The 126,810-nt window shown below is 39.6% G+C and overlaps 6 protein-coding genes and 4 non-coding genes across 11 annotated transcripts; 3 read left to right on the forward strand and 7 right to left on the reverse strand.

The window, feature by feature from the left end:
- Positions 1–3,484: 3,484 nt before the first annotated feature.
- lasp1 (LIM and SH3 protein 1) lies at positions 3,485–39,481 on the reverse strand. 2 transcript variants are annotated; one of them, XM_053339094.1, is made up of 7 exons: positions 39,107–39,481; positions 27,185–27,279; positions 19,554–19,638; positions 14,098–14,205; positions 8,965–9,040; positions 7,848–7,945; positions 3,485–5,611 (listed from the first exon to the last, which is right to left on the reverse strand). In XM_053339094.1, exons 1-7 carry the CDS (start codon positions 39,173–39,175, stop codon positions 5,438–5,440), a joined length of 705 nt encoding a protein of 234 aa, XP_053195069.1. In that variant the 5' UTR covers positions 39,176–39,481; the 3' UTR covers positions 3,485–5,437. The 2 variants fall into 2 exon arrangements, with proteins under 2 accessions (XP_053195069.1, XP_053195070.1); XM_053339095.1 differs by having other exon boundaries at positions 7,848–7,942; positions 39,107–39,479.
- A 784-nt stretch (positions 39,482–40,265) lies between these two features.
- On the reverse strand, positions 40,266–54,322 carry LOC128379471 (plexin domain-containing protein 1-like). Its single transcript, XM_053339098.1, has 14 exons — positions 54,199–54,322; positions 45,707–45,873; positions 45,287–45,430; positions 42,569–42,638; positions 42,325–42,447; positions 42,112–42,230; positions 41,905–42,004; positions 41,686–41,781; positions 41,477–41,558; positions 41,339–41,399; positions 41,132–41,249; positions 40,956–40,991; positions 40,724–40,881; positions 40,266–40,633 (listed from the first exon to the last, which is right to left on the reverse strand). The coding sequence occupies exons 1-14, from the start codon at positions 54,275–54,277 to the stop codon at positions 40,520–40,522; spliced, it is 1,467 nt and encodes a 488-aa protein (XP_053195073.1). The 5' UTR covers positions 54,278–54,322; the 3' UTR covers positions 40,266–40,519.
- trnac-gca (transfer RNA cysteine (anticodon GCA)) lies at positions 43,135–43,206 on the reverse strand. Its single transcript has one exon. It is a non-coding gene; the product is annotated as a tRNA-Cys (tRNA).
- On the reverse strand, positions 44,348–44,419 carry trnac-gca (transfer RNA cysteine (anticodon GCA)). The gene has a single exon. It is a non-coding gene; the product is annotated as a tRNA-Cys (tRNA).
- A 7,387-nt stretch (positions 54,323–61,709) lies between the features above and the next one.
- Positions 61,710–61,781, forward strand: trnac-gca (transfer RNA cysteine (anticodon GCA)). Its single transcript has one exon. It is a non-coding gene; the product is annotated as a tRNA-Cys (tRNA).
- A 378-nt stretch (positions 61,782–62,159) lies between these two features.
- Positions 62,160–65,781, reverse strand: arl5c (ADP-ribosylation factor-like 5C). Its single transcript, XM_053339097.1, has 6 exons — positions 65,614–65,781; positions 64,862–64,922; positions 64,579–64,726; positions 64,112–64,195; positions 63,532–63,683; positions 62,160–63,365 (listed from the first exon to the last, which is right to left on the reverse strand). The coding sequence occupies exons 1-6, from the start codon at positions 65,657–65,659 to the stop codon at positions 63,317–63,319; spliced, it is 540 nt and encodes a 179-aa protein (XP_053195072.1). The 5' UTR covers positions 65,660–65,781; the 3' UTR covers positions 62,160–63,316.
- A 3,180-nt stretch (positions 65,782–68,961) lies between these two features.
- Positions 68,962–71,647, reverse strand: LOC128379469 (voltage-dependent L-type calcium channel subunit beta-1-like). Its single transcript, XM_053339096.1, has one exon. The coding sequence runs from the start codon at positions 71,205–71,207 to the stop codon at positions 70,641–70,643; it is 567 nt and encodes a 188-aa protein (XP_053195071.1). The 5' UTR covers positions 71,208–71,647; the 3' UTR covers positions 68,962–70,640.
- Positions 71,648–71,829: 182 nt separating this feature from the next.
- Positions 71,830–94,299, reverse strand: cacnb1 (calcium channel, voltage-dependent, beta 1 subunit). The gene is made up of 12 exons (XM_053339092.1): positions 93,562–94,299; positions 82,296–82,415; positions 82,057–82,179; positions 81,255–81,391; positions 80,603–80,670; positions 78,832–78,860; positions 76,215–76,295; positions 76,051–76,109; positions 75,846–75,955; positions 73,420–73,571; positions 72,878–72,973; positions 71,830–72,789 (listed from the first exon to the last, which is right to left on the reverse strand). The coding sequence occupies exons 1-12, from the start codon at positions 93,802–93,804 to the stop codon at positions 72,505–72,507; spliced, it is 1,503 nt and encodes a 500-aa protein (XP_053195067.1). The 5' UTR covers positions 93,805–94,299; the 3' UTR covers positions 71,830–72,504.
- trnac-gca (transfer RNA cysteine (anticodon GCA)) lies at positions 94,236–94,307 on the forward strand. The gene has a single exon. It is a non-coding gene; the product is annotated as a tRNA-Cys (tRNA).
- A 15,471-nt stretch (positions 94,308–109,778) lies between these two features.
- Positions 109,779–115,709, forward strand: rpl19 (ribosomal protein L19). Its single transcript, XM_053337861.1, has 6 exons — positions 109,779–109,824; positions 110,194–110,300; positions 113,187–113,309; positions 114,001–114,121; positions 114,918–115,028; positions 115,515–115,709. The coding sequence occupies exons 1-6, from the start codon at positions 109,820–109,822 to the stop codon at positions 115,636–115,638; spliced, it is 591 nt and encodes a 196-aa protein (XP_053193836.1). The 5' UTR covers positions 109,779–109,819; the 3' UTR covers positions 115,639–115,709.
- Positions 115,710–126,810: the final 11,101 nt, after the last annotated feature.

Here is a 126,810-nt window from a genome sequence, read left to right on the forward strand (position 1 = left end):
ACTTGCAGTTTATTATAGAAACATAAAGCTATTATATTAGCTCCTTTAGGTGCTGTGGTGTGAATATTTCGCTCTGATGCAAAAAAAAACATATGTCAAGGGCTGTCACCTATTACAAGGCTGTAGTCTATCATATAAATAAAGCTACACAGGCCTTCTATAATAATATTTGCTCCCAGTAGATTTCTAGGATCGCCACAGCAATAATATATGCACAAAAAGATCAAATCCATCAAATGCAATTAAGCGCTTCCTTACCACTGTCCGTAATGGAAACCAGGGATGCAAGAGGGGGAAAACACGCATCTTCTCTGCCATCGATCACCGGACGCCTGTCTCTCTGAGCCGGACGCCACATCACAGGATGTAGATGATGTAGGAGAGAAAGACGAGGCCCATGATGGCGAAAAACATCAACATCAGAATGTCCACCATGGTGGAAATGTAATGTCGGAGATGGACGGTGCAGATGCGAGACGTAGCAGGCAGCAGCACATAAAACAGCAGCCGGTGCAAGAGATCGGAAGAGTTCGGAAACGCTCGGAGTGGAAACGAGTCAGCCCGAACCCTCCCCTCCTCCCATCCTGCTGCGAAACAGGAAGCGAAGGTAAAGGCTATATAAAAGGTGTTTTACCCCGAGTTTAGCCTTTCAGGTGGATTTTTTACATTTTAAAATATACTCTCCAATCCCTTTTAAACATAAATAAATTTATCTTATGCTCCTTATTATACTAATAAAATGGGATCTCTGCGAGCAATATACAACTCGTAGTGAGTATGATTATAACCTGACAGACCAAACTCTGAGTGTAAAAACACAGCACCATGCTGCGTGGGCAACAATGGTCCCCCATAATTTAGGCTACAGCATATTTGGACATTTCTAATTAAACCAAATATAGGGTATGCAGACTAACCCACCATAATGATATTACAAGTGTTTTTGTCATTTTAAATACACTGAAATATAGCTGCTGGGGCCAGTTTAATATAATCTTCCACACCAAGCAATTTGCCCCAATTCAAAGAAGGAAAATACAAAAGCATATTCTCATGATATTGTTCTTCAAGTGGTGAAGAAGGAGACAATATCAGGTGCTTTCTATTAAATTATAACCTTTTCTTGAGGTCATGTGTCAAAGGCTTGTTACAAAAGGTGGTCATCTTAGTTTATATTGTGCTCACATGTGTTTTCCTTAGTAAATGTAATAATTCAAGTAACAGCAAACTAATTGAATAAAAAAATACAATCCAATGAAAGGTACTCCATGCGATATAACTGGGAATAACTGAGAGCAGCAGGTTGGGGACAATCAATAGGGGCCCTGACAGCAAATATTTGCCCAGAGGCCCCTACAATCTAAAGAACTTTTACATTTGTACCACCATTATGCTGCAGTAACATAAGAAGTAGCACAAACAACAATTTGAGAAAAATGACATTTTATTGAATCTGCAGAATCATAAGTACAATTTGAAGTGCTGAAACAGGGCAACAGGAGATGATATCAGGTCCTTAATTCTGAGCGTGTATTCTGAGTCTCGAATACAACGTAGTATGTCATTATGCATAATGGTATCTTTATTTTTTTTTTATTTAAAAAATAACAAAATTATATCAAAAACAAAAACGATTTAAGATGGAATGCACAAAAAGATTGGTCTGAATGCTAAAAAACCTGCGATTGTGGATTACATGATTTCACTCTGCGAAGTCTACGGTATATAACCAGTATTCATAGAAGCGGGGGGGGATGATTTATCAGAAGCGCAGCAGCCTATGATGAAGGCTGAAGGAAAGAGGGATGTCAGCGGAGGGGTGGGAACAGGATACTAGATAGAAACGGATGACGACGGTAGGGGTTGGGGTTGGTTGGGGGGTTGGAGGGTTATGATATGACGTTACGGTTCAGTAGATAGATGAGTGATGCCAGAGCAGTAGAGCCACATTTGGCGCAAATAGAGGTTAACTCCTGACTAATATCCAGGTCAGACAAACAACTTGGCCTGCCTCACAGCCAGAGAGATTGAGAGCATCAGATCTCTGCCCTGTCGCCCCCTGCTCCCTCCCACCCCCCACCCCTGCCCCCCCCCCCCCCACCCTCGAGCCCCACAAACGCTTACATCATCACACGCTCAAATCTGACTTTGCCTTAACAAATCCATCCTGAGCCACACTTACATAACACTAGCTGTGTCTTTGGCCACTTTTCTTTCCATTTTTCACCCAGAAACACCAACCAACAAACCTCGAGACGAAAAAAAAAAAAAAAAAAGAAAGTAAGTTTGGATCAGATGTAATCCGCAGAGTAACAGAGGCGATCAGTGTGAATTAAGTTTTGTTATTAAATAAGATTTTTGAGCAAACATCATAAGCCAGGAACAACAGTCACCATTTCACTTCAAGCCAAACAACCGATTCTTCAAGAGAGAAGTGCAACCGTTCTAGCTCTAAAACAGCTTTCCAAATCGAGCACCTGCTTTGCAAATAAAATTGTCCTGTTGTCAAGTAGAGAGTTAATCCAAAAAAATACAGGCGTACATACAGTGTGTGTGTGTAGTCATTTAGTTTGGCAACCTGTTAGAGGTCTTTTTTTTATTAATTCTTCTTTTTTCTTTTTTTTTTTTAACTCTGATTCAGCGATATATTTTCATCAGCACTGTCACAATTCATCACATTAGAGTTGCAAAATGCATGAATGTTCATATCAACACCAACTGACAACTTGCACCAACACTGGGCTTTTTTTTCTCTTCTTCTTCTTCTCTTGTCCCCTTCCCCAATGATTCAACTTTTAAAATCACATGACCCCCCCTCCCCCTCAGCCACATTCACAAAAAATATGATCCGCTTTTATTAATAATATCTGCAGGCAAGCCACATCCCAGAGCACCATGACCTGTAAAAAACATTTTTTCCCTAATTCACCTTTATGATACATATACAATTGTACAATGTCATCTAGCTACATAGTGAGAGCCTTTTCTTTTTTAATAAAGCTGAAAATTTATCGGCCCCACCCCAGCCCAACCCTAACCCCCCCTCGACCCCCCCCCCTCCCTCTCCCCTGCCTAAAAATGCACCACCCTGATCGCTCATATCTGTGACAGTCACAGTGCATCACAGGAGAATGAAAAATGGTGAGAAAAAGGCGAAGAGGTGTGTATGTTCAGGGGCCAATGACTATTTACACCACTGAGAAATGGTCAAATATCATTTTTTTTAATAGTCTGATAAAGGTCCTCGCAGCACTACAGTATCACGAGTGAAAGAAGGATACAGCATTGCTGTGTAATAATCAGCAACTGAAATGCTTCATTTTGTGTTTATGAACCAACCGTCTTTACATCTTAAGAGCCACTGCCAACCAAATCCTAATAAAAGTTGGTTGGCGGTGGCTTTTAATGTTAACTCACTGGTAAAATATCACACAGACTTGACAGTTTTACCAGAGGACCACAAAAAAGTAGCCTGGCTCCTACACACAGGTCTGATGTTTTATTTAATGACCAGAGCGTCCAGTATAACTTTCTTTAATTCAGGGATATTTATACATGTCATCCCTGTAACATTACTCTTTAATAGAAGCTCCTGAATAACAAACAGCAGAATGGAGAAATAATAATTACGATCTGGCTTGACCGAGCAGGCATTCATCTGACTTCTCCAACAGGCGGGCCATCTTTGCTCTTGACCCCCCGAAAAATCTGCAAGCTGATTAAACCCCCATGACTAATCTAATACTGTGACTGCACAAGTCTGGATAAATTCCTCTGCCTTGGTTCATATTTCATCATTGAGTTGCTGGTTTGTTTATTCATTTAATACACTTGATTTTTTTTTCTCTTTCTCTCTCTCTCTCTTTCAAAATAAGCATCTTACAATAATACAAGAAAGGCAAAAAGGAAGAACAGCATTAAGGAAAAAAACAAAACAACAACATTTACCACAGCCGAGGATTTCAACAATTTCACTCACATCTCATGGAAAGAAAAGACTGGAATGTTCACTCACAAAAAAAAAAATAAACAGTGGAAAAAGTTTAAAAAAAAAAAAAAAAAAAAAAAAAAAGATTCACAATATAGAGTTGTGCTTGGCCTCCTCCTTTTTTAAATGGGTTCTTTTTTCTGGCGGTGATTTTGTAGCAAAGGGGGAAGGACTTGACCGATCTCCGTTCTCCGAGCAGTTTAAGCCTCGTTAGCCATAACTTTGTGATTCAATCAGGACTGAAGGCATTCAGGCTGCAAAAAACAGGAATAGCGGTGTATATACTGTATATCCACACCAGCTGAGGTGATGCGATATTCAGTGCGGCCGTAGACGGACTGATAACGTCCCCCTAACTTGTCCCTGATCCCTCCTGTACGCGACACGCCTGAGAGAGAGAGGCCGCGACAGGAGGTGCTCTTCAGTTAGGCTACGATTCCAGTTTCACAACAATACCCACACAAATGCAGTGCTGAACACAGAAGGGTGCGTAGTTTAGCACACAATGGCAAAGAAAACCAAAAAAAAAAAACGGCGTCATCTATCTATAAATATATTAAAAACCTCTCTGTTAAGACTGATAACTGGCTGATTGATGCAACAGCAACAGGGTTAGAGGTTAAAGGAATGTACACAAGTCAAAATATTCAAGCTTAGTTTTGATAGACTGAGATTCTGCACTGTGTTTTCCAGTCTGGCCAAGATCACGCTGCAAAATTAAAGACAGAGAAAAAAAAAAAAAATACAAAAAAAAAAAAAAACCCAAGCAGGCCTATGAAAATGCCACACCCACCCACACTCCAAACTTATTTTGTCCACAGAATAATGTCAGCAGCTGTTTTGCTGCCATGGAAACCACGTGTTGACGGACTCGTGGGGAAAAGGTTTTTTTTTTTTTTTTTTTCAACATTTCTTTTTTTATCTTCTTTACTTTTGCATGATGATTAAGTGCTATAGCTAGGATGGAGCTGTGTGACACAACATGACCCCTGACATACTTCAATGAAATTTGTGAGTTTATCTTTTTTTTTTTTTTTTTTTTTGTTAAAGACTAAATTTCCACTTGTTGTGACAGCACGAGAGTGGAGCCAGGATTGGGAAAACGATAAAGAGGATGACGGGGACATCCAAAACAGAGACGGACATCAGCACAGAGACAGATAGACGAAACAGAGAGGCAGGCAGACAGACGGATAAAGACAGACCAACAGTTAAGAGAAAGTCTGTGGTTAGCGAGCTGAACAGTGAGAGCAGAGCAGGGATGCAGAAAAGGAAGGGGCAGGGGGGGTGTTCAGGGTCTCACAGGACAGATTAAGGAACAAGAGTAAAATCAAGAGAAAGCGGCATTAAGATGAGATGGCACTGGGCTTTTCCTTTCCTTCTTTCCCTCCCTTTCTCTATCTCCTCCTCCTTTTTCACTCTTCCTCTTTTTTTTTCTTTCCCTCTCACTCAGATGGCCTCCACGTAGTTGGCAGGCAGCATGCCCTGCTGGCCGGTGCGCTCGACGCGGCCGTACATCCAGCCCTCGTCGATCTGCTGCACGTCTACGATCACGTCCCCGTCCACGAAGGACACCTCGTCCTCGTCGGCAGCAGAGTAGTCATACACGGCCCTGTACCGCTTCTGTGGGCACAAAACCAATAGCTCGGTTAGTTTTCCAAAAAAGAGACAACAGCTGCTACAGAGCTAAAGAAACATCTGCCACTAAATGAACTACAGCATTAAAATGTGTCTGAATGCCGCCTTGTGGTTGTATTCCTCTTTCAACCAGACTCATAATATTTGTAGTGAAGACTTTGAAGAAGTTTAATAAAAAGATATTAAATCTATGCTTTGCCTATAAAGCAGATTCTGGACGCAATGACAGTAAACAAAGCTTCAGATTTGGATGTTGCTTTAACCCTTACATACTGTTCTGTCAAATTTGACCCAGTTTTTACATTTGAGAGCTGTAAAAACACCATATGTAAAATTCTTCTAGCTGAACTTTTCCTAAAGTGACCCACAGTATACAAAAATGGAAATAAAATTCATATTCTTTTATATTTGGGCAGCTGATACACATTTTTATATATGCAAATGTACAAAGTTGACCTGTGTTTATTAATTATTAACCCTAACCCCCCGTTTTTAATAAAAATATTCTCCTGGACCATAAAACAGTGAATGTGAATGTCTTTTAATCAAACAAAGGGGTTAATCAAAAATCATTTATGAATTCTGATGGGGAATTCATAAATGTGAATTGGTGTAGAGACTAATTATAAGTCACAATATGAACAGTATGTGAGGGTTAGAGAAGCTACAACTTTTAAAATGTGGATACTTCAACCCGGCAGCAAAGAAGATCTATGTAATCATTTCAAGGTGGGCACCCAAGATTAATGTCACCACTTCAGTGTCTGACTAAATGTGAAATATGATGTGAAATATTGTCACTATCTCCCCCTTTAGTTCCTGAGTTATGGTGTTAATCAACAGCCATTATGATATCACAGTGAAGTCGACCTTTTGGAGATGAGTTAGATGAAAAAGTGACAAACAGCGCAGTTCATCTGTATATGACAGTATTATCTATACAAAAGCACTCTCTGCTACCTAGACTGTTTAAAAGTTGCATATTGACTTTTGTGCAAATATTGATTGATCTTGAACGATAGAAAACCAAGTATGGAAGTAAGTTTTCCGATGCCTAATGGGACACGGATTCAAATAGTATGCTATAAATACGTTGGTTTCTGGATAGACGACAAGCTGCTCTTCAAAAAAAACAAACAGATAAAAAAAGTCTTTAAAAGCACAACTTACATTCTTTTATGGACATAATGGACATCATTACCAAGAATTACACAATACAAATTGTTCAGTCAACCTTTTTTTTTTTTCATCCATTATAGACTATGGTGATTTAATTTATTTATGTGCACTCTCCTGCCTCTACTCACAGACCTCTCAATGCAGTCCATCATTCTGCCTTTAAGGTCAGAGAACTGGGAATGTCTTCAGAAGTCATTGCTGTATTCTTTATGAGGAAGCCGGGTGGTAGTCGTTAAGCGGAGAACGGCACTGCATCCTATTTACATACAAAACTCTCCTTTGGCAAACTTCTTGGGTACCTGACGTGGTCTTATTAATTTGAGTTTAATTTCACACTGCGCTAGGTCCTGAGACTATTTGATCCTTGAAGAAAAAACTTGTTAAGCAGTGAGATTGGGAAATTGCCCTTTAAATATTATGCTCTACACACAGTGGAACAACTTGCAGAAGATAATAAAATTAGACGAGCTAATGCCTCTTATAATCAATTTAAATGTCTTTTAGCTGACAAGTTAATGTGATGACGTGTTTTTTAACTGAGTTTGAACTTTTATGAGTCTTAATAGGTTTCACATTATGTGTTTTATTGCTTTTATTGTTTCTTAAACTTTTATGTTGCTTATCTGTTTATATTTGCAGATAAATGTTTCTCATATTTTTTATTTGTGTTGTAATGAGGGCGTCCTGAGAGACTCTTATTGCCCCACGCTGTATGAATCAAGGTTTAAATAAATGAATGAATATAAAATGTCATCACTTCATTATTTTATACTATTCGTGTCATAATTAGCATATGAATTCTTGAGTTATGGCCAAAAATCTATGTTTTATGAATTCGATATAGAGGTTTCTGAATGGCTTTCTGTCTAAATCTTAATATTAGTGTGAAGTGTAAACGTGTTGTTGCAATATTGAGCAGATTACAACTATATTTTCTGATTCTGTTTCAGGTTTTGAATTCATCAAGTTGTATTTTGGTATTGGAGATCCACCTGCAGCCAAAAAGAGGGGGGGGGGGGGGGGGCGACAGTAATAAACTTACCCCGGCACTTGGAGGTGGGGCGGCAGCAGCGGGGCGCACTGGTTCAGCAGCAGGCTCATAGTTGTAGTTCTGAGAGGCTGCAGGAGGCTGGTAAGCTGCTGATAAAAAAAAGAGGACAAATGTTTGAGGTGGAAACATTTTTTTTTCCTGTTAGTTCTCCGTCTCAGACATCAGACTCAACAGGCGCTTATCTGTATTGTAATGTTTTCAAACAGGAGAATTAAGATGTCAGCAAATATATGTTAATGCCAGGTGTATTTTTACGCCTGTCTGCGGGGTTTGCATGAGCTCTTCAAGAGAGTGAGGAATTCAAAATCTTGGCAAGCCATGACGTGCATCCAATAGCTGTTGAACTTACTGTTACACAACCACATGAACAATGCCATTCTGTGTGAACCAGGAATGTAAAATCAAAACAGCAGGTTCAGCGGTTATTCAAATACTTATCCATAGCTTTTTCACTGGAAATGCTCTGATAATAGTCACAATACTGTTTAGATTCATGACTTTATGTTTGCTAGTTTTGAGCAATATAAATGTCACTCTTAAACCTTTTGGCTTGAGTAAATAAAAGAACCTGTTTAACCAATTAATTTCAGATTGTGCATTACAAGAGTTACTGGCATAATTTTTAATATCAAAATTTCTTCAGCAAATGAAACTATTTATAGCTCAGTGGGTTGAATATAAAGGAGGACTGCAGCGGACAAGTTACAACCAGGACCCATGAGTGATACGAGTAGACAACACCCAGCCTGATGAGCTCATACAGCCTGTGGCGTTATGGTAACTGAGCACAGTCAAGGAAAAACAATTGAAAATGCCTGATTATTTATTAAAGGGTTAAATGTTCTTCCAAATAACACACACATTTTTTTCCAGGCAATGATTTGTGCTATTGAACCATACATACATTTAACATTATTTTCTGCTGGTTGTTGCTTCTCCTACTGACTGTTTTTTTGACTACTTTAACAATTACAACTCCTGCTTTAATCTACAATTACTGATAATGTTTACAATGTTAAAAGCTGCTGTTAACTCCATTTGACATTAAGTATCTTGTTTGTACTAACTAATCTAATTTGCCATGGTTGGGGTGTGCTGGAGGGCATACCTGAAGAGGGGTTGCTCGGCGGCTGTGGGGCATCTCCTCCCATCTTCCTCTTCTCAAACTCCTCGTGGTACTTTATCTGCAAGAGAAGAACACATAGATGAAGATTGAAAGTGCATACATCTTTATTTAACGGATACAGATCTACAGATGCAGTCATCTTTCCAGAAAGTCTGTCACAGTGTTGCAGTTCGCTTTATAACCACCAGAGGGCTCCCACTTGCTCTCCAGCACCCCAGCGTTTGTGGTGATAGGTGGGGCGCTCTGCTACGTGCAACTAAGCCTCAGGAAGCAACTTGACGCTGAGAGGAAATGACATCTCGAGGGCCGGATGTAGTGTGAGCTCCGAGTTGCATGGCAACCGTTGCTGACACATCAGGAAGAACAGGTGAAATGAAAAAAAAGGGAACTGACACGAAGCTTCAACGCTTGGGGTGAGAATGAGCCAGCTAGATTCAAGAGGAAATACTGAGAGGAGGAGGAGGAAGAGAAGGAGGAGGAGGAGGAGAATCATATGACTAAGCACACCAAAATGTGGATTAATCATTCATATGACTACAATAACAGGTGTAACTAAACATTTTTAGGGGTTTCTAAGAATTTTCCTTGAATTTCTTTTGTGTAACTAAAAGCAAAAAAAGGAAAAAAGAGGAAGCACTAGATCTACAATTTCAGACACAAACACTCAATTATCAACCTGCCAGTGTAACAAAGACAGCATTCAGTATCACAACATAAAACCAGGCCACACTGATGAAACTGAAACTGAGTGACTGTTCTGTGACTGCACTAAATAGCCAGCGCCCCTCATTACCGGGCTGATAACAGACTGACTCAGAGCGCCTCGGTCAAGATTTACAACCCCCGATTTTGTTCCTGCTTTACGCCCTCTCTCAAAGAGCCCACTGTGCTGGCGGGGCTAGCGAGGAGTGTATTCACAGGCTGGATGAGATGACGGAGTGTTTGTGCAAAGGACAAGTGAAGCGAGTGACTGAGAGAACACAGTGACTGTTCTCAAGTGCAATATGCCAAGTGAGAGTGTGTGAATGAGATTATTTTTGTTTGTTTTGAAGGAGCAGGTCGAACAGATGGTGTGTGTCTATATATGAGTGTCTGTACTTACAGGAAGTAGTGCTTAGGCTGCTGCTGAGCTAAACCTTTCCCTGCAAACTTCTCAATCATTGCTGGATGACCCAAGATTTCCCTTTTTTTGTCATTTCTTACGCACTTGCACACATAAAAAACTAAATTAAGTTTCCCGTAAAAGTACATCCCGGGACAAAAAACAATAAATAACTAAATGAATGGTAATAGCAGAATAAATTGATTTCAGATGACCTGAGACTGATTTCAAAGCAGCAGTCATGATTCAAAAGCAAACATAAAAGGGCACCTGTAAGTGTCCATGGAGGGGGGGGCAGGATGTCGTGTGTGGTGGGAATTCAGGAGTCTGACTGATTGACACGAGTACAGCGAAGGGGAATGGTAGAGATGGAAAAGGAGCAAAAACTTTAAAAAAGCCACGTCAAGAATGACTGACAGGACAACTTAAGCCGGATGAAAGTGAAAGAAGGGGCTTCACACATTGCCTGACATTGTGCAAAGGGTGCTGAATTTAAGGAACAAGAAGAAAAAAAGAGAGACTGATGTAGCACTCATCTGGAGTGGTTCCCTTATGATTGGCTCTGAATGACGCACTGACTGCAAGCAGATGTCTTGTTTTTCAGTGTTGTGGAGCCAAGAAGGACTCGCACACAGAGAACTAAAAAAATAAAATTATTCAGACTCAAGTCCAGATTTGAAATATGTCTTTTTGTTACAGTTACAGGACTGTTCAGACAGTGGAAAAAAGGTGCAAAAGTGCACTGAGTCCATGCTCGACTTTCCTCTGTGCATAATGAGTCATGCAACCATGAGTCCGCCTCCATGTGGGATACTCTTCAGGGATATCTAATCAATGATCTAGGGGCTTGATTGAAAACCCATGAAGCCAAATGCTCGCAGATCAAGTCATTACAAACACATTAGGATAATATAATTCCATAGCGTCAACACATGCTCATACTGATTATACAGTATATATGCACACAAATGTTAGCTTTTGCACTGAGAAACGGTCCCATTGATACTGAAAGAAAAAGATAAGAGTCACAGAAAATAGGTCATATCTAATTCTTTATTTAAGCCACTAGAGTGTAGCATTTTAAGGTAGAAGACATATCTGCTTTCATATTGGAATGTCAAAGCCAAGTCTGACATAGATTGATTGATTGCTGTCTGCAAACAGTCTCGGTGGATGGCGCGCTTTATGTTCACGGATTCTAAATCGAGGCTGTCTTTTGTCTTTACGAGATACTGGATGTCAAATGTGGTGCACGCAAAAAATTAGACAATATTACTTGAGCTGTATGTAATCAGGGGGGGGGGGATCAAAAAGATGGTGACCTTTTTTACAGTTTGAGCACACGGCATCATTTAATCAAGGGAGGAAATGTGTGGCATCTGTGTCCGAACGTCCCTGACGGATAAAGTTTTTTGTATGTGTGCTTGTGTGTACCAGTGTGTCTCGAAAAAGAGAAAAAAATGGGAGTTAAACGGTTCGAGATGTCATCAGCAGATAAAAAGTTGCATTTCTCATGCCTAAAAAACAGTTAAATGCTGAATACACAGGAGGATGATATATTTTTTTTTTTGCTTCTTTGAGCTTACATTCAGTGAATAATTAATTTCTGTTTTTCTCAGAAGCGTGATCAAGGACATCTCGTACACACGCTCTCATCAGAAACTAATGGGAGAGTTTGTGAGCTTCTATTTGGAAATCACCCATCACCCTTTCTACAGATTAATCTAGCCCTAAAAAACAGACTAGAGGGCAGACCCCCTTCTGGAGGGGGATAGTATGGTAGCTTGAGAAGTGTAAAAGACCATTACTGTCTGAGGGTTTGGTGTAAATGTGTCTTCCATTATAGATTCCCAATATGTCCACAAAACTTACTTTATGACACATTTCATATTGAATCAAATGAATCAATACAACTACAGAGATATTGTGGAAAAATAGCCTGGAGTTATTAATATGTGTTATCTTTTCCAAAACACAAAGGATTGAAAGAATGTATTATTATTTCTACACATATTGGTGTTTAAACCAATTTATAAAACAGTTTGTATCGTCAGGGGTGAAGCTTGCACCTCTAGCAGTGTCATGTCTCTGGAGAAAGAAATCTTTACCACAAAGAAAGTAGTTTTTAAAAAGAAAGGGGGAAAAAAACATTTCATACATATCATCCAGGATGTTAGTTTGGGGAATGTTATCCGACTTGACATCAAGAAGAAAAAAAAAAAAACATACAGCACAAAGCTTGGATGAGCGTGGCATATTCTTATAAAGGCTGGCTGCATTTATAATGGCCAGAAGAAGTTTGGATATGACGTAACCAGTGTCTGTTAGATATGAAAGGACCTTTTCAACTAATGATCTAACGTGATAAACCACAATATTACATAAAAGGTTCAGAAAGAGAACCAATACTCGTTATCATCAGGCCACATTTTGCCAACCTTTCCGTATGCTTGTGTGCTTTTAGATAAGCCCCAAACAACTGGGTTGATAGAAAAATCATTAGTCAAGAGCTTGTATTATTCAGAGTGACTCACATGACTGCTGCATCAAACAAAGGGTAGTTTTTTTTTGTTTTTTTTAAAGGAGCAACTCAACCTTTGCGAACCACTTGTTTATCAGACTGAAAACATTTTAAGATGTGCCCGGACCCATCCACATGATGCACGTGCTATCTTGATGTGGCTTGAGCGCATGAGCCCATAAATACATGTTTTATACGTGTATCTTCCTCTGTCTTCCAAAATGTCCTTGATCTCAGACACGCGAGATCTTTCATCAAGTGAAATCAGTAATTACCCATCACCCTTCACCCTAATTATACCATTAGCGAGACTGATGCAGAACTGGTTCTACGCGCGGTGACGTATGTTTTTAGGTTACACATGGAAATGAGGGCCCTTACAGCTGACTTAAGCAGTCTGAGGACACAAGGTAAACACTGCATGCATTCCTACATCGCTGCTCTGTATTTACACAGAAATGGCAAATCAATAACTGTAGCCGAGGGAGAGAGGGAGAGAGAGAGAGAGAGAGAGAGAGAGGAGGAGAATGGTCCATGTGGAAAGCGACTGGAGGAGAATTCCACAACGATAAATGAGGAGCGCTGTGAGCAGAGGAAACCTGACATTTACTGTGACTAAGTAGGAGGATGAAAGTTACTTTAAAAAAAACAAAAACATGAAGATTATTCTCAAAAAGACCTGAGATCTTAATCTGGCGAAGCTCTCTGAGGCTGAAGGAAGAAGAGGCGACGAGTTAAATAAAGGAAATGATAAAATCTACTGGTGCTGGCAGTTGCTCTAATGAATTTTATTAAGTCTATGACAGAGCTGGCGTCTGTATACAGCATCACTAAAAACATTTGGGCACGCTGTCACACTCCCTTGAATGTGTGTGTGTCCAAAAAATTAAGATTGATACTATAAGAATCTGAGTTTTTAAACATTATACAACATGAGCATGACCTGCTGTTATGTCAAAAATGTCCATAAAGTTTCAGACTAAATGTCCTGATAACAAATTCTCAGTTCTCAATATTGACAAAGAGATTATAGTCATATAGAGAAACTAAACTAATGAATTCAGACCGCACTGGATTCATTGCAGACAGTCAGGGAGGAAGTAATGTTAGAAGAGCCCTAAATGATCAGTGTAGGACTACAACTAATGATTATTTCCATTATCAATGAATCTGTTGAGTACTGATTAATCCACTAGTTGTTTGGCCTTTAAAAATCATGTCAAAAAATGTCTTCTTTGGTCCTGAGCAACAGTTTACGCTCATAAATTATTTAAAGGACCTGGAAATATTCACATGTGAGAGGTTGGAGTTAGAGAATGTTGGTATTTTTGTCTTTAAATGAAAAAGAAGAGAAGAGTTTCAAAATGATTAGTCAATAATGAATCATTTTCTGTGTAATGACTTATCAATGGCTCGTCTTTGGTCCACATACTGAACATTCAGAGTTCTTCCGTTATGATTCAGACAGATGAGTTAAACGGGTGACACTTACATTACTGATTTGGTCCTGCGATTTCTTAATTCTCTGCAACTCTGGTGTGTCTGTGACCACGTGGAATCCTTTCCCTTTATTCTTCTCAAAGTCCTCCCTGTAGAGAACCTGCAACACACACACAAAAAGAAGATTTCAAACATTCAACAGTGAAAACGTAGCGGATGGATTTTGGCTGGAATTAATACCACTGTCTGATCAACAACATGTGAGTCAACAAGGAAAATCAAACAAATGCTGTACAAATGATTATTTATAGATGTCCTGGCCTAGATTCTTTAAACATATACAGATTTTTTTTTTTTTTTTTTTTTTTAAATCAGAAAGGAAAACTGGTGTCTTCAACGTAATGCTTTTCACCTATAACATCTGTAGGATCTGTGTTCACCTTATAAAATGCTTATACTTGGCTTGACAAATGGATCAGTCCTGAGCTTTAATGACCTACATTTAGGCCTAATAAAATACTTTTATAGCAGGAGGAAAATGGCAACGCTTGCTTTTATTAAAGCTTGACATCATTAAATGAACGAACATGATATTGCTCAATGTTACCTCTAATGAAATAAACTTTTCTACTCATTTTTTTTTTTTTTTTTTTAGTATTTTTGTTAACTGTGGATCACTTTAGTACTATTTTGTTGCATTAGGCTGCTCATATTTCTCACTATTAAGCAGGAAATGGATGAGAAAACAACAAACTTATAACATTAGTTAAGCAGTGACTGTAACAGCAGAATGTCTCTACACAGCAAAGGGAGTATAGAGTATTTCCTGCATATTATAACTACTCAGCAAAGCAGATGTTTGTGGAAGTCATGTGCAGGAATAATCAGTTTTCTTATGAATAAACGTTGACGGAAGTAACCGGTGTCAGCGTTTTATGATGTGTGCAGGCAAAGTGAGGTCGGCCCTACATACATTGTGTAGTCTTTTGTAGCGAAGTTCACTTCCTGTTTGCTGGGGAGTGAAGGCCTTGCATGCCAACCATATATGGTCAAAATGAGAGGTAGTGAATGACAAGTCTGTGTGTGTGAGGGAGTGTTGAGTGTGTGTGTTTTTCCAGACTTCCCACCCTATCCTGACCCTGAGGGCAGAGGAGGAAATGTCCAGCCCATGCAAGCATTAAGATGAGTATCAGAAATTACAATGCATGGGGGCTCTACCTCACTGCTGCTCTGTGGGCGCTCTCGAGTATTCAAACCCACAAGTGCTGCTTTACAAAACTTTGAAGCAGGAAGTCAGATCTACATTTATGGTTTTAAAACCAACAGCTTCACTTTCTTTCTTGGCTTTTCCCTTATTTGATCTCCTCAGTGTGCACCGCTGACATCTCAACAATGACAAATCGCTTAATTCCACCTCCCTACACCAAAGCCTGACTCCTTCCTCTATGGTGACTGCACCAATTTCCTGCACTCTCCCACCCCCCAATAATGGAGCTAGCTTGCACAGTCCATTACCAGGAAACAAAGCTTCATCCCTCCATACTCTCTGCTCTCTACTCTCCCCCGACGTCCACGTAATGTCTGACACTGCTGTACAGAGTTGCTGACCAATCCTCCCTCTCATCTCCTCTCCCGACGCCCTGCGGTGACATGACGTGGTCGTGATTCACAGCTAATGTTTAAGTGTGTGTGATTGTGTGATGCAGCGTGATGCGTTCATATCCGCTGTCAGCCCATGGCGTGACGTCCGCTGACAAATGAAGTGAAAGCTATGCCCGATCCTCATTCTACGGGAAATTATACGCAGCTCTCGGAGCCTTGCGCACAAAGATAAGTCATGAAGATGATTAATGTGGCCTCGACCCATCTTTGTCCTTCGTGCTCGCTCCGTTCTCATCAGTCAATGATGATCCCTCCCCCCTATTTTTATTTCTTAAGTCTTATCTCCTTTGTCTTTTTGGGTCTATGCTTCTTCTCCTCCAATCATGTCACTGCTTTCGTTCCCCACCCACAGTCCCCTCTCTCTTTCTCTGTGCTCCTTTTTCATTCATTCATATTTTACTGCCTCAACAGCAACAGACAGAATCATCCCACCGAGCCGGAGCTCTTCCTCATTATAATCTTTCTCCCTGCTTCTATTTGCATTCCTCTAGCTTTCCTTCCTCTGGGGATTTTACTTTTATCTCTTCCTCTTTCACCCTGCACTCCTCCCTCTCTCTCTATGTTGGAGCCTTCCTGTCTCTTCCTTCTTTCTTTTTTTTCTCCTCTCTCCCTTTTCTCATGTGCGCCTCATTGCTCTCCCATCTCCTCCTCCCCAATTCGCTCTCTCCGTTTTCTTTATTTCTCTTTCTCTCCTACTTGTTTCTTTCTGTTTCCCCCTGCAAAGTCTTGTAATGAGGTGTGACAAACCTCTACCCTGCTACCATAGCAATAGGGTTCCCGTAGCAACGCAGCAGCGGCCACGGCGAAGGGGTTAGATGGCCACAGTCCTCCACAAACAACTTCCTAGCACTGACACGGACAAAATACTGTGATGGCACCCAATCATCAATCATAACAGTGCAAGAGGCTTATTTCATATAATTGAAACGTATCTACATCAATATGTGCATGTCTGAGGAAGGTGAGTTATATTCAGTTTTTATTTTTTTAAATGATTTCTTATGGAGTAAAATTATTCATTTAAGAAATAAGATAGATTAGAAAAACAAGTAAAATGACCTGTGTTCATCAAAAAAACTTAGTCAGTGTCCAAAGGCTGACTTTATGAGGATTAATCAAACATTTATAAATGACCGATGGGGAATTTATGAATCTGAACTGATGTATAAACTAATTATGAGTGAGAATATGAACAGTACGTAAGGGTTTCTGTAGGGTTAGGGTTAGACAAGAACCTGACTACTACTTCAACTCTACCCTCATTTTAAGGGGAACTTTTTATTTTTATATTTTTATCGTAAATCATTTTCTACTTCCTGTAAAAGCTTTGGGAATTTTGTTTGTGAGGTCATAGTTTCCTGTCCACTGCGAGGTCACACAAACGACTTCACCGAAGACAAAGAAAATGTCACAAAGGCCCACACTAGGTCTTTATTTAGGATCGCATGAATCCTTCATTGTCACACGCAAACATCTTTTGTGTATTCATAATCTGATATTTAGTTTAGTGTCAACAATAAACCATGAGTATAATGATGTCAGTGTCTCTTGGTGTGTGGTTGAGTGTTTGTGAGGAGGGGGCTGTTAGGATGCACAATCCATGTAGAAAAACACCATCTGTCTCTTGATCCATCAGTTATCCCCCACTCCCCTATATGACCACTACCCCCAACCCCAATACCCCACAAAGCCCCTTCTCACAGACACACACATCACTCTCATCTACAGCATTTGACACTGACACCCAGATAAGACGAGGGGATGCGCCTTCTTAGCCGAGCTCTTCTTCACTAAGCTCCGCCTCCTCTCTACACAACACTCTCCTCTACTGAATGTTGATTAAACAAACTATTTTCCCCTATGGATTCCTTCCTTCTCCATATCCAGAATATTATATAAGTTCCTCCAGGTTTTTAAGGTAATTGATGAGCCTCAAATTTGACTGATTTTGACTGATGGGTTTTCTATTAAACTGTGCTAAAAAAAAAAAAATTGTATTATGCTGTTTCCAAAGAGTTTTTAGTGCCCACTTTAGTGATCTCACTGATAAACAAGTTCCTAGAATACTAAGTAACATGTCTCCTACATCATGACATGAATAAGAGAAGTGAAACCTTACATTTACAGTATTTCATGTTGACAGTTCCCTCTGTCTATAATATATTATGTTTCTTTTAACAACAGGCTGCCAAAGTGGGGAAAAAACATTGTTGCTTCAAGTCTGCTAGTGAGTTCTAATCTCTCTCCCTCCCTCTCTATCAGAGCAATCTTCATTAAAGCGATAATAACACATGACCCAGTTCAGATGGATATTTCGGTCTGAGGATTTTTTTTTTTGTCTTAGAATATATTTGGGTCTTTGTTATTTTAGTGTCTGCAGGAACGGGTGTAGTAGTGTTTTCTGTGGTTACAAATGAGTCCTAAACTGGGTGTTATTAGGAGAAAAAGAGGAGATAATGTGCATGGATTCATAGCCAATACACTTGGGTGGCCCTGCAAAAAAATATACATATAGGAGCAACGATGCAGAGAAAATAAGTGCATCCATTCTAGGTCACAGCAGTGAGGAACCATCATTGTGTGGCATAAAAAAAGCAGTAAACCACACAATGTATTAGGCTATAATCCAGTTTGCAAACCTCATGAAAAACCAATGGCATGACCAAACCATGCACATGAACACCAGAGAAACCAGCAGTGTGAGAAGAGACGGTTGTTACACAAGGTTAAGCTGGAATTGTTACACCATATTCAGCTCATTTATGGTTGAGTCCTAGAAATCTAGAGCATGGGGTGTGTCTACTAACTAAGCCCCACCTTAAACTTCACCAGCCAATCAGACTTTTTCACTACAACTCATTCAGTGAGACACATGTTCAGACTTCTGATGAAAGTGCTTTCGTCTACACAGATTTTTTTCGAGAGGGGGGGGGGGGCAGTGTGTACATCTGTGGGTAATTTTAGAAAATTTGTTTCTACTCTCAGGTTCAGCTGAGGTCAAATTCAGCTACCACAGAAAACACACAATTTTTTCTGACTACCCTGGTTCTCATCAGGCAAATCAGACATTTAGACAAACAATAGACTCAACTAAGTTCTGTCAATGAAGAAGTTTGAACCTTTCATTAAAATTAAAAAGGTTAATTGAGCTTGTAACTAGTCTTAAGATATTCATGCAGCAATGCTTTCTCCAGCTAGTGGAGAAAAAAGGAAATGAGAAGATGTTTGTCATCATTTGAGGGCTATTTGTATTGTAATGTATTTCTGTTGAACTCACCAATGATAAGACATAACTGATATTAAGCTAGATATAAGATGAAAGATAAAAAAAGGAGGTCTAAAATTACTGTATCAGAATTGCTCATCTCTGAGGCGGGGTACCACTGACCTGTTCCTGACCAGCCAAGTTCCCTTTTTTTGTCTTGGCAATGGCTTTCATCTTTTTGTCACCATAACATTTTATTTATCGTACGATTACATGGCCACAGACCCCCTCAGCTCTCTCTCTCTCTCCAAGTCTCTCACTTGTTCTTTGTGAATCAATTTCATGCTTGACTTCTCAGGTCTGTCTTAAAGCTGTGAGCATGCACTTATCTTGAATATTTATTAAACTGGGTCTGAATTAGACTGATTATTTTATCTAAAAGTTGGCTTTAAGAAAGTGCTTACTCAAGTGAAGATCAATTCTGAGAGTTAACTCAAGTCAGACTTTTCAAATTAAGCATTTCACTTTACTGCCTCCTTTGTGGAACAGTGCCAAGGTGTGAACAAACTCTGTATGTGTCTCTCTGCTTGAGGTTGATTTAGACATGAATCCTACAGGTAGGTACTGGCATGAGGAGTTACCTGGCTCTGCATCTTGCTCTGCTGTTTGAGGCGGAGGTTCTCTGGAGTGTCAGCCACACAGGTGAAGTTTGTCTTGGGGTAGTGTCTGTATAATAAACAAACAAAGCAGTGAAGAATGTCAGTACACCATAAACACACATAGGCAGATGCCAGGCTTTTACACAGACTCCCAACTGTGACGTTCAAGCCTAGACTCTAAGAGAAAAAACAGCATAACTCAAGCAGTGTGCAGTCTGTGGCCCCACTGCAGGGGCATTTGTTATTCAAGGTGGTCCTGAGGTTGAGTTAGGAGCCCCTGTAGACAAAAGGCATGTCAGTATAACACACAATGCTCTGTCAGTGGGAGCCAAGGTAGCCTGAAAAAAAGGAAGTGAGGCAGAGGGCCGTGTGGGGGGAATGAGAGCCTCAAGGTTGCAGAATTTTGGAGGCGAGCCATAGCAGGTGTGGAAAAAGCTTTCCAGGCTTACAAAAAATACCCAACAGGCACACACAGCCACATACACACACACAAACACACACTCACTCATGGGCACGGCCCTATGGGGGATAACAGGAAGAGGAATAGTGCACAACACACCCGGCAACAGGGTCAAAGAGACAGTGGGTGAGTGTGAATGATGTCATGGACAGCCCCCTTCAGCGGAGCATGAAGGCAAGGCTCTTTTCTGAATGGATTCTGGGAATTTTCTTGACAGCAGCAGACCCATAACCACCCCGACCTCCTACTGCTCAGGAGAAAATGCTCTGCCTGAAACAAATACAGCAAACATAAATATATATAAACACACTTAAGCATAAACACTGCTTCCACACAGACATGCATGCATGCAGCACACCAAGCATCATTCCAAAAGCCATTCATCGCACGTTTGCTTATCGATTACTTAAACCACAATCAATGGTTTGCGTGTGCGAAGCTTAAGTCTGTTTTATGTACCGGACGCCTCTGGGCACAAGTAGCCTTTCAGCTCCACAAATAATTGTGCCTGCCAGTTCATTGTGGTCACTAAAGGGGGCAAATTATACTTTTCCTTATTTTCAGTCATATACAGTACATTCATGAGCTGACATCGGCTTGAGACAGATTGCTTTTTATACATATTGCTATTATTGATATATATTTTATATATATGTATATATTTTATATATATATATATATATATATATATATATATATATATATATATATATATATATATATGTATTGGTGTTGTGCTGACCAGTTTTTAGCATTGTTAACAAAGCGGCTAATCTACTGCTAAATTCATTGAGCCTTTCATTTCCTGTAAATTCTTCATGATTAAAGTTTGCTGTTATTTAGTCATTTAAAAGCTTTTTATTTGAAGAAGTAAAACCAAAAAATTTGGTTTGCATCAGTGGTTATTTAACACCACCCTGATACAGCTCAGGTGGGCTTCTGAAAAGCTGGCCGATCAGAACAGAGTGGGCTCATCAACAGGGGACCAGGAATTAAAACTGCCTGTTTAGAGAGAGGCTGAATTGAATGGGCTGCATTACGGGCCAGTATAAGATAAATAAGAAGTTCATTGAACTGTGAATCATAGTTACTCTAGAGGAGTCCAAAAATTTTAAAAAATATAGAGCTGGAAATGAGCATAATAGGCCTCCTTTAAGGCAGCAAAAACACATGGCTCAAATCCAGCAGAAGAGGAAGAGCCTGCACAGCTTATTAACAACTCAGATGGACTGCAGTTCTCAGCCTGCCTCAGGGTGCTGAGTGACCTCAAAAATCTTCAACCACTATCCAAGCCTCTGGGTAACCCATTTTAGACAATATGGTTACTGTTTCCTTGACAACATGGTAAACACACTGCATTAGCATTTGTCCTGATGTAATTATGGGATGTAAAAGAATTAACAAAGGATTGTGGTTGATGTATTTTACATAAAGAACTGTTTAAAAAAAAAAAAAAGATATGTGAGCCACTTTAAAGAAACCCCAAGGACAATTTCAAGGAGTGGGAGGTGGAAAATAAATGTAATTGGATCCGAACAAGAGCAGACATTGATTGATGTTGGCGTTCCAAGCTCAGTGATATACAAACACTTGATCCCTGCTTGCATCAATCCGAAATGCTGAGAACTCAAGCAGGTCTGTGCATGTTCACATTGTTCACACTTTCGCAACTTCTAATACTCATTTTCCTGAAACGGCTGCTATCAGAAACATTCAGATGTAGTGGTTTGCTAGTTTGCTGTTTAGAAACTGAGGCTGTTCATGATGACCATGCACTTCAATCAAACGATGCAAATGAAACTACTCTATGATAAGACCATTTCAGGAACAAAGGTCACACAAAGAGACACCACTCTTTCATCATTTCCAGGTGCCTTCTGCACTATTTCTAACATCTCAAAGGAATAATGAACAAGGCCACATGGCTGAAAATCGATAGAAACATATTTTAGGACCCACTCCTCATAGCATAGCATAGTTAGGCTAACTCATGCTCAATACAGCTGTCTACACAGCCGGCGTAACAGCAGCTCAGAGCTTAATTTTAGGCTTCAAGTCTATTTACCTCTGTTTTACACTACAGTTATTGTGGGTGACCTACACTCACCACTGTACCTGACCGCCTCCAGCGTAGACACAGATGGAGCTTTCTCTGCTAAATGTGCACCTCACGCTACGCTTTCTGTATGTACGTGGTGTAAAAACATGACAACAAAGCTGAACTCTTGAATATGTTGTGATAGATGCATCTGACAAATGCAAATCTATACTGTTTATCCCAAAGTTAAGAAACAAATAATAGCCATTCATTCTTTTTCTGGAGTTGGGCGTGTCTAGTTTGTGGTGGAACACACACTTCCTTTCATGGAGTATCATTGAACCTGAAAGCCCCTTGCGTGTCTGGTGTAAACGGCATGCAAGTTTCAGTCCCACACCCTCAACCTCACAACCTTCATCTGCGTTAACAGCTTTCCTGTCATCATCAATGTGTCTTTTAGAAACTGTCCTTGTATTTTAGGGTCAGCAAATTGCTATTCAAACATACAACAGGGTTGCAGACATAAGCTTAGTGAGTCAGTGAGGATCTTTCAATGTGTGTCTGTGTGTCTGTGTGCAACCATGCTTGTGTTTTTTTGCGCCTATTTGATGGTTTGAGTGAGTCATAAGAACACTCATCTATCTGTCAGCTTGTATAACAAGGTAATAAGTCGCAGGCCGGAACGGGTGACACATGCACAAACTCGGTTAGCCCTGTGAACGCTTTAAGAGGGAGTGATCAAAATGGAGGGGAGGTACGGCCGGTGTGTAGGAGTGGAGGCCACGCATGTGTAAATCACACGCAAACGCACACACACACAAACCGTCTACGGTGCAGGAGGGGAGACCTGTTTGCATACTGGGACCAGGAGATGCTGTGGCCGGCTTGACCCTGTGAGACCTGGGAAAGGTTGTAATGCATTATTCAAGAGGAACATTTCATTTGCATGTATATATTTATCAAACTCAACAAAGTTCAATGATGGATAAAGAGGCAGATAATTGTGAAATGAATCATTATATAAGTGTCATCACAGAACACACATTGCAGTAGAGACGCTGTAGTTGGAAGCACTGGTGAAAGACAGCCACCAAATAAGATGATATCAGCTGTACCTGAGTGGCAGAATCCATTACACACACTGAAGCCCATATATCAGTGATTTCAAATAGTCCTGTTTCGACCAAACTTTACAGGTATTTTGGACCTAATGTCAGAAACTGAACTGCAGTGCAAGTGCAATCCTGTTTGCACTATATCTGATTAACCAGATAGATCATGCAAATTAAAACCGGAAGAAATCAAAAAAAAAAAAAATCACAGCAGTGTTGATGAATTAAATATAGCGTTAACACATGACAAAAAAAACATCACAGATTTGTCATGTTGTCCTATATATATATATTTACTGCTGCATGAGCTGGATGCAATGAATGAAAAAAGGAGAAATAGTGATGACGGTAAAGAAACTGAAACTGAGAGCATCTGTCTTCACAGTGAATCATCTGTTGGCTGTTTGAAGGTATCTGTCATGAACATAACCCAATCAGAAAGTAACCTTTTATTTCTCTCATTGGCTGGCTTTGTTCTCGCTACCACTGCTCCCTGTCTTCATTCATTTGCTAGCTGGTTCGTCCACCGCTGCGGTTCCTTCTCTTTGTCTAGCCTAGCTTTACTTTTAAGAGATGTCCTCCTCTGGTCCTTTACTGGACCTGAATCAGTCCTAGAATACGTCCTTGTCTTATGAAGTTGTACACAAGTTGAAGCAGCCGTGCTGTGTGTACAGTTTCATTAATCAGCAATACTCAACCCTAGAAACCTTGCCCCAGATGTTCCTGTACTTTTGGAGAGTTCATTCAACTCAGCAAAACACTTTTGGGGGCAAAACAATCTCCCTAGAACTTAATTTAGACTCTGGTTTCTCTGATGGTAATGCAGGTAGAGGAATCAAGTTCCTCAAAAGCTTCTTAGTCGAAACGTGGCTTTTAATGTTTTACTGACGAGGCCTTTCTTCTTCAGTTTTCAATGAGACGGCACTCTTTCCTAGATGAATACAGAAAGTAACACAAACCTGCACTGTCATACCACACTGTGAAAGAGGTTATAATTGGTTTTCTAAGAACAGCATATCAACAAATGACCTCAATCCACCTACACCTGTAAAATGTTGAGTGGAATTGGCACATCATGTGACTGTCACGTGACCTGGGCCTTTTGTGGATTTAACCCTTAAATAGGCAGGAGTGGAAACTGACATGAGATTTATTTTTTTAATTTACTTTGATGTTACTAATTATCTCATTTGTACCTTAGGAAACATTTCCACAAATAATTTAGAAAATATTTTATATATTTTGGATTTTATGAGTTATATCCCAACCAGGATACTTGCCCCTATTGTACCTCCTGGTGCAGGTTGCCTATTAAGGGGTTAAATTGGCAACTATCTGGTTGATGTTTAGTCTGAAGAAGAGCACTGAGCTTGAAATGTCGCTGGTGGTGTCCTATTAAAATCTACCTGCGTTAGGAGCTGTAATGTGTGACTAAATCAAGACATTTGTCACAAGTTTTAACAATACCGCATTGATGTAATGAAAAATGTCAGTCTTTAAGGCAGCATCCCAAAGATGCACTCCTGCAGTCTCAGGAGAGGGGGGGGGGCTGAAGAATTTTTCTGTCTGCTTATCTGCCCTCCTAAATCTCCCACAATCCCCTCTGTGACTCTAGCATCTAATCAGGGATGGGATTCTCAGGGAAGAGGTGGGTAAGAATACAGTAAAAACAAACAACGCCTATATCCATTACTATGGACAAATATAGAGTAATGATAAAGTAGTTATCCCACAGAATAATAACAGAGAGTGTAGCGTGCATTCCTTTCCTGAAGTGGGAGGCTCTTCTACTGATGATGTTTACTCTAACAAGGCTCGTTTTAAACAAACGGAAAGAGGCATAATAAACAGGCTCTCCAATGCTCGCTCCCGCTGGCGTGGAGGAACGGAGGAAACATCGAAAGCAGGAAAGGTGAAAAGAAATGCCGCTTTAAGTCAAACTACTGTGACGGTAGGACGACACCTGCTGTAGATGGTTAACACATTGATCTAGATGTGAAAGATTAGAAATAGACACAGTGTCTTCACAGTTAGACATTAAATCAGGGGAACATATTTCATCTTTCAAGAGACTAATTATAATATCTATAGTTCAAATATAAGATTATAATTAGGCTTGTAGACAGGTGTTTTCAGTTATTGTGGCATTTCATGTGGTCACCTAACCCCATGTTCTGAAATGTAGAGCTACAACAGTTACAGTTAGCCGCTCGACAGGAAACTCATCTGCAACTATTTTGATTGTAAAATAATTGCTCAAGTCAATTTTTGAAGGAAAAAATACTTGAATTTGCTGGTTAAAGCTTCTTGAACATGAAGATTTAAAGCTTTTCTGTGTCATACATGATAGCTACATTTTATAGACAAAACAATTAATTAAGAAAATAATGTGCAGATTAGTGATGAAATTCAGATGTGTGTTAGAAGCTGCCAAAATAAATTAAAAACACCCGAGGTCATGGCCAATAGTACTTTTTCTAAGCCAATTTGATGTCTGTAAAATGATGAAAGAACAATAATGAAGCACTAACAGGCCTTTTTAAATGGAAAACATTTTGATATGTTGCATTTGGAAAAAGCACAGATGTAAACGGTCAAGTTAATAATGACTGAAGTCCTTGAGTTGTTTCAGTTTCTGGATAGTTGTTCTTCCCATGTTGGCTCTCTTTCACACTGTTATGGCTTCCTGGGACACTTAAATAGAGGCATTGCTAACGTTATTAGTAACATCTGTGCTTCCCCCTGCTGTGACAAGTTAAAATGTCTGCTACAAAAAAAAGCCCCTATTACATCCTTCTTTTTGTGTGTGAGGACAGATACACACACACACACACAAACACACACTCAGCCATGAGCCCGATGCACTCCAGAAACAAATCGACACACATCTAAGCTAACTTGGAAATGATTTGCATGTGTGAGGAGTTTTGCCTATCTAACATCTAGCAGGTAAAAACTGTTATTTAACACGTGACCTTTCATGTGGTTGACAAGTGTTTCATCTTGAGAGAAAATGTGCAATTATATCCTGAGCCGTGTGACTTCATTTCACGAAGATATATCACAAGTTAGGAGCAAAAAAAAAAAAAAAGGAAAAGTGACAGGACACTACTGGGAGTCATTCCTTACACCTGTGTTGTCTGATGGGGAAAGTGTTTATTGGTCTCCGTGGCAACGAAAATGATCACGTACTCAAATTTGGATCATCACAGTGCCAAAAAATTTGCTTCGGGTTAATCTAATGCACTTTTAAGCCCTACAGCAAGGTTCACACGTATGAAAAAGCACACTGTAAAAAATGGAAAGTTCATTGCAAGTGTTCCTTTTCTTTCTTGTACACTTGAATTTAGTCCAGTCTTGGCATGGATAACTTGTCCCTGGTGTTAATTTCTTGATTTATTTAGCTGGCAATAAAATGGCAATTCAGGAGAAATGTGCAAAAAACCTGTTGAAACATGAAGCAACTCTTTCTCTCCACTTTCCCTTTCTCTCTCACACATATACAAGAAGGGAGAGATTATTAGAAATAAGCAGAGAGAGGGGAGTCCACGGATTCCTGATGAGTATTTAGTGTTTGAGTATATGTTGAAACGTGAGTGGACATGCTAGCTTTCAGTGTGTCCGCCGGCCTGTGTCACTGTAGAGGAACTTTAGGAATTTCCTTTGTTGATACCCCCGTTCTCTTCCCTCCTCCCTTTCCCCACTGAGAGGAGGGAGAAGGGAGGGAGGGAGGCACTTTCCCACACCACGTATAGGCCTTTTCTCTGAGGGGGGAGCTGGAATAGTCACAGATAAAAAAGCAGAGGAGGGATAGAGGGGGGCCTTACTTGGGTTACAACACATGAGCACACACACATTTAGAAAGTCTTATTTCAGTCTGTGGACAGATTAAAGACTTCTGTCAGTGTCTTTGGGTTTGCAGGCTGAACCATTTAAGTAAAAAAAAAAAAAAAAAAAAGACATGTACTGACATACACAGAATGATGATCTGGGGACAACTTACGCATTGCAGTATGGTCTCTTCTCGAAGCCTTTGTAATTCTTCATGTTTAGAGTCATTTTGCAGACCTCGCAGCTGAAGCATCCTTTATGCCAGTACTGTCAGAAAGACACAAAGAGAGAGAGAGAGAAATTAGACACATTTATTCACTTAAAAAGAAAACAGCATACCACATATACACACACATAACACCATTACACAAACTACCACAGAAAAGCTAATTGAATTAGTAAGGTCAGAACTACTTTCTATGCCTTCAAGGTTTCACGTGGGACGGAAGCTGGATGCAGAAGGAAAGAGTAGTTACTGTTAAGTGTGTGTCAAATAAGTCTAAATCCTCAAATATGGTTAGACCACATATAAGGCTCTCATCTGATATGACAACTATAGGAAGTGACAAACAGAAAGTGTGGCAGGCTTTGACTGAAACCAATTTGACACAGGCCAAAAGCACCAAATTTGGACTTGCTAGTTTGGACTCGACTCAGTGGGGGGGTACGAACTTATGGAGGGCAGGAAGACACAGCATGATCAATCTACACACACACACTTCAGCCCAACTACCTGACTGTACTGTGACAAAATAATCTCAACTCAAAGCTCCACTTACACTTCTTCTCTCTCACACAGAAAAGACAGTGAGAGATGTATTAAACCATATAATTCAGTCCGTTATGTAGCTTAATAAAATATAATGGCATTTAATAGAGACTGGTCTGTTCATTTTAATGCATTTACATTGATTGAAATGTGGTGATTATTGTCTATATTAGAGCCCCAGAGGCAGCAGCACTATTATTCTGTCCAGTAAAAACATGAAGCTTCACTTTACATTCAAACTAATGTGGCAGATACAAGTGTTAAGATTTTTATCTAGAGAGACCCAACATTTATCTACTCAAAAGGAATTACATCATATAGAAAAATGCTGAGGAGACATTAGAGCCAGCTGTAAGTCACCAAGAAACTGCACAGATCAGATCGTTTTCTCTCTGAATGATGACGGACGTTGACCGGCTGATCATCTCAGGAGTCGGGCTGCTAGCAGCTGAGACGTCCAGCTGGTCTCGCCTAGCCTCACACTTCAGTAAATGTCAGAGCAAATTTCTAAATAGATATTATTTGGATAAACTGACCACATATTAGGAATTTGAATAGTCAAAAACGTTCAGCTCTAACCTAGCTCCATTATGCTACCGGTTGATGCAAAATTGATTGAGATACTTGGCTTGCCTAAACTTCGGCATCTTTCTGTATAATAGGTGTAGCGTCATCATCATCAACATCATCATCATCATCAGGGATAGATATTCACACTTATAGGGCTGACCCTGCTGTTGTGGTCCAGCCAAAAAAAAACACACAAATGCAGCAATGTGGAAACACAGCGGTTTGTGTATGCTGCCGCTGAGCAGTTAACAAAGCAACTTCCGCTTCTGCTAGCAAACTGTATGGTTACTATTTATAAATAGGCAGGGCTAAGCTGCGGTGAAGAAGAGCCATAGCAGTTAGTAATTGATACGTTTCGGCTCGTCTCACAAGCTGACATCATTATGACACCTTTATAATTAGACTGTGTGAGTTCAAAGATGCATGTGTAAAATTGTTTTCTTAATTTTTATTAAAGTTGGTAGGTTTAAAGGCCGTATTTTTAACACTTTTGGAAAGTTTCAAGTTGTTCTATTTATTGTTTTTACATCCTTTTTTAAAAATCGGCTTTGCATGCTTTCATTGCCTTTTGTGAAGCACTTTGGAACATTGTGCAATAAAAATAAAGTTAATTATTATTATGATTATTTCATGTTTTCATTTTGACTCCCTTTCCGTCCGTCCATTCATCTCTGTTCTGGCCTGCATGTTTCTGTGGCTCCTCTATCCATCTTCTAAGAGGTCATGCCTTTATCTTCCTACCCACCCACCACCCTCTCGCTCTCCTTTACTTTCCTTTTCTCTCCTGGCACTGGCCTGATCTGCAGCCTGAGGGTTCAAAGAGGGATCGAGGGAGGGAGGCAGGGAGGGAAGGAGGATTGGAGAAAACTGGAAGGAGGGAGGAAACATGAAAGAAGGAGCTGGAAAGCAAAAGCAGGGGAGGGGTGGGCAAGAAAGAGAGAGAGAGAGAGAAAACGCCACAGAGTAAAGCAATGATCTGGCTGCTCCTGCTATCGTCAAAGGAAGGGAGGGAGGAGTGCAAAGATACGCAGAGAGAGAGAAAGAGAAAGAGAGGGAAATAAAGAGGGAGTCCTTATTAACATGGCCTCAAGGTGCTCTGTCACCCTCTCTCATTCTTTTTTCCACTCTTTATCAATTCATACACCAGTTGCCCCCCCCCCACCCACACACACACACAAAACACTAATCCAAACAACCAGCACAATGAAGATGATTTTAACACAACTAAAAAAGTACATCACTTTCACAAACATGTGCAAGTTTGACTCCCCGCTGTCTTCTCAGGGACTCTGTGTGTGTGTGTGTTGATACAGTTAGATAATACAGCATGTGTTTCAGCACTGACACACAGCTGGCAAAAAAAATCATCAGGATGTTGAGGTTTTTGTAAATACTAATCACGGCGGTGCTATGTATGGAAACATGACGAATAAGATGGCACAATGAGTGATTCACTACAGGCATCCTTTCCTTTCTATTATCCAATGATCTAAAATATGGCTTCAGGCTGGTTTTAAAGAACAGTCTTGTCTGTACTGTCTGGATGTAATGGACCACCCAGCATGCGTATGTGCTGACAACAGGCAAACATATGTGTCTGTGTTTGACATGGATGTTTGTAGCTGCGGGCCTGTAATATTCTACAGAGGAAGCTCAAAATGGAAACTGGGCCTGAGCTCTGAATAGAGAAGCCCGGCCCTTAAATTCAAACTCCTTATCCAAACTACAAGCCAATCAAGACCTGGGAGAGATCTCAGATGGACACTCAGCAGTACTCATTTCATTGTTCTGACTTGTGCTGCAATGGCAATCCCTTTACAAACAACAGCACAGTGCAGGCAGATCTCATTTCCTCTAGCTTCAGCTGATTTGCAGCTGTGTGGTGGCTGCCACAGAGTTTGTAGCAGCCTATGCTATTGTTGTCCCCTTCTCACTTCCCATGAGTGACTCCCAGCTCTCTGATAATGGTAAACCAGGGATAATCTATCACAGTGTAATGCAAATTCAAACGCTTATGAGTAAAGGAGAGCATATCAGCTGACCGTGGACTTTGACACTTCTGTCGTTTTCCTGAACAACTATTGACCTTGGGTATAGTCCAGAAAACAACCCTGTTCAGCTCTGACTGTTTAGCAAACTATTCCTGAGCCTCGCCCAACCTGTTAAATCACATTCCAGCAGGACAACCCGCATCTGCCTCCCAACGGGACTCCCTAAAAAACTTGGCATTTCACTCGGACAGGCGTGGTATTACTGGATGTAGTAGTCCACACTAAAGTGAGCTCTGTGAACGCTTTGACTTTAATATACGCAGGATACTACATTGATATCAGAGTACACCTCCTCTGATCTCAGTAGATTTAAGTAGTCAGACATAATGTAGTCCATCTAAATGTCAATATAATATTATTTAGCTGTGTTTAGTTGTACATATTTTCTAGTGTAATGTCATGATGGTCAATTTGAGAATTTAGGTTTAATCTTGGGGCTTCTGCTTCATAATTGAACTCATCAAAAGCCAACAGATGGCAATACAGCTGCTAAAATACACTGGAGGTAGTCATGGCTGCATGTGTCCAAACATGCAGTATAATGTGATGTTTAAAGCTTTAAATGCCATTCACATTACAAGACTACCTACTGAAATTCAACTTTTATGACGTTTATTATGTACTTGGCTGTGTATCTGTCCGCAGCTAATCTCACATACTACTAAACCCATCAGCCAGTGCACATTTATGTATGGTCAAAGATCACTTGTGGTTGCAGTGATTCACAAGTGCTGAAATACCTATTTTATGACAATGTGATGGGCCACACGTAATGATGAACAACTGCAGCAAGAAAAAAAAAGAAAAAAAAGGCATTTCCGTCAATCGTCTAGGCTAAAAACAAATCTTCTGCAGGCCACATTTTGGTCTTTGTTGAGGCCCAAAAACTTCATTCATAGAACAGTTGGGTTTCATTTTAAACCAGAGAATCAACAGATTACTTCCATCCCAGATATGTTAAGCGCATAGTTTCAACATCATCTTGGCCAGGAGGGACAATTAAATGAGATTCAACTCTTCTTTGTTTTGGAGGGAAAAGGGAAGGCTTTATTTTATGTGGTGTTACAACAAAATATTCTATATAAATAATGTTTAAATTGAGAAGTTTGGACCCATTCTTTTACCTGTTTAAGTTTATACAGTTAGGTGAACCCAGGAGGACGCTCAGATATACCACCATTAAACTACTCTGTGCATTTTAAAGAAAACCGAAACTATAAATGCCTTCAGCCACACCTGACTGAGCTCTGGACCCTGCTGATTGCACTCCTGTAGTTTAGCATGTATTTCACAGCAATGGGTTTCTCCAATTGTGGTCGAAACTGCAACCACTGCTGAGGACTGTTGCCCACAGATAAAATCAAATGTGTGCAGGGAGGTGAAATATAATCACAAGTGGTCACTTGGGACACATTTGAAATGCGCTCTAATGTCAGACATTAACCGCCACCCATCTCATCTGAACTGGCACAAGCTGACGGAGGAAGAGACAAATACAGACAAGAGGGGGGAGGTAACATAAATATCCCAAATGTGTTGTTAGGGAGGTATTCCAGCATTTAGCCTGGTCTAGCTCCAGGAAAACCTGGCTGTTGGGTACCAAGGCATGATCTGGCAGTCAGCTGGAAAATGAGGACACTGCAGAGAAGGAGCCCTAGAAATAAAACACCCATAAAAAAAAGAAGAAGAAAAAAAAAAGACAGCACTATCTCTCAGCATCAAGGCTCAAGGGCATAGTGTCTATATGTGTGTGGACATTACATGTGTGTTTATACATGTGTGTAGTGCTGTATGTAGGTTATATGTCTCAGTGCATGACTGTATGTGTGTCAGCAAGAGATCCGAGGCTCCAGTCACAAGTAAAAATGCTCAGTCAGCCTGACAGCTTCCTCTCGGTGAGAACCAAGTGCAAATTGGCCCGGACAAAAAAAAAAACCCAGCTAGATGGGAGGCCTAAATCCAGACACCATGTATGCACCATTGACTGTAATGTGAACACACATCAGACACACAGGGACGGTTAAGTGAGAGTCTGACCGTGAGCGTGCTCTGACTGATTGAAGACAATTAAGATCCCAGCTAAAAGGCATTAAAATGCTGGAGGCCTGTTGTGCCAACCACTTCCTTCTTAAGTATTAGGCTGCGTTTAGGCAGAAAACAGCCCTGCATTAACAGAGCACAGGGGGATATGCTGATGAGGATGTGTGTTGTTTAAGATAGCAGTGGGAGAAAGAAATAAGATCCAGGAAGTCCAGTTGAAGTAGCATGTTAATGCATTTAAAGGCTTTACCAGCCACCTCAACACTGCTTAACTATTATTAACTGTAATACTCTTAGACTGGATTTCTCAACTCTGGAAAGTTTCCACAGTGGCAACTATTTTATCTTTTGTCACACCGATAGAAGGACTGGGTACTATTGTAAAAATTAGATACCAGTACCAATCAAAGTACCCTTAAAGCAATACTGATACCAATTCCATATCATGTGAATGGAAGCCACCACTCCTCCACATCTAAATGATTTGATTTTTACACAAATGCACTTTGACAGTGTTTAAATTATTATCAAAACTTTTAGACGATCACATGTCACATTAAATCAGAGAACGCTTGCGTTGATTGGCTGTGAGTAAGTCCATACAAATAGTCATATTTTCTAGATCTGGGTGCAAGTATCATTTGACAGGTGACGCTTGGATACTACTTGGGTAGGGCTGGGTATCAGTAGTCAATACCTTTAAGGTATCAACCAAAATAAAAATGGATACCAAGTAGTACTTTGATTGGTACTGGTATCATGATTTTTTAGGTGATACCATGTCCTAGTGTGGAGTACCAATCCACAGCCCAAGCCAATAGTGACGTGTCGAAATCCACCAGGAACGTCGCTTGCATCATGTATGTGATTGGCCATTGCAACGTCTTGCAGGATTATGTCACATTGTGTTGCAGCAAAGTCGGGACAGATTCTAGTTTTTGGCCGAATGTGCCGGATGTGCGTTGTTTTTTCGGAGTACCGATACGTCAACATACTGGCCACATTCAGATGAGTAAGAGAGAGTTTTGTTTTCTCATATCCTTAATGTGTCATCTAAAAAAGGTAGCACACTACTGAAATCTTACCACTAAACACAGGTGCACATTAACCAAACCATCAGATGATTTAAATAGAAACACTGGTCGGAAACATTGGTGGGTCACCTACCAACCACCGTGTATAGCAGAGACATTTCCCAGCAGAGTATACCAGGGCTTGTTTTCTTTTCTATACTGGTACCATGAGAACTTCTGACCATATCATTTTTACTTTAGAGGGGCGAAAAAAAAAAATCGCGTTAAACGGATTTGCATGGTCCAGTCATCTGGTAATCATCTAATTCAGCATCAGAGGGATTTAGAGTCTTATAACACTGAAGGACATCCCTCTGGACCCTGATGAAATGTTTCATAACACTTGGTCAAATCAGTGGCAATTAACTGAACTTTAAATCTACTTTAGACACTTTGTTTTATACTTTGTTTTTAAAATGGACTATGAAAGATGTTGCAGATGTTGTTGAATCGTGTTTATTTTAATCCAATAGTGGCTCAGTAAAACAAAACACACACACAAACACACACAGTGGGCCATTACAGCAGCTTAGTCTGAGGCTGTGTGAGTGTGAAGATTATTCTTGCGTAAGATAGCACATGCCTAAAGACAAAGTACCCACATCTGGCTGGTACTAAAAGAGGAAACCAACTCATTAAAACACACTGGTTAATTATTTGCCTACCTGATGCCATTAATTTCTACCCGAGCCAGGGGCTTTGTAGCCGGCAAGCAGGCAGACAGTGATTTGAGCCGACATACTATGATGGAGTATGCACTTAACACAGTTCCCAAAACCACTTCAGACTGTGATGTGCACTTAGTAACAACATACACATCCTGCCACCCTAGCAACAAGTCATTAAGAAAAAAAAAGAAGAAAAAATAACAAGAGATGAGCAATGTTTAGATGAAATGCTCGTCTCAATAAAAATAAGTGTTGTATGGCTCTCAGTGGTTAAAACTGTTTGTCTATCTAATATTTTTAGTTTCTGTATGGTTGAACAAGAGGGGGAAATACAGCTGTAATAGATTGGGAAAGCAAACAGAGAATATGTGTACTAGTTCCCTTTTCTGACTAAATTTACAAAAGGAGAAGTACCTGAACTCTTAACTCAGGTGATTCTGACTTGTAATATCTGTGTGTGTGTGTGTGTGTGTGTGTGTGTGTGTGTGTGTGTGTGTGTGTGAGACTGTGTGAGACTGTGAGTCAGCAAAAGGGAGGGAGGTGGACCGGCGGTGGCCTGGACATTATTCCTCACCTCTTTTGGCATTTTAGACCACATGAATCAGCCCTCAGAATAATCCCGTCTAAATATAGGCAAGACGGTAGACAAATTCCTATATAACTGGGAGTTGAGAGGAAAAAGCGTTCACACTAGATCATCAGACAGGAAACGCAGGCGAATCCCGCCCATTTAAATAGCCGATACAAGCGCTAGTTAGCAGTGGCTGAAGTCAAATATTTACCTAAGACTGAAACATTTAGTGAGTACATGTAGGATACAGGTTAAAGCATGAGCAGCTCTGATTAAACAATTTTATAAAGCACAGAAAAAAAGGCTTTACTGTTTTTCTATAAACCAATTTGTTTGATTTCTTTTCACATGACTGTATGAGGGTGGCATGAATCAGGCTAAGCTCTTTCATACAGTAACGACTGCACTGTACAGTAGTGTTAAACAACTTGAGCACTGTATTCTTCTGACCTTTAACCCCCTTCTTCCTCCCTGGCAATTTCCTGGGATTGAGAAGAAGTAGTACAAACAAGGTTCACATCTGAACAACGAAAATCCTGCACTTACAGAAACCAATTTGTTGTGAATGATTAATTTTTTTATTTTTTTTTAAATGGACACAACTCAGCTGCAACTGTGTAAGCTAGCAAGTACAGAAAAAAAATATATGTGTCAGAAACATCAGTGTGTGAGGCAAATTGTCTATGAAATCAGATTACTACACACACACTTTGGTTAATTCCATCTGTGTCTGAACATTTGAGATCATGTGAACCAAGAAGTGCAGCTGCTTTTTGTGCTTTATATCCCGAAAATCTAGAGAAGAGGTTTTGAAGACATCTATAAAGAGATTTTTCTTAAACAGGTCTGCAAAAAAGGTTATTTTGTCCTTTCTTTATGCATGCATGTATTTGCATTTCATCCTAAATCCAATGCATTAGTGATGTAAATATACCGTTGCTGCATGTAGTGTTAGTGCAACATTATTGATTTCATGCAGTTTAAAAAAAAAAAAAAAGGAGAGTAGTTTACAATCCCAGTACACAATACAATCGCTTTTAGGGCTATTATTTTCATTATCAATTAATCATATTATCTATAAAATGTCAGAAAACTGAGACAAATGCTGTTATATTATTGCTTGAGTTCAAACATAATGAGTTTACTATCATGTATGTCACAAAAAAGCTTCATATCCTCACATTAATAGGTTGAAACCAGCTAACATTTGTCATTTTTCCTTAAAAATGAATAGTTGATTCTTCTTCTGGTGATCAATTAATCGATTAATCGTCTCATCATTGCACCTTTAATGCCTTTTCTACCTTCCTGACTAGATCTCCACAACCAATCCTTCAACATGTGTACAAACTTTGTGAATATGTGGTCAAATGCCTCCCTGCAATTGATTATATATTCTGTGAGTATATAACTTCAAGGCTTTCAAAGTAAAGACATGAACATCACTTCAAATGCAGTGCTATTTCCTATCTGTCTGCACGGTGAAAGTTTTCCCTTGCTGATATAAAAGAAAATAACCTCCAAACTGGCTTTTATCCAACGCTTTTTCTTTTTTTCCTCCTTCTTCTTCTTCACCAACAGTTTTGTTTTGAGTCGGGCTGTGACTTAACTATGAAACTTGGCGCCATGTTGGGAGATCCTTTGTTGCATAAAAACTATGTCTGACACAAGCAAACGGTTTCTGTTTCCTGAAAAAAGACGCGTATATATATATATATATATATATGGATATATATAACACTAATCAAAATGTTTTGACACTGCTAAAGCATCCACGAGCCAAAACACATATTGAAGAGCCAGCTGAAATGTTTGTGCTTCAACTTTACTCACTAACAGATGAGCTATCAGCCTCTCACCTTATTTATAGACATTTGAAATACTATGTTCACTGAAATAGTCACTGATTTACTACCCAGTGAGCTGGTTATACCGCCTAATCTTGAGTTTAATGGCACATATGTCACAGTTAAAAATTAATAAGTCTCATAAAGTGATGTAGGAGGATTGTACCCCCTTCTCCTGCAGGTAGAAACAAGCTGCAGACAGCACGTAGAGATAGTAAAGTACAGAGAGGTGAGCACATATCACTAAATTTAACTTGAAATGCACACTGACTTCCCCATGCTGAACATGGGCATTAATCTAAAACTGACACGCAAAACTAAACAAATCATTTCACTCTAACAAACATCTGTTTGTTATGTGAGTGCTGACCTGTTTTACTGGTAAGACCCATTAAGTAGGAGTGCATTCAAATGCTGTATCACATCCTTGTTACAAGTTTTTATTGGCTCCAGTTCAGCAGCTGTCTTTAACGTAAGCCGCATACTAAGCTAATAAATAAATATGCAGCTCTTGACAAAGCACAATGCTATCAGAGAGCATTCTAGGTGCTGAAAAGAAGTAGGCAAAACGTCACCCCAAAAAAAAGAAAAAAAAGCCTCACCAACCAAAACTGACTTCCTGTCTTTACATGTGCTCGGCTGCCCGCTCCCTCTGCTGGGCCCAGCCCTGCTATACTGGAATGCAGCTGACAGACAAACAAGCCTCTGTGGCTCAGCCTCTCCACAGAAAGGCTATTATAGACGCAGAAGACTGTCAGGTAGAAGGTATTCATCGGTGGTTGAGAGGACCAACGCAGTGGTGGCTGAGCCCTAGACTCCTTTGCCTCCACCTGGGCTAGCCGAGCAGCACAGAGAATTAGAAAAACCCACCCAACCCCCCTCCCCAAGCAAAATGTGGCCTCTGCTGCTTTAACCAAATGAGGAGGACTTTGTGTGTGTGTGTGTGCCACTGAGAAGGAAAAGGGGAGGTTGTTTTGGCATGTCTGAAGGGGCGAGCGCTGATGCGGAATGGCAGCAAAGACAGACGGCAGGCTCCTCTCTCCTGTGCTCGGTTCAGAGCAGGCAGACAGCGCAGCAGGCCTCTGACAGAGCACGTTTTTATGGGAGTGTCTGTTTGCTGGAATGCACTCTGCTTCGGGCCAGATTCCACAGCACATTCGGGCTGTACTTGTGGCAATTTTGGTTCCCATCAATATCAATCGCCTAACATGCTAACATGAGTTTTATTTATTCATTCATTTTTTTTATTGTAGGGACTGCAGCTTGAAGATGAGGATCTTGACTGAAATCAATTCCTGTCTGGAGTACTTCGGGGAAAACATTAGTCACGGTGCATTCAAGAACACCATCCATGCAGCAGGGCAATAATGCATCCAATCAAGTACTGATGCTACTTCAGATAATTTGCTTTGTGGACTCTTCTCCACCTTTCTCGTCTGTCAACCCCCTACAGATAAGCATGTCTCGACAGGGATTGATTTTCAATAGCCATTCAGATGTGCATTAGACAAATTATCTACTTGCCCCAAGCTCCTGCTTTGGTAACAATATACAAACATATTCTCATGCTAACTAAGCAGACCCCACCCACCTCTGAAGTTGAGTGTGTTAACTTAGGCTGTATCATGTAAGGTCACATATTGGGAAGTTACAGTCTAGCTGACTGACTGAGCGTTCAATAAAAGCAGAAATCAACACATGACCACCTCCCATCATCTAAAAAGTTAAGATGTGTTATATATCACTTTTAATTCATACTTGCTACTCCCATGTGAGTCTGTGATCTCGGCACAGTCACAATGGGTACAATTGATGAGATTAACACTTTGGCTGAGATTAGGCAACTGCTTCTGATTGAAAATCAACCATCCCTGACTTGGATTAGCCTTTGAATTGGGCACAGACATGCCCAAAAAGACAGTCAGTCCACGCTGCCTTGGATAGTGAACACGAAAAGCTGCACTATTACTGCTTTTTTTAAATAAATGAGCAACCATGACTTATTGTATCATTTATATGTAATTGTAAAGATGAACCCATTTATCTCAGAATAAGAGTTCAACGTTATTAATCATTTTTCTTCAAAGCAGTGGTGTCAGCCAGGCCCAAACCAGGCTTGGCTGTCGGAAGCACCAACAAGCGCTCATTTAGGGTTGATCAATATCATAGCCTAAAACCATTATACAGATGTATTTTTAAATAATAAAAACCCTGCTTTCTAGTGAGATAATCCATGCATCTACACGACTCAGGTTAATGTAGTTTCCAGCGCGTTTAGCTGTGCCATCGCCTTTGCAGACATTACGCTAGCTGCTAGCTTCGCCTTAGCTATAGCCAAATACCTGTCCTGTTGGTCTGTGCTCAATTCATTCACAAAAAACGGTGTAAGGTGTGATTTTAAGAAAGCAAAAAGAAGTGCAGTCGGGGTGCAACAAAACGAGGAATGCTTTTAAAAAGATAATTAGGAGGAGTATAATAAGCGAGAGTATTTTCTCACGGTCTTACCTTGTCCAGACAATTCACTTTTTCCGTGGGGTAAACGACTAGATTACATCTGCTACACAACGGATTCATGTTGGAGGAATGCTCTTCAAGGCTAGTCAGCACAGAAACCCGCCGATGATACTGGTTATTATAGCTGTGTGTGTGTGTGTGTGTGTGTGTGTGTGCCTGGTCGAGGAGGAGTCAACTTTAAAAAATAAAAACTGGCTATAATAGTGTGCGGTTATGCTCGGTAGCAGACCGATCCTAATCTAGTTGTTCAGTAGCGACAAAACAAAAAAATCCAGGAGGTTGTTGTTGTCGTTGTAGCCGCACAGCTGGCTGTCAGTCCACTAACCAGACACGGAAAGCGCGCCCCCGCCCCCTCTCTCTATCTCTATCTCTCTCTCTTCCTCTCTCTCTCTCTCTTCCTCCCTCCGAGTGCGCGCTCCCGAGCTGAAAGGGAAGAGGCAGTAGCAGGAGGTTCCGTCCTTTTCTTCAGACTATTATTTTCAAGAAGAGGAACTAGAACATTTGTGCATTGTGTATATTATTTTATCCCATGCTGCAGTATTTGTGTGCATAAAAGTTCAAGCATCAAGCGACACAATCTCAGTTTATGAATCCTGCACGTCCAATAAGTCTGTCCTTGCGCCACCTGTGATTGCATGTCAACCTCATGCGATCATGTCTAATTTTGTGGGGTTTTTTGAGGGGCTTTGCCAAACGAGTGATCTCAAATCACATTTTTACACATCTGCCACGTTCACTGCATGTCCTACTTGCATGACCGTGTGATACATTTGGTTAGGGCGACACCTGCTGACGAAAGAGTTGTAGTGCTTGCATATATACATAGAGTTCCTCTGATGTGGCTGCAACATCTTGTGAGTTTATGCACTACTGTCATGTAAAGTATGTCTCTCCTGACATAAAACATCAAAAACATAAGGCTTTCAAGCAGGAGTGCAGATCGGAAACAGCATACTATGCTGCAGTGTTGCAAAACCAAGGATGTAACTTAAAACAAACAATTTCACAATCAAAGACAGCAGGAATTGAAACTGAAGCATACCCTTTATTTGTTTGATGTAAAACAGCATAGTTGATGTCTTTTTCTTAAGTTGTCCAGCTACTGGCATGCAATTCACAGTTTATTGCAGTCAGATGTGATAGTTAAAAAATACAAATAAAAAGTAGAATGCAATCATGGTTATTTTAACAGAGATAGTAATTTCAAATGAAATCATTTAACATTATATAACATTCAGCTATAATATACCAAAACTACTGCAACACTGTCCCATTATGGAATGATGAACTGCTTGAAAAACAAAACTGAATGTTGAAGTTAAACTGCTTTGGGAAATGTAAATGAATGTTTAGAGAATTCAGTCCAATGCAAATATCTTGCTTATCCACGTTTCCGTTCCTGTTTCAACATGGCCCAGCTTCAACAATGCTGTCCTTCTCGTGGCCTTCTCCCTCTACTTCTGTGTAACCAGACTGTTGCTTCTGAAACTTAAAAGAGGGCCAGTAGTGCTTGCGTCGCTGAAATACAATCAAGCAAAATGTAAAAATATGTTTGATGTAGACAAACATCAACAGTTGGGGTCGACGTAGGACATATTCTGTGCTCACCTGGATGAGGTAAAGTGGCGATGCAGCAGTGGGATGGTAGTTGATGTAAAGGGCTACTACTATCAGAGCTAAGAGTAACACCAGAGCAGCTGCTACACCGGCTATCACACCCGTGTTAGCTAACCCTTCAGTCTTGGTTGTAGAATCTGTCTTCACATCTGTATGGAAAACACATGGTTAAAAATGTCTTCATAAAGCTTTACCATAATGACTCATACAAGTATTAACTCACCACTGCCAGTGTTGAATATATGATGTTTGGTGTAATCTGAAGGTTGAGAAAAAGCACAGCATTCATGCTTTAGAAAAAAACAGCAACATCTATATTATGATGATACACTGCAGAGTTTCTAGCGTGTCTTTTATTGACTGTACATTGCTCCGACACAGAAAATGGCAAAGCCTTACCATCAGTTTCACAGCCATTTTGTGTAGTCAAAGAGGTCACATCCTCTATCTCTGGTGTGATAGAGGGGTCGATGGCGCTGTCACCCATGGAGTAATCATCACAGGTTGCATCTTTGCTCTGTCCATTTAATAAATGGATACACTCAAGATTATTCCACATCTTTAATAACAAAGCAACAGGTATTTATTCTTGACATCCAGCAGTACCTCTTCTGAACAGGCATAGTCCAGCCATTCCTGTCTGTGTCTGTCCATGCCATCTGAACACCTAAAGCACACAAGTGTATAAATATGGGTTTAATCTCCACTATATTAACATTGAGGCCCGCAAGGCATTGAACTAACCTTTGGAGTACATTGCACCAACTACAGCCAGAAGTTTGGTTTGATGAGAGGCAGAGCTCACAGCTGTCATGTTGCAGGCAGGCTGAGGAGAGTGAGAGAGAGTCAAGCATTAAAATACTTAAGTATTTTGGAGTTTGAGTGTCAGTTTATGCGAAAACACATCTTTTAAATATATTTCCACTTATTTAACATGGAAATAGATCACTTACTAGGCAGTGGAGTGAACTCAACAGCAGAGTAGTTGGTTATCTTTGTGGTGTTTATCTCTGCCCTGTGGTATTCGTAAATCGTCCGCTGTTGGGCATCTGGATTAAGAGATATCACAGGGTTAAATACCTGAAGGTTTTTATGAGACTTACTGGAGACAGATTATGTCTTCGGATGGCCGTACTCCATATAAGAGAACAGGCATTAACATTGTTGCTAACCTTGTGATTGAGAAGAGGGTGAGGTGACCATGAAGGCGTCAGACAAACCCACCTTCACCGGATGCTGAGCTGAACTGATCACGTCTAATGACAACGGTATCTGGTAAACAGACAAAAAGATTGTGTTCTGGATAATGCATGACAATGAAAACTATGTGAACAGAGTTGAGAGTGCTTCAAAGAGCAGAGACAAGAGGTGTGTCTTACATCTCGGTAGCTGAACGTGATGACCCCTGTTTTGTAAAGCGCTGTCTGAAAGGTAAAGGCTCCTTCTGACTCTTTACCTAAGAGTCTGACTTGCTCCCACTGGACCACAAACACCTCACCTGAAGACAGTTGATGCCATACAGGAATCAAATAAAACACCAGACAATGTAAAAATCAGTAACATGTAAAAAAAAATATCAGGTGGTACTTTACCATTATCAAGGTATTGCACCGTGGATTCTTTGGAGTAGCTTGGGTCAAAATTAGCCATTAGAGGGGCGATGTACTGTGTTGCGGTCAGCATACGGTGAGTAACGTCTCCCGTGAAGATAAACCCTGAAAATGGCCAGATGGACAAATATGCAAGACTTGTTACATTGCAGAAACACTTCTCCGCTCCAAACATATGCAGGAAAGGTCACTTGAACATCTGTTAGAAAATCAAAATGAAATGTACCTCCTGTTGCTATGGTAATCTGCCTCAAGTAATGTCCATAAAAGGGAAAGTCAAATGATAGGGCAACCCTCTGCAAAGAGAGAAAATAGAAGAAAGAGATGTTTTAATACACAACATTTTTTAAATATACTTCAAAGGGTTTGTCAAGAAATGTCCAAGGTTTTTTTGCCTGATATTTCTATGAATAATTTCCCTTACATATGTCTTTTTATAGTTTGTGCTCTTAAAGTTAAAGACTTTAACAAAAAATAAAATACAATTTCACTGATGCTGTATGGAAGTATAAAAGCCAAAATACACCAGATTGCAGCCTCCTGTTTTAAGGTTGCATTTTCAGTTGCTGTACTGCAGTGCTAAGCATCCTAATCAGCTACTAAAGGAGGAGGAGGAGGCATTGCTGTGAGTACTTGCACACTTACTAACTAACTTTATCTTTATCACCCATATTTACAGACTTTAAGCTGTCAGTCACTCATTGTTGTCAGGCTGAGCGCTAGACCTATAAATCCACTAACGTAACACAATCTATTCCACTAAATGGATGTTAAACTTTGTATACACAAAGTAGGGGGCACTCGGATTTGAACCGAGGACCTCTTGATCTGCAGTCAAATGCTCTACCACTGAGCTATACCCCCTGGACAACTATTGTGATTGGCCGATCAGTATTGTTTGTACAGAGATATGCATTTGTGGTCACTAGCAGATTCTGCTTCTACTTTAACAGGCACCCCGTGTTTGATAAACATTTTTTCCCCCACACACAGTCTGATGTAACTCTTTTGCAATGATCAAGTTAAAGCATAGACACAACTTGGCTGTGATGAGTGGGTTTGAACTTTCCAAAACAGATAATCTGCTAAATAACTGAAATCCACAACACCACAGCGAGTCATTTAATATAAATATGTTATCACTATCAAGATCAGTAATGCAAATGACCGTGCTGTAACCATTGATAAAGATGATTACCCATGAGTCCAGCTTGAGTATCATAATATACTACGGACACCTATCTCATGCACATTTTTCTTCTTAGCTTCATCCACTTATAACCTGATGTAAGCACTGAAAAATTCAACAAAGCTCTGCTGTTTCTCCAACAGTGTAACCTGGATTGGATGTTGTTGTAATGCTGAGGCACTCCAAATTTCCACTTGGAAGATCTTGAGTTTTACCTATCAGTGTTGTGCCTCAGTAGCTTTTTCATTGTACAGGACTTTTTCTTCCCTGTGTCTAAACCACCAATTCTGTATGGATTAAAGTGAGCCAAATGTATTATACAGGTGCCAGGTGTTGGAAAATAGAGGTCCAGACTGGCCAGGTGCTGACAGCCTCTGGCAGGCCTGTGACTCTTGGCATGTACCAATATTTCCCCGTCCCTTAGCTGCCCTGGCAGTGTGACTGCATGTTTCAGATTGAATTCCACTCAGGCTTAATCTCACATAAAATGTGAAGGATACAATTTCAGGCTTCTTCCCTTTGACGCATAAATCATCTATATCTGTCTGTGTACTTATAAATCCTGCAGTGCAGTGTGGCACTTAAGCACTGTATCTCATCAAGGACATGCATGAAATACATCTACAATAGTAGGGTATTGGTGCTATAGGGTAAGGTATTGGTGGTATATGCTTGCTCAAAAGGGACACCCAGATTCTAACTGGACACATCTTGATCTGATGTCATATAAATGAATGATACATTTTCCAAAACAGCATGTTGGCATACTGGTGTATCTGGAGAAATTCACATTATGGTGGAACACTATAACACTATAGGGGGCACCCAGAGTTGAACTGGGGACCTCTTGATCTGCAGTCAAATGCTCTACCACTGAGCTATACCCCCTATTCTCAGCTAATAATTGATTCTTATTAATAGGCTGCATAAAATGTTTATCACAAACGTAACATAAAAATATACATTTAAAATGTGGGCATTCCTACTCTGAGAGGTAAAGGGTCAGACACAGGTTGTGTACTTGTATTACAATTTAGCATTTTGGTGTTTGACCAAGGACGAAAGGAAAGATGGGCTTAAACCAACTCAAACTTGCAAATTGTGTTTTTTTGTACTTTCTTAATCTACTTCCCACAAGAAGCCTTTAAATGTAGCACTGTTAGTACACTGCAAACTACGCATGTTTAGAAGCAGGAGGTTGAGCAGAGTTGAACAGGGGACCTCATGATCTGAAGTCAAAAGCTCTACCACTGCGCTATCAACATACTAGTTGCACAATTGCAACTCTAGGTCCTTTTAATCACTGCTAATATCTTCACACAGACAAGAAAGCTGAGTTTTGCAAAATGCATTTGTGCAACTGGTATGTTGATTTGCACTGAGAGGAAGTGAACAAGAATACTACAAAGCAAATAACTCCATAGACTTTCCTGTTTCAGATTACTTTATTCCCTAGAGTCTTCTCTGTCATGTGAGGCTACTATTTATTGAGAGGTTGTTTACAATTCATTATATTCTGAAATGTAGCATATGTAACATGAAAAAGTTTTTCTAGGGGACAACCAGAGTTGAACTAGAGCTCTCTTGAACTGCAGTCAAATATTCTACCATTGAGCTATAGTCTCTGATCATCACTATTCAAACTACTTATTCATGTCCTGGTAGAAAAAAACACTATACATTTTATTTTTTATGGATAACTTGTAATGATAGCGAGAAGGTGAATGCATTTGCTTGTGTGTGTATGAGACTCACCACAGCCTGTTTGTATGAATTTGACAGAATGCCATGGACTCTGACTTGGCCATGTCGGATGTCACTCATGTCTACCCATAGTTCCTGTGTGCGGTGGTCTTCAGGGCCAAAGCTACGCCATGTGTAATACTTGCGGGAATCCTCCTTCCAGACAGAAAAACACAGAAGATCAGTGCATGTAATGATGTGACTGTATTCACAGAGCGTGTCATATACAGGCATCAAGAATTCACTGTGAACACAGTTAAATCATATGTTATCATATGCTTCTCCAAGAGAGTGGAAAAGAGTACATTTCACTTCCCAAAAGAGGGCAGTGTTTAACTCCAACTAAAACAAATCAAACATGTTAAAAGCCCAAAACATAATAACTGCCACAAACCATTACAGTCATATGAAACACTGCGGTGCAGCACTCACCACTACGCGTGTCTTGTTATCTGGCAGGGTGTCAATGGTTAGCTCTCCACCCAGGACTGCTCGGCTTATCCTGGCATGGCCTGAAGATGACCTCCGGGTTCTGTGAGCATGACTGTCATCTATAGTTGACCTTTCATGCTGCTGTGAGATCACACTGTACCAATTGTCTGTTCAAAATAATGCATATGGGTTTAGTACGTTGTGCTGGTCATCATTTAAAAATACAAAGCAGCCATTATGGGGTTTGATGCATAACTACTTAGATTCATGCATTACTAATTCTAAATCCATTTATTCCTACTTTCCCATTTCAATAAAAAAAAAATCCTGCAGTGCCACACAATGTAGGCAAACATTTCAGATGCCAGTTTTATTCATACTCTTGAGAATGATGTTTACAGTTGTGGCTCAAGGCTTAGTCACTCAGCCAAATGAGGAATTAGAATTTGCTTTTGAAATTGTCCATCTGAGCCATGTCAGTTTAAACCATTGTTGAATGAAGACAACAACAAAACAAATACATATTTACTAGTATCCAAAGGGACTGTCACATCCTAACAATGTAAACCATGTATTTGTAAGCAAACTGGGGTAGGTAGGTTTTGTATTTGGGTGTTTTAATTGATGACTTGTCTTTTATTCAAGCCACATATTCAAAGCATAACAGATTCTCGGATTCAAAGCCACACTGAGGGTTTCTAGTCGATGCAGGGAGTTTATTTTAGCACCCCACTATGATTTTCTATGGAGTGTGGATAATGGATGACTGCTGGTACATTTATACTAAGACTTGGATGTGAACCTGCAGGAATCTTGGTGCTTGCACAACCTCAGTCATGGACACAGCTGTAGATTTAAAGCCGCACAGAGCTTGTTCCCAAAAGTAATTGCTGCTGCTGATGCACAAAACACTGACAATGTTTGCCTAGAAACCTTGTGAGGACTTTTTTGTGGGATGGTCTCAAAAAAGTTTCATCCATGGAACCACTCTAAGTCAGTTTAAATAAAATTGATTCCTGAATAATTAATATTATTAAATGTTTTCCTTGTTGTTTTAGGCAAACATGCCATGAATATATACATAAATATGTAAAGCAAAATTCGATGCAAGTTATGTTTTTACATTCCTTGGTCTTTTCTTCACAAACTCAGTGTGTATTGTAAAATATAATGATTAAAGACTATGTAATTGACAAATTACAGCAATTTTGGTAAATTTCTGAAATATTTTGGCTCCCACGAAATAAATCTACCCTTCTGTGTTTCAGAAAAACAAATTTGCTTTTAGAGCACAGCTTTAAAATGTTTTCTTAAAGTTTGTTTGTTAAAAGTAAAGATTCAGTGTTTTCCAATCATACATCCTATATTTTCACAATTGGGTGACAAAAATGTATACAAAATGTATGATTTCTATGTCGCTAAAACTATGTTTTTTTGTGTGTGACTTTGACAACAATCTATTACAAATATACACTCACTGACCTCTTTATTAGGTACACCTGTGCAATCTAATTCAACTCAATAAAACAGCTCTGCTATAAATTCCACTTTTATAAAGCTTATACAATTTCAGTTTTTGTTGAAATTGTCAGTAAGATGATAATTCTACTTTGTGTTTATTATTATTGAGGTCATAGTGGGTGATGGTGATGTACTATAATGCATTATATTGAATGGTGTTCCTAATATTTTGTCCACTCCATTAACATACATAAGTGGGGCAAAATATTAGGAAGACCAGTCAATATAATTCATCCCAGTACGCCACCACCACTCAGTACGAACTCAGTAATAAGACAGTAAACTTCAACTGTATTTTTATTTTTTAAGCACTTTATTTGTAATATTTTTCAGGTTACAGAACAATGAACAACCAACAACAAGACAAGTCACCCCGCCCACCCACCCTGAACAAGGCCAATAACAAAATAAGAAGAAAGAAAGAAAAACAAGAAAAAATAAAATTATATACATAGTCACCCACATAAGAAAAAAAATATATAAGCATATAGGTGACTGTATTTTTAAGATATATGTGTAGGATTTTGTCGGTTGTCTATTTAGGACATTACGGTGATCGTTGCGGCTTCTTTTCGGAAGATTACGGTATGGGGCAGATGACGTCACGCACCATATATAAACCCTCGCAAACGGTCATTTCTTCAGCGGGGTGTTTGATCTAACCCTAGGTCAGGTTGTCCTCCTGTACTTAAAGTTTGCTGTTTTCTCTCTCTCTGGCTTTCAGTGAACTACAGGAGGTTGAAGCGTCGTTGGGGAAACGTTTCCGAGCTACTGGAGAAAAAAAAGTCCAGGGAATCACTCCGTCAGGTTCAGTGTCCCGTCAGAAACACCGTGAACACCTTGGACAGCTCGGCTGCCATCAAGAGAGCATCTCTGCTGCTCCGGTGTCTTCATGTCGGGGCTATTCTCAACTGAGCAGATTAAACTGAGCATAGGTGACTCTATCGGATCTGTCAGTGGTCCAGTTAGGAAGCCTAAGCTCAAACACATTTTTACCCATTTTGATTTAAAGTTTTAAGGTTGTTAATCTTCTGTCTTTATGTGTAAGTGTGTTTGATTGCTCTTTAACTCATGCTAACGTAGCTAGAAAAGCGGCCCGCCCCCTTAGCTGAAAGAAAATGACACTAGCCTAATTAAATATCAGTGTTCTAAGTTAGCAAGGCAAGTGGAAACACGTTTTTACCTCTAATTTTTAAGTTTAGCATAACTACAAAGTCGGTTCAGTCATGCAGGCAAAGGTTAGACTTTTTTTCTAATTCCTAGGATGGCGACGGTATGACCCGCCCTACTCTGTCTCTGGTTGGCTAAGTGCGTTGTTGCCTTCTTTGATTTGATTGGTTAAAGGTAGTATAACATTCGATAAGCCAATCAGAGGTAAGGTATGGTGAGTCGTGACTTCGCCATCCTAGGAATTAAACATCGCACATGGCATGGCATTTTTTTTGTGTGTGTGTGAAGTGAAGCCCTCAAAAATAATCTCCGTGAGGACAGAGTTGAAGCTTTTGTCATCTGATTTATTTAAGCATATATTATTGGTAATCCCAGCTCATCATGATTTGATAGGGACACTTTTCCCCCCATTAACTTATATTATTGATAAAATTCAAAGTCAGAGTCTGTATCAAAAAATAATGATTTTAAACTCATATTTTACGTTTATCATTTCCATGTAGTCACATGTGGGGCTGAACAATCCTGAGCATTAGGTTTCATGTTCAAAGTTTGGAGTTATTCAAATTTCCCTGAAACATTTAGCCTCCATAAATACTTTTGCCATGTTTAAAAGGCATCCTAATCATATTCTGGGATGTTAAATAATTAATGTATGATCAGAATATCAATAAAATCAGACAAAAAAGAATTAATAAATAAAATGAACACATTCTGCCAGTTGAAATGGTCAATGTGCCTCTCGGCAGGACACAGTGCAGGTAACAGAGAGACTGATCAGCTGCCATATTCATTAGAAGAAAGAACACCTAGATGCAATTGAGACTTGAGATGTACCCATTTGTGTTTGCTGCGAATCTCTTCTTGCACACCTGAGTCAAATAAAGTATAATGACATCCTAACTCCCATGCAGCACATTGATGGTCATTTTTAATTTTGAAACAATTTGCTTGTGAAATGGTTGAGATTCAGCCCTGACAGAGTTTTATACCAGGGTGTGTATGTTTGACATCATGAAACATTTAGTAAAATTGTTTTAATAAAGCCAGATCCTGAGGTTTGCAGAACTTTATAAGTTTGAAATAATTACAGCTACAATAGGGGAAGGGTGTATATAGTCTAGTAGCTCCTGGTAAAATGTTAACTCCTACTCCCTCCTACTCCCACCAAACCCACATTATAGCACAAGGTAAACATATTGGTCTAAAAATGGGCATAAAAAGCACCATGCCTATTTCCCAGGTGCTCCATCTGACAGACCTGAATGAGACAATGAAAATAAATGCTTTGAATTAAACCATTTCAAGTTTAAAAGGAAGCACCTCCCACTCCTACTGCCAGTTTTACTTGCTCATGTTAATGAGAACATTAACCAGAAACTAGAAATGAATCCTTTATTAGAGTTTTGCAAATGTTAATTGTTAAACAGAAATATTATGTATACAGCCCTTTTCTTAATAATTTTACAAAAGGCTTCACAAAAAGATAAATTACAATAGAACAACAATAATCTATATTTTTAAAGATCATGTAAAACCTTGAAGGTCAACAGTATCATTTTGGGATCAATATGAAAATGAATGGGAAGCTGATGAAATTGGATTTATATAATCTAATTTTCTTTAACCATTTTGAACCAATTGAAGGCAATAGAGGAGCGCCTGAGTAATACCTGTGTGGACAGCATTACAGAAATCTGAAAGTGAAAAAATATAAAGCCAAGGACAACCTTGTGTAAGTCCTCAAAGGATGAGAAGGATCAAAATTTTTAAATTAACTTAAATTGAAAGAAACATGATCAAAACAACCTTTTTTTAACTTGTTCATCCAAACAAAGGCCTGAATCAAATAAAACACCCAAATGTCTTGCAGATGGCCTGTAATCTTAGGGCTCCAAGCTTGCAGGCTATCTAACTGAAAGAATTGGGTGTGGCAAACAAGGTAATTTCCTTTTTGTCATCGTTAAGTTTGGGGAAATTTTGTCCAGCAATTGATATCTGAAAGTCAGGCTGTGAGTTGGGTTAGGCTGCCATGATTAGTGGATTGTAAGGGGACATATAACTGGGTGTCATCAGCATAACAATAGTACTAAGCATTATACTTATTAATGACCTGACCCAAGGGCAACATATAAATGGAGAAATGTAACAGCCCCAAGATTGACCCTTGAGAAATGCCATGACTCAACTGGGAAACAGAATATGGGGAATTCCCAGTACCAGAAAAGGTCATATTGGACTGATTGGAACAAGGAGCCTCAAGTCAGCTCAGAGCATTTGCCTTAACAAAAAACTGGAAAATCAACAAGGAAACACATTTCATAATATTAATTCTGACATATCGAATTTTTGCAACATTTCAAAACGCTTTAAGCATATTTTTGTGGATGCCAGAATCCAGCGCAGCCTCTTTTATGCCAGTGAAATGTTAGTTGACATTAATGCCTGCATTTCTATCCCGAGTGTGGGAGGGAAACATCGGCCGGTTTGTCCCTCATGTCCTGTGCCAAACCCCCAAGAGTTCAGACTGTGTGGGACATCGGCTGGTGAGGCCTGCTCTAAATATCACTCTGCATCTACTCAGTCATAATAATGATGTTTTCAACAGAAGACTACAATGCGTCATTTAAATAGTCTCTGAAGTGACAATCCAAATGCCTTTGACCTCATTGGGAGTTTATTGAGCTTGTTCATAAGTGTTTATCTCCACCCTTTGATTCAATTAAATGGTGCGTCAATGTGTTCGTGGCAGCTCACATATTAAACCTAGATGTGTGATTGCCTCGCTCTGGATCCGCCCTGTTATGGCATCTATGAGGTAAGAAAAGAAATGGTGTGTGCGCAGTTTTTGAGGTCTGCAGTGCAGCAGATTTTGGTTTATAAAAGCTGGGAGGGGTGCAAATGCTTAGTATGAAGTGGTGGCAGATAACCAAAACAATAAGTTAGGGCTACATTGTCTATCTGCTAAACTAACAAAAAAACTCCCAGCTCCCCAAAAATTCAAAATCTCTAACACACCATTCTCATAGGAATTATTGACTGGACAGCACGAGTGATTGCAGGTCTTACTGCGGGGTATCTTACAACATTTCTTGGAATTTATATTAAATAGTACAATAAAAGTTGTGAAAGAATTGATCATCTTTTCTTAAAACCTGACATTTGAAATATTTTGGATGCCCTTGAAATACAGTATGGTTTTTATAAAAGTCAGTAATAACACTATAAATCACCATGTCACATAAATGATTAAATAATTGATCAAATGTATCTTCATATATGACATAATATACTGCATGCATTTTTATATCAACAATAATATATCTTTAAAATCTTGAAAACTTTCGGTGTGATGTCATGTAAGGTAACAGTTGCACAATGTTGTATATGGCCTATGTAAATCACATTGACAATAACAAGAATCCTATTTTTTTTCATTTATTCCTATGCAGATGATTTAATACCCCCCACCAAAACAAAAAACAAAGAAAAAAATCCAGTGGGAAAGGATTGCAAAACAGTTTCTAAGTGAATGAGTCAACTTGCTCTTCATCTTCATCATTTTTCATCTTCATATCGACACAAGTGTTTCAAAAAGGTTTCTGTCAGTATGATTTGTTTTTTACATCTGCATCTCTTTTAGAAAAACAACAGGGTGGTGCCTCGGTTTCGAAGATAATACCTAAGAATCTCACTGTGCTAACCTATGAGCGGTGTTGGTGAGTCAAAGTGAGAAAAACATCACTGGGTAAAACCACCCTCTGTCAAGAAAACAAATGAGGTTTGGGCTAAATTCACCATATGACGAGTTTGTTTCAGGGTGTAAAAGTTTTAACGGAGCATGGAGACTAAGGATTAACACCTTGTAAGATAAAACAGGAAGCATTCTTTCAAATTCAGTCAATGAAAATGCAGATGTTTTGGTCAGAAAACTAACCTCTGCCAACTCTTTTAGGAATGACCAAACCACGACATTTAGCTGCCTTCTGCTGTGAGCGGTCAGTGGACTGAGAGGACACACCCTTCCTGAGCAGAGGCTGAAGGAGTTGGCATGGATTCCTCAACATCACCCACATAAATATCTATCATTGACTTAATGGAGTGTGGTTGAATTACAGATGTGTGATTCCTGTTTTTTAGTAGCTTTCATTGCAGATAATAAGGCCAAACTATAGAAAACCACTTATATCTTGAAGAAGAGATGTGGCGTGTTTCAGTGAACTCTCATCCCTATTAAATTATTGAATATTGTGAAAGCTGATGAGGTGTTGCTTCTCCTCATATATTTTGGCCATTAAATGAGCTGCTGACTGCAGTTATCATGGTAATCATGTTCTAAAACACCCCTGGGAATCTTAAAATGACAAATACAAATGATAAGAATTTAGAGGGTGTAACAAAGTTATATTTCATAAAACCATTACAGCATGTGACATTCCAATTTTGGCCAGGTCTTGTTAATAAAACATGGGTGCACTGATTGCCTCAGGTTTCTTCTGTTACATTGAAACTTAATCTCTGCATGGAAGAGGCTGCTTTTCATTCTCTGATAAGAGAAATTAATGAAGGAGATAGTTCAGGCCAAAACCAATTCCCACAAAACGCTGTTCCAAATTATAACATACAACATAAAAGGATATGCTTCTCAGCTGTTGGCAGAGAAGTGTTTTCATTCCTGCCACATTAACTTTCCTAAAACATGTGCTTTGCTATCACAAGTCAAATTGCACATGACTTTTATATAAAATAAGAGTCAATCTGGGATCCATAGACAATAACATCCTATCTATGTTTCAATCTTACAAAACAATCCATTTCACTTTCTCTCTCATTCTTCCAGCATGTGCTTTGCTCCAAAATGTCTGGATCAGCTTCATGTTATTTGTTAAGCAAACTTCTCAGTAAGACAAGAGACAAGAGGCCAAACACTGAGGTCATTGTCGGGTACACAATTCATTTTCAGCTCAGCAGTCTGTTTTTACAGTCTGGTTCAGATGGTGTACATGGCTCTCTTAGGGACAGAGTCATATTTTAAAAAGGGCAAAATTAGGAAAAGGAAAGAAGAAAAAACGATGTCAATACTGCCTGACCCCATTATGTTGCAAGCACATATACAACAGATTTCTCCTGAACTCAGTGGGAGTACTAGATGGTTTACATTTCTGGATTCTGGTGAATCAGCGGATGTGAACTATTGGGAAAGATTTATGACGAACTTCAACTTGCATTTACATCAAGAGACATATAACAACTGCTAAATCCGTGTCTTCACCTCTACAGCCTCCAAAAAGTTTGTGCCAGACTCTAGCAGGGAGGCAAGAAGAAAAACAAAGTCCAAATCTAATTTTAAAACTGAGACAGCCTGTTTGCGGGTTGTTGTTTGGACTCAGTCGCATGCTTGTGGAATCGGGTATTTTTATTGTACACTTTATTGTAAAGTAGGTCATTCACTTTTGTGCATAAAAAGAAAAGGGCATGGCATGCCCATCTGCTGCTCTATAAAGATTCCTACTAAACCACTGTGGTTTACAGCAAGTTAAAATAGAAACAGATTGACATGTAAATAAATTAGTAAAACCATTAACCAAGTTTGGGAAAATTGAGTACACGACTGTGACAGCAAAACAACATTTGCATGCAAAGTTTAATTGCACAGGCTTCAGAAGATTTGTTAAAAGTACGAATACAACAAAGTGAATACGCTGCAAGTCAGAATTGCTTCATTTGTAGGTTTTTGCACCTGTGTGACCAGACAGGAGGCACTGAGCAAAGATGATGGAGTGAAAGTGCACACAACTCACCTCTTTGCTGTTGAGTCCAAACTCTTGCCATCTCTGTTTGAGAGAGACAGAGGAGCAGCATCACCAAGCTGAAACACATATTCAGCAGCAAAAGACAAAAAAGCAACAACAAAAAAACACTGCTTTGTGTCTGGTCCTCTCCTCTCCTCTTCTTCTCCTTCTCCTTCTTCTTCTTCTGCTTCTCCTCCTTCTTCTCTTTGCAAAAACAGTTCTCTCTGAATCCCACTTCCACCCGTCAGACTCTTCCTACCTCAGAATCTTGCTCTCTCCACACACCACCCTGTTTCTAACTACACCCCTTCTCTCCTCCTCAGTGCTGGTTGTGCGTTGCCATGGTGATCACAGAGACACAATGTTTTTCTAGATAACACAGATTCACAGTTTCTAGATATATAATGAGCTCCTCTGTTTGGCACTCCCATGTGGTAATCCTCTTTGCATAACAGCTTTCCCATCAGTGTGAATGATAAATATATAAATAGGACCATCCACTGGAGTTTGACTGGACAACAGCTGTATGGCGCCTCCCTCCGTCAAAACCAGCTGCGAGGGCAGTGAAATATTTGACATCTGAGATTATACACGGAGATCATGACACTAACAATGCCAGCCCTGAAATCAGTGCTAGTTATGGCATTGCACATTCCATGTCAACTCTGTTTATAGCGCCCCAAAACATTGTGTCTGTATTCTAACAACATCCTTTTGTAGCTCACATGGAGCAGAGGAGTATTTTTGTTGCAGTTTTTTATTTCCAGCTGTTATGCAAAAGCCTTGTTTTTTATGGCATATAAAACTGACAAAAAGTGAGCTTTACAAGCACTGTGGCTGACTCTCCCACCTCACTTAGCCACCGCTTTCATCATTTCTATCTGCCCTGAGAGCAAACACAGAATCCTTGGCAGAGAAAATGGTAGCCAAAGTGTTTATTAGATTCACAGCTGGAAAGACCATCAGCACCCTATCCTGTAATCCAGACCATAAACACAGCAGACGGTGTCAAATCAGCAAGCGTGAATTTTTAGACAGAGAGGTTACGCTGATTTTAAACAAATAAATAAACAAAAGTTGGAATAACTTATTATCACATCTTTCATACCTACTTATTTTCTAAGGTGCATGACTCCTTGGTGATAAGTATATAACTCATCACCAAGGAGGATTGTCCTTGTTTTTCAATCTAATACTCTGAATGTTTCTGTTAGAATAAGCAGGCCTAACGTAATTTCAGTCTGTTAATAACTCAGTATAAAAAAAACTCAGTTTACATATTATTGAATAATTCAATAGCCTATAACCTGATGCAGAGAAAATCAAATTTAAAACATTCCTCGGATTGCTTTAGAAAGTGTCACTCAGCAGTCTGTTTCACAAATTTAACAAAAAATATGAATAGGTTGTGTGTGTTATTCCAGTTAACTAGAACTTCACAATGAAATGCTTACAATAAGTGACTTTTTAAATACATAATGTAACCAGTAATGTCCTCTCCAGTCCTGGAGTTGTTCAATATACATGAATATACACTTTTGATAAGTTTACATAATTGTTAGCCATGGAATGTTTTCTACAGAGTCACAGTGGCATTTCCCCTGCCTCACTAATGCTGTTTTCACTGTAAATTCTCAGAGCACAAACTTGAATAACATCCAATCCAGCACAGTCTTGGCTGCCGAGCCATACATCACACAACCATCTATTCTTGCCTGGATTAACACAATATATATATATTTCAATGATGCAATATCAGCTCCCCATTCTAGCCCATCAAAACACCTCATGACATGAATGGCTTTCATACTTTTCTCTGTTCTCTCCATATAAGTCTGGAGTCAAAATGTACTCCCAAAAAACATTCTACTCTCTTCACACTGTAAAAATAACAAATAACAAAAAATCTGTTTAAAAGAACATAAAAAGTCTGGCAGCAAAGTTTCCAGATGGATACTGTCAAATTACAGTAGTTGGCTATAACACAAAATTACATGTAATAAACTGTACAAATACAGAGTAAGTTTTACAGTCAAAATGAATTAAATGACAGTATATTATTAAACTGCTAGAAAACCAACATCTGTCAAAATACATGAAAAACAATTATCTATCTACAGTAATCTTCTATTAAAATATTGTTTTTTCATGTGCAATAACTAAAAATGGTTGCATAAAAAAACAACAGTATACAAAATCAAAGTCAAATATTTTCTACATTTATAGAAACCTATTAATCAGCCATTTTAGAGAGCTATTATATTTTTAAAAGATCATTGGACAGTGAAATAACTAGCAGTTTATCAGAAATAGCTACAATTAAGGTAAATCACTGTAAATTTAGACTATTTAGTAGTTAATTTATGAAAGTTTCCTGTCTACATTCAGTGATTTCCTGTAAGATTATGGTTTCCCCAAGTTACAAAATATCACACAGTGCATAAATACAGAATATGTACATTCAACAAAACTTAATTTTCTGCGCATTTAAAGTATTAGTTAGTCGTTTTAGATTATTGTAATGTTAAAAAACGTTTCATTGTACAATTGAAAGTAAACATTATACATCAAAATGCATTTTGTTGCTGTAAATTGTGTGTATTATGCATTTCAGTTATGAAGTTTCCCATAAAATCTACAGTGACTCCATATCAAAATACAACTTTTACTATGTTCAAAACAATGTTTAGTCATGTAATAAATATGTTCAACGAAACATACAGGTCTTCCAATTTAGTTAAGTGAATTTTAGTGAATTATTAATAAATATTTATGTTCATAAATGTTCATTTGACAGTGGAAAAACAGGCACAGTAAGTTAGAACACCTGAAAAATAGTTACATAGTAGTGCTATGCAAGGTATTCAGCAGATGTGTTATAAACTTGTGTCCTACTGCCAAAATGTTGTTTTTTATGTGAAAAAAGGAAATAATGTGGAAAGACTTAAAGTATTAAGCGTAACGTCTTCCACAAAGCCCCATCATCTGCAAACAGAGCTCATCCCATGCCTAAAGGTGTACTTTCAAGTATATCGTTTATCATAACTGAGAATAACAAAGAACGTCTAACACTCCCAGGGTGCGTATCATTTTCTACAACATGTTTTTCTGAGTGCACTGACCCTATTCTGACCTGGATAGTCCTTCCACTTAGAAAATCTATAATCCAATTGAAGATGTTTCCTCCAATTCCCATTCGATGAAGCTTAATTAACAATCCGTCTCTCCGTAACATATCATATGCCTTTTCCACATCTAGAAAACACTACAGACAGTCTTATTAACTTGGGCTTTTCTGACCTCATCTTCAAACCTCAATGTAGGTCCACTGTGCTCCTGCCTCTACTAAATCTACTTTGGTATGCAGCCACCAAATTCCACCAAGTGCACAAGCCTCTTACAGTTTACGGATACGAGACTTTAGAACAATGGGTCTGTAGTTTATTGACGTACTAGGATGTTTCCCAGGCTCTCTAAGGGAATTATAATTGCTATCTTCCAGCTTTAATCATAGTATAACATATTCTGTTTTTTCCTGTTGCCCTCTTTAACTCTCAACTTAATTTCCACTACTCAGAACAGGGTAGTTTAATTTGCTCTTATCGCCTCCCATTTTCTTTATCATTCCCCAGACTTCCCCTATCTGAGAGCTGTCCTAGAACCTCCACCAATGTGTCCTCTTTTGCTTTGTCTTATTGTTCTCCCAAAAATTGCTTAACCTTGTTTTGTACTGAACCAAATGCTGAAAATTATGGGATCTTTTGACCAGATTGGATGCTTTGTTTCTATTCTCTTATCACATCAGCATGGTACTAACTTCTACTTCTTCTTTGTCCTGCCTGTGGCTTGAGGAATAAAACTTAATGCATTTGACATTTTACCCTGCATTATTTTACGGTTAAAAATGTCTGTATTCATATTGTTACTAATCTGATGTGTATCACATTCACCTGTGAAATTTCCCCAGTAAGCTTGTCCAAAAATCCAATTTCCACCTGTGGTCTCTGTGGTCTGCATCTATTTAACTGTATATTAGATAATGGTGACTGCCAATGGTCCCTTCCTGATATACATGCCAGTTGCTCAATGGTGCTACGGTATCGGTTACTGATGTCAGATCTAGCACTGATTACTTGCCAGTATTCACGTCAATCCTTGTGTTTCTGCCATTATCACTGAATAAAGTTTCTCATCCAACAACTCCTCCATTACCTGGCCATTGTAATCAGTTTTATCACTCCCCCATATTGTATTATGCACCCCGAAGTCACCACACCACATAATGTTCCCTCTATTTATTTCTTCTCTTTCCTTAAGTCTACTGAGCTCTAATTCTCTGCATTACAGACATTTCTAATGGCTGAGTTCTCCGTCTCTGGCCCCATTTTAATAACCACACACTCCAGCTCAGTTCCAACATCAATAGTTCTGGGCATGCCCTTCTTCACAAAAGGTGACACAACCCCCCAAAATTGCAACCATATTTGGGAATTTTGTGCACAAGAGTGTAAGATTTTAAACAATTCTACTCGCAATCGATGCCACAATATATGAGATGATATTTCTACAATTCTGTTGTCTATATTAAACTTTGTACACAAGTTTTCCATGAGAATAAGCATGACATATTGAAGCATGGCACCAATAGCGCCACCCTCTGGCACTAAATATTTCTGAAATGTAATATTCCATGGCAACTAAATTCAACAAAGTAGAAGGGGAATACCACTGCTACACGACTAGACACTTGATACAATTTCACCTGTAGGTGGTGCTACAAGATTTACAGAATTGCAGCTGGAGAAGCAGCTGGCAGCAGCTGCAGCTGTAGCAGCAGCTGGCAAAAACTCTACAAACTGTAGGCAGTTGGCACATGTCTGCCTGGACATTGGAGTATGATTTTTCACCCATCATCATCCCGTAAATCAATAGATGAGATCCTTTTTGCTTTGGTTGGTAGCACTGGCTAAATACATCACATTTCCAGTCAATCTAAATTATTTTGTGTGCCTTTACTTCTGTCAGGATAAAGATTTGGAACCTTGCCATCTGATCACAACATTGAACAAAATAAACTAGTTTACTATATTTTCCATTAACATACTCATGGTTCTCACCAAAGCACAGCTGTCAGAGTCACACTCTGTATGATGCCAAGGTAGGGATCCTCATCATGTGTGAAGACACACCATTTTCCATTTTCATGAAGTTCTGCACTGGACTGATCTATGGTGGTAGGTGTGCTTGAGGATGCAGTTTTCCAAGGAGTCTCAGTGTCACCTGGTCCTTCCATGTCTACTGTTTGGAGAACAAAACATTCGAAGAGGTGGAGCTCTGAGCAAAAGCACCTTAGGATTCACTTTGAAAGGTCTCCTGGTCGTACAGAGACAATCTAGAGCAGCATAATGTATAACAATTACACACTTTAGAGATGAAACCTGATTGCGCTTTAGATTGTCTGCAAGTCATCAGAGAGGAAACTGTCTATTTCCTCAATCTCCTTCTAAGAGACATACATCAGCTTCACAGTAGATGTTTTTGAGAGTTGCTCATGATGCGCCTTTGCATTTGGAAAATCAGTGCTGTTTGATACTAGTGAGCCTGCTGTTTGTCTGCTGTGCCTAATCCTTCAGTCAGGCCTTTTCCATTTCCTGCCTCCAGAAAGTTGTGTGTGATCTCTGACATCCCATCTGAAAGGGGGTCCTGCTCAAGAAAAACAAATTTTTCTTGGACCTCTTTTGTGTGGTTGGCCCATCAACGACTACATGCTGTGCGGTTACTGTTGGGTTAAGTTCTTTGAGGTAGGGGAGCATTGTGTTGGGATAAGCACAGATAGCTGATGGGTCATGGTGCAATGTTGAGCTAACACAACAAATAGACACCACCCCAGTTTTGGTGTGAGCCACACCTGTAAGCCAATGTAGAGTGGTCTGTTGGTGGGAATCACCAAAATAGACTGCTTGGATCTCATTTCCATACTTACACAGACAGCTTTCTGCTTTCAATTTGTAAGATGATATTATCCTCTTCTATATTTTCCTTTAGGGTTCTGAGAGCAGAATACTGATGTCTGATGTTGTCGATGTGTTTTACCATCTTTTTGAAGTTGGTTGGAAAAAAAATTATGCAGCAGTATTTGTAGACTCCCATGGCATTTTTTCCTTTGCTCTTAAGTGAACTTTAAATTCTTGTTCCATCTTTTTCTTTCCCCTCTCCTCCTTCTCCTCAAACTTGCTCCAAACCACTAAGTTTGCTTTCCTGCATCAAAGCCATAGGTCTGCACTTCTTTACTCCCAGAGTCAGGGAAGTCCTTGGACATGCACTCTTTTGTTGCATTTTTGCATGCCACAGACTAAGTGAGGACGGTCAATGAGTTTGTTAGTCTGTCCACCATAAAAAGGAGATTTGCATGTATATGGCGTGTGTCGCTCTCCCTAATTGTTGGTTTAACAATCCAGAAAGGTTCCTTTTTGCATAACTGTAACTTCAGGATCCTTGAACTAAACTTCTGGTGTAGGAATTCAACTAGGAATAACTTTCTCTTTTTTAGCAAAGCTCACCAGATAGTATTTCTTCAAAAGCTTAACAGACACAACTTTGGCGATCACTTAGTGTGCATATTTTGATATTTTTTATATTTATTTTCCATTTTAGAGTTAGCAAGTCTAACACAAAATACAAAATGTAAAATGTTATTTTTCTTATTATTTGTATATTTAAAGGAAATATTAGCTGTGTGGAAATGATAGCCAATAAACACATTCTTGACCTAACAAAAATGTTTTGATTGATTCTTATTTCAGTTTCAACTCTTTTCTCTCATGTGGTCTCCTACACACATGATCACACATCATCCTACCACATGACAAAATACTGTGGTCACCAAATATACAAACCCTAAAAAAAAATAAATCCCTGAATCTACATTTTGTACAGTGCGTGACCCCAAGAGACAGGTTTTTGTTTCTTAAAGACAAAAAATATGAATAGGCTCAATCTCAAAACACATGATTAATTAATAAAGCTTAATATAAGATCAATATTAAATTCAAAATTATGTGGGGCTGATTGTACAAAATCTGGCCCAGGGACAGAGGAAATGTCACAAAAAACACACATTCAAGGCCACATTTTTTTTAATAAAAATAATTACTTATCTCTCTCTCGTTTGTTTCTATGGTATCAAGTAAATGCATAAAATAAGAAGAAATGTGTTTTTGTCCTGATTATTCCTGCCAGGGACACTGATAATTGGAAGAGTCACTTTCTGCGGTTTAGTCATAGACTGTATATAAGAAAGGGTTTAGTCCATGCAGCCATATGAGCTCAACTCCCCCCCTAGCGGTCAACATAATGAATTGTATGTACGTTTTAATTTATAAATACGGCGACTGTCGACAAAAAAAATCAAACATTATTTGGTCAGAGAAAAATACGTACTATAATGTCTTCACACATAAGCAATGAAAATACAGCTTATCTTATTTAAATATAGATCTTCTCAAAATGGAGAAGCGTACGGGGGTATAGCTCAGTGGTAGAGCATTTGACTGCAGATCAAGAGGTCTCCGGTTCAAATCCGGATGCCCCCTGTTTTCCTCGTCTATGTTTTTAATTAAATCTGCGTTGTGGTAAAAGTAGACGTTTTACACCCTTGAAACATCGAAGCATTTACTATTATGAAGTGATTTTACTACTTACTTACATATGCATTCAGGCACAACTAATAAAACGACACATTTATTGAGAAATTACAGCCTGTGTATAAAATGAATATCTGCTAAATCTCTTCTGCAGTGCCTCCGAAACCAGGCACTGTCATTTAAAGTCTATTTTTGTTAATGCTGTTACTGCAGTATTAAACCACTTTTTAATAGTATGCTGTTACCCTTCTTCAAACAAGACCATTACATAACTGATATTCATAACTTATGATACATCCATGATAGAGAACAACCACATCGCATTTTGCAATAATAATATTTATTCATTAAAAAAAAGTTACCTCATTCAATACACACTTTTTAAATACAACATACAGTCTTTAGCAGCTGGCTCAGTTTCCCTTTCAGGAAATTGCTGTAATATACAGATTAAGACAAAAAAAACAACAAAAAAACATTATTAAACATCTTTAGGTCTAACAAAATGTTGTTGTTGTTCACTGGCAGAAAATATAATTTTATACATGAGGTGCGGGTGTATCCCACCACAGCAGAGTTTCTGAGTAAAGGAGGCCACAGGAACTACAGTATGGGCTTACATTTCCTTTTTACTATAAAAGTCTTTGTGGCTTAACACTAGGCAGCTACTAAACTCACTTTGTCATTGAAAAGCTTTGTAAACTAGTGAGGTTCATAGTTTGGTTGCACCGCATGCACATTTAGTTCAGGCATACTGAGAAATAAAGTAATCAGTGACAGGAGTGACCAGTCAAAGGTCAAAATGATATCATGATTGAATGTTCACTGTGTTGGATAAGGGAAATAATGACTGTGATGTGAGGACAAATAAAACTTTACCCTTCATGTGCTTATGCTTTACCTCACACATATTTGCTTAAATACCTTATTGTTACAGTAATTCAAGAACATTTTGTAATATCTTTAGCACCCCTTGTTCAGTTCTGGCAATTAATCAATGTCATCAATCAATTTCATTCAAGTTAAGGCATTGTCCCCACTCAGTAATGTAAATGAGGGAATCCTAATGAAAGGAATGTGACATAACTAGTTAGATAGGATCTTTCACATAGTGTACCTCCACACGTGTGCAACGTAAGGAATCTTACAGTAAATGCAAATGATAGACTTCCTTACTGTGCACGTCTTCACAAGTTAACCAGATTATTACAATATAATCAAACCAATGAACCATTTTTGAAGAGTACAAAAGTCAACGCCCGGAGTCCCATTTTACTGGTATTTAGGTGGGTTATGTTCCCAACCTTAAAGTCACCCTGAGGCTCGGGCCAGATGTGGGACAGCTCCGTGCAGACTCTCACACACAGAGTAAGACATACTGTAGGTGTGGCGAGGCGGCCTCTGTTACAGATGCCATTATGGCCTCTGTGGGGGCCGAAGAGGTTGGGAACAGTTTAAGGAAGTATAATCCACTGGAAGGCTTTTCAGTTTGCGACAACCTGTGACTTCATCCAATCCAGACTGGCAGGAAGACTGCAGAGGAGAGAGGGAGAGAAAGAGAGAAACATTATGAGAAGATGTACACTTAAAAATCCTGTAGAAGTCTGTAAAGGCATGTCAGTCATTTTTAGGATTGACTCACACACCATGATTACAGCAGACAGAAAGAGAGAGTTTGCGGTGTGTCACTGAGACTCACCCTTCTCCTGTCAGGGCGCAGCAGGCTTGGACATGCCAGGGGTGTGTGGTGATGGTGTCAAGTGTGAGGCACTGGGAGATCTCTGCCGCTGTCATGGAGCCCTTAATGTCTTGTTTGTTAGCCAGAATGAGAATGGAAGCGTTTTGCAAGTCCTACATCCAAGAAAAAAAGGAGAAAAAAAAGTCTTGTTACAAAACCCTGTTGCTTTAAGTACCAATTTATAGAACTGAACATTTCCAGTGGAAATCCCAAAAATGTCCCTACGTAAACTTTTGAGAACAGCAATCTCAGCGGAATATCTAAGCACATGTGACTCAAACAGACCGATGTTGAAACTTCCTCGTTACATGTTGTGTCATGGGTTAAAGTGAGAGAGTATGACACATCTCAAACATCAAAACATAAATAGCAGACACACGGCCGAGCAGTTTCACCGAATAACAAAAAAGTTTGACATCAAGATTCTATTCTTCAACTAATCCTGCTGTAATGAGATCTGATATGAAGGTCGACTGGTGGTAAAAAGAAAAAAAAACATAACTTTTAAACTAACACACACATCTGTAAAGTTAAATTGTACCTCATGTGCCAGCATTTGGTGCAGTTCTTCTTTAGTTACAGTGAGACGTTCCCGGTCAGTGCTGTCCACAACCAAAATGACGATCTGAAAATGCCACATAAACACATAAATATCACATAAACACATCTCTCATTATGTCAGCCCTTTTTTTTTCTTGTGCTGTAGTGATAGCAGGGAGCACGAAATGTCTGCAGACATGTAGTACAGTATGTTATAAATGGTTATGTAACAGTGCTAAGTGACAGATGTTATCTACAGACGGAGCCAAAATAAGTGCAATAGCTCAATCAGCACTGGCCTTGAAACTTTTATGCTTTCTGTTTCTGTCTTTATTCTTGATTATCAACTTCTCAGCTACAAGCAAGTCATCATCTCTCTTGTTTAGATGCAGTTTCCTTTAGTTTCAGGAAGAAAAACACAAGACCAAACAGAAAGACACAAGAAGACAGACAGAAGGTGATCCGTACCTCTGTGTTACTGTAGTATGAGTACCAGCTGGCTCGAAGACTCTCCTGGCCCCCGATATCCCAAACCAGGAAGTGTGTTTTTCGTACTGTAATTTCCTCAACGTTGCTGCCAATCGTGGGTGATGTGTGGACGGCTTCTTTCGTCAGGCTGGACGTGTTTGTGTGGGAGGAAGGGGGAAACAAAACAAAAAAATCAAGATACCAAGAAGCATTTATTATCGTTATATGACACAATGGTGGCTCTCTGAAAGCTTGCTTAATCAAATATGTGGTTACAACTTACAATTGGTAGAGGACTGTTGTCTTCCCAGCGTTGTCCAAACCCACAATGACGACTTTGTGCTCTGTAAGAAAGTTAAACATGTTACATTTTTACCTGCAAACTGGATATCTTGCACTGACTACTCTCACTTGAGTCAAACTGGAGTTGCACAATTTCTTAAAATCTAGGGAACATGTCAAATGGACACAGATAAGATAAAGGCAGGTACAGGACTGTGATGTACTGTGGAGTAATTACATCATCACGTAGCAGTAACACGAGTACAACATTGAGTTTGAGCCAAGTTTCATATTCATCAAGTTTTTGGCAGAGAGCGAAGTTTAAGTTATTACAACATAGGCCTGTGATTAATCATTTAGTGAGAAATGTTCCTTTAAAAAATGTGAAAATAGCATTCACAAACTCTCAGAGGCCACAGTTATGTTTAGTTTACTTGTTTTGTCTGACTTACAGCCCCAAAATCAAAAGATATTAAATTCAGTCTCATATATGATGAATACAATCATGAAATCCTCACATTTAAAAGGCTTGAGGCTTGAGAGTATTTGAGTGTCAATATGTAAGACAGAATTTGTAGAAAGAAAAAGAAAAAAGGCAACACAAAAGAAATACATATTTTCTATTACGTCTCTTTTATAATTACACACTTAATTATACACTTAGAAAAACGCTCAGAAAACAGCTGACTAATGAAAACACAATGATAAAAATGTAATAGTGTGAATTAAAGTTGTTGTTTTTTTTTTTCTTACCTCTGTCACCGAAAACAGCCAACATCTTGCTCAGGAAGAAGCCCATGTTCAACAAGTGTGAGTCTGTGTGGAAGCGAGAGACGAATAAAATATAAAATATATAAATCCAGTAAGGTCCTCTGATGGAGACAGCACTCGGTTTCTGTCAACAGCTCACTGACTGCCCGAAAAATTCCTTTCCTACAACTAATATGAGCTTTTACTTGAGCATAGCTCTAGTGGGTGGCGCTTCTTAAAGGTATTTTTTGAGCACAGTGAGTCACGGACAAATAGTGTGTAGTGGTGATGCGTTCAAGTGCTGTGGGTAATATCTCGTTAAGGCACGTGAGGGAGCCATTAGAGTAGTAAATATGCAACAGGTTACAACAGTAGGGATGATCAAGTAAGAGCATAACATTAGATAGCTAGATAGATAGATAGATAGATAGATAGATAGATAGATAGATAGATAGATAGATAGATAGATAGATAGATAGATAGATAAAAATAATATAAACAACAAAAATATACAAGAAAATTATATTAAGAGGAGGAAAGACTCTTCACAATGATTGCAGTGCCCTGTCACTATCTTATGATGTTATCATTGTAAACTGCAAGCTATTTAGACAATTCATTAATTGTTTTAGTCATTTTTAAAGCAAAAATGCCTCAGATTAGTTGGTTTCAGTGTCTTAAATGTGAAGATGTAATGACTTTATTTGTCATACATTATATCTAACCGAATATCTTTTGTTTATGGACTATTATTTAGACAAAACAAGACATCTGAATAGGCAACATCACTTGAAGAACTGCGGAGAACTATGACAGACATAACATATTTTTCATTATTTCCTGATATATTACAGACAATATGATTAACCATTTGATTAAGAAAATAAAGGGTAGAGAACAATTGTTAGTTGCAGCTCTAAACAGGACAGTTTTTAGCACCTCAATGGATATGTCAGTAGTTAAAAGGGATGAATTTTATTTGTATATGCTGTTGTTTGTCTGTGGCAGATTACCCTTAGAATATACATCATTACAGTCTTCATCAGTATTTAGGGTGGCCGTCTCTCTCGATGTGAAAATGTAATATAATCGTTAATTTATAAAAGGTTACCATTTTTATCTATCCTCATTTATCACCTGCAGGTGGAGCTTATCAAACGCACTCTGCTGACCAGCTTCAGTACATAAACACTGAGCTGGGAAAGTCAACTCCATTCTCATTAAATAATTTATGACGTATTCTAAAGCTCAAGCTGTCCCTGAGTAATTTCAGATAACTCACTGAAGCTCTGTATCTGATGTTTTAGTTGTTGTATTACCACTTACATACTTGTAAAAGTGACCTGCTGTATTGTAGAGCTCTATGTATTCTTCCTGAGTGTAAATAAAGGATTATATAACTCATAAGACTCATCTTTTTTAAAGTACAATCTGTGTTTTCTTTGTTTTTATTTATTTGAACCCAACATCTTGCCCAAATGTATTATCTATGTTATTATCTATAACTTTTTAATGCTGTCAGTCAGTAAAAATGTATAAATACACCAGAGTAAAACATTTGGGGAATACAGACATGCCTTTTAATTAATGAGTTCATGTCAAACCTTTGATTGATACCTGTAATTGATACGCTCAAAGCAATGATCGTCTTTAACTTGTAGCTTTTTTTTCTAACATTATCTGTAAGTGTCCACTTTCCCTTGTTTTTTTTCTGCAATTATGTGCATGTCTGTGCTACCTGTGCTCTGAAATTAACCATAAAGGTAAAGGTCAACAAAAGCTTAACTGAGTAATCAACAGAAACGCCTGAACTCACCTATAAATCCTTACATCATATATCGCAGCTCAGAAGTCCGAGTTTAGCCAGGAGCACTTGAAATCAACATACAACGCAGTTTCCTTTGTCACACCGACGACAGGAGGGGGGCCGATGACGCAGAGAATGACGCTAACGTCCAGTCCATATATGGAAAGTGAAGTGAAACAGTTTTCCTTCCTCTTCTCGTATCACAGGAACATGTTTATGAAGCAGCTGGTGAAAGCAAAACCGCCTCACACAAGAATCCCCTGAAATTTCCGCTGAACTGTCGGTGCTCCTGGGTGTTTCCAAGCACGCACCCAGTCCATAAAAACACAATAAACACAAGTAGCTAATAAAGGAAAATGAAAGACTGTGACCTTGTGGAGATTCAACATGATTATTGGCCTAAATGAACCTCTCTACTCATTTAAAACCACTGATTAAAATGAAGTTTTAGACTCATCCTATTATGTTCTCCAGGATGACGAAAGATAGGCTATTAACACAGTGTTCTTAAAATGTATTAATCCTCTCTACAAATCCTATAATTAGTTTGCTGACTCAGCTGTGCCGGTATGACTATTTTGACTTGACCTCTGACCTCTCAGTCTGCCCTTGCTGCTCTGTTGGGGTCGTTTTTTCCAAGTTAGGTTAATGAGAATAATCCCACCTCACCCACAGAGAGTTAAAGCTATAGGTAACTGTGTCAAGCATCTCTTATACAAATTTCTCACTTCTGGCTTCTATTTTTAAAGGTATTTGCATGGTGTGCAGTTTCACCAAAAGCAATCCAATACCGCAATTCCTTTTGTGTGTCATTCCTGTCTTTACATATATTCAAATCTTGGTGCAGTTTTACTACCATGCCTTTGTTTTTGCCCTTTTTGACTCAAATTAAAGTGAAAAACATGCACAACAACATATTTTGACATGAATATGAGGTGTAATTGTTCAACTTCTTTACCTCAAGCTTTGTGTTATTTCCTTTGATGTGCCACCCATGGTTGCTCTTTCCACCACAATAACAGACCTTGTTACATATAACTGCGATGCAAGTTAGATTAGTTTGAGTTTCAGGTGGAAACCGCTTCCTCATCTGTGACATTTTTCTCCTCTGCAGAGCACGAGCAAGATGCAGATAAAAAGATCACAGTGCTGAGTCTGAGAAATAAAAACCCACATCCTGGACTCAGACGTACCTTTAAACTTCAGTCTTTTGCTTTTGTGTCTTCCATGACTCAAATACTTGGTGGGTAGCTGCAATTTGAGAAGAGTCTTCTGGAGGTATGTGTAGAAACAATCATGTGATGAAGTTACTGTAACTTCTGTGAAGTGTTCAAAAGAAGCAAACAATCCAGTCCTCACAGCTCAAAATAAGATATCTTAGAGAGATATAATTTGTGCTCAAGAGGAAGAAAAGCCATTGTATTCTATGATTTCTTCAGGACTGACATCTCTTTGTATGTGTCCTGAGAGAAATACAGATAAAACACATCAAAAGGTTAAAAAAACTTGCATCTTTGGATCAATGAAAAGACACAATTGCATTTTCTGCTTAAATTTTTAATTAAAATACGAATTTATCCACAGATTAAAAATGAAAGGCAGAAAAAGCAAAATGTAGCTACAATCAGGCACCAATGATACATGTTATTTCATATTTTTAACAATTGCGATAACGCAACAATAACATTATTTACTGATCATTATTTAATATTTATTTATTCAACTGAAAACAGGGGCAGGCCGAAGCAGCCCGCCAAAGACATTCATGGATTCTCCATTATAGATAACTGAGTAAAGACCAAAGTTGATCCAACCCCCTGTCCCACCCCCCACCCCACTTGATACGCCTCTCACTACCTCACAAGAACTGAAGATTTAAAAAAAAAAAAAAATGAAGAAAAGAAAAATAAAGAAAAGAAAAGAAAATTGCAAATGTCCACAGGAAGAAAAGAAAAAATCAACACTAATTCAGTCAGAAATCAAAGAGTAAGAAGAGAGTGGTATTTAATATCAGACTAGCTAGCTGTTTGGGAGTGAAGGAGTGAAGTTGGGAGTGAATAACCACACACGAGTACTTTTTATATAACCATTAGCCCTGAAAAACAGACGACGAAGCTGGTGCAAAGAAAAACAAGATGTACTGGAGCGACAGCAACGGGCTACGGTGCAGAGTAGCCACAAGACACGAAAAGACACAGACATGGCATGAAAACGAGTGTAACAAGAGTTAAGACATCCCACCGTAGCAGTGGTGGACATGGCTTGGCGAGACATTCCGGCACTTGTGATTGGAGTTTTCTTGAAATGAGGGTGTTTTAATTTTTTTTTTTTTAAGGGTGGGAGTGACTAAGGCAGGACATTTCATTCACACAACTACAACTGCAGTGCTGCTTTAAAAGCTGCACTAACATTACCAGAGAACAAGTGAATACAGCGGGCGGCCTCAGCACCCACGAGGAAGAGAAAAACAGAAATGGGAGGACTGGGTCAAACGTGTACAGTCGGGTACAGTGGCTGAACCACGTCAGGGAAGAAGTAAACGTCTTTGGAGTGTATTCTTTGTTGTTATCAAGCTGACATGAGTGTAGCAACAGCGATAAATTCTCATGTTTAAATATGGCAACTTCTCCACCAGCTTTTTTTTTTTTTTTTAAGGTCTGGGTGATAGAGTGGGGGTGAGAAACTCATAACTTGTGGATCTTAGAATAGGCGGAAACCCTGAAATCCAAAAGCACTGAGTGAGATTAAGGTAAAGAGAAACCCTGACACTGTACATGGGGACGGTGACATTAGACCCTGTTTAAGACTGCAGAGGACAGACACGACAGACTACAGCTCTACCAGCCTTCACACTCTACAATTGAAGGAGAGATTGAGTCATACAGATCACAATCATAGATTCACAATCGTAACAATTACTGTCCTCGTGCTGTCAGTATAGAAATCTATGATATTCATGCAGTATTAACATAGGAAACAAAAAACAGACCAATATATTTTTTTCTAAACATAAATAAATTGAATTGCAAGAAGAAGTTGACGAGAATGGCATCTGGCAGTTGATGTATTTCTTTACATTATACTGGGATGTAAACAGATTAATTTGTTTAGCCTGACTGGCATGGCCCCAAACCCACACTTCAGTTTCCTCTGAACCCCCTTCATCTCTCCCTGCTCTCAGTCTGTCCAGAAGCTTCCTTTGCCTCAGTGGTATGATGTGTGCTCAGCGGATGTAGACGTCCCTTCCCCAGTCGTCCTGGTTCTTGTTGCGGCTCATGTTGGCCCCCGTGTCCACGGGTTCCTGGCAGTAGCGCTCCCTCAGCTTGGCACGTCCATGCGGCTGCGTCTGGCTTGGCATCGGAGGGTGGTTCAGGTTTTCCTGGTCTGGCTCAGCACCTTCGTCTTCCCAGGAGGCCTGCCGGCCGTGATGCTGCGCCAGATGGAGGCGACTGCCCCCACCTCCTCGGTAGGGCTCGGGCTCTTCATAGGGGTCAGTCTCAATGTCCATGCAGGAATCGCCAGCCTCGGTGTAGGCAGAGTCCCTGCTGCCCTGCGTCTCAGAGTCGAAGGTGTCCTGCCGTGACAGGCCTCGGCCGCTCCCTCCACGTAGTTGGCCACGGGAAGAGCGCAGGTACGTCTGCTGCTGCTGAGGCTTTCCTCCCAGGTCTGTCTGATAGTCATGCAGAGTGCCACTCCCACCGCACTCTGTCAGAGGCCCTTCCCGCTTCTGCTCACCGTGTACCAGGTACGGCCCCTGCAGCGAGTCACAGCCATGCCACACAGCAACCATGCAGAGACACAAACAGCAGAGCAAAACCAAACTGTCAGTAGTTAGTCAGCGGAGTTAGCATGAGGCAGGGCAAACAATGCAGGACATCTAAAACAAACAAACAGAAAAGTAACACACACAATGAACTACCTTGCACTAAAAGCATTGGTGCTCATGAATGACATCAGCCTATAAACGTTTGCACGCACACTCACACTTACTCAAAAATTCAGATCACATCCCATCCCATACACGCATATAACAATACTCAATCAGCCAAAGCACACAAGTTTTAAATCATGATATCTGCCAGCAAACAAAAAACACACCCAAGCAGTTAATCAACAAGCAGACTGAAGGGCAACCACTACAACAGTGCCACCTTCTGGCTGATTGACTTGATGGTACCAAAAAAGGCAGAAATGGCACCACAGTAACCAGATGATTATGTAATTAAATTCAGCTCTTCATCATCATCATCATATCGTGTTTTTAGTGACACACAGAGCTGAAGAGGTTCAATTATTATATGTAAATTAAGAAATACAAGTGAGTTTAAAGTGCATTTGACTCTACTATTATGTAGGTCAATTTTGTTGTCTAAAATGAAAGCCTAAATGAATTTGTAGAAGGAGGCAACATGTTTCAAGCTATTTGGTGCTCATTGTTAAGTGTGGAGCACATCGTAATTTATGAGTAACCAGTAGTAACTTGGGAATAAAGACATAGTCAGTTTAGTATTTTTTCTGTTAAAATCATTACGAAATGATAACAAATGAAATCGGACAGAGTGTTAGTAACAGCCTCTGCCAAACTAAGCACTTCTGTTTGAAGAGGCGGACATGACTTGCTGTTTTCAGGGGCGGTGCCATGGCAACACGGAGGAGGACAGCAAACTAGATTCAGCCTCCCAGAGAAGAAAAAGTGCTGGAGAAAGGAGGCCAGGGAGCTAAAGAGGACAGGGTGGGGGCAGGAGATATCACTTTACTCTTGATTACAGCAAGATGGAGGGGGCCCCCGGGGCAGAGGTGCCTTATGGGTTATTCCTTAAGTCCAGTGTGGACTGAGTTGAGCAGCTCTCACAGTTATATAAGTGCAGGGAAGGCAATGCTCACCTGCTAGGATATATAATTTTACTTGTGGATGTTCTCAAAACTTTGCGTGAATGTGTGTCGTGACTTCTCATTTGTGTCGTGTTTCTATATACAGCATAAACAGGGTTTTAATGCATTCTTCCTTCAGGGTAAAGAGATCAGGCTGCTGGGTTTTGGTTGAGGTTGAGTTGCCAGAGTCCTCCCTTTCCTCTCTCTGCTGGACTTCAGAGAGTGTGTTCTTCCACTTTTTCATCATTGGCTACAGGCCCGTCCATGTCAGGCCACAGATCCATATTTCTGCGCAGGGAGGTGAGAACCTGTACCTGCAGGTTGGAGACGGGTTCAGGAGAGGCAGCCAGGGCTGCCGTGGCCATGGTGCGGTTGAGCAGAGGATTGGGCGGGTTGCTGCTCGGAGGGTGTGTCGCCTTCCAGTAGGCCTCCAGGTAGTCAGCCAGGTGCTCGCAAGCATCCTCCAGCTGGTTCTCGTCCAGGATGATGTCAAACAGTTCCTGCGTGTAAATAAAACACATATTTTGGGGTTACAGGTTTTACAGAATCAATAGAGATCCTTTTATTCTCTCACAACACAAAACTCACAGGTGGGCACTGAGCCAACTTGTCTGCTGCCACCATCTGCACATTTAGGTGTTTAGCCTGGGACTTCCCCCTGGATTTGATGAGCCTCTGGAGAACCTGGAGGAAGATAATAGCACAGTGTTTACTGAAGCAATTATTTATATATATTATTAATGTACTCGCCCACCTCTGCACAGATGCACACTGTTATAATTTTATGACTGTAAAAGCAGAGAATTGAGAAAAAAATCCTGTAGAGGTTTTGACCACTAAGTAGCACAATGAAGCAATGTTTTTACAAGTGGGTCACCAATTTGTTTGTATTATGCAATTGCACACACAGCCAGATTCATATCCTGCTGCTGCTTTCATGCTGCTCTGCTGCAGTCGGCTGTCGTAACGCATCAACAAGTGTTAACAAAAGCAGTGAAACGGGCAAGCGAGCCAACACGTTCATAAACAATCATGATTAAAGTGTTTAAAAAACTGTCTTTGCTTGTTTTTTATGAAGAAGTAAATGCACGAAACTGACAGCAAAACTTAAACGTCATTTACTGCCATACCTTAGGTGAGGCTATTTTGATATAGACAATGATGGGAGCCAGGGAGGTCTTAGCCAGCTGAGAGGGGTGGTTGATGGTGTCCGCATCCAGAGCGACCAGCTGAAGGGTGCGAGCCAGCTCAAAGATACGCTCAATCTCACTCTGCACCTCCGCTGAAGGCCCAGGAAACAGATAAGACACGTAAGAAAAAAAATAATGTAAACTCCTCTCCTTGAAGAGACACAGTTTATCAGCCACACTTCCTTTTGACTTAGTGACACAAGTACATAACCGGCATGTTAGTACTCAATCATGCATGTCGAAAATTTTTAGAGAAAGCAGATCCAAGCAAAATGAATTAGATTGGACCACAGTCTAAGTTCCATTTATGCACAGCTAAATGGAGCAGTGCTGCATTCTCATTCTGCTGCCACCTCCCAACACATTTCCTTATGCACTTCTCATCTTTTTCATGTCACAGCTGCAAAGGAAGGAGGCACTTAAGAATGAGATGCCACTGCGTCTGGAATAACTAACAATAAGGGCACAATTTCTCACCATGTAAATAAAGCGGAAAACAAAAGAAAAACACCCTCATCAAACAAATGGAGTGGAACATTAGTTTTGGTTAGCGCTAATAGCCACAGCAGTAATTATTCTATCAGGTGAACCACTCAAGTCTGCGGACTGCTTGGGCGTTTTGTTTTCATTGTTCCTCAACAACAGCCTAGAAGGGCTTGTTATTTAAGCATTTCGTGCACAGTTCCCGTTTTCTTTTTTCTTTTTTTTTTATCAGCCTGTTGACGTGTAAGGAGAAAGATTAAAACGGAAACCAGAATGTTCCTCGCCTGTCTAGTCGAACCTCATCGCCTCCGAGGTGTGTGTGCTGCCAACCCAGCGGCAGTGAAAGATAACAGGGGCAAAGCAATCTGTAAAGACACGGGGCCTGCACACATTTTAGCAGCCTCCAGAGGGCTGAATGATAGAGAATTAAAGCTGGAGGCAAAACAGGACGTCCATGATAAGAAACATGAACTTTAACTCATATAAAGACATAGCAGGAAAGGTTTCTATTAACCTCGACAAAAACTTTTGCAAATTTGGATTTGACTTCGGTTAGGTCTTGCTTCTGTGCCTCGACCGGAAAAAAAGGTTTCTATTGAGGCTATCTTTGGGTACGGCTGCACACAAACAGTAAAGGGACAGCATCAGGTCGCAACATAAGGGTGAGAGCAGTGCGTTTCCCTCTCTGCTCAGAGTTGAAGAACAGCTACCAGTCGCCCTTCTGCCCTCCCACGGATCTGTTCCCGCTTTTGGTTTCATAACGCTTTCCTTTTTGTTGGAGACTACAGGCTGTCACAGAAGTATGAGGAACAGAGAAACTGACAGGCAAGCAGACAGGCAGACAAATGTATGAGCGGATGATGAATATAGTGAGAAAAAAAGGGGAGGGAAGAGGGAGAGAGGCTTCATTGTCTTGTTGGAAGGAGAGCATACGTACCCAGTACGTCTGAATCAAAAGGGAGTGGAGGAAGAAGATGGGTGGTGGGAGAGAGAAAGGGGAGGCGGGTGAAGGGCAGAAAAGACAGGATGAAGAGAGAGAGGAGGCCAGATCAGACTCAGGCATTCAGAGTACGCATAAAAAGAGGGAAAAACTGACACTTTCAGGTCTTTGGATGATGAACAATGGTATTTAGATGATTTGTTCACCTTTACAGTCCCTAAAATGAAACTCTAGTATGTAAACTAGTACATTTTGCAGAAATTGTATTTTATAATGCAGAATTACAAAATCCAAGTGGCTTACAGATTCATCATATTCAAAATGTAAATTTGAATCTTAGATTATCAGGAGTTATCAAAGACTTAAGCTGAGAAATACCAAATATTTATGTGCTTTTCTTTTTTGAGATTTCTACTCCTGCAGCAACATGGAAACAATTTTACTGCTTGATAAGTTTTTCTTAATGTGCTGAATATGCTTTTATTTTTAAACTTTTATTTTCTTATTATTGATAAAAGTATTGTCCATTTATCCAAAACCTTACCTTCTAACAAATGTATTTTAATCTGCCATTGAAAATAGTCACAGATAAATTCACTATTACTGAAAGTATGTATCATCTATCTATGTATCATCTATCTATCTATCTATGTATCTATGTATGTATCTATCTATCTATCTATCTATCTATCTATCTATCTCTCTATCTATCTATAGAAACAGACTTAAAGAGCGATATAGACATGAAACACAGATAGTGAGAGATAGTTAAATGGATGTGACATGATGAAAAGAAAGGTTTTCCAAATGCCTAATCTCCATTACAGTATTTTTTTCTTTACATTATGAACCATCAAATAACAAAAAAAAAAGATCCTTATTACTGTCCATTGTCTCAGTTGCATTTCCTATGTTTGTGGAGAGCTGAATTGTGCAGTCTTACCCAAGCTGGAGCGGGTACTGGAGCGCTCGATGATGGTGTGTTTGCTGGGGTTGTTGAGGACTGAACGTTTGGCCAGGGAGATGTCTGCTGTCACCCGTGTGATGGATATCCTGAAACAGAGATCCGGTGCACCTGTTGTTACTAGATTGGTAAACAGAAACCTTTTTAAGCTAAAGCCTACATCGTATAGCGAGTTGATTCTTACCTGCCCTCAAACTTGTGTTTCAAAAAGTCAAAGAGCGCTTTCTGCATCATGTCTGTCACCTTAAAAAAAGGAGGGGGACACACACACACACACCAGGCATAAGACAACATACTACGGAGGTGAAGTATGTAAAACAAGCACATGCTGCTCATTTGTCTCCTCACCTCGTAGCCTTTGAGCGACGGCCCGACTAGGATGATGGGTCTCATGGAGGGAACCACGTCATAGGGGGGGACATGCTCCATCTGTGCAAAGTAATTACAGCAGCAGCATTGGGGTGAATCACATTATCTTACCAACGTCTGACTGTCTGCACATTTACACACTTGCACAAAAAGCTCACAGAGATCTACAGCCACAGAGTTACACTCACGAGCATACATAAATAAAAAATTAACTCAACACAAATGCCCTCCACTCCCCGCTGTGAGCAGTCAGATTGATAAATGGCGAGTTTTAGACGCCGGAGTCCATTCGTTTTTTGACAGCTTATGAATGTTAGGAGGCAGGGATCAATTTCTCCAGAGAAAGCCCTCGCCTCTATTTCTTAGTCTGCAGTCTCACATAATTAAAGTGTCCATAATTAAACCAGACGCCAGTGTCAGGAGAGCTCTTGTGACTGTGCTGCTGCTGCTCTAACACAAGCGTCATCCTTCACACACTCTTTCTTTGTGTTATGCAGTAACACTTGAGGGGAATTGTCAAGTTATTGCTTCCAGATACTAAACTGCATACAGTTCCACTATTATAAATTGACTTTGTACATATGTGCTTCATTATTTTGTTCTTTAAAAAAAATCCACAAACCCTATTTTTTGCTACATGGGCTGAAAATCTAAAATAAATAGTACCTGCCAAGTATTTCCACCCTATATTGTAAAATCTAAAGTCTAAAATATAACTTTTACCTGTATTTTTGCATCAGGTATTGTCTTTTAAATGAATTTCTGGGTTAAACAATTACTGGATTACTGGAGTGTGTAGCTTTCCTTAAGCCATTCACACTTAAAATGGAGAGACCTTATAGAGAACACCCACACACAAGCGCTCAATATTGTAGCGCATGAACTTTAGGCTTATTCATACATTATGAATCATGAAAAGAATGATTCATCTATAAGGACTCCATAAGCATCTGTCTTCTTTAGAAGCCGTCTGTTTTCTAGTGACAAGGGGTTGAAAACAGTGACATGTCCTATATACTCCAACAACAGGAAAATTGGTTGTCTTTTCTTTTTACATCCGTATTCCAAGCACACCTCCTCCTCCGTGTGTGTGTGTGTGTGTGTGTGTGTGTGGTGCAGCTCTTGAAGCGGGAGGAGATAATGCTGGAGTGCCCTTGCTCTACTACATTACATTACATAAAGCAGCAGAGCAACGGAAGCTCATTTCACCTCATTTGTATTCACAGAAGCTAAAAATACATATTTTAAAAGTTTCCAAATGGCTCTTGTCTCTAAAGGGGGCAGAGCTGGGGCACCGAACATAACAATAGTGCTCGCTCGTTAGCACAGGGCACAATGTAGTGAGGTGAGTTAGAGGGATGATGATGTATTGTGTGTAACAGAGCATTCAGTATTACGGTTATTCTTCCTAATAGTAATGTTTAGTTATTGTGGTTGACAGTTGCTATTTTTGCAGTGAATGAATACCAAGTTAAAGAAAGGCTTTCAAATACATAAGCATAGGATTTAGTTTCAAGTAAATACTTAAAATTGCTTGACTCAAGGGAATACTTTAGTATATGTTTAACTTTATATTAACCTCTTAATCTTCATCCCTGTTTTGGTGCAACAATTGAAAACGGCATTCCCAAATCCAAATGGCTGTAGCTCCTGAACCACAGTGACTATCTGAGTAAATAAAGTCTTGCAGGAAAAGAAACCTCTTAAAGTTTCTTGTGAAAGTGTCAGAGATACTTGAAATCAGCACAAAAATGTAAACATCTGCCTCCTTTTTTTCAGTGTAAATAACAGCCCATGGTTTTGTCTGTAAAGGGCGAGGACAGTATGAGGCTGTAAACTAAACACCAGTGAATACCTGCCTCACATTTTAAGCAGATAGCACACAGTATGACCATCCTACAGGGTTTTTTTATCATGAAAAGGTCAAGGGAGACTTCCAAAAAGGATATTTGGAGACTATAATTTCGTACACATGAGTTCTTCCTCATTACGGTGAAATCAAAAGATAGAGAGGGGAGGGACAACTAGCAGAGTTTAAAACATTATTATTACTTTAAGATTATGCTGTGATAACTATTGGAATAAAACCTGGATCTGTATCTCCTACTGCTTCTACACACTTTTTCTCTCTGCAGTGTAATGCCTGTTTATATGTCTCGAATTGTGCTGAAAAGCATGAAAACAGCTGACTGTGGGCTCTAATCAGCCATCATAAATGGAAATGAAAGCATGTCAAGATGTATTACTGTTGCACTCTGACTAACAGGCTCTGGGATGGATCTGCACCTGCATCTGCATAATGACAGCTGTGATACAAGCTCTGGGGAAATGACCGGAAACAACAGAGGCGACATCATGATTTACAAATGATCCTATGAGTATTTGTGCTTGGAAGCATGAAGACATACTGTAATATATCCTTCACAGAAAAACCAAACTGAATTCTTACCCGTTTAACCTTTTACTGAAATAACATGACCACAAGTTACCACAAGAAGGAAAATGTAAGACAGTGAAGGCAACAGAGGATGAGGAGACAGAGAAAAAACATTGAAATGTTAAAGGTTAGTCTCGTTAGGAAACGAACCGCACTCACCGACTTCTGTTTCTGTTTAGCTGGGCCACCTACAGTATCATTCCACACAAAAGCCAGAAGAGACAAAAAAAGCACAAAACACAAGAGCACATTTAGTTATTGACAGGTTAGGATTAGGGGGATGGGGGGGGGGGGGTTGGGAGAGGAGCTGTTTATTGATTAAAACAGAGTTAATACTGACTGCCTTCCACTGTGGCTTCGTTTAAAAAAAGATTCACACTGAATTGCAGCAGCAGCCATTTCAGAGTGTAACCGAGTTAGTTCAACACCTCTCTCAGCTGATAAGCACAGAAACAAACATCCAAACATATCTCATCGTGACCGGAGCCTGAGGGGCCTGAACAGTGTTAGATTTGGGAGCTTGAGTAGCAGCAGAAACGTTGTGAGGCTGTTAGTGAGAGATGGAGAAAGGAAGGAGAGCAAGTAGACTTGACCAAATCCTGGAGGAGAAGGGGACAAATGCAGGGAGGGATGCTGGCAGGTTTAGCAATGTCCAGGGCCCCCTAATGTTACCTTCTTAAAGAAGGGCAGCCGGTGGGCGTTGGCCTGAGGGGATGTTACGCTGCCTGACATGCCCTTGGGGGAGCGAGGGTCACCCTGGGACTCAGGGGGCTCCTCAATATCCAGGTCGAGGGGGTCAACATCAAAGGAGACTGTGGACATGTCCACGTGAGCTGATGAGGGGGTTGGAGAGCAGACGGTGCAGAGAGAGGGACAAGAGGAGAGAAAGAAACACAGAGAAGGAAGACAAAGAGTTGAAGAGAAAGAGAACGAAAGCAGAGAAAAAAATAATAGAGAAGTAAAGGAACAGGGGGAAAGGGTAAAATAGAAGAAAGAATGTAAGATGCATCCAGACAGAGGTATGGAGGAGTTTTGCAAGAGATGGCACACAGATTGAAAAAGGTGGCACAGTATGACTTAAACTGGAAATAACATTGAGAAGAGATTTTTTTTTAAAAACAAAAACAAAACTAGAACACATCAGATTATCATGAAGCAAGGCACAGATGTGGAGTATAATAACATAAACAGCAGAAGAGGGGAGTGACGTCGGCGTGACGAGAAAGCAACACAACTTGAAGTGTAGGGGTGAAAGAACTGGGTGAAGGACCGGCTTCGGAGGAAACTGGAACAAAGTAGTAGATGGGAAGAAAGAAGCGTGCAACGAGGGGAGCTGGGGCTTGGAATAAAGTGTGTGGCGGGTTTGTTGTTGGAGAAGCGAGTGTGGAAGGTACGGGGAAGGTGGACGCAGTAGGTGGGTGTCTTTTTCTTCATATTCTATTATGCAGATATTAAACTCAGTTCAGTGGATCTATTGGACTAACAAAAAACTCTTAATGTCAATCAGAGTTGTTTATTTTTTCACGTTTGCTCTCTCCTGCTGTCTCTGGATATCAAGCAGCAGGTCTGTGTCGTCTCGACGATGCACACACAAGCCAGACATACTTATCAAGTTTAATGAGCGGTCCACTCTCGGCTCTATTTCAGTCCCGCCCTGTGTGCTAATGACAGACTTCCTAAGTTCTCTCTCACTTCACACAGCAACCCACCGAGATGCGCCGTGATTCATCATCATGCCTGACTAACTAGCCAATTAAAATTTTCATCTAAATATCAGGCGCCTGTCTCTTCTCACTCTATCAGGATTGCACACGTGCCCACACAAACATGCACACGCAGTTACTATTTTGCCAGTTGATAAGGAGACCCTCCCCTCAAACACACACACACACACACACACACATACACACACACCACCCCCCAACCTCACCTGTGCCAGGAGGGGTGGGCCTGCGGGTGCCAGTGGCAACATCCAGACTGGAGCTTCCTCCAGATTTACTGTAATAAGATATATGGCGTCTAATTATTGCTTGGTGAAAAGAAAGCAATAAATAAGCTTTACAGTTCCAAGTGCACAATATAAACACATGCAAAATGTTTCCACCCGTCCCCCCCAAAAAAAACAGTTTTTGTTTTTTGAATTAATCTCCAAGCAGCCCATAATTCTTAGGTTTCCGTCTACAAAATGACACAAATTACATAAAACAACATGTTAGATCAGATCAGATAATAGACTAATAATGAAAATAAATGAAAGAAAGCCTAAGTAAGCTGCTGATTATGTGCACAAGGTTAAAAAACACAAGAGTGATTGCATTGCAAATTGTATATTAAAATCCAATCAGCTAAATTTTTGATGATAATAAAAAAAGATTCCTGGATTTAAAAAAAAACCCAGAGACTAAAGAGACCCACATATACTGTAGTCTGCATGATGAAATATAGTGACTCACTGCTTTTGTACTCTTGTGTCTATTTTAGTTGGTTTTACATTGCAATGTGGGCGAAGTGTGACTCAGATTTGACCCGCTTCAAAAGAGGGGGTTACGTTTGTGCCGATGAAGAGGGCCTTTCATCGTTACCTGGAGCTGAGTCGGTTCTGTCTCATCCTCTGCTCCTGAAGCAGACGGGTGTTCTCCAGTTTGACAGGGCTGGGTATGAAGCCAACCTCACAGCCCTCCTTCACCAGACGACCGATCCACCAGTCGTTGTTGTACTTCTGCATGCAGAACACACAGCCGGGCATCAGACATCAATGCAACACCAGCATTTTATGGCTCACATCATCATTTACTGTACAGTATGTGTTGAAATGCGCAATTGAGATACTTGATGATATTTTGGGTCATTATGGTTTCTGACAATAGTTCCAAAAATACTGACATACTATATTTACACTTTCAGGATATAGAACATAAAATCTTATTGCTCAGAAAACGTCCCACCGTGTACCAAAGAACTTTATGACACGCTTTCTTGCAAGTTGATGTTTGTATAACATTTGTACCTAAAAAAATATGAGTATGTACCTGATGTGACCAAGATCATAAGTGAAAATCACTGCCTGGGTAGAGTTTAGACAGATCCGTTACCATCTTCCCAGTCACCAACACTTCCAATTGTTTGAAGGAGTTAAGCCTAAAGCCCTGATGCTAAGTTTCCCTGCATCATCTAGGTAAAGTAAATTTACTTTCAGTTCAGGCTGTAATTGTGAATAGTTTTATGCTAAGAAACTACAAAAACTACACTGTACAGATCAAAGGTATGTGCCCTTTTGTGCGAGAAATGTACTGTTCACTCCTCCTCAAAGTACTCCTCCTCTGCATCTACTTTTGAGTGAATATTAAAAAAAAACAAGAAACAGTTTAACTGGGAAAATCAAACCTCTTTAATGTGTAAGAAGTCTTTGGATTCAAAGGATATGGCCATGCCCTGCACAGGTACATCATCACTGGGGCCGGGGTTGTAACCAACATTTGTCCGCACAGCAAACGCCACAGGTTTGGTCTGAAGTAGTGATTAGAGAAAAATGTGTTAGTATACAGACATGAGCTGCAGGAATAATGAGCATCAAAGTAACACTGTACATAAGAAGAATGAGGGAACAATAGTTGATCTTTGACCTTTGCTTTCTCGAGCGTGGCAAGGGCCTGTCTGTCTGCCTCCTTCCTCAGAGCTTCTGGGTCCTCCTCCAGGGACACGTCTGAGTCTGACGGGCGGCTGGTGTAGGAGTCTGCAGAGCCCTGAAATACACATTAAAAAAAGAACAGGAATGCGTCAATACTACTGAAGTTAACAAAAATAGGGGCAGACCAAGTGAAATCACATGCTGGACTCCAACATGTCTGCGTAGATGTAGGCTACGAGTGTGCTGTTCAATACTGATGACCTGTTTGTTCATCTTTAAGTTGTACTCCTGCACCTTTAAATTCACACATCTATCCTTCTCGTCTGAGTATGATTGCCTATTCCCTCGTCACAATGTCAAGACTCCAGCAGCATAATCTATATGAACACAAAAGGGGCCTTGGCCTTCATACTGGCTAAAAGCTGACTCTGTGTAATTCGAGGTGGAGAGGATGCATAACAACCGGCCGACATTTCCACTGCAGATTGAGTAAGGCTGAGGTGTTAAATCTTTTCGCACAGGTACAACGGATTCAGCGTGTGGGTGTGTCAAGTACAAGCAAAAAGAGGTAGAGAGAAAAAAAAAATGGCCGGAGGACTGTTTATAATATTAGCGTGGTTATAAATTTCTCATGAAGTGGCTATGGTTTCCAACACATTCACCACTCATGCATGGTAACTTGACTCTCCCAGGCTGACCCTAATCCAGACACCCATACCACAATAAAAACTCGAGCCTTCAGTGAGCCTGCGGCGCTGGCCCACTGTACTGCAGTGAGGGGAGGCAGCCTGAACTTCTGAAGTGTTTGAGTGTTCAATTTATATAACAATCCCACTTGTTCTCTTCTTGGTTTTTTATTTTTTTTTTCATTCTTTTTTTTTATTTTTTTTATTCGAGCTGTCAGGCAGCCCGGCGCTTTGTAGGAGGTGCTGACAAGAATGCGGACAGCTGAATGTGCCAGGCAGAAGAAGTGAGTCATTAGGTGTGGGTTTTTAAAATAGAGGTGAGAATGCGCAAAGATGACATAGACCATATGTAATGTTGATGAAAAATTCCCTGCTAGAAAGTGAGCACATGTGTAGTCAGACAACACAAAGAGCGTATTCAGTGAATACATCAAATATCTCCAGATTAGAGCTGGGTATCCTTTGAACATTCTCCATATCGGTGCCAATACTATACCTGAGTTTTGGTGCTGGTACCAAAACAATACATCTTTAGATATCTTAATTAGGCGAGATAAACGTATTTTAGCCCCCTTTTTTTCTTAATTTCATATAATATGCCAAACTGCTCGGCTCACCAGTGGTTAATGAGGAGCTTTGCATTTATAAAATACAAAAATAGATTCTTGGGTTTAGAGCTGCAATGATTAGTTGATCAGCAGAAAATTCATCACCAACTACTGTGGTGACTATTATCATTTTGAGTATTTCTTTAAGAAAGAAATTCTCTAACTCTAGCTTTTCAAATGAGAATATGTTCTGGTTTATTTAGTCTTCTGGGAAAGTAACCTGAATATCTTTGGGTTATGGACAATTTGCAGGGACAAAAGACATTAGAGGATGTCACCTTTGGGCCTTTTCACTACTTTTTGACAGTCTTATCGATTAATTGAGATAATAAATTACAGATGAATTGCTCATATAAATAAACACTGTTTGCAGCCATACTTAATTTAGATCAAGAAATGTCTAATTAAAGACTGCTGAAGGATCTGACCAAGCATTTGATGCCAACTTTTGATACTGGACGCTACTGTACGTATTTTGGCTGCTGCTTTTTAAGTACTGAGATCTGATACCAAGTCCTACTCAGTTTGCTGTCATTTGAATTGTATTTCTTATTTTAAAGATGAAAAGAAATGTTGTGTCTCAGTGGTCCTGTATAAGATACATACTATACCACTGAAAAGGTTCAATTTAGGCCACGGACTGTTGCACTCACCCTCTCCCTCTATTTCAGTTGTCACATTCAAATAAAGGCAAAATACCCAAATGATATTCTTTAAAACATATATGAGAAGAGATTAAAAGATTAAAAGTTCTTGGTGCCATTCCCCAGACACAAACCGGTATTAAGAAACTGGGGTGAGAAACATTTCAAAGAGGACAAACACCAGAGTCTAAATAAACCCAGACAGAAAAAACAAGTCATGTGTGTAGCATCTGTGTGCTGTGTCAGCGTGTTTGCATGTGCATTTATGTGTGATTAATGCTACTCTATGCCTTTTATTACCATCCATGCATCTCTGTATGATTTGAAATGAAACGACAAACACAAATGTTGATTCTAGCTCGGCCACCTGTCGCATCGAGGCGCTCTGTGACTCGGCAACAGCAGACCAAATGTAGACACTCCCTGTTGCCAAGGCAACGGCTAGCTACTCCTCACATCCTCGGGCATCCACAAACCATCCCCACTTCCTGTTTCATTTACTCAAACTCAGAACACTCACAGCAGCGCGACCGTATCTCCCTCAAGTAGGAGGAATGATCCTGTGAGCGGCACACAGCATCTAATGAGAATAATAACAGCCGCCCCCACTAACCGGCTCTGAGTCATCTTATAAAACCATACAGGTGCATCCTAACATAGAGCACTGAGTAAGTGAAGGTTAACAAACCTTAATGGGGAACCCTCAGGAATCTTTTCACATAGAGAGAAAACAGGCTGAAATGACTTCTAAAATAACCTGGGACCTACACACGCTCGCTACAATACGTCAGTGATGCAGCAAAATGTAGAGCTACAGTAGAGTGGGAGAGACAGGTGATTATTCTGAGTATATCTGAGCACTTGTGTGTAACTCTGTGATAATGACTTTGTGTCGGACAAATGCTTGTTTCTGAGTCACTTGTCCTGTTGATTCATCACGTCACACATAACCAGAGAGAAAAAGAATAAGAAAAGAAGAGAATGAGAGGATAGACGGATATATGAGGACAGACGCAAAAGTCAATACTCTTACTAAAAAAGGCGCAGGTGGACAAGGGGGAGAGTCAAAATAGCAACTGATCGATAACCTCTCTGCACCTCTTTTCTACCCTGAAACCAATCAGAACTTGTTGATAGACTGAAAGAGCAACTGAGCAGATTTCCTCCACCTTTTCATTTTCAACACCCTCCTGCAATCCTTCCTCTTCTTCTCTTTCTTCTCCTCCTCCTTCTTCTTCCTCTTCTTCGCATGTCAATGGGTTGTGTCTCTAATTTAGCTGCTTGCTTCACTTCACATACAGCTCCTGTTCAAAATAGCTACAGGCCACCTGACGGCAAAGCTGCTTTCCCATTGGCAGTGCCAGACGAGAGACCCCAGCAGTGTCATAGTAACCATCTCTGCAGCTTATTACAGGCAAGCCAGTGAGAGCTGCATCAGGAAGGATATAGAAAGAAGATGTAGGAATCAATGGTAAATAAAATACCCTGAAGGGAAATCAGCGGCGGGGAAATTGCATAAAAGCTTTTCAACAGGTGATCAATGAAGTATTTTCTCACACTGAGTGAGTTACAGCCTGGTCAATAGCTCAGAGAGCAGCACAGCAATAACTACATCAAACAAGACATTATAACCTTTGGAGAGATTTTATAGAAGGGAAATATAAATGTTTTCAATAACAAGAAACTGATCCCTGTGTAATAGTTGGTAAAATCCAAACAGCTAAGATCATAGTAGGAGAAGAAAGGGGGTGAGACACACAAAAATTAACTGACACCATGATGAATTTACACCTCCTTAGCATTGATATTGAATAAATGGAAAGGGGAGGGGGGGGGGGGCAATAGAGTGTAGGGGAGGGGGATAATGGAATAAGCAGTGTGAGCGGGGTGGCAAAAAGACAAGTGCTTTGAATAATGAGGGCTGAAGACAGTCACCCTGCAGCAAGGAAATTAGTTAACATTGTTTCTTCGAATGCAACAGCGTCTGTAAATGCTTCGGAGAAAAAGGGAAATTGGAAAAGACGGGAGCAGTTGGATGCAGTTGAATAGATTTGCTTTTGGAATCGGCACAAAGCATTAAAAAAAAAAAAAAAGGAAAAAAAAGAAGAACATACTGAATTGGGATTTATGTTGGATTACGCCTATTCCTCATTTGGGCCAGATAAACAGAGCAGAGGTCAAAGATTTTAATCTGCTACTGTCATGAACGACAGGAAATTCACAGCAGGTGTTGTCAGAGTTCACAATGTATGACTAAGAAGTGATTATCATCTCACACACACTGTGAACTGCTGCCCTGATAATTAAACAGATAAAAATATCTTCATACTCATCACCTCAGATGATGTGAAAAATGAAGGCGAGAGCGGGAGCATTAAATATCCTTTTCCTATTTGCTTTAGCTCCGACTCAGAGTCTCCTCAGGGCCTGATTCATCAAGCCTTTTTAGAGAAGAAGAAGAACACAACATCTCATCTTAGGCAAAATGAGAGCCAACCAGAATGCATTAGCAGCCGAGCCTTAGGTCCGCTGCGTATTCACATCACATCCAGAGGGAGATAAGGTCACTGAATGATCAAAAGACAGGTATGGGATAGGAGAAGATATGCAGAATGGACAGATGTACAAAAGGAGTCCCTGTCTGAAGCTCATGGCCAGCGGCTGTAAATGGCCATATTACTTTTCTTTGTCACAGCAGCGTCATGGCAACCAGTTGAACGGTGTGGAGACAACTAGAAAGATGAGTCATGGACTGAACTCACAAGAAATCCCCATTTCTAAGAAACAAGCAAAAGAGAGACTCGAACGGGCAAGTTGATCCTTAATTATTCAGGTAAAAATCCAACCAGCTCATGTTTGAAATCAATATCACAATATTCAACAAACATATTAGTGTAAGGTGCAAGTCACGATCCAACTGCCAATACTATACATTTAGGCTTATTGATACTTTTTAACCTCATACCAATACATTAAAATACCTTATTGGGGGGAATATAAGCCCTTTTTCTTTTTGCTAAATCCCTTTTTAAATTAGCACTTACTTGATGTATGCAGTAATTAAATGTATTAAAAATGACTTTGCCTAAATAGAAACTGAAGTTATAGAGGAAAAGATATGATTTATATCAAATCTGATACATCAATAAATATCTGGACAGGTTTTCAATGTCAGTGTTAGATATTTTTGGACATGTTTGGGTCGTTACTCATAAAGTATTGAGGTTGTTTACATCATACACCAAATGTATGCAAAATCAAAACTGATGCATAAGTTGGCCAAGAAAAAGGCTACCAGATTGAATGATTAACATTTCTCATTTCTAAGCAAAATGCCAAAACTCTGGTTTCAGCTTCTTAACTTTTGCTTCTTTAGTCTTTTAAAGTCTTACAGAGACTGCATTTCTTTTTGGATTGTTGGTTCAACCAATTTCACAAAATCTTAGGCTGAGAAAATGTGATAAATATTTTACAGACTAAATAATCAATAGATTACAATGATGATGAAAATATTTGTTATTTTCAGGTCTAATATAAAATGATAAAATTCATGTTCAGTGCCCCAAACTGTTCTGTATTACATCAGACACAACTAAACTTTCAACTAATCATTTTATTTAATTTGAATAACAGAATCATGTAAACTAATGACTTAATACATGGTTATGTTATTATTTGTGCTGAAATTTTAAATCAGTAGTGGATTGAGAGAAAGTTAATTGAACACAAGCTTTGATCTGACAAAACAAGCAATTTCAGATGTCACGCTGGGCTCTGGGAAATTGTAATTATTACTTTTTGTTATTTTTTCATATTTTAATGTGTAATTTATAAAGGATTCATCATAAAAACAACCAACAGATTACTCGACAATGAAAACAACGGTTAATCGCACTCCTGATCATCACAATATAATTCCAAGTAAAAAGGAAAAAGGTTACACTGAATTACTGCCCCTACATTAATTGCAAAAAATATGGAAATCCAATCAACAAAAAAGAGGTCACTTTATGTCACTCTGTACTGGAGTCCTGAGGTCACAAAAAATGCTAAATCAATATCCAGTCTAGGCCTGTCTGGATCAGAGGGGGGACTTGTGGTGAAAGCAGCCCCCTGAAATGGCCACAGTGCTGGGTCGGCTGGTCAGGCAGTGCACACAGCAGCAGAGGCAACCGGTGGGACTGGAAGTCTAATTAAAAACACAGCGCCTTTCCAGCAGCTGCAGCCCGGCCCAAAATGGAATCTCAAAGAAAGCCGCTGACCAGGAGGTACAGCTCTATCAGGACACGGGGCGGCAAGTTATATATTCCAGTTATACATCAGAGCCAAAGAGTGTACTTGAACTTTCAAAACTCTATCTGGATACACACACTCACTCACACAAACACACAATACTTCCAGTTCGAGCAGACGGAGCCAAAAGTGAACAGCTTGTAGATTTATTTAGATTCTTCTTACCATGACGGGCCTTTGAATCCTCTCAGTCCTCTCCATACCTCGTTTGCCACGCTCGCCACACCAAGGCAAACCAAGGGGGCAACGCCGGAGTCCTCAGACAGAGTTACGTATATGTGTGTGTATGTGTGTATGTGTGTGTGTGTGTGTGTGTGTGAGAGAGAGAGAGAGAGAGATAGTGGCAACTAGTGTGTGTATCCGCCTGTTAGTCTGACAAGTGCATAAGTGTACATGTGTGTGTTTGTATGTGTGTTGTGTGTATGATAGGAGAAGAGAGGAAGCCAGAAAAGAGTGCCCTATGTGTGAAAATGGGAGAGCGCTCTCTTAACCTCCAACCCCTTCACTCACACACACACACACACACACTCACATACACACTCACACACACACACACGCCCACCCACCCCCCTCCTACCTCCACAACCCCGAGGAACGTGAACCTTGTGTAGAGGAAGGGAGCTGGGGCTGGCTGGGGGGTCGGGTTGCAGGACTTGTGCTACATTTGCAAACTGGGGAAATATATTTAGCCTTGGCCGGGCAGAAACAGGGACGTGAACACACTGAGACCCAGAAGGAGGCTTGGTATGCAGCCGTCAGCCATTCAATGCCCCGACTGACGTGGGACAGAGCTGGGGCAGTGCCTAGGGAAACCCCCCCTTCCTCTCTCTCTTTGCTTCATTCCTCTCGGCCTCTGTCCTGATCTCGTTCTTCCCAACCCGTCTCTCTTTCTCTTTCTCTCTCTCTCTCTCTCTCTCTCTCTCTCTCTCTCTCTCTCTCTCTCTCTCTCTCTCTGTTGTCTATCTGTATATCTGCCGGAAACAAGGGTATCAGACGAGGGATTAATATGGATATGAGGGGAGATAGAGAAAAGAGGGGCAGTGGTTCAGTAGTGGATTGAGGACATGAAACTCACTGTATCACTTTGAAGCAACTGACGCTTTCCTACTTGAGCCTTTGAAGTATCTGCTGAATAGTTACCGCTCCAAATCCACGAATCTATAGATGTCTAATATTTAATTACATTGATTTTTTTTATACTAACCACAAAAAAACAGTGTATTTGTTTGTAGTGTAGAATTGGGACACACATTTTAACTTAACCAACACTGCTAAAATGGGTAAAGTGTAGAGGTCTGTGGGCAGATAGGTGTGGTTAAAGAGGTGGTCCAATTTGTCCACAAGGGGGCGACCTCTGACACACTGCAAGGCCACAGACTCAACCACCTCTTCCTCTCTTGTGTGATAGGAGGCTGATGACAATACAGTCAGCTGGGGAAGGTGAAAAAAAAAATGGAGAGCTGCAAACAGACCCACCAGTCGGATCTGTCCTCGAGCAGCCAGACACAGCAGCAACTGGGGCTCTGCTGGGATCCATATGTCAGGACTGACAGGAGGTCTGCTGGTCTCTCTACAGCCTTCTAGACCTTTCACATATGGCAACCAAGTCAAGATAAGATTTTGACTACAGAGCAATGGAGAAAAAAAGTGTAGGAAAAGACAATTAAACCTGCATGCACTTTGATTGATTATTATTTCATTCTTATCTTAAATTAAAATGAGATGAGAGGTAGTTTTCCAATTTGGAGGCTTGATCCTCCTCATTTATAGACCGTTCATGACAGAATGGGCTAATGAGGCTGACCCTGTTGAAAGAGAGTCTTGAATTTTGAGTCTTTTATTACTGGCACTCAGATGATCCTCACATGAGAAAACAGATCATTTTCACAATGATTCTCTCAGATAGCAACATTTATCTGCTTTCTGTCTCTGAAGTACGGACAAAAATGGGAAAGAAAGCATTCATGTTTCCTGCTCCAGCCACTTAGTGTCTGCAAGAGGAATTTAAATGGATAAATCTGATATCTCTGGTAGAAGACTTCCATAAACTACATGGTAAATAACTCTTTTCTTCTATTTTCATAGCCTTATTTTAGTGTTATTATAGCTTTTAGATGATTTTTTATCTGTTGTCTGATTTTGTATGTTTTTCTCTGTGATTCTTTTAATACAGATCAAGGGGTTTCAATTCTGAATTGGACTCACTTGGCTAAATAAAGGTTTGTTTTGTTATCAAAAGTACCCAAAAATGGTTGACAGTGACTGGTTTTATATTACATGAACTGGACTAAATGAAAAATCTGCTGCTAAGTCCAAAAAATGGCAGCCAAGCATAAACATGAACAATTTGCACAATATATTGTATTAAGTTATCTTAATACTGTAATATTTAATATTAGATTTGCTACTCCCCACTCATTCAATATCCTGTGTGTTGGGGATGTGTTGAAGAGAAATGTCTTGTAATACAAACTTGAATAGGCACTTTTTTTTTTTACTGGTATTCACACTTTGATGAGGGCTTGAACACACCATTAGCTTTGTTCTATACAAGTGTAGACCACCTCATGTGGAGAGGAGTAGGGTCAACATGGCCTTCAGGTCCTCTGAAGGACCCTCCTTTGTGGACCACTGAACTGGCACGCAGCTGTTATGTGCTCATCATGACAGTCCTTCTGATTTGATGTTTAACTTTAAGGCTACAGTGTTGTGTTTCCTGTTTTTTAAAGATATAAGACACAACAGAATACCTTTTTAAATGCTGCTATTTCAAATTCTGACAACGCTATTGTGAGTTTTGAAGTAACAATAGCAGAGATGTTAGCTTCTTTCTTTTTTTTACACAGCAGCAGCAGACAGTCTCTGCCCGTCTTCGCACACCTGAAAACACACAAACCAACAACACTGCACAAACATGTGAGCTGCACCTACCCCCACTCCCCCCTCCACACACACACACACACACACACAAACACACACAGACACACACACACACACAGACACACACACACATCAACATCCTCTCCTTCGTGTCTCCATCCCACTGTGCCCGCACACAGAGGGAGATTCAGTGGCCCGGTTGCCATGGAAACCAGGCCGAGTGTACCAGCCAGCTCCACCGTTGGCTGGTTGTGGCTCTCGTGCATTTGTGTGTGTGTGTGTGTGTGTTGAGTATGTGTGCACTTGCGTAGGTGTGTGTGAGACTATAAAGCCTATACAGGGCTTTGCTTTGAGTTGTTCGAGGGGGAGTCAAAAATAGGCCATAAGTACAAAAACCTATAGGGCGCCTGTGAGCCTCTCTTTCTGTAATTAAATCCATTTTTTTCAGTCTTAACATGGATTCAGGAATTGTGTGCATGAGAAGAACCACTCATAGCTGCTCTATATATTAAATGGCGGAGTTGCTAAATCAATTTTTGGATTATATGAGCGATTCAGTCTGTTTATAATCCCTGCTACCTCTATTGTACGCCTTGATGAGTGAAATGCTGCGCAATAGCATGAGACAGAGGAGGAGATTTAAGTCAAGAAGCGTTAAATCATCCTTACTACTGGGTAATGAGTTCCTCATACAATGTGAGCGTTTATGAATCCTGTTTAACCTGTAGGCCCAGTGCACATGGTCCTCCACCACGCCAGAGTTAATGAAGGCCGAGGCAGTGGGTAGGGTGAAGATGTGTGCAGGCGAGGATGCAGCTAACCTTTAAAAACCACAGGAGGGTTCAGCTCCCTGTATTCACCAACAGCGATGGGATTTTTTTTCCTCTTTTTTTCTCGTCTAAAGCATCACCAGTACCGAACAGGCAAATGTCATTCAGCACAGGGCAAATCATTTCCTCTCACCAATGAAGAGGTCAGACGGAAAAGGGGGGACTCAGTTAGCCGTGACACGGGTTGGCTTTGAGAAATGTCATGTCCTGACAAGGACTCTGCTGTGCCGCTCGCAAGCATGTGATGCCTTAACCCTGCCTCCTAAACCTCGGAGGAGAGGAAATATTGAGGAGAGGCTTCTTGGATCATTCTATGGAGGGAATGAATCTCTGCAGCTGGACGACTGACAGGTTTGACTCACTCCATTCGACAGAGCCAATCAATGCAATCAACATCCACAGACCAGGGTTGGGTAAGGGTCAGGTGGGCAGCAAGAGGTGGAGGTGAGTCTAACACCTGGGGACTGATAATCAGCATCAGAGCCCTGGAGGAATCCCCACTGAAGGGAGATGTCTCCCACTGCCAGCTCTGTGACAACACAGCTGTGTATAGCTTTAGTCACAGGGGTTTTACTGATGTTATCAAAGCCATTTCAATGTGCGAGATACAGTACTGTATGCAGGCTGCCGTGACACACTCAGGTGAACAGATAAAGACACAATTTGTTTAAAGACGAGTAAATAACAGGTTTTGTTTTTCACAGTTACTGGAAAGCGGAAAAATATAATACAGCAGATAGGTAAAATAGCAAATAATGGAGACCCTTTAAAGTCTGCAGTAAGATCAGTTTTCACAGGTGCCAGAAATTTTTTAAAAATTGACACTGATTATTTGTGTTGTCTCAGCCTCTTTGAAGTTACCCTTCTTTTGATAATTATATTAGTATTCACCCTTGGAAGTGAGTGGACGTGGTCACATTGGTTTATCCTTGTCTGCATTTCTCATGATACAAATAATGCTGAAAAATATTCATTTGGGATAAACCTCCAAGAATAAAAAATGTTTGAAATCTTTTTGGATTTTTTTTTCTGTAACGCTATATCATTATCTCTTTCATTTTTAACTCATAAAAGCTAGACTGGTTGTTTAGATTATCAGCACAAAAGATGTTCTAAAATGTTCCCTATTATATGTGACGATCCAACAAAGAAATTAAAAATGACACAGTGCTGCAACAACAATTCCAGCAGAATTCCTGTCATTAAAAGTCCTCACTTCATCTTCACGTTTCTTCATTAAATATAATGAGGGCAAAGTTGAGACCAAGTCTAGCACCTGGATTAGCTGTCTGGAGGAAGGATTAAAGTGTGAATTGTTACCTGTCGGACGAAGCTGTTCGAGGTGGTGTCAGAGGAGGTGCTTCCATCTGAGCGCTTAAATCGGCTCTTCCTCTTGGCATACTTTCCCTGGAAACAGAGAAGTTGGACGGAAAGAAAAACAGAGAGAAAGAGAGAGAGAGAAAAAAAAAAGTTTAATGGAGTGGCTCCAAAATATCTTATCTTGACATATTTCTTGGAAAACCTTGTTTCTAAGGGAGCATGACAGTCATTAACATTTGGCATAGCATTCGTAAAAGCTTCTAAATATGATCATCCAGTTAGATAGAGCCAGAGATAAAACAGCACGAGTTCCAGACTGGAGAGGAAGTCAACCAGAGAAAATGTGCCCCGTGTGTCCATGAACAGCCTTCATTACTTGTCATTTTTCATGTTCTGTTGCAAACTGGGACCCTGTAATCTGATTGGCAGACCCCTGGCAAATGGCCTATCCGGGTTGGGCCTCACATTACATTATGAGCACACCCTGCCCATATTGCCATGGTTACACAATGCCGACTAATCACATTTGTTGGCAATCAGGAGACTGCCTGTATTGTTCTTGCAGCGTGTAAAAAGGGAACTGTTGGTTGACATAACGCTTAGATAGAAACATGGCTGTCCTTCTACAGGCCGGCACACCTGTCTGTTCCTACTCTCTGCTTAGGTAAACCAGAGGGGGTATAGCTCAGTGGTAGAGCATTTGACTGCAGATCAAGAGGTCTCCGGTTCAAATCCGGATGCCCCCTTCTTTTCTGTCACAATCCATGTTTCATTAGTACTAACTGTGAAAGTGCAATGGTGGTTGGGACTTTTTCTTTTTCATCTTGTTTACAAGAGATAAACAATTCTTAATGTGACTCTTGACCAAAAAATAATATGTATTTTCAGACATTTTAAATGCACCATATCTTCCTCCCAGGCAGCCACTTTTATCTGCTCTTCTCAGAACAGTTTGTAGATCAACTGACATGAAACTTGCTTGAGATAGCTACTCTAAAACATCAAAAATGATGTAATCTCCAAAATGTAATGGAGTTAAATGCCCACATTGATTTGATAAGTACTGCTGTGTTAATATGCGGTTTGGCTGGTGAGGCTCAAATATCAGAGATTTTAGGGTCAGCTATCACACAGCAAAACATTACAATATTCACTATATCCCAACCCTTATTTTCTGTTTGACTAATAGCTTTCACTTCTGTTCAACAGCATGTACTGAAATATTAGACATGAGAACCGCCCATTAACACATGAACACAAGACTTTCTATTTGCGTCTATGTGTAAATCAACTGGCCAACCACACATCAATTATGTATTATAAACTTGGCTAGAACCATACATGTTGATGGATTACTTACTGAAATATTTACTTTTTAAACATTACTTTAAGCCTGGAAATTGATTTTCATATTATATTGAGAAGAGCTGAGTACAGACAGAGCCTCACTGCTGTTTTGAGTATCAGAAACTATAACATATTCATAGTATATTTAAAGTATAACTGTCTAAGTCTATACTTTGGTGTTAATACTTTCCCATCATTACTTCTTGCTTGCTAACTATTTTTATTTGGGCAAAGTTCTTGTACTGCAGATTATGTTAAAACAACAATAAACACTGATGCATTGACAAGATTTGGCTTATGAAATGTGTTGAGAAATGTATCTGTACTCCTCAAACTAAGTTACTGAAAAAGTATAACTGGCCTCAGGTGTTGTATTGCCACTAATATGAACAACATTTCAGATGATATCCAGCCCAGCAGACAGAAAAATAAAAAAATAAAAACCTCTGCTTTTGAGCTTTGATGTTTCACTATGAATCTCTCTTCTCTTCACAATTACATAACAAGTACATCTCTGAACTTCTACAAATAGGTTTTCACACGCATATACTTATATATAAACATTAAACCTAACTAATCAGCTGCTTCATATGTGTCTAAACATATATCTGCATATGTAGCGATTGCTCAGCAGGAGAGGTTAGCTACCAGTCAGCAGTGATCCTTCCTCTACTCAGTATTTTGTTATCACTGTCACATCATGTACGACAGGGCGGGCCGAGGCTCTCAGATGTATGACGCAGTCCTGCCTGCCTTTAAACAAACATGACCTGTTTCACCAGCGACAACTGGTGCGAACACAAAAACACACTGAGGAGGACGAGAGGTTTCCAGTCTTCACAGATATAAAAATAAAAGCAAGAGTTCAGGAATTTACTTAAATTAATTTAAACCTCCTTCCTTCTAGCCTTTTGTACTGTGCTTCATTTACTGACAAATTGGGTTAGAGAGGTCGGGATTCTGTCACCTATGTTGTTTAGTTTGTATATGGATGAGATCTCTAAAAGGCTTAAAGGGGGTAGGACAGGCTGTATGGTGGAGAAAAGCTGTACGCTGATGATTTGGTCATCATGTCTCCATATTCTGTCTGGCTTCTTTGCTCAGACAGAATATGTTATTTTTAGTCTATTTTTCTGTACTTTATTTTTATTATTAGTGTGGGGGGTGGGGAGTGGGGGGTTAATTGTATGTTTTAATGTTTCTCAAATTGCATGTTTTTCTGTTTTTGTAAAGCACATTGAGTTGCCATTGTGTATGAAATGCGCTATATAAATAAAACTGCCTTGACTTGCCTAGTTATGATTATAAAGACTAAGGTAGACATGAAGAGAACATCCCCCTCTTTCCTCTTGCCGGAGAATCCACTGACTGTTGTGGACAAGGTGAAATATCTTGGTCACATCAGCAGGGATGACCTGAGTGATAATGATGATGATGATGATGACGATATACAGCGACAGTACTGTTAATTGCATGCATAAGCAAATATGTTGGCACGCAAATTTTATATGTGTTCCGATAATGTTAAAATTGCTTTGTTTAAAGCCTCTTGTACTCCACTGTATACTGCCCACTTGTGGTGCAGTTACAGTAAGGCTACATTTAATGCACTGTGAATCCTGTTGAAGCTCCCTAGATGGACGAGTGCCAGTCAGTTGTTTGTACACAGCAATGTTCCCACCTTGAACGCTCTTCTTAGGAATTTTATGTTTACTTTTATGGTGCAGCTGAAGCACTCTACAAATGAAATTATTATGGCTTTAGTCATGCCTAAAAAGAGCAGTACCTGTTATTTCTCTAGGTTTTGGAGGCAGTGGAGAGGGTGTTTGTATGTCTTTTAGATATGCTTTTTGTTTCTTGTAGTATGCATGTTTTTATGGACCGATCTGGTCTGGAATAAAGATTGAATTGATAGTGATAGGAGAGAATAAATACAAAGCAGGGTAACTGTGATACACCCATCAAGTTAACAGTTAAGTCATTAAATTACTGTGTTACAAGTGTTTGTGAGAATATTTACAAGCTTTGAATGTTACACTTTAACTTTAGGTGATGAAGAAAAGATAAGGATGGAAAACTGTACTTGGAGCTTAGATGCAACAGATTACATCACTGTTGGCAAATCTGTTCACCGACACTGAGAAAATGCTGTGTGAAATGGTGAAAACACAAAGTGCTAGAAGACTTTGTACTTCTGTGTTTTCTTTGAACAAGCTTTAAATATTCTAATAAGAGAAAAATGATACTTTCTGAGAACAGCTCTTGTAACATTTTTAGACTGTGTTCCAGCCTGGTATTCGCATGCAATCTGTATCTAAACTCTTAGATAATGAGATTTGATTTTTAAAGCTGCAACACTTAATCTGTTAGTCGATCAACAGAAGATTCATAATATCAGTCATTTTTCAAGCAAAACCGCCGAACGTTGGATGGTTAAATGTGAGAATATGCTGCTTATCTTGGTTTTATATGTAAATACATTTGAGTTTTGGACTGTTACCTTGGGATCTGGGAAAACTGGGATGGATAATTATCACATTTTTCAGCTGTTCTTTAGACCAAATGACTCATCAGTTAATGTAGAATGTAACTGGAGGATTAATCGATAATGAAAATAATCATATGTTGGTTTACTGACAATGTTTTCATGGAAAAAGCTAAATCAGGCCTTTTCAAAGATAGAACAATTCAAGGCATGGACGTATTTACTTGATTCTGATCTAGTCCACCAAACTTTACATGAACTCTTAAATCGACCGCTGGCATTAATAAGTGTTCTCGGTACTGTAATTCTGCCTGCTTTGAGATTGTATTTCAGTTTGCCTATTAAGTGGGAACGGCTGGCGTGCCAACATATCTCTGATCAAAAGAAGTGATGTCGGGTCAGCTTGAGATAGCAGGAAGAGGAGCAGGGTGGATCTCCTTTTTGAGAGTGAAGACACTGTAGATGTTATTTAGACCTGGCTGAGGTCCAATCATAGCCCAACACCTCCAGATGTGCTCCGACTGATTCAATTACAAGCCATCCTGCTGCATTTACAACTTCATTACTGTAACACGCACTTTTATTAATCAGGATGTGAACTAAATTTGGGGTAAATTCGTGAGTAAGCTTCCTTGTTTTCTTTTTGACATATCTGTATACTGACTACAAAAAATGTTAAGCGCATATTTGAGTGGGTCTGAGAAAGTTAGTTTTTTGTTATAAGTTAAGGTAATTTATGATATACGATACAATATGATATGATATTGCACCATGCATCGATAGTGATGGCAAGAATAGCATTCATACCAGTACTTTACTAAAGTGAATGAGTGATGAATCACCCTGCATGCATGAATCAAACATCAATAATAGCCCAATATTACGCATGAAGATACAGAAAAATAGAAATGCATGGCAAAAATAGCATATTGACAATATGCTATGAGACCCCACCCCACCCCACTGGCTCCCCCGCAAAAAAAAGTCATAAATCATCTTTTCAGGGGAGCTCATGTCTTATTAAGACATAATCCAGATAAGATATGCAGATACAGAAATGGGGGTCTTACTAACAAGCTTAATTCCTAAGATTTTGGAGGAGAAACACATCCACAGTTCAGCTATATAATCTAAAAATGATACGACAGTTAAATCGAAGATGAACACAACCCAGTTACAAAGCTACCGTCCACAGCAGCGTAAAATGAAGGATGCTGAGTCAAAGTTGAACAAGGACAGATCTGCAAAACTTGAACGTTAACACTGGTCAAATTGAGTGGTCATTTTAACGTTCACCTTGCAAATAAGTCATTTAGATAACACGGTCACACAGCAGATTTGTTTACAACCTGTTAGATAATCCGCCTGGTCACCCTGCGGGGGACGTCGGTGATATCTGAGTAATTAAGCTTAAAAAACATTTTTATTACAGATAGAGATGATGGTAAAATTGCTAATAGAAGACCCGTGTTTCCTCCAGAGGATGTGTGTGTCTGTGTTAGTGTGTTTGGAGGGGTCCTTATGATCGAAGTCATGATGGGGTGAGTTCCCGTCAGCAAAGGGCAGGGAAATGCCAAAGGAAGTAGGGAGGGGAAGGCTTCCTGTTGGTAAACATCTTCCCAGATTAACGGTATAATTAAAGAGGGTGCTGTGTGTGTGTGTGGTGTGAGCGGTGGTGGTGGGTTGGGGGGGGTTTAAACAGAAAAGCAGGGTAGGTGGTGGGTTGCAGCGTGCACAATATCACAGCTGTGAAATATAAACCACATTACACATTACTCCAGCCAGAACACTCCATACATTATTCCGCTCACAATCTGATAGCGCCCTACGGACACTATCTTTAATCTATAAGCGACCCCCAGGCGCCGACTTTGGATCAGTTCTCACCCCACAGTTAATTTCTGCTCTGGAGTGGTGCTGTCTGGGGTGTCAAACTCAGACTGTCTCCTTCAGGATATTAGAAATGTGGTCCTCCACAGCAGAGTTATAAATACATATACCAGTGTGACCCGCTGTGTGAACTTTACATCTAATTGATCAGAAGGTACACATACATACATCACTCACTACTGCCTGGCATAAGAAAAGGGGGGCATTGAGAGAGAGAGAGAGGGGGGGGGGGGGGTCCATCCATCTGTCTCACGCAGCAGATAAAGATTGCTAAAAACAGACAGGGAGAGGTGAGATGGCGAGAGAAGGATGGATATAGTGGGACATTCAAAAGCGTGGAAAGTGGCATGGAGGAAGAATATGGAGAGCTGAGGGGGAAGAGAGAGATGAGAAGGAGCTGGGAGGAGTGGGAGTAAAAGAGGAGAGAGCAGGACTTGGCATGGTTTAAAGCGCTGGTTGTCTGTGGTGAGTTTTTTTTTTTTTTTTTTCCCTCTCCAGAGAGACAATGACTGAGCTCAGCGTGGGTGTGTTTGTTCTAGATATTCTGATCATTTTTAAAACATTTTTTTTCATCAACATCATCATCATCTTCTTCTTCCACTTCCACTAAAATGACTAAAAAACATTGCCCACAACATCATGTCACTTCCTAAAAAGCCACAGGCTCGAAAAGAAAAGAAAAAAGAGTGACACTATTGAAAGTTGAAAGGATAAAATCGTAAATGAAAAGAGAGAGAGAGAGAGAAAATAAATCACCAAGTTGTGTCTTTTTTGAGGGTGGAGGAGAAACAGATCTGATGTCAGACTTGAAAACATCAATATCTAACTAGACAAATTGATTACTTTTATTACCATTCCTGTCAGCTTTGAAAACTTATGAATTCACTTCATATTTTTTTTTAGATTTTTCTTTCAAATTTTTCCAAATAAAAACTCAAACTCTCCTCCAGCCTATATTTTGGTTAATTACTCATTAGTGGAACAAAGGCGTGGTTTTCTAAAGAATCCAATGGGCAACAGCATATTAAAAAAAACAAGCGTTACATCATATCCTCACTCACATAGTATCAGGCTACTTATTAAAACCAACCCAATTACCACAGACAGACATAGACATAGACACAGGCCACGGATAACATAATAAATCAAACTCAGAAGGAAGAAAATTTAAAAAAAACAACAACTATGACCCTGCATGTTTTCTAAAATCTTTAAAATAATCATTAATTGGATGAATTTACAAAATAAAATCAGCGCAGCTTTCAATACAGAAACAGCAGAAGGCGAAATTAAGCCACTTAATTGCCGAACAACCTGTTAATCCTCCGAAGTCAAACAGCTTCACTATTATCAAACCCGCCTTTAATAAAACATAGAACATATGCTTGACTGCGAGGAGGCTATTTCTCGTTTTTTTTCCCCCCTGTCAGTGATATCTTGCTTTCTGCTCCATGGTCTTCTTACCTGTGTGTGAGGATGATGGTCGAACATGTCCATTTGGATCTCCTGGGTTGAGGTCGAAGGCGTCCTGGACATACTACTTTTCTGTACCATTGATTTAACTTTTCAAAAAAAATTATATATTCAGTTTTTTTTTTATGATGGTGTCCAAGGACTCATCTTTTATTTCCTTCTTTCTTTTATTAAAGGGAGGTTGGAGCCGCTGATGTATCTGGAGCTGGCTGGTAAAATAATGGCAACAGCTGCCTCCCTCTCAGCCTATAGCATTACACACTGGCGCACCAGGCTTTTACACTGCTGTCAAATCTGCATAATGATACAACAGCACATCCGGTCTCTGCTTACAAAATAAAACTCATTACAATAAAGATGATGATTAAGAAACTGCTAGGAGTATTACAGTATATGCTCGCTAATTTAATATCATTATAGATATCACGATATTCTATTTTCTGGAAATTCTATATAAAAATGTATCTAAGAATAAAGTGTTTGTTGCTGTTGTTTGTTAATTCAGATAATTAATTATTTTATCGCATTGGTCCACATTAAGCAAAAATATATATATAAAAGATTAATATGGAAAATCCTATTAACTGATTTGCAACATTAATATACGTAGGAGTATAATTGGTCACTGTGAAAATGATGAATTATCCCTAATTAGAAATATGGATATAAATAAAATTAATGGAGCTATAGTTCTAGTTTTTTTTGCCGTCTGTACAATAATAAAACATTATTTACATTGGTGGAGCTTTACAGAATCAATTGTCTATCTTATTCATAGTAGTTATATTAATTTAGTCTCTGTGATTACCAAATTTTATGTGAAAGGAAACATATGAACCTTGAGATAACCACTCTGCTTTAAATGTATATATTCATATTTATATTTGGGCCCTAACATATAGAAGCAATTAGGAGGTTCACACATTTAGGCTAGAATGGATTGTGTAGTTTATTCATAGTAATCATATTAATTTAGTCTCCAGATTACCAAACTTTATATGAAAGGAAAGAAAATAACCATTCCAGTATTGAATTACATGTACCAATATTTGGTTTTAGATAGCACAAGCTAGTACATTTTGATTTATATACTCCAATTTATATATCCCTGTATGGCTTTATAATCTGTACAACATACACCATCTTATATTTTCAGACAGATACATTTGGATAAGAAATAAGTTCTCCCTAAAAATGACATCCGAATTAATAATAGTAATAGTGCAGAAACTGTTAATTTGAAGTCAGGTTTGTCCCACTACCGGTACTGATGTGTCTGCTGCTGTCTCTCTTGACGCCGTTTCTCTCTCCCGTGTGCGCTCGACAGGCTCCAGCTGGGAGCCGAGGTCCACGCCCCACTGAACAGACCCCACCTTCACTTATCGATTGATGGGAGAACAACAGACTCGGTGGAGGCTGCGAGTGTGGACAGACGAGCCAGACCGAACCAGTGCCCCCCGCCCCCCCCCCGGCTGGGATCTATGGGGACTTGACATCCTGGAGGGCCATAATGGGGCTGAGAATAGTTCAATTTCACAACTGATTTGTTGCAGCAGCAGGGAGGCTCACTATCTGGAGTCTCTACGGTTTGAAGAAGAGGATGCTCAATTTGATGTGGCCTTGAGCAAAACCCTACAAAGCCCAAGGGACCCTGTTCTTGTTCTGTAACTGATCCAATACTGATCCAGGAGGATGTGGAGTGGAGAGTGGGGGGGTCAGGGGTCCCAGAGGTTGAAGGGGCTGCAGAGCATATCAGGAATTACGAGCATTTATAGTTTGAAGATCTATCTATCTATCTATCTATCTATCTATCTAGCCAAATTTATAACAGCTAAATTAAAGTTGTTCAAACCTGCATTAAATAACCTCTTGGACCACTTGTGGGCAGTGGAACAAGCTCTAAAGATAACATATTATTACTTTTTTTAAAGCAAACAGTTGCAGATTTACACATTCAGCAGACACAGAGCAACATAAGTAATCATTTGGACTTATACTTTCAATAAAGTCCAGTATTCAGCCATTCATTTAAGTCTGTTTTGCTCTCCGTCAATTCTAGATGTTCCACTTTCTTCAGCGTGCTATAGCTGCTAACTTTGTCCATCTGTTGTTTATTGCTGGGCAGATAAGGTACAGTGGGTTTATCTGAGTTATCTTTCATACTGAAAACAGCTGTCACCTCCTGCGACTGAAGGCTCACAGTAAGATTAAACCCAAAACCGTAAAGTTAAAGAAAAATCCAAAAGGGGTTAAACTGAGGAAAATTGCAGAGCTGGGTGATCATTTACAAATTAAACACAGTAATTTGATAAATTTTTAATATAAAAATGTTGATTAGAGCAGCTTTAGTGCAATAAAAAAAGTGTGTAATGTCATATAAAACATCTTTCTACAAGTTATGATAAGGTAAAAGACACAAAATGTTTTCTTTAATCTACTACTAATGGTTTTAAACTGTGAATATACAGTATATCAAATTTAATATGATAAAAAAATGTAGACTTTGACTTTAAATAAATGTATATAGACACTTTATTTCTCTGCTAACATATTGTTTGAGGGTGTATGATTTTCCGCTAAGCATCAAAATGTGTCCATGAAATAAATAAAAAACACTGAGCTCTTACAGTACAGATTGATTGATTAGTAAACCTGAAAAAAACAGAGGATTTATCCACCTCCACCTCCCACAGGAGTCACCCAGAGAGGAAAAAATGATCTCCTCGCTTGTTAGCAGTCTGTGACGAACTTCTTCTGGAGGGAACTCTGTGTCTGTGACGTTGTGATCGAACGCCCACAAGATGATCCTCTGTGGCTGCAGCTCATACTTCCGGTGAGGTGGCTATACTAGTAGGTGGAAGCCTTGATGGTTATACTCTCAAAAAAAAAAAAAAAAAAAAAAAAAACAAACAAAACAATAGAAGCAGGGAAACAGAAACACAGTGTAGCTCATAAATGATGACGGTTGAATCGTGATGTATCAACCTCTTCATTCCGAATATTAGTCTATATATATATATATATATTAGTCTATGAAGTGACTCTGTGACTCTCCTGCATCAGCTAGTCGACATCTTCCATCAAGAAAGACTGAATGTGCAACAAGACAGCAGCTGGATCTTGTTTTTCATCTGTGTGCTGTTGCTCAAGGTAACTGAGTGGATGGACAGTGAGTCAGCTGTGGCATCTTCAGTTTACATCTTTGCCATTTACCTGGTGCTCTTCTTTGCAGCTTCTCACAGTGGATGAAACTAATACTTGAGTTTCAGAAAATATTAATAAGAGAAATACATATAAAGTCTAACATTATCTATAAAAAATATGCCTCAATATCTCACGCATTCACTCATCTACTGTGTGTTATGGCTATTGATTTCTAACATTAACCCTCCTATTGTCCTCGAGTCAAGGAAGGAAGGGAGGAAGAAGGAAGGAAATGAGGGAAACGAGGGAGGAAGAAGGAAGGAAGGATGGAAGGGAGGAAGGAAGGAAGGATGGAAGGGAGGGAGGGAGGAAGAAGGAAGGAAGGATGGAAGGGAGGAAGAAGGAAGGAAGGGAGAAGGAAGGATGGAAGGATGGAAGGGAGGGAGGGAGGAAGAAGGAAGGAAGGATGGAAGAAGGGAGGAAAGGAGGGATGGAGGGAATGAAGGGAGGAAGGAAGGGGGAGGAAAGAAAGAGAGAAGGAGGGAGGGAGAGAGGAAAGGAAGGAAAGAAAGGAATACAGAAGGAAGGGGGAGGAAGGATGGAGGGAAGGAAAGAAGGAATGAAGGAAAGAAGGAAGTAGGGAAGGAAAGAAGGACAGAAGGAAGGAATGAAGGAAAGAAGGAAGGAGGGAAGGAAGGAAAGAAGGACAGAAGGACAGAAGGATGGGAGGAAGGAAAGGAAAGAAGGACAGAAGAAAGGAAGGAAAGAACAGTCAAAACAAAGGTCAATTAAACAAGACTCAGTTAGTCTGAGCTTTCTGTAATGGCATGAGCTCAACTCTTTAATGATAATCAGAGAAGAAACCAAAACTACATTTATTACATGTATTTACAAGCCTTATTCAAGCAGAACATACCACTACATGAAAATGTGCTAAATGTACAGAAATCATGAAATGATTACAGTATTAGAAATGGCTGATTTGAAGAGCTTTAAGATCAAAGTATAACACACTTCATGCAATGTTAGATTTTATGTGACTTGAACGTTTTAGAGCTCATAAGCCTGTTAGCTGGTTAGCTCACCACTTTGATCCCCATTGAAATATCTTGACCACTTTTCGATGGATTATTATGAACTTTTCCACAGATATTCAAGTTTCCAGGAGGAGAGATTGTAATGACTTTGTTGATCTTCTGACTTTTCCTTCAGTGTCCGATCAAACATTTAATTTATTCTGTGAAATATCTCAACATCTGCAGTATCAGTCCAACATTTGGACACAACTTCCCATTTCCTTGACTTTCCAAACTTTTGGCCGGTACTCTATGTATGTGATGGATGAGATGAGCACTAAATTTTGTGCAAATATTCATCGTTCCCAGACGATCTATTCTACAGACCCTGCTGGTTGACAGTTTTGGTTTTCTTACTATTGGAAGGATTTCTATTAAATTTGGTACATAGAAGATACATTGTAAAAACATTTATCTGTATAGTACGGTGGCCGAGACCCGCCATAGCTGCAAATAAAAGTAACGCTGCAAACAAAAACAAACGCTGCTGCATATAAAAGAAACGCTGCAAATAAAAAGACACACCGCAGCAAACAAAAAAAACCGCTGCAAATAAAAGAAACACCGCAGCAAAAAAAAACAAAAAACACCGCAGCATATAATAAAAAAAACGAAGCAAATAAATAAAAAGCCACAACGGAAGTGGATTACCGGGGACTGTTTTTGCCGAAACACCGGAAGAAGAAACAACAACAACAGGACTACGAATTGGAAAACGAACTAGAAAGTAAGTGAAAATGGTAGTGTTTAATGTCGCTACATGTACTTTTTAATGTGTTATTTGGTCAGGCGATGTAGCCCCAGGTTTGAAGTTGAACTGGAGAATGCCGGTGTATTGTTAGCTTCGGCTGCAGACACTTAAAACACGCTGTTCCGCCTACGGGACGGGTCGGAGGTTGGGAGGTAGCCACAAGTCCTTCTGAATGTTTTAACACCAACCCTTAAACATATTTATTCATGCCGTACATTGTTAGAAAGCATAGGTTGCCCTGATTCATTCAAGACCACTCACAAATTATATTGGTTGCTCACAGCCGTAATAGTATTAGCGATTGGCTCGGCTAGCCACTCAGCTAAAGTAAAAACAGCTATAATCTCTACATACCTTCAAAGTCTTCCCTTTATCCACAACGATCATCTTATGACTCAGGACTTTCTGTACAGCTCGCAGTATCCATTCTTGTGAAATATGAAATCCGTTTCCATAACATCGAAATACTTTCCTCAATATGTCCATGTATTTAGTCCAACACATAACGTAATAACACAAATAACAAACCATATACGGTCCCTTTTACGTCTTTTCCTGACCTGCACGTACAAGCAACAACAACAACGACAGTAATAAGCTGCCGGAACTATGTAGCCGTCAGTTGTTTCCACTCTCGTTAGTGGTCTCCCCGTTCGTTCTCCAATTCGTAGTCCTGTTGTTGTTGTTGTTTCTTCTTCCGGTGTTTCGGCAAAAACAGTCCCCGGTAATCCACTTCCGTTGTGGCTTTTTTTATTTGCATCGTTTTTTTTTATTATATGCTGCGGTGTTTCTTTTATTTGCAGCGGCGTTTGTTTTTATTTGCAGCGTTTTTTTTTTGTTTGCTGCGGTGTGTCTTTTTATTTGCAGCGTTTCTTTTATATGCAGCAGCGTTTCTTTTTATTTGCAGCAGCGTTTGTTTTTGTTTGCAGCGTTACTTTTATTTGCAGCTATGGCGGGTCTCGGCCACCGTAGGTATATATACTATAGCCTTTATAACACCTTCATCAGGTCACAACTTTGGCTTATGATGAAATATCCTCAGATGTAATAATATTCCCATCTGCCTCAGTTGTATCGGACCACAAAAGGCATATTTGTCCATACATTTTAAGGAGCCTTTAAAGCCCCTGACATCATCCTAAATGGACACAGAGTAGAGAGCTGCAGCCTCATGATCAATTACTTTGGGTGATTTCATGGTATTCTGTGTTACCTGAGGTGAAGATGTCACACAAGCGCTCCTTGTGCACCCACATTGTCAGCGTGCAGTGTTACCATGGTGACAGGCTGCTGCTGCTGCTGGAGAGTAGAGGATACAACAGTGGCAACCCCAATAAGTACCCAGTCAAATACAAGTTGTCTATTTTTATGAACTGCTTCCTCTATTCATGTTTAGTTTTGTATAGATACTGCAGTACACTTTTACTGGCACCTTTTCTATCTATCTATCTATCTATCTATCTATCTATCTATCTATCTATCTATCTATCTACACCAGGCACTTGAAATCCTCAAATACCATTTTTCTGATAACTGAATTTTTTTTCATGGACAAAAAGGTTTTGACTTTCCCACAGCTGAACATTTAACACATCAGCTCTGTTGGATTTATTAATCTTTATACTGTTAATTATTTATTAGGCTGTCTTTCACATTGTATTCACTCTGTAGTCATTCTGTAATCCATTATTTAGTCTCAATATTGTCCTTCCTTTACTGCCTTTCACTCTGCATCACTCACAATTCAAACTGTATGAATAATAATAATAATAATAATGATGATGCATTTTATCAAGGACACCTTACAAGGCACATATAACACAACAACAGTACATCAAATATAAATCAGGTAACATTTAGTGCAAAGATAAAACTATAAAATATATAAATATACCTTGGTTTTGTACAATATTGTGAACCCAAACACTTTTATCTTGCCTTTTGCTTTGTTGTTATAATAAAAGCTACTCTGTGTCTCTTTATGAGGTTTGAAAGTTATCAGTATAGCACAGGAAAAAAAACACAAACATGCACTACACACACTTCCACTCTAGAAATAAACTTTTGTCAGTTTTGCACAGGCAATTAGCATTTATAGATTTGATATGAGATAATATATATAGACCACACAATTCATATTTTTCAAGTATATTTAAAAGAAATGGTAACTATATTTAACCAGACTGCTTATTAAGTGACAAAACAGACAACAAATAACACTAAAATAATAATAATAATCTGTTATGCGAGCTATGTTGTTAGTAAGTTTTACATTGACCATATTGTACATACACCTGTTCATTTTAAGAGGTCTGTTTATTATAATGGGAAGCCTTTTTGTAGCCTTTTTGGTTAATTTAATATTTTTTGTCAAGGCTTACAGGTAGAATCATGCATAGAGACTTCTTTGATTATCATTTGAAACTGCCAACAATGTACAATATGCACATGTAATATGCAAGATAATTTAACTAATCCTATAAGCCTACATGTAAACATAGACATCATCATCCCCTTATAAAAAAAGCATATTTTTGCATGTGTGCAGAGAAAATCAATGGACTTACAGACATTTACAGCTCCCTGTTCAAAAAGAGATTAGGTAAGCATCTGCAAGTCTCTCTTCCAAACGCTCCCCTCTCAGAGGAAACTCAAACCCCCCCAGAAACATGAACAGAGATTTTATTTTAAATGTGAAATAGAAATATACTCTGTTATAAGGTTTATTGTTTACTGTTTATATTTATTGCTTTTTATTGCTTTCTTATAACAATACTAAATTTTTTTCTGATTGCTTAGGCATTATCTTTGAAACTATAGGCTATTTTGCTAAACTCTATACACTAACCATAAAACTTTATGCAAAACCAGCAAAACATTATTCATATCTTGCAAATCCCTTCAAAGGCTTTTAAAAATGTGTTTTTGTTTCAGTACAGTACACAGTACACACAATCCATCATTTGAATAATCACACAAAGTGCCAACTACTGTAAACTGTAATACATTATTTTAGTCTCAACACTGCCCTCATGTGGTATAAAAATAGACTGCATCCAACTTGTGTCAACTTCCTACAATGCAGATTCCTGTTATGTCCTTTATGCGGCTTTAGAGTAATTTATTAGACCCTCAATGCCTGATTATCACCCACCTCCTTCAAATTTGACATCCACTTCTAAACAGAAGTCAAAATTTTCAATTTCAAGCCCAACCTGGGATCAAACTGGACCTTTTCAGACTTCAGACAGTTCCTGCAGAACAACTATTTTCCCAGAAGGAGTAGTGTTAATCCAAGTGACCATTAGACTGATGGTCTAGTGTAAAATGTACAATGTTCTGCTTTAGTGTAAAACACAACCATCAAAGCATTTGCAGGTGATGAATGAATAGATTAATCTATTTGGATATGGTGTGTGTTTTAAAAACATTTTCATTTAGTCTGTGAAATACATCAGATACAAGAAAAATAAGACAATTCCACAGTCTGAAAAAATTCTGAGATAAAATGAAGTAATATCTTAATTGATTTTCTAAAAGTGTTTTCACATGTGTCAATGTGGAAAGGCAATTGGCAAAATAGTGCAGCAATGTAGACACCAATGTTTACAGTGTTATAATATTACAAACTGAGAGTAAAGCAGAGAATGTGCATGTTTGGTTCATGGTTTCAAAGCTAGAGCTTGAAGAATCACTATTATTAATATTTAAGCATCCAGAAAACCCTGTAATACATCGTTTCAGTCTCAATACTGTCCTCATGTGGCAAAACAGTAGACTGCACCCAAATACTACGTCACCCATAATGCATTGCAACAAAACCGGTCAGTACCATTACATATACGAGGGGGGTTTCAGCGAATTTAACTTTTACAATAAACTCAAGATTGCTTTTGTCAACGTCAACTTTTCACCACTTTATCCCTCAATTAGGCACTATTATACACACAGCGATATATTTAAGGCTTTAATATTGTCGTATGTGTCTTAAACTACCCCCGAGCTTTTTCCTGAGTAGAGATGGACTCTCCTCCACAATGGTAGCTTCCAGTCCGTCCCTCCATCCTTCCTTTTTCTATTGAGGTAGCAGCCATGAGGTAGGACCGCTGTCGATGGGAGCCTAAAAGTCTTGATTTAACAGTTAAAAATGCACACTTGTTAACCTCACACCACTGTATTAAGGCATCTGAGTATATTGGACATCTATACATCAAGTTAACAAGTCCTTCCAAAGTAAAAAACCCACATTTTTACGCATCTCTCAGTGTAACACGATGTAGCAGCAGGAGAGGCCATGTTGTCTACCCGGCCAGCCTTAGCTAGCAGCATGGCTACTTGCTGATGTGGTGTTACACTCAATTATTAAAAAAAACATATGTGACACAGTTTCATACACGTTTAATGGTTACATGTTCACTACTTCTATATATTTGACCGGGTTTTGTATGCGTGTGTGTGTCCTGCAGCATGCTCAGGCTCCAGAAGAGGCTGGCCTCCAGCGTCCTGCGCTGCGGCAAGAAGAAGGTCTGGCTGGACCCCAACGAGACCAATGAGATCGCTAACGCCAATTCTCGTAAGTATAGACACACGTTCACATGTAGTTTTGTTTTTAAGGAGTAAAGTTAAAGCTACTGCTGAGATTGACGATGGGCAAAATCTATAGTTTAAAAGTGCTTTGGCGTCACCAAGTGTCCAAACGTGCGCTGGCGTGTTAAAACTGAAGTTGTCCATCTAATATAAGGTTGTCCAGGAAGGAATCATGATTAATTACAGCTTCAAATATTCCTCTACTGTAGTCGCCCATTATTTTGGTTAAAAGATTCATCATTTAGTCATGTACGAAGAAGAAAAGTCCAACATTTTGACTCCAGCGATTCTGGGTTCTTTAGTCTTGTGTGATAGTAAACTAGAGCCAGACCGATATATCAATCAGTAGATATTATTGATCTATCAGAGATATATCGGTATTGACATATATTGTGTCCAATATCCCCAGATATTTGCGTTTGAAGTTACATAGGCAGCTTTTTATGTATATTTTCTTATTGCTTAATTCAGCTTTAATGCGTACATGCTTTTTGTGTAGTATGTATTCTGTTTATAGTCATTTGTAATTGTTAAATTTCATATAATATGATAATACAATAGTTAAACTATAAAATATCATGCCTCCATTACATATCGTGTTTGATTACACATTGCAAAAAATACGATTTATGTACATATTTGATAGAAGATAATGATTAATAGGGTTGCAGCTATCGATTATTTTGTAATCAATTATTCTTTTTCATCAATTAATCGAATAATTGAAAAAAATATTTTGATGATTAATGAACAATCAATTGGGTTTTATTCCTGGACATTTATTTTAAAATCAAAACTAACCCATTCAGTGCATTTAACGTCAGTGCCAGACTGATTTTATTTTTTGCATCATTAGGCTTCCGTACAATTAAGTGTACTGGATTCCCCTGTTCCTCCTACTTCAGGCTTTCAGTGTAGAGACCTGATGTCGACCTACTCTTCTCCTCATGTCGTACTGCTGACTGAGGTCTTCTCAGCAGGCAGAAATTATGAGTTTACTAACTAGATCATTAAGGTTAAGGATCCACACTGTGACGTTATAAAAAGAAGACATGATGACGGCAAATAAGGTAGAAAATAAGACGTGTGTATGCATGAACGCGCACTCTGTCGCCCCCGACTAGATGCTGCACACACTTTCAAGTTTTCACTCTCTAGTAAACTGCTCAGTGACATAGCAAGTGACACAATGTGCATCAATAATAACTATCCGTGTAAAACACAAGCAGCGCATGTCATATAAACGAGTGAAATGAATTAAACGAAGATTCGATTCAAGAAAAATTGCATAAATCATTTTTGTAATCGCATTATTTTAATAATTCAAGTCATTGTTTCAGCCCCATCGGCTAATATATCAAATATCAGAATTATTTTTTGTTTTACTCCCTAATATTGATGCCAGCATCAGCTCCAAAAACTCCAGTGTCGGTCAGGCCCTTTAGGAGGCCTCCTTTGGGATGTGGACTGTTGGTCGAATACAACTTGGATTTTTGGAGCCCAAAACACTAGTTTCTGAGAACAAAATAACTGATAGATTAGTGATAATGAAAATGATGGCAGGTTGCAGCCCTAAATCAGCTTTTTAAAGATTTAAGGTGCAGATATTGTGAGTCTTAATAGGTTTCTACCAACAGTTTCGCATTAGCATGGACTAAAGTGAAGCAACAGGTGCTGAAATATAAGGCTGCTTATAGAACAAGTGTGGCATTGCGTGGAAAACAGCAGCCCTACCCTTCATTTGGGGCACAGGGGCATTGTGCTCATAAAGGCACAGTCGTCATCCAGTAAAAAGGTGAACTGGGCTCAACCATTGTCCCAACCCAACCTAGTGTCATTGTCTAGTCACATACGTGCAAGTGCACATTAGTGTTATTTACTTAGAAGGTTATCGAAATTAAAAACTAGTTTTTGGCACAGTCAAATATTCCATTCATGCCAACTCGACTTGTCTGAGGATGACGGATTGCTTTTAAGGCCATAGATAAATCTCATGCCAACTCAACTTGCCAATGTTTTCATTGTCTTTGCCAGTATGTCAGACAGTACTCCTCCCCCGTCATCCTGGCGTCACTCTGATAGATTTGGTAACAATGCAGTCTTTGTGTCAGAGCCCTAAAATCTATAATCCTGTCATGTCTTTAATGCATTTTAAATGTAATTGATTAGACCTGTAATGTCTGATTATCACCCACATCCTTCAAACTTGATGTCCATTTCACAGAAGTTAACATTTTTAGTCTCAGGCCCAGTCTGAGATAAACCTGGACCCTTCGGACTTTAGAAAGTTCCTGCAGAGTCGTAGCAAAACAACTTTTTCCAGACAGAGGAGTAGTGTTAATCCAAGTGACCATTAGACTGATGGTCTAGTGTTAAATTTACAATGTTCTGCTTTAATGTCAAAGATAAAAGTCAAAGTATTTGCAGGCGATGAACGAATAGATGAATCTCTTTGGTTACAGTGTGTTTTTAAAAGACAATGTTTCATTTAGTCTGAAATACATCAGAAAATTCCAGTCTGAAAAATACAGAGACAAAATAAGGTCAATCTCAACATAAATTAGTTTTTTAAACCCTCCTGTTGTCCTCGGGTCAATTTTGACCCAGGAGGACAACAGGTGTTAATTAAAAAATGGCATATACTGTCATATGAATCAATCAAACTTTATTTGTTTAGCACTTTTCATTCATGGTAACAAAGTGCTTTGTATAGTTAAAAAAGACTAGTGTAGCTGAATGAAATGAGTGTTGCCACTTGTTTGATAATCACATTCACTTTGCTGTTTGGTAAATATTTTATGCGTAACACCAGTGGAGCCTTTTTATTAGTGAATACCAGTAACTCACTATTTTCTCTACTTTTCCTCTTCAGGCCAGCAGATCCGTAAACTGGTGAAGGATGGTCTCATCATTCGCAAACCTGTTACGGTCCACTCCAGGGCCCGCTGCCGCAAGAACACACTGGCACGCCGCAAGGGAAGACACATGGGTGTCGGTATGTTGAAACTGTCATATTTATTATGCAAATACTGTGTTTAATAATAGTACCTGCCGTACTAGTTCTAACGAACGAGGAAATGTCAGAACTTTTTAATGTTCCCAGGAACTCGCCTCGTTCCTGGAAACATTAAAAAAAAAAACCTACTCAACATGGGCGGGATCGTCATGGCTCTGCGAAACTGCCGCCACTTATGATTTATACGTGACACAAAACACAAACAATGGAGGTGATGGTGTACTTGCTGCTGTATGTGGCTTTCTGTCACACACAAAGCCAGAACATTGAGGCATATGGCTGTAACGCTGTTGCCGGTATTTAAAAATGCCGGGTTTGATTCTTGTGTGGGACGGCTCATGACTCTTCCAGCGACAACTCTTCTGACCAATCAGTGGTCGGCAGTCTGTTGATGTCACATTTAGTATCGGCTCGGTCCACTTGGAACCTCGGCAGAGCAGGTACTAAAAAGGTACCAGGTACTATCGCTTGTGAAAACGCAAAAAAACCGAGTAGTCGTGCTGGAACTGTATAGTGGAAAAGCACCGTTTGTGAAATGGCTGAGTCCTTAATTAACCCGTCTGTCCTTGATTAACCCATCTTATGGCAATGTCATTTTGTTTTGACAACTTACTGTTTGCTTTACTTGGCACAATGATTTCTTACATTCCTGTCCGATCACTGTGCTTAGGTAAGAGAAAGGGTACAGCCAACGCCCGTATGCCAGAGAAGCTGACCTGGATGCGCCGCATGAGGATCCTCCGTCGTCTGCTCCGTCGCTACAGGGAGTCCAAGAAGATCGACAGGCACATGTAGGTTGAAGACACCTATTGATGTACTCAGTCTGTTTTTGTTAAATTCAAAATGCAAAGATATTTTCTGTAGGCCTGCTGGACCTGGTGATGTCACGCCTAGTTCATGTCCTATTAGAAGTATCGTAATTACAGGTTCCTGACTTAGGGTTCAGGCAAACATCCGAGGTGAAATTCTGTAATCTTTCAAATATGTTTATTGGGAAACCAATCACGTAACAGAGAAATTAACAGTCGACAGTTATGTTTCCTTTGTTTTTTACAGAAGGTGAGAAAAAGTAATCCCTGACAAATAAGTCTAATGACAAAAATGATAAGCCAGTGAACAAGGAGAGCCCTGCAACATTCAATGTAATTAACCCCAAATTTAAGGGATATAGTGTTGACTCTGTGATCATACTGCCGTCTTGTGATGGCTTGTAAGTTATTATCAAGGAAGTCTTTTCCATCTCAAACATCCAGCCCATATGATGTGAACACAGCATTAAACCACACAGAAGAGAAATGTGCTGATGAGCCAATAAAACCCATATGGGCTTGTCGGGTGGCCCTCTAATGTGAGACATACAACATAAAAACTTCAACAGTAAAATACAGACAAATACATTCTGACGTCTGGTGTACAGGTTTTTAAAATGCATTTGTTTCCAGTTGTTGCACTGGACTTATTGTACACCACAGCACTGATATTATACCCAAACATGCTTAAAAGATCTGGTTCCTTTAATGAAACTGCAATCAGTTTGTATTAAGTGTATTTTGATCATTTTCTTAATGGCTTTTCCTTCTCTTGTAGGTACCACAGCCTCTACCTGAGGGCCAAGGGTAACGTGTTCAAGAACAAGCGCATTCTTATGGAGCACATCCACAAGCTGAAGGCAGACAAGGCTCGCAAGAAGCTCCTGTCGTAAGTCTCAACCCAATACTTGATCTGCTTTTTTTTTGTTGAAATACAGTTGGTATTCTGTACTCGTTCTGAGGAAATGTTGGATTTAGATGTTCTGACTCGGGCAGTGATCTTGTTTTTTTTTCTGCACTATATAGTATGTGAGGTAAAAGATTTCAGGGATTCAGACTAATGTCCTTTTAGACATTATTATTATAGAGGAAATAATCATTTAAGTTCCACATAGTGTTGAGTTGTGTGGCAGATAATAAGCTTTGTCATCTGGGTTTAAAATTGCCAGACGTCCATCAAAAAACTAACTTGAATGAATGGAACAACTACAAGGCTTAAAATGAGTCTGTACTCATCAGTTGAATTTTTAAATGAATGTGTATGAAATGACTTGAATTTAAAGTAGCTGCAGAGATAGGAGTGATTGTTGTGATCACACACACACACAGTCTGTCTGGATATGAACACGCTCTTCTTCTCGTGTCTGTCCCGCAGCGATCAGGCCGAGGCCCGTCGTTCCAAGACAAAGGAGGCCCGCAAGCGCCGAGAGGAGCGTCTCCAGGCCAAGAAGGAGGAGATCATCAAGAACTTGTCCAAGGAGGAAGAGACCAAGAAGTAATCTGGCTCTCTCCATACTGCCTGACTCTGCCACCAGTCAAGTGCTGACAATAAAAGTGTACATAAAAGACAGTGATGGTCTCCTGTACTTTCTTCTGTTGTGCAAAAACCTTCAGTAGTATGGGCTGATGACTAGTTTTTAACCTTTTTTCATTCTCCATTTCTAACTGGTATATACAGCTCACTATTAAATGAGTGCTATTTGTTTTTGCAGTTATTCGTGACTACATTATTATCTGTGGTCATGAATTTCAGCTATGGCAGTGTGGTTCTTTGTGTTACTGCCCTTTGTGGTTGGAAAAACAAATCTGTCGTGAGATCCTAAGCTAGGGCCTCAGTAACCCCAGGTAAGGACAAATATCTAAGCAGCAGGTTTGAAGTGACACATTTCCCCTGCAGACATACAAAGATCAAGAAACTCTGACTTTAAAGACTAAATGTTTTTAGACTACTTTTGAGAAAAATATGCATCAGTCAAGTTTTACTGATAAAAACCTGCTTGCAGATTCAAATTTCTGTAATCAACATAGTTATAATGTGATAATTTAAACAGTCTGGGATGCTTTGACTATTTGAAATACGTACTGACCAGAGAAATAGCTCTAAATAGTTTTGACAGCTGCTATTTGTGGTTGTGAATGGTGATGTCAGAAGGGTGGAGAAAGTCATTATAGTTATAGCTATTAAAAATAACTGCTCAGTCAACTTAAATGTATTCACATTTCCAGCAACACTCCTGTACTGTGGCTGCAAAGATGTGAAAGTTGTTGTTTTTTCTTTTTTTTTTACTCACAGCAGGGGGAGCCTAATGACTCAAGAAGATTTCTTGAAGACTGATATGATTGAAATTTGTTGAGAAAGCTAATAAGTGTATCTTAAGTTTTGATCATGGACACGTGTGTTTGTAGTGGCATAATTCAACTAAGATGTTAAGCAATTTAAAAAGAAACGTCTAATATATGACGAACTAAACCTAGGCAGCTGTTATTGTAAGGCTAGTCTCATTGTCAGCTATTGTATTATTAGCTAATGTGTCAACAGTAGAATTTCTTTTGTAACAGGCTACTCACGAAACAGGAAACTGCTATTTGGCAACATAAACAACTCTGCTTTCAGCCTGGATGTGATACTTCATCATACCACACTCCACTGTTGACTCACTGTTTCACCCCTAAAACTGGGCACTGAATGCCTATCATCGGACAATTTCACTATGCAATGTATGAAACTTAACTAGTACAAAGATCAGTTTTGAAAAATAACATTATGGTGAAAAGTGTTCATGGTAGAAGATCATCAAAAAGGTAAAAAAAAAACAAGCTGAAGTGAATAGTTTTCCCAGATATATTAAATATGTTATGTTTCTGAAGAGGGAACAGGTGATTAATATCCATTTGATAGATTGATAGTCGGGGGAAGATGTTATATGACACTGTTGCACACTTTTGCGTCATCTGTAATACTAAATTTCGTTTCTTTTGTATTGCTTAATCTTGTTTATTTTCTGAAGGAAGTTTTCCATCAGACCATACAAGATTGCTGCATTCCTCTGACTTGAAGCCAGCGATGATTAAGTTTTATTCCCTGCACTCTGGGGAATGATAATCCCTCTATTAACTTTGTTTGTGGTTACTGTTTGTGACCTACAGTGACTTGTGTGGCTGATCTAAAGCTGGGATCTTTTAGCTTTTATTGAAATGATAAAAATCTGAATAATTTTGAAGCATACAAGATAAATATTGTATTTTTCTCATGTAATTGTTTTTTTTAAAGGGTTTGTTGCTGCCTAGTGACAGTAGTAGATATGAGACAGCCTAGCAAAATAGGAGATTTATGTCTGTCTAGTGGCAATGGTGGAGGAAGTGAGAGGATAGTTGCACCCCCCCCCCCCCCCCCCCCCCCCCCCCGCCCCTCCACCTAAAAGGTAAAAAGGAAACTGTATTCCGTTACTGATGCAGGGGGAAATAGATGCAATCAGATTACCGGATTACACAGGTCAACTCTACACTCAGATTCAGGTTTATACAATGGGATATTTTTTGTAATAAAGGAGAAGGGATGAACCCTGATCTCCATCAGAGCTATCAGGACATTATGATAGATTTAAATTGATATAATTAAATAGCCCATCAATTCAATGCCGTTAAAGTTGTAAGAGAGAGAGAGAGGGAGAGAGAGATAGTTAACACAACTCTGTGAACACACTTAGATCTGCGTGTGAGAATCAGCGGTGGTCTTTGTGAATTAGACGGGTTTGTTTTGTTGCAACGATTATATTTGCATAAAAAAGGTAATTTACTGATAGCTTGCCTATTACCTAAATCACATACATGCAAATGAAACAGGCGCCATTTCACTTTGTGCGAGTTCTTTGTGAATTAGATACCATCATTTGTCTCGTTTGCACCGGTTTAACGGTCGCAAAAATCCTTTGTGGGGTTTGGCCCTTTATTTGCATATAGTTTGATTTATTCAAGGTCATGGTACATTACTTTAATATTGGGATGGATTGCATTACTGACTACATTTTTAACATGAACTGCACACACCAATACGTTTTCTCAACCATGATGCGTAGCCTATTATGTCATAGCATATTGATGCATTCGTGTGTGCATAACTTTGTTAGGGCAACTTAGTAAATTGTGATTTGTATTTTTTTTAAAGTATTTATTGTTGATTAGGTAGCCTATCGTTTTCACTGTAAATACTAACTATTGTGTGACAGGTTTTCAGCCTAGTAATGCCACAATCTCAGTTTTCCACAGTCTATTGACTATTGACCAGGTGGAGCATACGCCCCATGTAGCTAAGAAACAGGCTCATTGGAGGTACTTTAAGAAACCTGTTGCACATGCTCTGCAAGTTGGATGACCTGCTTTTGAAGGTTTATTATCAGTTTTCATAGGCCTAATGCTTAAGGGCCTATTTCAGAAAGTAGGTTTAGTGACAACTGTAATTTGACTCGGAAGCAGGAAACTGTTTTTTAGTTTCACAAAGTCAACTCATTTGAATTCTGAGTCAGTTACCCTGGTAACATACTCGCATGGCAGAGTTTCTTCGACTAACCGCAACTAACCCTGAGTTGCTCTTCCTTTTTAGTTGATGCCCGCAGACTGAAGGAGGTGTAAGACACGGGTATTTTTCTTAAAGAGCCAGTTAATATTGAATCACAAATACGAAGCAGAAATCTCCGTCAGAGCGCCCTCTGACCAGACCAGATGTTTTATCATTCTCTGGTGATGTTCTGTTTGAGTGTTTCCATTTTTCCGTACAATCGATAATTTATCTGAACAATATTCTCAGCCCTCCTATCGTCTGCACGACACGTCGTGGACATGCTCTCAGTTCAGAACAAATTGTTTGTGTTGCACTTTGGTTTTCTCTTTGCCAATGGCAGATCTATACCTCTGTGACGCTGAGCATGTTTCCAAGGCAACCCCCTGTTTTCTGTCGGCCTCTATACCACCAGCTACTGTTAAATTAAGGTGAAAGTGCCCAAACATAAATCTTTTTTAAAAGAAGAAATGTGACTGTTGCACTGTAGTGTTGTATGTATTAAGGCATTTAGGTGTTGCTTTCAAATATAGCCTACAATATTAAATACTGGCAGTGTTGAGGTGGCTGAAAAATTGACTTTCTTTTTTGGTATTATTTTATGCTATTTCACAAACTACTGAAATATACCACATCTCATTCAGTTGCTGCCAAGTAGGTCTACGTGTTGTACCTGTTGGCATCTGCATGAATATTAAATAAACACAGAATATAAATGTTGAATAAGTGGACCACTCGAGACAAAACGTTATTTCTTTTTTTTTTCATTAATACTCACACATTGACTGTCAGTCATTTTCTGCCACAATGTTCTTTTGCTGCTGCTATTGTATTGCTTTTTTTCTTAAATGTATACTCATCATCTGCATGCATTCATTAATATTTCTAACTCCACTAGGGAGAAGTAGGAGGACTGAACCCTTTGTTTCACCTGTTGCCATGGTGAATCATTATCGTTATCTGTGCTCCATTGATGAAGGCTTCTCCTCATGCACAAGCTTCACTCAGAGTTACTTTACAGCACTTTACAACTGTTGCAAGGGGGAAAAAAAACTTTAACAGAAAGAAACCTCAAGCAGAACCGGGCTCTAAGTGGACGCCCATCTGCCTCGACTGGTTGGGGTTGAGGGAGAAAATAGAAGAGAGAAAGAGGGAGAGAGAAGAGATAGGGGCACAGTAACAAACAACATTGAAAATAATAGGGGCATGAATTATATGGTATCAGCAGCAGCAGCACACATGGCCCCATCTATCAGGAACCTGGGTCCTGGACACCCATACCTGCCTGGCTCTACCTGTGAGATGAGAGAGCACAAAGAACTCAGGGGAAGAAATTAGATAGTTATACTTTAGCCCATCACAGTGAGAGCAGTGGAAGTTGACAATGCTTTGAACACCCTGTGGTTACTTGCAATAGCATTGACTCTGGAGCCAGAGCTGGGTTGCTCCACACTGCATTGTTTGAGGTTGTCATAGCCACCGCTGTTTTTCCTGTTTTTCAACCTGCAGTAGTTTGTGCCTCCTTTTTTGCATCCAATTCTTTTAATAACTCTACCCAGATTATAGGAAGCAGGAAAGGAAGGAAGGAAGGAAGGAAGGAAGGAAGGAAGAATGGAAGGAGGGAGGAAGGAAGGAACGATGGAAGGAAGACAGGACAAATGGAAGGAAAAGAAGGAAGAGAAGACAGGAAGAAAGGGAAGAAGGATAGGTGGAAGGAAGGAAGGAAGGAAGGACAGGTGGAAGGAAGGAAAGATGGAAGGACAAATGGAAGAAAGGAAGGAAGGAAGAGAAGACAGGAAGAAAAGATGGAAGGAAGAAAGGGAGGAAGGACAGAAGGAATGAAGGAACAAAGAAAGAAAAGGAGTAGGGAAATATGGAAGAAAGGAGGAATGAAAGAAAGGAAAAGAACACAGGAAGGAAAGTAGGCTGGATTGGACCCCTTGGCAGGCCGGTCTGGCCCACGGGCCACATGTTTGACACCCCTGCCTTAGAAAATGAGGTGCAGTAGAGGTATAAAATAGCATAAAATAATACCAAAAAGTAAAGTTGTTATAAAAAAAGTTAAGTGCAAATACCTCAAAAGTTGACTTAAATACAGTACTTGATAAATGTACTTTATTAGGTATGACCACTGAGTATCGGACAGTATAAATGTGTAAAAGCCTTCCATGTGATATTGTAGATTTAGAGTAACAGTGAGTCCAACATCTGTTCACATAGTTATCTAGAACAGATAAATATAAAAATCTGAAGGTGTTGAGAACGCTGTACTTTTTTTCTGCTGGTTCCTGTTTTAAAACCTCTAGTGGTTTCCTTGCAAGACACTCTGCATGACAGGAAGCAGTTATCTGCTCATCTAACTGTACGTGAATGTCATTTACATTGTACTGCAGCTGAACACCACAATGTTGGGTAAGGATATTTTACTTCCTGTGATGTTAGAAATTCAAATTATTCGTAGAAAGGCCTGAAGTGTGCATTCTTTAGTCATTATTACACACACACACACACACACACACACACACACACACTACGTGCTCCTTTAAAGCTATTAAGATTAGATTTGAAATACTTAGAAATGGGGAGTCTCTCATGTCCGTTAGAATAATGGCACGATGTGTAAATAATTCATGTTCCCCTCTAAGCTATGTGTGCTTGATATCTTCATAATTGTGTAGTGTGGCTTGTGCTGATTTGTGTGTTTATGTGCTTACATCATTTCTCAGCTCCGTGTAGTGGCTATGTGTGAGTGCTTATGAGACATGCAGGGGTAACAGCAGTTCAAACAGGCACGAGGGCACCAGGCCTCATGCTAAGTAGCATGGAATGCACTGGGATCAGCTGTTCCTCAGCCACATGACCCCATTACTGCCCCCCTCAGGCCCTCCTCTCCCATCACACCTCCCTATGGAGCCATTCACCAGCCACAGCCATCACAAGTGAGCTGGAAGGTGGTGACAATTCAAGGGCTCACGGCTGGAGAAACCTGGAGAAATTATTCCGTCAGGCGGTCCTGATCTGAAGTCTCTCATGTTAACATTAGATCTCATGTAAACAGGAGTTACATTTGTAAAAAAAAATGTCTATAGACTAGGTTTAAAATATTCTGTGGCCTGCTGGATGGACAGTGTAGAGGGGGAGGGGTTAGGATACTCTAGTACAATCCATAATACACAATAAACAGGATGCCAAATAGGAAGGAAGACAGACAGACTACAAAGTCCCCCCACCCATGTTCTGTTGCCTGGTTAACATTTGTTGAGTACATGTTTCAGCCATGCCGTGTGCTGTCACAGGTGTTCTGTTATGTTTGTGCTCCATAAGTCGTTATCTATGTGATCTAGTTCTGAGTCATGTTAAATGAAATGAAAAGGAATGTTCCCTTGCATGTTTGAACTTTTTTGAGTTGAGTCTTTTAAATGTAATATGAAAGAGGTAACCATTATCTTAAATTGAACTAATTAACAATACCAATGACATAAATGCTAAGTAATATTTACCCTTTTGGATATTGTTGATTAATTATGTATTTCTTAATTATGTAGCCTTGTAGATATGTTACAACACATTGGCTGTTCCAGTGTAAACAGTTTCTGATATATTGGGAAAATTGCTAAAAGTGTTGCAACCATACCTGGTCTCCCTACTAATTATGACTGTAAATGTTTCAGTAAAGAAACATGAAAAACAGCGCTGAGTGAATAGACTGATGTAGTGATTATAGACATGGTAAAAGTGTGGTGGTCCAAACTAATGATTTAAAAAAAGATAGTTTGGTATTATTTTTGACAGTGTGAGAAATAACAGCTGATTGTGTGAGAGTTGACAACTCTGGCTATTGTAATTATGACCAGAGTCCAAATTTGTATAGCCTATCTTATATTTGATTTGTTCAGCTGCAGTGAAATCTCTTTTATTGCTCACCATCAGCTTGACATAAGCAAATGCAGTAAATGACTATTACTGACCATAACTGGTAATACATATACAGCAGGCTCGCTGATTCTCTCATCCTCTCATCCTCTCTCATTTTTCTCAGCGGAAGCGGGGCTGAGCCATCCATGTGTAGCAGACACAGATAGTGGTGGAGAGTTATCAACAATTTAGCTCAGTAATTTAACAATTATCCACATGAATGATGAACAGCAAATAGATGATGATGATGATGATGATTATTATTATTATTTATTTATTTATTTATTTTTATTATGTCCACATATGTCCGCATTTTTTTGGCTTTTCCTGTGTATGTGGGTGGCAAGTAGGTGGCAATGAAGAAGATTGTTGTTTTTTTTCCCCATCTAATTTGTATTTCTCATGACAGGTATACAGTAGATAGTCAAACAAAAATGCAAAACTATAAAAAAACAAACATAGGTGATACAAATAAGACAAAAAGGAACACAGAGCAGAGAAGTAAAGACACGCACGGTAGTAACAGAGGTTCCACGTAATAGTAATAATAAAATAATAAAATGCACAGCGGTAAAACAATAAAAAAAGAAAATTAATTAACAGGTGTAAAAAAAAAGAACATATCAAACATTTCCAGAGAGAGTTTTAAGAAGAGTTTTAAAAGAAGCTAGAGACTTAGTGTGTCTGAGTTAAGTAGGCAGTGAGTGTGGGGGTAATAACATTTTAAAATCAAGTAATGGGAGAAAACATGACTTCCTCTTACCTGCAGCATTTACTACCCATGTACTCTCACGTCATGTGCTAATCTTCATCTAAAAGACTAGCATGCCTTGTCTGTAAAACACAGTCAATGCAGTGTCTGCTTTTCTTAAATTTACATAGAGGTTACAGCTTAGGATCAACAGGTCAACAAAGTAATATGCATCTAGCTTTGCAAAAATAATACCAGGAAAACCAGTTCCTTTGTTAGGAAGCTCTCAGTGCGTCCTTTGTGAGCCTCCCTCACTGACTGCAGATGAAGCACAGCAGCAGCAGCGGCATCAGCTTCAACACTGCTGAAGAAAGTATGAGATGAGCAAGGTGGAGAACTTCATTGGGTGATGTTTGGGTGTCCATCAACCTCTTACCAACTCCTCCTCCATTACAGTCTGCCACCATGAAGCATGATGTATTCATACAGCAACTAAGGGGGTTACCTGAGAAACACAGACGCACACAGTCAACACACGCACGCATGCACACATGCAAGCATGCAAGCACACACCCACAGAGTTGTGTCTCCTTTGCTTCAGAGGATGATGCACTGACTTACATTCAGACTTGTGCTTATGTTAAACCATATCCACCACATACCTAACCCTAACCTACATAAACCTGAACTTATATTCACTTTAACCCAGGTTTTCATCCCAGAATTATTGATTTACAATACTGAGACTTGCTTTTGTCCTGTTAAGGAAGGTGAGTCCCTACAACATCAGTTTCAAGTTTATTCTATATATATGGCATTTTAAAGGCAGGCATATGTATACAGATACAAGCATGAACACATTTATGTGCATTGGCAGATGGTCGTGAAAAAGAGCAAGATTACAACAGAACCAGGTTTAAGCGCAAGTTTAAGAACCAAAGAAATCAGATAAGGATTACACAGTTAAAAGCCAGAGAATGAAAGTGAGTCTTAAGATGCATCTTAAAAGCATCAACAGACTCAGCCTTCTCATGGCCCCCTAGCAGGCTGATCCAGAGGCAAGGAGCCGTTTTTCCACAAACATTGCACTGTCAACATGCTAATGTGGGAGGATCTGAAGGGTCTGGTGGTCTTATAAGGGGTGAGCAGTTCTGAGATATATGTTGGGGGCGATTCAGGATTGTGTGATCAACAATGTCAAAAACTGCATGACTGTGTAACAGATTTACATCCCCATCATATGAGGAACACATGCTCACATATACTTTCCCAGAACTATGCAAACATAAACTGCTATAACATCCATAGTTTGCTGGTTTTTAAATTTGCACTGACTCATCCTCCTCTGCTGAACAACAATTAACCAAAACAAGCTGGCTCTCATTGCACAATCATCCATGATTGGGAAGAGAATTCCAGCATGATTCATCCACGCTGAGTAAAGTCGACGGCTAGGGGTGCACATGAGCTGTTCAAAGGTCAGAAATCTCATGTGTTACAAGACTACCGGTGCCATCTTGAAAAATCACTTCTTTGCCTTTAATTAGGTTGAACAGTTTGTGGAGTCTTTGGATTGAAATGAAGATTAGTGAAAGTTCAGTCAGGAAGACAAAGATACTTTGTTGCCTACTGCTCCCCGTATTATTCTCTCATATGCTTATGTACCTCCTGGTGGTCAATGTTCAGGGTGTGTAGTTAGTTGTCACTTACTCCTTTCACTCTCTCCCTCTCTCTCTCTCTCTACTCTAGTCTGGCATACAGCTGTTATGTGTGCATCATCTGTATCTGCCTCTAGCCATTGCTGATTCATGCATAATCATCATCATCATCGTCATCATCATCATCATCATCATCATCATCATCATCATCATCATCATCACCATCCAAAAGAAAAGAGAGAAAAAAAAGTCAGTCATTGCTGGCTAATTGCAAATTGCATCCACCTCTTGCTGACCAGTAGTAATTGCTGGCCTATTGTAAACCCTAAATAACCCTAATCCTAACCCTTTACTTTGGGGGATCTATCTCACACTGTTCTGGCATGATTTCCTTAATGGACTTCATCATTTTACATATATTATAAAAATCATTCTTTTCTCATTCACTTGTCTCTCCTGACTGAAATGGCATTGTCTGTCATGAGCAAATGAGCACAGGAGGCTAGAGAATGGCCCTTAACGAGGAGAAAGCAGATAAAAGGTCTAGATATTTGATTTAACAGAGCACCAGAGAAGCAAGGTGTTGGTTGCTGTACCTCTTCAATTATACACTAGTGGGACAGGGGCTCCCCTTTTCTATCTCCCACAGCTTTCTTGTTATTTCCATGCTGGGGTTAGGGTTAGGGTTAGGGTTAGGTTTAGGGTTAAAGAACACATTTTCCCACAGTTCCCTTCACATTTCTCCAAGCCTCCTATAATGCATGAAAGGTCATGCATGACCGGCACAAACCTGCTTTATTTATCTGACTAGAGTGTGTATGAAAGGTGGCAGAGGCACACCCAGATTCTTGTTGTATAAATAATTACTGATTTATTTTCAAATCAGTAATCAAATCAAATCATATCAAATTTAACTGATTTAACTAAGAGCTCCTGCCCCTAAACCATCATATATATATCGCAGGCATATGTCCTTCCCCTTTTTACTTTAACAATGCTATTTATATCTGTCAACATAGTTTAAAGCACACACATCATCCACAGCATTATCATCAACACAATCTAATCTAAGTAGTACGCCCAGTGTATAAATACAGGTAGTAGATGGTTTCTGCCTCCTTTTGTCTGTTTATCACATGGTACATAGGTGTCAAGTGTAACCAAAGATAATACAAACCATATTAAACCTGGGATATGATGTGTCGGGAAGTTACTGATTACTGATTATCTTCTTACCCACTTTGTCATGTAATCATTCCCTGTCTTTCATCTGGTCACAGAAAAGTAACCTCAAACACCAAGGAGGCAAGGTTACTGCAAACCCCAACGTCTGCCAAAACACAAACTTTCCAAAGCCTCTGTTGTTATGGATTTTCTGTGTGTGGGCATGGCGGGATTGCTGTGGTATAATTCAGCTTACTCAGCATGCAGTTACAAAGCATTACGACTTCAGGGCAAGGAGCTCAGCACGCATTTTTCCACTGAAAACTCAAATCGCGGATATGAATGTACGGCTACTGGGTGTGTCCATCTCTGCATGTAGCACTTTATGGAGAAATGTTCAACATATTTTCCCATAACTCTAGCAATGACTCCAAGCTTTTATTCCCTTTCCATTGCACAGTTGGGCTCCTAGATGAAAGACAAACATTGGATGAGTTATGGTCCCACTGGGCATCAACTCCCACCGCTTTCTGGTTTTGGCTTCTTCTGTCTAGCTGCCTTGGCCTTTCTGCTTACGTCATTTCCACTGTCTGTTAAATCACAGCGTTGGTTAATTCTCATGTCAGCTGGGGGAAGACTTCTCTTCCTTGGCTCCCACCTCCCTCCTACCTATCAAACTGAGAAACAG

The sequence above is a fragment of the Scomber japonicus genome, chromosome 18, assembly GCF_027409825.1.
Source record: "Scomber japonicus isolate fScoJap1 chromosome 18, fScoJap1.pri, whole genome shotgun sequence".
Classification (NCBI taxonomy): domain Eukaryota; kingdom Metazoa; phylum Chordata; class Actinopteri; order Scombriformes; family Scombridae; genus Scomber; species Scomber japonicus.

What these genes read in the sequence shown, in the direction of transcription:
- lasp1 (XM_053339094.1), bottom strand. Translation starts at nt 39,175, where the DNA reads ATGAATCCGTTGTGTAGCAGATGTAATCTAGTCGTTTACCCCACGGAA. An exon ending in AAGAGACCATACTGCAATGC is followed by an intron (nt 19,639 to 27,184) that starts GTAAGTTGTCCC and finishes TTTATTATACAG; the next exon opens with ACACTACCCCAAGACAAACT. An exon ending in GCCGAGCAACCCCTCTTCAG is followed by an intron (nt 7,946 to 8,964) that starts GTATGCCCTCCA and finishes TTTTTTTATCAG; the next exon opens with CAGCTTACCAGCCTCCTGCA.
- LOC128379471 (XM_053339098.1), bottom strand. Translation starts at nt 54,277, where the DNA reads ATGTGTTTCAGCTTGGTGATGCTGCTCCTCTGTCTCTCTCAAACAGAG. An exon ending in GGTGCAATACCTTGATAATG is followed by an intron (nt 42,231 to 42,324) that starts GTAAAGTACCAC and finishes AACTGTCTTCAG; the next exon opens with GTGAGGTGTTTGTGGTCCAG. An exon ending in AAATGGCTGTGAAACTGATG is followed by an intron (nt 40,992 to 41,131) that starts GTAAGGCTTTGC and finishes CTCAACCTTCAG; the next exon opens with ATTACACCAAACATCATATA.
- arl5c (XM_053339097.1), bottom strand. Translation starts at nt 65,659, where the DNA reads ATGGGCTTCTTCCTGAGCAAGATGTTGGCTGTTTTCGGTGACAGAG. An exon ending in GGCTGTTTTCGGTGACAGAG is followed by an intron (nt 64,923 to 65,613) that starts GTAAGAAAAAAA and finishes ACTTTCTTACAG; the next exon opens with AGCACAAAGTCGTCATTGTG. An exon ending in TGCGCCCTGACAGGAGAAGG is followed by an intron (nt 63,366 to 63,531) that starts GTGAGTCTCAGT and finishes TCTCCTCTGCAG; the next exon opens with TCTTCCTGCCAGTCTGGATT.
- LOC128379469 (XM_053339096.1), bottom strand. Translation starts at nt 71,207, where the DNA reads ATGGTTGCTGTGTGGCATGGCTGTGACTCGCTGCAGGGGCCGTACCTG.
- cacnb1 (XM_053339092.1), bottom strand. Translation starts at nt 93,804, where the DNA reads ATGCCAAATGTTAATGACTGTCATGCTCCCTTAGAAACAAGGTTTTCC. An exon ending in CTAAACAGAAACAGAAGTCG is followed by an intron (nt 76,296 to 78,831) that starts GTGAGTGCGGTT and finishes TACTTTGCACAG; the next exon opens with ATGGAGCATGTCCCCCCCTA. An exon ending in TCAAAATAGCCTCACCTAAG is followed by an intron (nt 72,974 to 73,419) that starts GTATGGCAGTAA and finishes ATCTTCCTCCAG; the next exon opens with GTTCTCCAGAGGCTCATCAA.
- rpl19 (XM_053337861.1), top strand. An exon ending in GATCGCTAACGCCAATTCTC is followed by an intron (nt 110,301 to 113,186) that starts GTAAGTATAGAC and finishes TTTCCTCTTCAG; the next exon opens with GCCAGCAGATCCGTAAACTG. An exon ending in AAGAAGATCGACAGGCACAT is followed by an intron (nt 114,122 to 114,917) that starts GTAGGTTGAAGA and finishes CTTCTCTTGTAG; the next exon opens with GTACCACAGCCTCTACCTGA.